The sequence below is a fragment of the Parasteatoda tepidariorum genome, chromosome 12 (assembly GCF_982258835.1).
Source record: "Parasteatoda tepidariorum strain Cologne lab strain chromosome 12, Ptep-v5.0, whole genome shotgun sequence".
In the NCBI taxonomy this organism is placed as follows: domain Eukaryota; kingdom Metazoa; phylum Arthropoda; class Arachnida; order Araneae; family Theridiidae; genus Parasteatoda; species Parasteatoda tepidariorum.
In genome coordinates, this window is record NC_141766.1 from 66,308,456 (window position 1) to 66,443,593 (window position 135,138).

The 135,138-nt window shown below is 29.1% G+C and overlaps 3 protein-coding genes across 4 annotated transcripts; all 3 read left to right on the forward strand.

The window, feature by feature from the left end:
* Positions 1-25,881: 25,881 nt before the first annotated feature.
* On the forward strand, positions 25,882-71,648 carry LOC107455531 (aspartate aminotransferase, cytoplasmic). Its single transcript, XM_021145482.4, has 9 exons — positions 25,882-26,410; positions 44,925-45,106; positions 46,598-46,706; positions 49,286-49,398; positions 50,787-50,891; positions 59,732-59,882; positions 61,816-61,981; positions 64,324-64,466; positions 71,141-71,648. Exons 1-9 carry the CDS (start codon positions 26,236-26,238, stop codon positions 71,323-71,325), a joined length of 1,329 nt encoding a protein of 442 aa, XP_021001141.1. The 5' UTR covers positions 25,882-26,235; the 3' UTR covers positions 71,326-71,648.
* Positions 71,649-81,536: 9,888 nt separating this feature from the next.
* LOC107440749 (uncharacterized) lies at positions 81,537-95,270 on the forward strand. Its single transcript, XM_016053766.4, has 4 exons — positions 81,537-81,799; positions 84,452-84,572; positions 88,753-88,981; positions 92,341-95,270. The coding sequence occupies exons 3-4, from the start codon at positions 88,759-88,761 to the stop codon at positions 92,802-92,804; spliced, it is 687 nt and encodes a 228-aa protein (XP_015909252.1). The 5' UTR covers positions 81,537-81,799; positions 84,452-84,572; positions 88,753-88,758; the 3' UTR covers positions 92,805-95,270.
* Positions 95,271-105,542: 10,272 nt separating this feature from the next.
* LOC107440731 (uncharacterized) lies at positions 105,543-118,828 on the forward strand. 2 transcript variants are annotated; one of them, XM_043045268.3, is made up of 4 exons: positions 105,543-106,961; positions 112,368-112,436; positions 114,601-114,690; positions 118,709-118,828. In XM_043045268.3, the coding sequence occupies exons 1-4, from the start codon at positions 105,975-105,977 to the stop codon at positions 118,775-118,777; spliced, it is 1,215 nt and encodes a 404-aa protein (XP_042901202.1). In that variant the 5' UTR covers positions 105,543-105,974; the 3' UTR covers positions 118,778-118,828. The 2 variants fall into 2 exon arrangements, with proteins under 2 accessions (XP_042901202.1, XP_071044337.1); XM_071188236.2 differs by having other exon boundaries at positions 105,543-106,236.
* The last annotated feature ends 16,310 nt before the right edge of the window (positions 118,829-135,138 follow it).

A 135,138-nucleotide genomic window follows, 5' to 3' on the forward strand; every position in this document is an offset into this window, starting at 1 on the left:
GCAACAAATAGAATATTACTATGAAGGTAATTTAAAAAATTTTGATTTAGACTGTCAAATGCAAATTTTATTCTATAAAAAGTGATAACAGTAACGTTTGCCAAAATAAAAGCTGTATAACTAAATATGCATACATACATTAAAGAATTAAGTTTCTAAATTAAAAAATTTCTTAAAAATTTGAATTATATTTATTTGAAATGCATGCGAAATTAATATTATTAAATAAGTAAAATTTAAACACCTATGTGAATACATAGATTAATAAATATGAATGTTAAATAAAAGTTCATGTATGGGATAAGTATGTTTTAAAGAATTCTAAAAAAATTCATGTTGCACTTTCTTATCGAATAAAATAGGAATCTGAGATTTTAAGATAAATTCATATATAACACCTAAAAAAAAATTTTCCTCTCACATTTTAAAATGAAAATTAGAAATTTAAAATTCTAAAATAATTTAGCTATTCTATATATTAAAATTCTGGAAACTATACATAGTATTGACCCTTTTAACATAACACTACACTTTAACATAGCACTACACTAGTTACGTTAAGAAATAATCTAATATTAATTATTTAATAATAAGGTATCTTAATTTTTTCAAAAAATTAATGCATAAAACTACTGTTAAAAACTGATAAATACAAGCAAGAAAAAATCTCAAGTCAAAATAAATCTGAGTTTAAACTAAAACTCTGTGCAGATTTAACTATATGTATACATATTAAATAAGTTAGTTACATAATTTATTCCTATTTAATAGTTAAAAACTAAAGCTTATGAGAATTAGCAGCAATAATCAGAAAATCTTAAGCAAACGAAGTTTACAATAACTACAAATTTAATCATCAGGTATAATTTAATAAACAGACATTAGTATTGATAAATACAATCTAATTATAGATTAAAAATTCATTTCTGATCGTTTTTAAACAATGCATGCCTTTCCATAACTAAAGAAAAAAATTAGATGTAGGTTAAGAATATGTAACAAATTCTAAATAAAATAAGGTATTATTATAAACATGAAACAAGAGTTAAAAATAGTACTGACGCGTAAATTTTTATACATCAAAATTAAAGATAACCATTTTGAAACTTTTTTTATAGCATTTAATGCACTTAACTCGTAAAATCTACTGAATACCCCGTATAATGAAAATTACATAGATTAGGAATATGTCCCTTAGAAGCGCTATATAAATTTATTTATTTCAATAATTAACGAAAAATCTTGCCGTCTTAAATTCACATAGGAAATGCCATTGAAATGGTTCGTTCGAAAAAATGTTTGGAACGCGTTTGGAAGGAGGCGGGGTGAAATACGTCATCACTGTCCCTGTCTATTTCATTTGCCCGAGATAACTCGTAATAGTAATCTGATTTTAAATTAAATGTTTCTTACACACAAAAAAAATTCAATTTTCAACTTAAAACTTGTATATTATGTTTTGTTTTAGAAAATATGTTGAATTTTTGCTTTTTTTTCTCAAAAAAATTGGTAAGGGAGGTGGTTAAACTATTATCTAAGGAGAAACATGTGTCCCCCTACAAAAAAAAAATTTAAAAAAATTATTCTACGCATATGATAATAGTAGAATACCGACGATCCGAAATTCATAGAACAAATAATTCCCTTTCCCATGACTTACCGGCTACTGTTGTTCCAAAAAGACCACTAAAGTTTTGGCTTGAATTTGGCGAGGAAGAATGTTTCGTTTGTGAAAACAAGCCTATTAATCACACAAATCTTCATAATAAACAGAACGTCAGAGTAGACAGTAACAACCATAAAGAAATAATTATAACCATCTAGTATTTAAAAGTTAGATGAACTACTTTTCTCTGAAAATAGTATACATATATTATACTTAGTTTACATTATTTCGAAGCACATTTACCCCGAAACTTTTTCTTTAGAACTCTTTTGAGATGAACAATTTCCCCTTCAACACTTCATGTATTAATATTCATTCTTAGAAAAGCTTGTTAAAAGAACAGTCAATCACTCAATAATTTTTACTGCAATCAAGTGTTCAAAAGAACCGCTCTTTACAAAAAATACCTATCATTAAAAGTGCTCCGAAAAAGCATTAAGCTGTTAAAAGAATATAGAATACATTAAATTCACAAGTTAAAAGAACATTTAATTCCAAGAACTTTCCTGAAAAAAACTTATAAATTTTAAAAACTTATAAACTTTTCAGAATAACTTATAAAAACTTGAAAAAACGAAACAATTTCTATCGAAACATTTGTTAGAAATACTTCTACTTTTTCCCCAAAGCGTAACGAAAACAACAAGTTAAAGCACTAATTTTATAAAGCAACGAAGTACAAGTAAAAATACGTACTTTTTACTTTTACTTTCGTTACAAGTAACGAATTTAAAATTACGTATAAGACTACACATTACCAAGACAAACTTTCATCTTCCTTTTTTAAGCACTTTTTGTTTAATTTTTAAATTTTTCCCTCTTCAAAAAAATTAATATGATTTTTTTATACCATCGTGTTAAGATTAATAAATATAAACAGTACGTTTTGTTCCAGTGTAAAAGCTTTATTGATTTCAAGCTCGTAAACTTTCTCGACATTGAGTTTTGAAAATAATGATCTGATAAACTTAGTTTTTCTACAATTCTCACGTTTGGGATCCAAATATTCTGTAAAAAAGGAATTTACAGGCTTATATGAAATATTAGCTACACTGTTAGAACTATCTTTAAAAAAAATGGTTAAATATCAATTTATTAAAGTGTTATTTTACAATATTCAATCAAAGCAATCAAATAATCATAAATTAGATGATATTCAAACTGTTACCTGTGAGAAAAATCCTTTATTAACTGCTTTAAACTAATACGGTTAATCAACCAGAATTTTGTCGCACCAACTAAGCCCACCTAATGAAGCCACTTAGTTCCTTGCTGCTGGGTACTTATTGTAGCCGAGAGGGCTAATCTCTCAATCTCATGACCAGCAGAACGTGGTTCAAGTCCCAGCGTGGACCCTCACAATATTTCCTCCCTTCCCTTCACCTGAAGAGTTTCCAATGTCCTGCACTCCCCAATTTAAGACCCTGCACTATTAGAAAATAATACACTCATCCACGCATAGACAGCAGCAACCATAAGGCCGCTTAGCATAAAAAAATCTTGTATTACCCGTCTCTAGTATTCTGAAACCAGGCTAGTTGTAAATGGTTAAAAACCGTATAGTTTTGTATTTATGATTTTTAACCATATTAGCTGCAAACGGTTTCAAAACTGTGAAAGTAAAAAATGCTCTTCACCGTAAGCTTTACCGTTTATTGGATAGATGCTGGTTATTTTACCATAATTTTAGAATGAAAATTCCAACAGTTTAATATTGTAGGAAAATTACCTCATCGTGAAATTAAAAATCAAGGCATGGAAAACAAAGAGAAATAAGTTTATTAGTCTATATTGGTACCGTATTGTCGTTAATTTCGTCATCTAACCCTAAGAAATCGTATTTCGTTTTACATTTCTTCCGTTAATGTCATATTTATAATTATATTCATAATATTTAAAAGGATATCCTTTTCATTTAACCCTTTGACGCAGATGGGACACCAGTGTTCTTATATATATATATATATATATATATATATATATATATATATATATATATATACAATTTTTTTAATTAAATATATGACTGTTTCATATAGTTAAAAAATGCAAAAATATATTTTTGCATTTTTTAACTATATGAAACAGTCATATATTTAATTAAAAAATTTGTTAGATTATCTTAATTATATTGTACTAAAATATAAAATCCAAAAAAAGTAGTTTGAATTTTTTTCATTCATATTCAAAAATTTATCAATAACTGATATTGCAAATGAAACAGATTTCAATTATGAATAACTGTTTTTTTCTTCTTTTTTTTCATCTAACCAACTGCAAATAAGTGCAAATTTGAAAAAAAATTATTATTTCAAAGTGAGCCGTCATTGGAAGATTTAACCTTTTGCGCAGAAAGTGACATCGGTGTTTCATGCTGTATTTCATAACCATCAATTATTTAAACGTCAAATGCAATATTTCTCAGTTACTTTGATCTAAATTAATACAAAATAATTAAAAAAAAAGTATGAAAAATATGTTCAATAAAAATTTTGTGGGATCCTAAAAAATATTTCACTTCGGTTTTGACACCTTAATCCCAATGACTTTTGACTCTGCAGTTATTTGTGAAGAAACAAAGTTCGTTCCACTTGAATTGTGATTAACTTATTGAAAATAATATTCTCCTATAAACTATTACATCCGCCAATAGAGCGTTACATAAAAAGCCGTAAATTACATAATGACATTCTCCCTGAATACTTGAAACTGTCTATAGTTTCAAGATATATTATTCAAGGTAGTATAGAATAAAACTATTACTATGGATTCTAAAAAAAAATAATAAATAAATAAATAAAAGGCAAATTTTGAAAGGATCAATTTAAAGTGTTTTATACTTTTTTTCTGCTTTTTTCTGATTAAAATTGTCTATTTGTTATCAGGGCCGTTGCTTAAAGGTTTAGAAGTCTTGGGCGAATTGCAACACTTTCAAATTTCCAGCAGCGAAACATGTTGAAATTTTAATAGAGAAAGTGATAGAAATTGTCATTAAAAAGTTTAAATAATTGCAAACATATAAAAATTTAACATTTGGAAAACATTATTTAATTAATAAACTATATTGTAATAACCATATACTTGTGGATTCAATCAATTTAATGTGCTTTATACCTTTATTTCATTTTATTTTTATTTTATTTTTTTGCTTTTTTTCTTATTAAAATTTTTTATTTGTAATCAGGGTTAAATAAATGTTACAAATAAATAATTAAAATATTACAAGCATATAAATATCTTACGTTAAAACAATTTCATTTTAACTATAATGTAATAACTTTAAAATTTAAAAATTAATTAAAATAAAACTATTACTGCGGATTCTAAAAATAATAATGCACAACTTGACAGGAACAATTTAATGCGTTGACTTTTTTCTAATTAAAATTGTCTATTTATAATTAGGGCCATGCTTACAGCTTTAGAGGTTTTGGGCGAAGTGCAACTCTTTCATATATCTAGTTGCGAAACATGCTGAAATTTTGATAGAAAAAGTGATAGAAATTATCATTAAAAATAATAAATTTTGCAAGCATATAAATATCTAAGATTGGAAAATATAATTCCATTTATAAAACTATACCGTACCTTACCATAAAATTAAAATTAAATATTATAAAATGTCCTAATTTTGAAGTTTAATCAATGATGAATTAATTAGAATGTTCCCTAATCACCGCTTTTTTAATACATATTTTTAAAAGACTTGTTTTTTTTCTTTTTTTAAATGACTTGATTGCTGATATGAAAGCCTCAATTTTTATAATTTTCATGTTTCTTTACTAACAAGATTTTAAAAATATATATTAATGGCGGTGATTACGTGTCATCGTGAATGTAAAAAATTATATGTGTCCAATAGATGGAGCCGCTTGTCATACAGGTAGCTGAGAAGAGGTTTAATCAAGGAATATACATACCATCTCTATTCTTTAATAAGGCCATGTGTGATTTTTGATTTAGAAACTTAATTCAATGGATTAGTTTGAATAATTTTTTTGCAAGTACTTGTTCTTTATTCTTTTCGATAATTTATTCACCTCTGAGTCTGTTATTAAGCAAGCATTTTAAAATGATTGCTTGTTTTCTATAGGGAAGGAAATATTATTATTTAAATGTTGTAAACGTGATAAACCAAAAATATACACTATATTACACTCATGTTCGGGGAAATTGCAGCGTCATGAAGGAATTATGCAAATTAACCAAACTTACATGAAACGTAAAGTGAGATAAGACATGCATATCGTTAGAATTACAAAACATGCTCATGTACCACTATTGCGCATGCTTATTTGTACAACTATCAATAATATGCATTATTAATTTCATAAACTTCTGACAATTCCTTCATAATGTAAGTATTAGCGAATTATTATTTCATTATTTGAAATATTTATTTTTATCACTTCTGAGTCCCCTCACTTCCTCGGGCACAAGCTACAGCATTTCAAAATCTAATAACTGTAAATTTTTAAAAATATTGATTGTAATTTAATCACATTCGTAATTTAAAAATATTGAGATATGTTAAACATATATATCATGTTAATGAAGAATTTTTATTTAAATTATACATTTTAATCACTTCTGTACCCATCATTTCTTGTATCACACATCTTTAGTAAATTAAAAATATGGAGATATGTGAAACATAAATCATATGAATGAAGATACCTTTAGAAAATAAAGAATTATTATTCAAAATATATATTTTAACACTTTTGGTCCCATCATTTCTTTAGACACAAATCTCACATCTTTTTAAATTAAGAATATTGAGATGATCTGGGAGACAGATTAGATATCAATGAAGACATCATTAGACAATGAAGAATTATTATTCAAGTATACATTTCTAACACTTCTGTGCCCATTATTTCAATGGATATAAACCTTACATCTTAGTTTGATAAAGTTGTTGTTTGATTAATGTTGCATTTGCGTTACTATTACTACTAGCTCTGTTAGGTTTTCGCTTTTTTATAAATTTTTACTTAGTTGATTTCTATTAAGATTTTTGTTAGTTAGTTACGTTTTATTAAATCTCAGGTTTGATATTCAGTTTTTGTTGAATTTATTGTTTCATATTGTTTAAGATTTTCCTCAATTTTTTTTTGTTGTTGTTAAACATGAGTGTCATATGTTTTGAATTAATTTTGAAGTTCATAATTTATGAAGGACGTTAGTGCAGAAATATTGATAATGAGATTTATGTTTGTAGCTAACAGTTGTACCCCCCCTTCCCCTATAAAATGTTATAATAAGCGAAAAGAAATAAATGTACCAAAACTTTTACAACTACATTCATCTATACATGTGGTTCCCAATTTTTTCCGCCTTTGGAACCCTAAATGATCAACCTTATATCCGCTCTTTTAACTCATTATTATTAAAGTGTGAGCGCATAAATCAATAAAAGTCTATTTTGTTTTGTAAATATTGAATAAGAGGAATGATAATTTTACAATAGTAATCTTAAATTAGGTTTTACATCTGACTGTTGAATTCGCATTTCTGGAGCTATATCCAGTTTAGTTGCGAATTGTTTTTGGTGTATATTCATAAGCTGAAAGCAAAACAAACAAGCAGAATTATAATTTGCGTTGGAAATGTTCACTAGAGTAACAGAGTTCAGTAAAAGGAATTACGTTATTTTACTTTAATTCAAAAAAACCCTATGAATACTAAAGCAATTTTCCATAAACGTCTGTCCTTTTTATAATTTATTCAAGACATTGTTATTCGAAATTTTTTTACTTATTTTTAAAATAAAGTGCTTTTTTTTTCTCTTATTAATATTTCCATTTTTTTATTGGTATTTTACTTTAAATAATATCACAAAGATAACCAAAATATTAAATAAATAATAGAGTTAGATCTGAATATTAATGCAGGTTTCAAAAATCATTACTTGGTAAGCAAAAATTCCTAACTAATTTTGCCGGAACCCTAGGGTTCCGCGGAATGCCATTTAAGAGCCGCTGATTTTTACTATTCTTAATTTCAATTCTATCAAAAGCATCGTTTCCTGATTTTATATTTATTTTCATTTCTAACACTGTTTCAGGGTTATTATAGTCAAACCAGTCTATTTCAAAAATATATTCACTGTTAAAATTTACATTCTAAAATTATGGTAAAATAACTGGCAGCTGTCTGTCCATCCGATTAACCGTAAAGTCTACGGTAAAGAACATTTATAACCTTTATGGTTTTGAAACCATTTACAAAAAGTATGGTTATAAAACCATGAATACAAAACAATACGGTTTTTTAAAAATGTACAACTTGCATTTTTCAAAAACGCAATTTTTTTTTTCTTTAACTAGACATAGGAGCTCAGCTTTTCGTAAGGTAATAGGCATTGGAGAGTGCCGGACCTTGGAAATTCTTCATGTGTTGAAGGGAAGGGAGGAAATATTGTTTTGTCAACACTAGGATTCGAATTCCAGTTCCTTCGGTCATAAGATTGAGAGATGAGCCTGTTCGGCTATGATATGTGCGCATTTGAAAAGATTCATTAGGTTGTTCTAGTTGGTGCGATAAAATTCAGGTTGTTTAACCGTATTAGGTAAAAGCAGTTAATAAACAGTTTTTCTCAAACTTAAAAGTTCGATTACCATTTTATTTATGGTTATTTGACTGTTTTGATTAAATATGGTAAAATAACCATTCAATAAATTGATATTTCACCATTTTTTCCGACAAATTTCTAACAGTGTAGCTTAGTCATTCATTCTATTCCATAATAATTACTATTAGTTAAAATAAAAGTAGAATATCTAAAACAATGATCTAGCATAAAATTAAGGCTTGAACTATTTTTTAAAAGAAATATTGCATTAAAAATAATATTTATTACAATTTCTTCTTCAAATTTGTGCTATAATAATTCATCTGTAATAATTCATCTCTAATATTTTCATAATCTTCTAACATAATGATTCAATCTTCGAATTATTTTATAATCATATAGATTAATTTTAGACCATCAGATTTATTTTTTTCATATACATATTAAATTCAGATATTGTTATATTTCTCCTCGCCAGAATAATTTTATTATGATCCAAATGCTAATATTTACTCAACAATATCAGAGTTTATCAAAAATAATATTGTTTTCGTTCTATTAGGTTGAGATCAACCTTTTTCAGTTACTTGCAAAAATTACGAAGAAATAAAAATAAAACATGCATGTGACAAAAGTTTTTTATACTTAAAATTAAGGGATGTTAGTGTCAAGCTTAGAAAAAAAAATTACATTACAAAAAATTACACTTTCAGATAAAGAGATAAAACTATTCAAATAATAAAAATTCATTTCTGTATTTTATAGATATGCTTAAAAATTATTTCGCAAAATAAAACCATTTCATTACATTAATACAAAATATGAAGTACAGGAAGGTTGAATAATCTATTAAAAATTTCGAATCTTTATTGTAAATTGCAAAATGGAAAAAAAAATATTTATCTGCATTATAATTTTTATGAATTAATCTAAAATAAAATTTTATTCATTAATTGATTAAAAAAACATTGAAGAAATAACATTAAATAGTGATTCCCAATGTTTGGAGAGCGCATTTTTTGCATCCTTGCAATTCAAAACATTGCTTTAAAGTTTTATCAATTAGCAGCGCCATCTTTTAACAAGCTTCCGAAATAATTTGGAATTTCCGTGACAATAAATATTACATTTCCTAAGCAGATCTTCTACTTCTTAAGCAATTACTACCTATCAGTGATTCAGATTGTTATGTTTGTCTTCAAAATAAAAGAATCATCAAAATTAATTAAGTTTGTTAGTAAATAAATTATTCATATATCAAACAAAATAATTTTTTCCTTCTCCTGATAGAAAACGCAAGTTCATTTAAAGAGACATAAATCTTCTTGCACTAAGTAAGTGTAAAACGCATTGTACACGATTAAATAAGATTAAATTACATCCTTTCTCATGTTAGTTCATGCGTGATGTATAAATAATGTAGTTACGTCTGAAAAAGAGTTTCCTGTGGTTTGTTTAGTAGTGGGAAACAAGTACAAACAAAATGTCAACTTTAAAATCAGTGTTTCACAGGACTGCGACATACATGATTTTGTGAAATTTCTAATTGCTACATGAAATAAAATATATTATTTCTTAAATTATGTATTTAACAACATATTATTATATGCTTTATTAGATGCAAACAATAAGTAGGCAATTCCAACTTTAATAGTATAAACCCTTTTCTGATATTTTGTTGTCCTTTACAAATAAATATTATTGACCTTCAATAAACTATTAGTTTCATTCTCTTTCTTCAAGTTGCAAACAATACAAAAAAATTGCTTTTAATTTGTTTTGCAAATTTCTTAACCCAACATTTTAAACGTACTTTTTTAGAATCATTTGCTTTCACGCATGTTGTAAGTTCAGACGATTTATCAAAAAAAAGAAGAAAAAAAAAAAAACGACGAAATGTGACGAACTATAATTTTTTCTGGTATACCGTTTTATTGAACTAATGAAACTGAATGGTAGTCTTTTTATTTTTCATTATCAAAAACTATTTAAAAAATAGTGTAAATGATTTTTTTTTTTTTTTTGGTAGAGAAAAATAGCCACACATCAAATGTGAACTTTAAAATGAGTGTTTCTCAAAACAGTGACGTGTAAGTGTGAAATTTCAAAATGCACAATGAATTAAAATAATTTATTTTGTATGTTATGAATTTAGCAACAAAATATTATCTGCTTAATTAGATGCAACCATTAAGTAGGCAATCTTAACTTTAATAATGTAACCACTATTTTGATTTTTACCTAATTTAAACGCCTTATTTAAATAATGAGCCAGCTTTAGTTAGTTTTAAAATAAAACGTTACCTTAAAGTTTGAAGAATGTATTGCTATTCTTGTTTCGTCTGAGTTTTTGGAGATCTGGCAGCAAAAATAAAATCGAATGTAATTGTTGTCAAAAAGAGAACGTCGAAAATCAGCTGGAGTTGCAATACTTTTAAAATAAGAAAGGGATAACTTATTCGAACAAAAAAGTGAAAAGTTAACCCAATTTTTGATTAAATGGATTTAGATCACTATTAGAATAAGGTCCTCATTAAATTCCTTGCTTTTAAAATAGTAATCAATATGAAATGGAAGAAAACCCACTAAAATATGCTTTTTATTTTCCTTTAATTTACTTATACAATATTTTTCTCAAAAAACAAATTTTAATGTACATTTTAGAGTTCTTGTTATGTTTTGTTTCATTTGGTTATAGATGACTTGTGATTTTGCAACTGATACTAAACTTTACCAGTTTTTGATTATTTATTATCACTTTTTTGCGGGGTTAACACCAATTAAATACTACTTCAGTTAACCGGTGAAACTATAGGAAAGTTTCTATTAAATGGAATACCCCTTACCTTTTTTTACCTTACCTATATCTTTTTTTTAAAGAGAGAGAGAAAATTACATATGCTCATGCCAATAAGTTCTAAAATTATATAATGGATCATTCTGAAATATTAATAAAATAAAATCCGACACTATTTGGGCATAAAAATAAATTTAAAGCAAAAGTTTATAAATTGAAACACGAGGATTTCATAAAATTTGCAATTTTAACCCATTTTTTTTAGAGGTCGAGCTATGGTAGCATTATAAGAAAATTTAAGAAAATAAAAAATATTTAAAAAAAAAAGCATTGAGACTTAAATGAATAATTCAAGAAATATAAAATTCATCAAGATAGCCAGTAAAAACAAAGGCAAAAAATCATCCAGTTATATAAGAGACCAACTCTACATAAAAGAAACATTTTCAAGGTCAAAAAAAGAAAAGAAAAAATGCCTATTAAGAAAATATTCTTTCTCGTGACTAATGCCCCACCTTTTATCGTTAAAATCAATTATTTTGTGTTCTTAGTATTCAAAGTGAGTTAGGAGTGCTTTAGATAATATAAAACCTCTCTCTCTCTCTCTCTCTCTCTTTTTTTTTTTGACAACACAAAAATATCAAAAGGAAATTTCCGTTATGTGAAAACTCATTGATTTATATTAATGAATAAATCAGTTAAACAATCTTACTTTTTGAAAATAAAACGGGGATTTAAAACTTTTAAAGGCAACCAAATAGTGTCGAACCCAAATAGTGTTCAGCTTGGTCTTGTTACATTTAAATTATAAAAATTAAAGAAGATTAAAAAAAATATATTTGTTTTAATCTTTAGAAGGATTCGTTTCTTGATCGCCATCGCTCCGAAACTGCTCAGTTTTTTTTCTTTCTAGATCACTCCTGGATCTTTTTGCCTTAGTTATACAGCTTAGTTGTTAACCACTTCCCTTACTAATTTTTTTGAAAAAAAAAAAAGCAAAAATTCAAATTTTTTTTTTTATTTCATTAATAAATACAAGCAACTAAAGCAAAACATAATACACAAGTTCTAAGTTGAAATTTTAATTTCTTTATGTGCAAACATTTTTTAATTTACCATCAGTTTACTATCCCAAATTATGTCGGGCAAATAAAAAAAGTTAAATATTAGTCTTTGTATATATTCACATCTTCATAATCTGAAAAATCATCTGCATTACTTTCACTTTCGCTCGCGAACGCCATTTTTTTACTCATTTTTTTCTGTGTCAATTCATCAACCATCGTCTATACCAGTGGTGCGCAAACTAGGGGTCGCGACCCCAAATTTTTATGAAATGCATTCCTGCATGCTGCATACCATACAGTGTACATATAAAGAGTGAAGCGCCGTCACTCACTGCTTAATTGCAATTGGATTTCCGAAATGTCACGAAATATCGAGTCAGAAGTCATAAAACGCATACAAAATTCATCTGTATTTGCTTTACAACTGGACGAGACTACCGATATTACTAAAATGTCACAACTAATTATTTACGTTAGGTTTATTTTTAATGAAGATATAACAGAAACGTTTTTATGTTGCAAAAGTTTGGAAGGAAAAACAACTGGAGAAAAAATATTCGAAGTAATAAATGAATATTTTGAAACAAAAACCCTTACCTGGACAAACTGTGTTGCGGTCTGTACTGATGGTGCTGCAGCATTAACAGGTTCGAATAAAGGGCTCAGAGGCTTAATTCAGAAGGTGGCGCCTCATATGGTATTTAATCACTGTGTGATTCATCGGCAAGCTCTTGTTGCAAAAGATATGGATGAAGAGTTGCACAACGTATTACAAGACGCTGTTAGTTCAATTAACTACATTAAATGCAACAGCCACAACAGTCGTCTCTTTTCAATACTTTGCAATGAGATGGGCTCAACGCATGAGAAATTACTGTTACACACTGAAGTCAGATGGCTTTCACGTGGAAAAATACTACGACGGATATTTGATTTGAGAAATGAAGTGTACATGTTCTAAATCGAAAAGAAACATAGATTGGCAAGTTATTATATCAATGAAGTTTGGTTAGGGAAGCTGAGCTATTTAGTTGATATTTTCGAAAAACTTAACGACTTAAATTTGAGCTTGCAGTGTGAGAACTATCATAACTACAGCCAGTAAAATTCAAGCTTTTAAGAATAAGTTTAGTCTCTGGCAAACTGAACTGAATAAAAACAGCACCGACATGTTCCCTTGCTTTAACGATTTTATCAAGGAAAATAATATAGATATATTTACATTTAAAAACATCATTTCCAATCACATTGAAAAGTTAAAGAAAATTTTTTCGAGAAGATTCGAGGATTTTCCTGAAAACGATCTTGGTTGGATTCGTGATCCATTTTCCTTTGACATATGCAGTTCAACGCTTCAAATTAGTGAGAAAGAGCAATTGATAGATCTAATTAGTGATTATACTCTTCGAAATCAATTTAAGACTCAGCCTTGCCAAAAATTTTGGCTATCCGTGGAAAAACAATATCCCGTTTTATGCAAGAATGCCATCAGAGTGTTAATACAATTTGCAACAACGTACTTATGTGAAACTGGACTTAACAAACTAGTTTCAATAAAAACTAAATACCGCTCGCGTTTAAACCCTGAAGATGATATGCGAATTGCAATTACCAACATACATCCAAACATCGATGAGATAATTAGAAACTTGCACCCACATACATCTCATTAAAGGGCAATTTACTGATTTTTGTGTTATACAAAAAGTATTTTCTTAAAATTATAAATAAAATTAATATGAGTCAAATACGATGATGTTTTTATTCGATGAAACGAAAAAAATGCGCGAAATATACATCGTATTTGTGAACATTTATCTCTAGGGGTCGCCAAAACTTTTCTCTCTTCAAAAGGGTAGAAAAAAGTTTGCGCACCACTGGTCTATACAATTGTACAAAACGCATCTGCAGTCCCACAAATAGCAAAACTCCCAAACAAATAATGGCAGTAAATTATTATTATTGCTTCCGGTCAAATTAAAACGTGATAAAACAAAAGGTATGCACTCGGGATTATAAATATTTGCAATATATGAGTTAAGTTGGGATAATCGGTTCTTTTATATGTTTAATTTAACCCCTAGCAAAATGAGCTCTTCCCCAGACCAGCATACTCCGAAAGTATACGCACTAAAGAGTACAAATACGTTATAATACGAGATGTAATGTGGGAGTGCTGTATTAAGATCACGTCCGTGTGATCTTGGGTTATTAGAGAGATTCGTTTTATAAGTGATACCGTGAAAGGAGAATCGCGTGATCACGGGTTAAATGTACCAGGAACAGCCCACTGCTCCCCCCTCTCCAGATCAACTCAATTATTTTCAGGTGAGCCGTGATGGCATAGATAATAGGGCGTTCGCCTTCCGATGAGGTGAAGCGGGTTCGAATCCCAGCAATGGCTGGTCTATACGAATTCCGCATCCGGCTGGCACTGACCACAGTGCTGATTTAAAATATCCAGAGTGGTAGACGGATCATGGGTTAGAGTCCCCTTGTCGTCAGGCTAACCGTGGGAGGTTTTATGATTTTCCTCTCCATGTAACGCAAATGCGAGTGAGGCTCATTAATTGTGTATGAAGATTTCAGCTTTGGTGGTAAAATTAACTCCCCCTAGGCTGTATGCTGAAGGCTGCCGATAATCAAAAAAAATTCTAGAAATATATTTATTGCCAATTGCATAGAGGATTTGGTAGACCAAGTCAGATTTTCCAGCTAGACAGTGTCTCCATTTCGGCCGTAGTTGTTCAGGGGATAGAAGGCTCGCCTCCTGATGAAGTTACCCGAGTTCGAATCCCACCCACAGCTGGTCGATTAAAATTCCGCACTTGGCTCGCACCGACCACAGGGCTGACGTAAAATATCCCTTGTGGTAGACGGATCGTGGGTTAGAGTTCCCTTGCCGTCAGGCTAACCATGGGGTGTTTCAGTAGCTTTCTTCATCCTGTAACACAAATGCGGGTTAGTTCCATCAAAAAGTCCTCCAGGAAGGCAAATTTCTCCCACTACTTTATCCAGGAGTTCCCTTGTCTTCTGGATTGGGTTCAAAATTGCAAGACTACGGCGTTGAACATTAGTAATCATAAACCCAAAAATCAGGTCTGCTGTTCAACGACGTTTATAATATAAAATTAAATAAATTATTTTCAGATTTCTTTGTTTGCTAATTTAGTTGTTTAATCTCATGTTGCTAGCTTTTAAGCTTTACAGTTTGTTTATACTTTATTCAAATTATATTAGATGCTACGTTCCCGTGTAACGCAATTCTTCCACAGTTTTTTTCAGATCACTTCGTGACAAGGATTAATTACAAATAAAATTTGTAAGCAGATTTGGCAACAGATTTTATTGGCCTTCAAAGCCAGACAAGCAGGAGTTGTCTAGAAAGTAAGTTTTGTGTAGATTCGTTGCACCACCATGTTCAAACTTAGCCAGACATTTCAAAATGGATAATTTTGAAACAATTTATCTCACTTGTGCAATTGTTTTGCAAAAATAAGTAGCTCAAATACGTCATTAATAGCATATTATAAAAATAACTATCGTGAAATAGAAAATTGAGCTGTTTAATTGCTGTCTGAGTTAGCTTTTACTCAAGATGGAATCATTCATAAAAGAGTTATAAAAAAAGCAAATAGTTTTTCTGGTGATGAAATTCATCGTGAGAGTTAGAAAAAACTAAAATTTTTGTGCTAAGAAGTTCTGCGGTGCTACCATCGATGAGAGTTTCGTATTCCAATCATCCAGGATCAATAATCGGGGAACTCTTCATTAGTTGAAAAAATGGGAGATACAGTGTGCGCTGAGATTCCTGTTTTTAAGACTGACAGGTTTGCACTCTGGGCTATAGTATTACATGCCCCTGCAAAGAAATTATTGGCTGTAATAGATGGGTTTAGTCAACTCGGATAAAATTCTGGTTGCTTATTCATATTAGGTGACAATAGTCAATAAACGATTTTTCTCATAGTTCAAATACCATCTTTTTTTAAAGTTTTTTTCTATTTAGGTTGAATTTAGTAAAATAATAATATAATAAGCTGTTATTTTTTTCGGAGAAATTTCGAAAAGTGTACTCAAATGATCTTTTTCTGTAACTTTTAATTTGTGAGTTGTAATGCAGTATAAATTTCTTGCCAGAATTTTTTCTTCGTAAAAAATATTATAACTATAAAAATTTGGTTGCATCATCCAGAAAATCCATTTTACCGTCAAATATTATACCGTAATTTTTACAGTAATGTTTATTTAATAAGAGTGATTCAGTGATTTTACAGTAATAATTCATTATGTATACTATATACGTAACACGATAAAGAGACAAAAAAGAATAAAAGAAAAGAGAGATTAAGGAAGGAAATTAAGTAAAAATATTAATAAGTTTTATTTACTGCATGTACTTAGAAACCATAAAATAAGTTATAATACGAAGAAAACTAGAAAAAAAAATATAATTTCAAAAAGAAAAGTTTTTAATAAATAAAATGTTCTTTGAAATATTTAATAAAAAATTTTAAAACATTTTTTGAAGAAAGTTAAAAAGCTGAAAAACAAAATAAGGAAAAGATATAATTTCATCGTCAGCTCACACTATTATATCCGTAAAAAAGAGTGATTTTTAATATTGTTTTAATATATCCAAGGCAAAATATATCGAGACAATAGTGTGAGCTGACGACAAGATTATATCTTTTCCTTATATTTTGTTTTTCGGCTTTTTGAATTTTTTAAAACTTCGTAAACATTTTTAAAAAAATTTCATTTATCGATAATTTTTTCTTCTTCATCTCCCCTTTAAAATATATATATATATATATATATATTCTGTTGATATATATGAACCCCTTAACTGTTGATCTAATGATCAGATTTTCTCGTATTAAGACTCATTCTTAATGGTTCTTCGACAATTTTATGAAATAAGGGGTGAGGATTTAATCGAGGACAAATTAATTGGTGTAAACTATATTTTAAGTTAAATCATGCACAAAAGCATACTTATCGAAAAGCTAACTCACAAACGAGCACATCAAGAAAATAAATTCATCCATAGTTTGCAAGCAATTGAAGAAAAGAAAAAAACATTCTCGAATAACAAATCTCATTTTTTGCCCTTCTAAGTACGACAGATTATCCTCTTTCTTTTTCTCAAGTTATTCCGAAACAATATTTTTCAAATATTCAAGACTCTTATTATACATATGTGAATTTTTTTTTGTGTGTCTAGATTAAAGAATGATGGATTGCTAAGACCTTCAAAATGTATATAAATTCAAGGACGCATAAGAAATATTTTTTCACTGGACGTTTATATAACGCGTTAAGCGAATACTAATTTAAGAGATACATTTAATAAAAAATAGCAAATTAACACTGTTATCTTAACCGACGCGGAATAATACAAGTTATGAAATTATAGTTCGAGAGAGAATTGAGGGTATATTACAAAAATAAAAACGCTCATCTAGTCTAAGAATTTGAATCATTATAAATGTGACTCTTCATACGATATGAGAATCACAATTCCATGTTGTATCTAACCTTATGCCTGCAATCAAGGTGTGCTTATATAAGCATACGACAAAAGGAATTTAAAATTGTTTTTGTCTACCTTAAACGTGACTTGAAATATAAGGGAAGAAAGAAAGAATAAGTAAAATTCAACCATTTTGTAAAAATACCACATGTTTGATTGTGATTTAAACAAAATTTTAGTAAAAATGAATAACCTGATTAACCTGATATTTAACCTGAGGTTTATGATGTCTAGTATTAATTCGTAACGGAAATTAATTAGTACTTTATCTATTTAAAATAAAAGGCGATTTTAAATCTTTTTTACTTTATTGAATTTGTAATAATTTGTAACGCTTTGTTTGGTTTATTTTTATTTTAAATAAATTAAATCGAAAGTTTCAGAAAGTTATTTAGTCAAAAATATTTAACCTGATAAACTGTTAAAAGTTTATGAGGTCAAATATCAAATCGTAAGAGAAAGAAATAGTTCTTATATAAGCAAACGGCCGAAGGAATTTAAAATAGTTTTTGTCTACAATGCTCGGTACTTGAAAAACAATAAAATGTTTTAAAAAACAGGGAAATAAAACAAGTTAGGATTTTCTTAAAAAGAAGCGGTTATAATCTAAATGAAATTTTAGTCAAAATATATTATCAGAAAGAAGTTTATGAGGTCACCTATCACATTGTAACAAACGCTAATTAGTAATTTAACATTTTACATAAAAGACAAATAACTTTTGTTTAAATTACAGAGGTTGAGAAATGTTGTTTTAAAAATTTATGTGCCAAACTTAATTATTTTCTTGCTTAAGTAGTTTAAAATACTTAATTTGGCTATTTTAAAAAGCATAATTCAATATTGTCTAATCAAATTTTTCTAACTATTATAGATTTAAAATTTATTAACCTGATATTCCATAAGAAATTAATGAGGTCAAATATCAAATCACGAATAAGTTAATGATTTATAGATTTACCATTGAAGGCATATAACTTATGTTAAATTTACAAATATTGTACAGTTGTTAAAAATATGTACTAAACACTTTATGACTTTCTTATTTCAGTAAAGTAAAGTACTTTATTTTGTGTTAATTATTATTTTTAACTAAAATTAAGCTTCAACTAAAATATTTTAAGTCATATATATAGTATTAAAATTAATTTATTTATAGTAAAATTAATTTTCATTTTAAAAAAAGTTTGATAGAATTTCTTTTTTATATCAAACCCAACTATTACCTAATTACTTATTTCTGAAGTGCATATTCTTATAACTTCAATCTAAGCTTATGCTTATAGTAGCCAGCTTATTAATAGAATCAAATACATTTTTAGAAGACAATACTTTATTCATGAGTATAAATACATTTCGCTTTAAATTAATATTTCACATGTCCTTTTTTCGATTTCCAAATCATTCGTTTTGTCATATGTTTTTTCTCATCTCTTACAATTTTCCATAATTTCTTCTTTCCTGTACGCTATTGAATCAATGAACAATTGAGTCTCTTTTTTCGATCCGCAATCCATTTTTGCAGATCTTTGCTTGCCATACATTTTCCCTTTTGAAAAAATAAGTTGAGTTTAATTATTTTGTAAAATATCCGCATGTTTGATTATGATCAGAACAAAATTTTAATAAAAATATTCAACTTTATTAACCATTAATGGTTTACGAGGTCAAATATCAATTTGTAACAGAAATTAATTAATATTCGATTTGCAATGAGAGGCTTATAAATTACGTTGAAAAGATTAAAAACTTACGTTTTTAATAATTTATGTGAGAGTAATTATACATATACATATGGTGAGTATTCATAATTTTTTTTCTTAATTGATATTTAATATACACCTTTTCGAATTTCAAATCACTTACACTAATTTTGTCACATCTTTTACTCATCTTTTTCAGTTTTCGACAATTTCTTCACCCTTTTACGTACTTCAATCAAAATACAATTGAGGTTCTTTTTCGATCTACAATCCATTTTTGCCGATCTTTGCTTACAGATACCCATAGATTCTTTGTGTGATTAAGATCAAGAGAATCGAGAATACTAAAACAGCATCTATGCTCTTTAAAAAAAATTCTTTCGTCTTATTGGAATTGTGACGAAAAATCAAACATTATTGAAAAATTCCATCTTTGGATTTTAATATCTCGTTTATAATTTCGGCCTTTCTTGCCATTGTTTTCGTTCATGAGTCGCATTCATAATTCCTTCAAATGAATTGATCCATCTTAATGTTTTGAGTCTTAATACACTCAAAACATTTTCTTTTCCTAATATAGGAAAATCTAAAAATTGTCCCTTAATTTAATAAATACGATCACTACGGTTCTGCGCACGAAGTAAAAAAGAAATAACTTTTGATCTGGTATTCAAATTTTATCGTATTAAAATGAGATATTATTGGTTCGTGGACGTAATCTGAAATATACTAATTAAGAAGTGCAGATGATATTTTAAGCTGCGAAATCAGGTACTAACAGCATATTATCTCTGAATAAACCTCTTTTTCAATGGATTTGAATAGTTGGCCCTTAAAATAAGAGGGATTACGCAATCTGGGAAAATATCCTTTAGTCGAGAAAGTGGTCGATAGTTTGAAATAATATTAATTTCAAGTTTTACTTATTTTGCCATCTCAACACTGAAAAAAAAGTGTCGTTTAAACTACCAGAATATGGTAAGAGTTCCGAGCTCTATAGGAACACCAAAAAACTCGGTAATTTTTACCGAAGCTCTGCGGTAATGATTTTGGCTAAACTAATAATGTAATATGGGATAAAATTTGATAAATGTGGTAAAGATTGATCATTTTATCATGATATTTTAAAGTATGGCCCTAAAATCATTTATGCGATTAAAGTAACTTGACAGTTTTTTAATTTTCTGTGAAATGTGTGGTAATAAGAACTATAACTTTGAAAATCAGAATTTCTGGTAAACCGTTAGCATATGAGCCGAAAAGTTACCAAATGAATGGCTAAAATTCCGTATTATTACCAGAAGCTAAGATGTTTGTTTTTTACCAGGAATGTTAATACCATACCGGACGGTAATTTTACAAGAATTTTTTTCGCCGTGTAGATACGCCCAATTAACCTCTAGGAGTCAAGAACAATAGTAATGCGAAATTGAGTTTGAATACATTGAAATGATAAATGAACTTCTAAATGGTCTAAGTTTAAAGCCGTTGCTAAATAATGAAAAAAAAAACTTTATCAAATAGATAATTTACGATTATTGACCATTCTCAATTATATGAGAGGTTATAACGTGGAAACCTACGAATCATCTAAGATACATATGTTTTTCGATGGGGCTTTGAAATACAATTGTTTATCTCCTTCAAATTTGTACAGATTCCATGATTCCGAAGGGTTCTACTGATATTTCCTTTTTAACGTCTTTTTGTTCCATATATATCTTTTTAATTTTGCATCAAACAAAAATCTTAATACCGATTAAAGTACATAGTTTGCATAGGTTTTATATTGAGTTTACGCAGCACAGCCGCACTTGGCTTTGCACGGTGCATTACAATTTTCATTCAATCTTCACACGAAACGTAGCAAAATGATAGTGTGAAGAGTTAAGCAAGATGGTAAAGTGAGAGTCTTAACCGTATGCAATAAGAGGAGTTCAATAAGATGATAATATAAGGGGATTGGTAAGATTATGAGGGTCAGCAAGAGGGTAATATGAATGGCTCAGCAAGATGATAATATTAGGCGCTCAACAAGATGATAGTATGAGGAGATCAGTAAGATAACTGTATGAGGGTCAGCAAGAGGGTAATATGAAGGACTCAGCAAAGATGATAATATGAGGGGTTCAACAAGATGGGTTTAACAAGGTGATAATATGAGGGGATCAGTAGGATAACTATATGAGGGTCAGTAAGAGGGTAATATGAAAGGCTCAACAAAGATGATAATATGAGGCGTTCAACAAGATGGGTTTAACAAGATGATAATGTGAGGGGATCAGTAGGATAACTATATGAGGGTCAGCAAGAGGGTAATATGAAAGACTCAGCAAAGATGATAATACGAGGGGTTCAACGAGATACTAGCATGAGGGGTTCAACACGATGATAATGTAAGGAGTTGACCAAATAAATTTATTTCTATTATAAAAAACGCAAATTATTTTTTACAATCGAAATAGATAAACACAACATTTAGCCGTAGCTAACTTTAAAACTTCTTTTCGTTTAACACTTCGAAAAATTTGTATAATTTTTAGATGAGGAGAGTTAACACAGAGAGAACAAAGTTTTCTGAGTGGAAAAACAACCAGTTCCTGCCCCGAACTGAATTCAGGGTCAAAAGTAGTTTGTTTTCTACAAAAATCATTGTGGGTAATTAAAATTTCACTTTCATTGGTAGAAATATAATTACTATTAAAACTCCTTAAGCCAATAGATTAGAAAAAGTGTGTGCACACTCCACATAAACTATCCCTTTTTAAGGCTGTTTTCTCTCAATGTCATTTTTAAGTACACTTATCATTACATAACGAGAAGTCTTTCTACCTTAAATAACATAAATAGAACTCAGTTTTATGTGTGGGAAAAACAAAGTATTATTTCGAACTGAATTCTGGATCAAAATTTCAAAAATCAAAATTTGTTTTCTACATAGCTCATTATGGGTAGTTATATCTTTACTTCATTGGTTCATGAAACATAATTGCTATTAAATCTCCTTTAAAAAAAATTTTGTACATTTCACGAGGACTATCACTTTTCAAGTTTCTTAACCGCTTCCTTTACTAATTTTTTGGGAAAATTTTCTTCTTGCCAGCTGATTCCAAAGAAAGTATACTTGTTAGCACTATACAAAATATCAATGAAAATTCATGACTGTAGTATTAATAGGTTAATAAAAAAGAGATTTTCGTAATCATTTTCTAATTATTGTTACAAAACATTATCGAAAAGATGCGACTCGAGCACTCAGGCATTAATGGGTTAATAATCATTTTATAATTACTATTCTATTCTATTGAGCTATTGCATTTATTTTAATCTATAACATTTTCAATTGCAAAATATTACTGAAAAATTGTGACTTGGGCATTAATGAGTTAATAAATAACACATTTTCATAATCATTTTCCAATTATTACTTAAATTATCAACGAAAAGTTGCTACTTGGCATTAATGGCATGTAAATAAATGACGGATTTTCATGATCATTTTCTAATTACTACTAGAAAGTATTCTTTGAAAGTTGCAACTTAAGTATTAATGAGTTAATTAATGACAGTATTTTATAATAGTTTTATAATTACTCTAACAAAACATTAATGAAAAGTAGGACCTTAAGCAGTAATAGGTTAATAAACAGCAGATTTTCTTAAAAATTCTCTAATTTTTAAATTTAAACTTTTGTCTTACAGATAAAAATGTTGAGACATTTTATGAGTATCAAATTATTCTACAGAGTTTGACTGTCAGTTGTTTAAAATTCAAGAAACAATTTTAATATATTTTTTACCAAAAAGAAAATAAAAAAAATGAGTGAGTTTTTTTTCCTATACTTTGACATTGGGAAATGAGACAGTTTAAAGTAAGGTGATCAGATTTTTTAACCACGATTTGAGGACAAATCAACGGAGCATCCTTGAAAAAATTTTAAGATTCGAGGACATCCAGTTATTTATGGAAAATATTTATTTCTGTATGCAACTAAGTGTTTCTCTTTTTAAAAAAAATATTAAAAATTTAATAAAAAATGGAAACCTTTTACATCTAACGTGATTTCATCCCTAAGGAAATCTAATATTCAAATGATATTCTGCAATTGTTTAACTCTTGCAAAATGAAGAAGTACATGATTATTTGTTTACTTTTCGCTGAAATTATTTTCAGTTCAGTTGAAATTATTTTTAGGAGTTTTCATAAGTTAGTTTTACTAAGATATTTTTTAGCTTGTACTCTTCGTAAGGCAAAACAATCTCGTTCGTTCTCGTTCCAGCTCATTTCGTTTTTTTTTTTTTTTTTTTTTAATTTTTTTTTTTTATTTAAAGTTCTTGAACAAATTCAGCAACATTTGAGGACGTATGTTAAGATTTGAGCCCATTTTCCATACTCAAAGAATTTTTTACTCAAGAAGTTTTTGAGGACAACTATTGAAATCCGAGGACTGTCCTCAAGATTTGAGACTATCTGTTCACCTTGATGTAAAGGGTTCTTTCTCGTATTGGCAAAGCAGGAAGCGTAACAAATAGTAGTTATTTTAGGACTACAGGATACTTAAAAAATAGAGATACAGGATACAGGATACAGTGATTCAAATATAAATGGATGGTATATAAATGAATTATTATATAAATGAATTATTATATAAATGAATAGTTAGGTTTCACATTTTTGCAAAAATATTTAATTCTATTTTTAAAACAATCATATTTAATTCTGATATCAAAATAGATAATTTTTTAAATATTTTGCTAAATATTCAAGGTGCGCAAGATTATGTGAAAATTTTTAATAATAGCATTAAAATTAAAATTTAAACTAAAATAAAAATATCTGTTGTAAAACTATTTTAATACTATTTACAATATTATGTGTACATTTTAAATAAGTATTGTGAATTTTTTTAAGAAGCTTACAAGTTTCAAAATTTTTGTAATCTTTAATATTTAATCTCTATTTTAAAATTTGTTTTTAATTCCTAGAATCTGTATTTTTATATGATTTAAACTTTAATTTCGATTCTAATGGCGAAATGTGTTTACATAATATTATGATCAAATTTTATAAAAGCTTTAAATAATAGTCTATTTTACCATAAAATAAATTTTTTTTAAAAAATAAAATAGAATTTTTTTATAAGAATAATCCTAACTATCACTTTATGCACTCTAAACTGCGTTACTGTCTCATTTTACAAAATGTGTACTGCATTAAAAATTCTATAAATACCATGTGTACATTTCTGTACACTCTACGCTTTCCGCTTCGCCGATATTGATTAAAACTTTTAAGGAAACTTGAAGGAAACATGGTTTTAACTTTTAAGGAAACATGGCTGTAAGTCCCTCGAAGAGTAAGGAATCTGTTTTTTGCAAACAATTTCAAATCGGCAATACTAATTTCAAATTACAATTACAATTTCAAATCAGCAATATTTAAGTAAGTAGTTTCGATTAGTGTACTACTTACTTCTTTTAGTTAAAAGCAGTGCTAAAAATTTTTATTTGAGTAGATAGTTTTGATTAATACAACACATTATTTAACAATCAGTAATATTTAAAATGGATATTTGAGTAAATAGTTTTGATAAGTGCAATACATTATTTAACAATAGTAATATTTGTTGTTGAAGTATGCCTGTTACGGCAGAGGGGTGCGATAGTTCTTGTTTTCCAGTGGCGCCATCTATGGCCAAGAATTTGACTTTTGTCACCCCCATACGTCATGCCCGTTTAAAGGGCGGATCCATTGATTCATCCATTTATTCATATTAGTAATATTTGAAATGTGTATTTGAATAAATAGTTTTGATTCGCTTAATATTTTTTTAACTAAAAGAATACTAAAACCATATATTTCAGTAAATAGTTTTGATTAGTGCAATACCTGTTTTACTCAATATCAATACTAAAACTATGTTTTTGAGTAAATAAATTTTATTGGTGAAATATATTATTTAACAACCAATTATAATTAAAATGTGGATTTGAGTAAATTGTTTTGATTCGTTTAATGCTTTTTTAATTAACAGCAATGCTAAAAAAGTGCAATCGCGTAAATAATTTTAATTTATGCAAAGCATTATTTAACAATCAGGAATATTAAAAATGCGAATTTGAATAAATACTTATAATTATTACAGTAGTATAGTAGATTTTACATGCAATAGTACCGATATTGTTAAAAAAAAAATTTAAAAATTGTGACAACTTGTCCTGGTGAGCCCTACTTAAAAAAAAATATTTTCTTTTTTTAACTTTAATAACCTCTTTAACACAAACCTTTCCAATTTCAAGCGAATTATAATAAAAATGAAACAAATAAATAAATAGTTTATGAAATAGATGATCTGGGAATCTAGACGATTGTGACATATTTAATGTGTCACAATAAAAATGGATACATCTATGTATCCATTTTTATGGATCTATGTCACAATTATGTTTATAGATGTTCATTTCAGACAGATATTCCTATAGATTAATTCCTATACATGTTTCTTCAGATATTCTTCGTAGATTCGGTATAAGCATTGCTTATAATTTATTACAACAAATCCCGGTCTACCTTATTGGGGAAAAAAAAAATTTTCTTAACCTTTATATCCACTTCAATACGATATTTTCGAATTTTAATACAATTTAATAACCTCATAAAAGTGAACAAAAAAGTGATCAAAACAGAAAGTTTATGAAACAGAAGGTCGAGAAATCTTAACCAATCGGAGAAATTTCATTGCCTGACGTCATATAACTCGTAAGCGAACAGAAAGGGAGAGTAAGTCAAGCGCGCCAGCATAAATTGAGATTTCAGAAATACTATCGCTTTATCGTTTCTGAAAAGCGGACTTAATAAAGTTTCATATCTTCCGTTTCAAAATAAAATATGGATGCCTCATCGCAGATGATATATCCATATGAAAATGGACATCCTGATGTACGAACTGGTGATGATTCATTATTTTCAACGGTAGAACCAGCACCTCCAGTTGAGATTTTTGCACTTCATAAAGCTTTTCATGAAGATAATTTTACCGTGAAAGTGGACTTAACAATTGGAGGTAAGACATATGATTATTAAAAAAATGCATATTATAAGTTTTCACATAATTTTTACAGGCAAAATTTCCTTAATAACATCGTCTGCTAAGGAAAAATTTAATGGAATTGTCATCTAATATTTAAGCATTATCCTGAAATTTTCTCCCTTTATAAAGCTTTTTATAAAAATAATTTTACCTCAGAAGTGGGTTGAAAAATTGTTGATTAAATTTGCAAATAATAAAACTTGAATAAGTATAAGCATTCAAGCTATTTTATATTGCAAATTTTTTTTAAATGCATCCCATCTTTATAATATAATAATAATGGTGATGATGTTGTCGAATATTTAAGCATAGCATTATCACGGGTTTTTTGAACTTCATAAAGCTTTCTATGAAGATAATTTTGCAATGCAGGTGGGCTTAACAATTAGAGGAAAGACTAACGATTATTAAAAAAAAATCACATAGTTTTGACAGGCAAAATTTATTTAATGGCATCGTCTATTCGAAAAATGTAAATGATATTGTCATCAAGTGTTTAAGCATTATCCTGAAATTTTCGCACCTTAATAAAGCTCTGCATAAAAATAATTTTTCCACAAAAGTGGTCTGAAAAATTGTAGATTAGATTTGCAATTATTAAAATTGAATATTCACGCTATTTTTTTGAGGCAAAATGTTTTTAAACACATCCTATCTCATCAAAAATAATTATAATAATGTTGATGATCAGAACGTTGTCTAGTGTTCAAAAATAGAATCATTATGAAAGTTTTGGATAAAGCTAATTTTATCCCAACAAAAGGACTTAATGATTGAAGATAAGATTTGCAATTATTAAAATTGAATATCTTAAATATTCACGCTATTTTTTTGAGGCAAAATGTTTTTAAACTCACCCTATCTCATCAAAAATAATTATAATAATGTTGATGATCAGAATGTTGTCTAGTGTTTAAGAATAGAATCATTATGAAAGTTTTGGATAAAGTTAATTTTATCCCAACAAAAGGACTTGAAGATAAGATTTACAATTATTAAAATTTTAATATTTTTAATCGTCTCACTATTTTTTGAAGGTAAAATGTTTATAAACGCAAGCTGAATTTAAAAACGATAGTGATAATAATGTCTAATGGTGCTAAAAATCTAAGTATAGAATTCTTCAGAAATTTTTGCTTTTCTTAAAGCTTTTCATGAAAATACTTTTTTCCCGAAAAAAGGACTTAAAGATTGGAAGTAACACTTGAAACTATTAGAAATTTACTATATTAAATCCTCCCAATATTTTTTAAGACAATTTTTTTTAAACGCACCTTATATTAAAAATAATAATGACGATAATGTAAAATTATGCTAAGTATCAAGTATAAAATTATTCTTAAATTTTTGCTTTTTAAGAAGATAGTTTCATCCCGAAAAAAGGACTTAACGATAGGAGGTAAGAAATACAACTCTAAAAATTTAATATCCTGCTATTTTTTTAAAGCAAACTGTTCTTAAATGCATCTTATATTAAAGAACAATAATGATGATGATGCAAATATTTAAATATATCGAATTATTCTTCAAATTTTTCTTTTCGCAAAGATTTTCATGAAGATACTTTTATCTAATCTGGGAACTTCACTATTATATTCTGAAGCGATTAATAATAAAAAATACTTCTCTAACAATTTTTAAGTTTGATTTTGAAACCAGATCAATACATTTGTTTTTCAAACGATTGTTAAATATTTGTTTAGTTTTGTAAGCTCTTTTAAATTCCTTAATATAGTTAATAACATATTATTGGAAATTAAAAGACTGTGATGCTTTTTAGAACAAAATATAAATTTGAAATTAATCTTGAGATAATTTAAACAATTTGAGGACGTTTATAATAAACATAAATTTATAAGCTTATCCAATAATAACTGTATCATAAAATGAGTTAAAGGCATACTTCGAGCTGACAAAGCAGAAAAAACAACTTAATTTAAGCACAAATAAGGGTAAAAAAATTGACATATTATAATTTTGGTTCTATGAATATATGTTTAGACACTGAGAATACATGTTTATAGAACAACAATTATAGTACATTCATTTTTGTACTTTTATTTGCCTTATTTACGATGTTTGTGCTTCAAGATTGCGTTACGTTTCTTTGTTTAAGAGTGTTTTGTTTTCAAAATCAGCTCAACTCATTTTTATAAATATTATCAGAGAGACAAAAAGCATTTTTCTTCAAGCTAAATAAATTTGTATTAATGTGTTGAGTTTTTTTTTCTTCTAGCAAAAAAAAAAACATGATTTTTTTAAAAAAAAAAATTTAATATTTTTATAAATTCAATTTAAAAAACTCAGTGTTGTGAATTGAACTTGTTATGACAGAATGATACGATAAAAAATAATTTAAAAACTATTGTATATAATATTTTTATACAACGGGCTTTGAGCAACAGATTCAATTTTGAGTTTACAGCTATCAATGTTCTACTCCGCAACCTTGTAATTTTGAATCCAACCCAAAAGGAGCACCTGTTTCAAGCATTGGGAGAATCTAGCCTTCTTAGGGGATTTATTGGTAGGACTAAACTGCACTTGCGTTACATGGAGTGGGAAATCACGAAAACCTCTCACGTTAACCCAGCACCAAGGTGACTCTAAGCTATGATCCGTCTTCTACTGGTGATATTTGAAATCAGCACAGTGGTCGGTGTGAGTTAAATGCTGATATTCATATCGACAAATCATTGCTGGGATTCGGACCTGGTTCAACTCATTGGGAGGCAAGAGCTCTATCTGCAGAGAATAAACAGGATTTTTTTTTAAATGTTTTAATATTTATGTAAATTTAATTTCTTTTAAAAAATAAACAGTATTGTGAGTTGATTTGGTTTTGATAATTCTCGTTTCAAACCACTTTTTTTAATTTTATTAAAGAGATAAAATACAATTTTCATCAAGCATTTAGATTTTTTTTAGAGTAAATAAATTTTTAAATAATTTTAGTCATATAAAGAGATTCAATTTAGCGGAATTGTAATTTATAAATACCCTATGATTTTGGCTTATATAACACTTTTTTCTCTAGCATGTGTCCGAAATTATTTTTTTTAATGTTGATTAAAAGTTATATTTTTATATTTATTATTGTATTAAAACCACTCCTACTTAAATTCATTAGAATTAGCTTAAAAATTCTTTATTTTTTCTTAAATTTTAAATATTTATCATCACTCAGTGTCAATAAGAGGATCTGAACATTGTTACTTCTTCGATATAATTTTAATTTTTTAATTTTTATTTTTATTTATTTATTTTTGCATTTAAAAGAGCTGAGTTGCGATGACAGTTTGAAAAAAAAACTGAAAATATTCTAAACTCATAAGAAAATGTTTCTTTCCTCAGTTTAATTTAAATTCGGTGTGACGAACGCAGAAAGTGAATTTTGTATTATCAAGATGTTTAGACGATATTATTTAACTAACATTTGTTCTTAAACTAAAATAAGAAATTTTTAAAATATAATTTCTATCTAACTAATAAATGTGATATTTTTTTCTGAGGGAAAATATTTCATTCGGAGTGAGTAACTAAAGCACAAAATATTACAACGAAATTATTTAATGTCATCGTTTTATAATTATTATTAACAGTCCAAAATATCATACTATTAATATTATTTTAATCAAAATTGGGTAACTGAATCACGTGTAAAAACAAACTTAACATAATTATTGTTGTTTGAAATATTAAGTTTATAATTATATTTCAAACAGACCGAAGTATTAAAATATTTATGTTATTATATTTTTTCGATGTTGCGTAAGTAAGGCACAAGTTGTTAGAAGCAATTTATTTAATGCAGTTATTATGTTACTATTATACTATTACATATCATTATACTATTACAAACCAAAATATCACAATATTTATGTTTTCTAAATCACCTATTTAATTCGAAAATATTTCCGGTTGATTCTCTCTAGCTGTCATTTAACAAAAATATAATATTTTTACTCGTGTTATTTCCGCATTTAACATTAATTAACACGAATGTTCTGCTGTGATAAATAAGAGCAAATTTTTCCGAAAATCATTTATCCTATCATAAGTTATATAAATGTGAAATAATTTATTTCATTCGTAGATTTGTTTTATTTCCCAAGTGTTAATGACATGTTTTTCTTCTAACAAAACTCATAATTTTGTTTACTCTTAGATAAAGTCAATCAAAGCCACCTACTCATTAAATTAAATGAGAAGTAATTTAAAAGGTTTTTTCGATAATTTTTATAATCATTTTTGCAAACCATTTTTTGAAATGAGGTTTGGCTGAAATTTTTTCAAGAAAATTGAACGAAATTCTTGAAAAATCTGCAATGCGATAAGAACGAAAATTATTTAACATGAGATGCTTATCCATTTTTGAATGGATCATATCTACTTACACCAATGATATGAACAGAACATAATCCAAGACATTGCCCTCGCCGTGACCTAGACATTCGTGTCACTGCCCGGCATACACTTGCTAGTTTTACCTACACAAATGTTTTCCCTAATCTAACCTAATTGGATTTTAAAATATAGAATAAATATTAAAATAGCAATGAACTAATTATTATCAAATCAGACATTCATCTATGTAACTTGTACTTAGCGTTTCATGCATTTAATCAATCATTAACAAGAATTAAATGGCAATAGAGAATCCATATATAAATATATATATATACTTGTAACATATAGGGGGGCTATATATATATATATATATATATATATATATATATATATATATATATATATATATATATATATACATATATATATACTTGTAACATATAGGGGGTCTCTTCAAAATGTAGAGGAAACATGGGAAAAATTACAGAATAATAAAAAAAGGGGAAAAAAGAATAATAATAATAATAAAAATAACAAGAAACCGGGAAGAAAATTCCGAAAAAAATTTTAAAAATCCGGAAAATAAAAGATATAATCTTTTCATCAACTCACACAATTATATCCACAAAAAAGAGTGGTTTCTAATATTGCATTAATATAGTTAACGTGAAATATATCAATGCAATAGTGTAAGGAACACTCAAAAAATTTACAAAAAAATTACAACAGATAAAATAGAACACAATAAGTAAAAATATGACGTAAAAACAGAATATAAAATATAAAGAAGAAACAGAATAAAACGTGAAATGAAATCTATAAATACTTGCAGCTTATGAGCAATAAGTAAAACTTATTGATTTTCTTAATTTTCTTCGTGCTTTTTTGTATTATATATATATATATATATATATATATATATATATATATATATATATATATATATATATATATATATATATATATATATACCTGGTGTTTCGACCTGGTGTTCCTCTGCCCTAATAACTGGTATTCTTCTACCCTAACTTTTTTAAGGATTAAAAAATTTTGCCTGACATTTCCTACACTCATGTGTAGGAAACACTCATGCCGCCCGGCATTTCCTACACTCATGCTGCCCGGCATTCCCAACAGTAATATTTTTCTAAAAAGTAAGTATCATTGTGCAGTATACACTTGACTCGTTTTTCTTGCATTAATGTTTTTCCTATTCTAACCTAATCGGATTTTGAAATATCGAATAAATATTAAAATATCAATGAATTAATTCATATTAAATTGGACCTTCACCAAAGCAATGCAATTGTTGACATTCACTGGTGAAAATCGGCATTCTCCAGATTTCGGTCTTTTACGGTATGTAGTTCATTATGAAAAATTCAGTCTTATAATTATTATATATTCAGTCTTATAACTATTATAGTCTTATAATTACTATATTATTTAACAACATGATTGCTGATTGATTAAATAATATTTTTGATTAAGAATTTCCCTGTGACAAAACAAAAAATTTCTAATATTCTATAAAGCAACATAAAGAGCAAAATAAACCCTCATCACTAATTGACATTTTCGATACACTGTTGGAAATTTCTCTGAAAAAATTGGTTAAAAACTATTTATTTAATTGTTATTTTACCATATTCAAACAAAACAGTCAAGTAACCGTAAATAAGATGGTATTCAAACTGTTAATTGTGAGAAAAATCATTTATTAATTGCTTTCATTTAATACGGTTAAACAACTAGAACTTTATCGCACCAACTAGACCCACATAATGAAGCTAAAATCCTGGCAGCTGAATGCGTATTATAGCCGCGTGGGTCAATTTACCTATCTCATAGCAGACAGAATGCGGGTTCGAATCCTAGCGTTGACACCACAATGTTTCATGCAGTCCCTTTAACACATGAAGAGTTTCCATAACCCTGCACTCCTTAATTTGTGACCCTGGACTATTAGAGTACGACATTCTCATTCACGTATAGATGATAGCACCATAAAGCTGCTTAACGCCATTTGATTTTTACAGTTTTGAAGCCATGCTATTTGTAAAAAGCGTGTATTTAAGTTTTTTTAACGCTACTAATTGTAAATGGTTATAAAATCGTGCGAAACTTTCTTGACTTTACGGTTAATAGGATGGAGAGACTGCTGCCGGTTATTATACCGTAAATTTAGAATGGAAATTCTGATAGTGTAGTACTTGTTTATAGTTCTTAAATGGTTCTCTGCCTTTTAAAATTTTTAATATTGTAGCATTTTTATTAACCTCATAATATTCAAAACCTTCCTTTCTTTTCTGAAAATAAAATTACTTACTATTGGAAATATACCTTAGTTAGGAAAATGCATCATTATATAATTATATTTAATTTCATACGAAAAAATGAATTTGAATGATGAATTTAATCATTTATTTATTTATTATCATAACCATTGACACTTTGTTCCACCATATTTTATCTTTTAAGCTTATCTTTAATAAAATCTTAGACTAGACTCGATTCAGTTCTTTTCCGTTTCGTAGAATTCAATTTAAATTTTATTTTCCTTTTTTCGAATAAAGAAACTATTTTTAGTAATATTATACAAATTTCATAATTTTTAAAGTTATATTGCAAAGAAATACTATAAATGTAATGCAATGTTGCAAGGAGAAAAACAAATAGTTTATCATTGTTTTGAACAAAGGTGATTAAATGATGTGTTTTAAGCTATTATAATTATTAAAAAGAAGTGTTTTAATAATATTTAAAAAGTAAATAGTTAAGTTTATAATTTCATAAATGTAACAAAAATTTTGGTTGTACATTTTGATATTGTCTCTCTTTTCATTTTTTTTTCTTTTTTTTTTTTTACATTTTTAAAAAGTAACTATTTTAGATTTTTATAAAACTCATCCCATTAAATTTTAATTTCAATCTATAAAAAATGCTTATTTTTAAAAAAATAATATGAAGCGTATGTAAAATGTACTTTTATATCGACCCATAGTGCAAATTTCATAAAAGAATTCACAGTCAATATTCTATACGTTTTTGTATTTGTCTTTTTCCTTTTCTTTTTTTTTTTTGAAATGTGCATAAAAATGTCCTTTTAATAATATTAAAAAAACTACTTAAATTTCATGCATCGTTTTACTTAATTATATACTTCTCATTCTTACTAGTTATATTTATTAATTAAAATTTAAACGGCTTGGTCAAGTTAGCGATTAACAGCACTTTTTCTAAATGTGACTTTTATTCAGCAAACTGTTACTTAGTGATATTTCCTGATAGATACTTAAGTTTCCGCGATTTTGATTGTATAATGTCTATCCGTGATGGCTCAGAAAATACAGTGTTTGCCTTCCATTGAGGGGAACCGAGTTCGAATTCCAGCGATAGCTGGTCAATTCGAATTCCACATCCGGCTAGCACCGACCACAATGCTGACATAAATATCCTCAGTGTTAGACAGATCATGGATTAGAGTCCCCTTGCCATCAGGCTAATCGTGGGATGTTTTCGTGGTTTTCCTCTTCATGTTACGCTGGATTGGGTTCAAAATTACAAGGCTACGGAGTTTAACATAAGTAGTCGTAAACCAAAAATGGGGTCGGCTGTTTAACGACGTTTATAAATAACAGCACAATGAACATGAACGTCCGATTGCCATCATAGAAATCGCTGCGCATTATTTCTTAACGAATATACTCTTAAGCACGCTCTCTTAAACTATTTGCATAATATCACTTACATGGCTCCAAACCCGTCAATTTTATTTATTTAATTATTTTGTGTGTCTTTTTCTTAAAAGACTTTACATTGTGCAGGCTTTTTTTTTCAAATTTCTAAAATGTTAAGAAAATCTGAAAAAGTTTAAAGTTTGAAGGAATTTTAGAAAAGTAAGCAAATATTAGACTTTTAATATAAACGTGGTTCGGATCAAATCTAGACAAAACAATTTCGGGTCACGTGCATTATTTGTTTACATAATTGGGTCTCCATATTTTGTAAACGACAATTACACAGTTTTATATTCACGTTTTAGTCATCAAAAGGAAGGGGAAAAAAGTAAATATTTAGTCATGCTTGAAACAAAAATTTGAAAGAATAAAAATAGGTTGATTTATTTTTATAAAAAAATATGCCCAGAAAAACATTATGATCTTAACGGGGAATAGCCCAAAACATTACAGATGTATTGTAACATAACAAAAAATATTTGGATTCAAATTTGCTGACCCTTTCATTTCCTTGTTTACTTTCACAGAAACAAATGAGTGAAGCGAAAATCTAAAAGCGAAATAAACAAGCTAGAAAAGAAAAGTTTAACCCGATCTGTCCCGGTCACTTTAAAAACGTGACTTCTTAACCTAACAGATTTTGGATCATTTAGTGCAAGGGCTTTAACATATAAAATACTTTTTTTGAGTTTTGATAAACTTGAGCATTGATTATGTAAGTGTTTTGGCACCAAAAACGAATAACCTACACTTTAAATCAGCTATTTGTTGTCAGAAGAAGAAAAGTTCCGGTGAAAGGTCAATCAGTTTATGTTTACTATGCGCTACGCGTAAGAAAAATATGTGGAATGAATTAATAACCTTACGTGATGTAGTTCGAAAATCATTGATAAGATTTTTTTTAGAGATCGCTTGCTTCGAAATTTAGGGTTTTTGGTTCTACATTTGAATTTAGTTTACTCATTGTTTTTTGTTCTCATTTGATTATACAAAAAAAAAAAAAAAAAAAAGAAATGTTTTAGGATGTTTTGGGGAAAAAAAATCAATGTCGGAATATAAAAAATATTGTTTTTAAAAAAATTAGTTTTTTTTCTTCCTTTTTTAAATATATCTATGATTTAAATGTTTTGAAAATTTGAATTTCCGAGGTTTTATATTTTTAATTACAGGTAAGATTTTCTTAGAAGATTTCTATCCTAGCAATTTTGGGTTTTATGTTCTATATTTGAATATAGTTTACTCGTTTAAAAAATTACCAAATTTAAATTAAAAATTATAAATATAAAATTAACAAATTTTAAAAAAAAATATTTTAATACCATATTTTATTATTAACTACCAAAATAATTACCAAAGCGCCTCAGTAAAAATTACCTATCTTTTTGGTGTTCCCTTAGAGCAGGGATGGGCAAACTACGGCCCGCGGGCCAACAGTGGCCCGCCGGCGGGTTTTATACGGCCCGCGGATACAATTTTAACTTGCTGATCCGTGGCGAAAATAAACAATATACATCCATTTTCTTGTCTACTTTGTTCAAAGTTATTTTTCATCTTTCTTTTTTAACAAACTACTGATGACCTTTTAACTTTCTCTAATTTTTGTTCTACAAAACAAAAATTGATGGAAATAGCTAGTAGCACAGACAGCTTCAATTGGTAAAATGTTGAAAGCTCTTCATAGAATAGCCGTAGATTGGTGCCATCTGAAGCAGTTGCTTTTAAATATGCCAAAAATTGAGTTTTAAAAATCATTACCAAAAGCTGGTTTCCCTAATTTAATATTTCATGCCCAGAAAATCCGTACTATGTTTGCTTCATTTTACTTAAGCGAACAAGTGTTTTCATCTTATGAACCTTAGAAAAAATCATTTCAGAAGTAGGCTAACCGACAAACATTTACCCACGTTCCTTAAAATAAGTACATCTCACTTAGAACCTCAATATAAGGAACTTTTATTAAATGAAATCACAATTTCATTCATCTAATTAAATATTTATATAAAAAATTGTATAGCGTTTTTTTTTTTTTTTTTTTTTTTTTTTTTTTTTTTTTTTAAGAAATTTTTACAGAGCCAACCAAACTTTTCCAATTTTTGGCCCTCGACCAGAAAAATTTGCCCATCCCAGCCTTAGAGCCAGGAACACTTTAGATTTTAGCATATTCTGGTAGATATAACTATACTTTTTTCCTAGGTGTATGATTTAAATATTTTGAAAGCATAAATTGATAAAGTTCTAAATTTTTAATTTAATTTTTAAAAATTCAAAAGCTTAGTAATATTTTCACGATTAAATTTAATTTAAATAATACAGTACACATGAACCCAAATACTGATTATACAGGCAATACTTCATTCAAAAAAGGATTGTTTTAAAGACATTATTTCATTAGTTTGGAAGAAATGGTACAGATGACAACCTATAGCATCTAATGCTTTTTTTACTCGAAATTTAAAACAATAAAATTATGAATTTAATACTTATTTTAAAACTAAACGTTTTGCGTGTAAATTTTTTTTGTTACTTTATTTGTTTAAACAAACGAAAACTCTCTTCATCTCTTAATTCTCCGTTTTTGTTTAGCATAAACTAAGTTATAAAATAATTTATCGGCCTCTCGTGTCGATTTTTTTGGTTTACTATTTTATACTTTTTTGGTTTACTTATTAATATTTTTTTGAAAATTATTTTAGTTATATCTTTTAAAATTATTTTGCATTGCAAAATAAAAACTAAAATTATAAAAACAAATGAAAACGAATATCCTATTCTAATATCGTACACTCGTTATTCGAGTTAGATTTGATTTGCTCTCCGATTCGCAAGAAAAATCTAAAAATTACAATTTTCAAAACATATCAAATAATGTTCAAAACAACAAAAAATCTCTAATAAATATACTTACTCTCAAAAATTAGAAGAATTTATTTCTCATAATACTTATATAATAAGAGAATTTTTAATTCATGGACAGTAGGTTTCAGATAATGCTAACCTTCCTTCCATTTTTTTGAATTTTTTTGAATCCATTTGAATTTCCTTCCATTTTTTTTGTTGTTGTTGAAGTTTCAGTCTTATAATTTTTTATTAAATGTTATAGTCCTTTGCAAAAATATTAGACACAAAAGTATTACACCCGACTAAACAAAAAAAACAAACTAAGCACTAAACATAAAACGAAAGGTAAGTTTTCGGCACATTTTTCTATAGTAAAAAAAATCTTTCCGTGCACAAAATAAAAATTTTTTTTTGAAAAAGAACGTCTTTTGATAAGCATGTTCACGATCTTTCAGTTGATAGAATAAGCATTATGTGTTAAAGCAATAATCATTAATGAAAAAGTTCTTTTAGTGAACTGAAAAAAAAGAACGTCTTTTAAAAAACACGAGATTTCACTTGGTTGTAAAAACATATCATTTAGCATTTAAATCCTTAAGCTAGTTTCAAGTTTTATTTCTTTACTTAACACTTTCAGTTGATGAGATAAAAATTACAAATTAATGATGCTAAAGGAATTTTTTTAACAGCTTCCAAAAACGAACTATTAAGGGAACCGGAAAGTAATGTCGTTTCGGTGCATTTGATATTTGTTATGAATATTTTATTTTTCATCAATCATGTATTCATCCTCGTTCGCAACAACCTTTCAATGCCGAATTGAAGACTAACGAATATTTAATGCGCCGAAACGGCATTACTCTTCAGTCCCCCTAATATTTTATAAATGAAGTATAACTTTAAGCAATATTTTAATGAACAAGGAATTCTGCTGTAATTTTTCAGAAGAATTAGTAAATAAACAAAAAAAAAATAATTAATTTACTAACTTTTTTTCAGCCAAGTATCAATTGCTGAAAATTAATAAGTTGATTATTAAATATAATTATTAATTGGTTAATTAATTGATTCATTGATTGTTAATCGGTTATTTAATTAATTTATTAAAAACTGTTCATTAACCAAATTAAGTAACTTAATCAATCAATCAAAATGGTCATTTTTCTTTTTTCTCAACTAATTACTTATAACTGGAGACTTATGTGCATTACAAATATTTAATATATATCAGATATAACGGGCTTGTACAATATAATAATAAGCAACATTTTCACACTATTCAGGAAGGTGTTTCTATGAAAAAGACCGCGGTTTTTATGCAGGCAATAAAATTTTCACGTAGCGTATGCTTAATGCGTATTGTTCTGTTATCTGGTAGAATTTCAGATAGCTTGTAGAGTACTCATTTGGAAACAATACTAGAAAACAGTTGGTATAAAAATTCCTCCCTCGATTATCTCTTAATATTCTTAACATTTATCAACGAAAATGGATACGTAAATCAAATACTACAAGCATACAAACACGAATTGTATCAAAACATTTAGTTGTTTCTTTTCTATTGCGTTTTGGGATATTTATTCAAATCAAGTTCTTGGAAATTCATCGTATTCAATACAGTAGTATTTATAAATCAAGCATTATTGTATTCATTTATTGAATTGAAATAAATCACTAACTCATATATTCCTTACGGAATTCAACTTATCTCGAATCCTTTCATTCTAAGGAATGACGTAAGAGAAGAAAAAAAAACTCATTCAAATATTCCCGAAATAGTTGATGCTTAAAAATAATATTCATATTAACTAGCTTCGTTTCATATTAACTAGCTAAAAAAGTAGTAAAATCGGCATTTTATTGCTAAATACGGGTTAATATTTAGAGAGGAAATAGTTAAAAGCGAAGGAATATCTGTTTTCATGCCTTTGAATTCGTTAGAATAAATGTTTTTGTGTGTTATATACGCTTTTTCGGTTGATTGAGTTACGATAATATCTTTTAAATAGCAACATGATGTTGAATAAAACTACTCTTCCTGTCCAATATATTAGACGCACTCTAAGATTCTATGTAAAATCATAATTATCAGGTGATACTATACAGCTTTATTGCTCTTATGTGTCTGAAACCGGTTTGAACTTGTTTACGTTCCTTTATCAATTGGTTAACACTGTAATGCAATGCGCTAAAAATAAATACAAATAGAAAGTATATAAAAAATCTCCCGCATAAAAACCCATTCAAGTATAAAAGTATTGCATATAAACTCGTAAAAAACATGTCATTATTAAAAAAGTACAGTGCGTTGAATAATTTGGTCTAATTATTTTAATATGCTAATAAAATACCTGATATTACAAATATTCCATATTTATATAATATAGCGTCGAATTTATCCTATCGTCGAATTTATATTATATATCGCCTAATTTTACCAATTGATACACTAACGTAGACAAGTGCCAACCGGTTTCAGTCACGTAGAAACAATGAAGCTGTATAGTTTTATCTGATAATTAAAATTTTACATAGAATCTTATAGTGCGTCTAATAATTTGGACAGGGGTTGTACACAACATTTTGCCAGGTGTAAAGTTTCAACTTATTTAGATCAGTGGTTCCCAATTTTTTTTTCCGTAACAGAGCCCTAAATGATTAACCTTCAAAAAATGATTAACCCCAAGAACTCAAGGAAAGAATTTCATTAGCAATTGTGAATATATAAATCAACGACAAGCTATTAATCATTTTAAAAACATTTAATAAATGAATATTTTTTTTTTTTTTTTTTTTTTTTTTTTTTTTTTTTTTAAATAACGGCAGGCACTTGAACTCTCGTTCTTCGCCTCGGAAGATGCCGGAAGTGTTGCTCATTTATCGCTACCCAGTGGGCACCTGTGAACCTAAGTCACGGAGGCGAGCAACATTACCCACGCCACACTGCCACAAACCCGTTCATAGGGTGGGCCACATTCACACATCACACACAACAGAGGACAGCACAGAGAGAAACATCCATGCCCAGAGCGGGATTCGAACCCGCAGCCATTGGCTCCGCAGTCAGGCACGCTAACCGCTCGCCACCTGGCCGGCATAAATGAATAAATAAAATATATCGTTTTACCCATAGTCTTAAAATTGGATTTGATGTCAGAATTCACAGATTTGGGGCACTATCTTGTTTGATTTTCTTATCTAGTTCTTAATTCATTGAAAACTGAAAATGAATGATCTGAAATATGGCTTCCGCTGAAATAAAAACGAAAAAGTACTGTAGTAAACTTTGGGAATGGTTACCAGAAAATACTGGAAGTTGTTTATTTTCATTCGATACCAATACTTGCGCAATTATTCATAAATATATATCGTTTTCATTTTTCTTCAATATTTGTTGTTCGAAAAAATATTGTTTCTAATTCGGCTTTTCTATCTTTGCAAGCATTTCAGCCTTAAAGTAACTGAAATATTCAATAAATAATAGATAATTAATTGGATTATAATTCAGTTACAGTTTCGGAAATCATAATTGGTAAAAAAAAGTCCTAACTTTCGGAACCCCTGTGACACTAACTGGTTCCGCGTAACACCAATAGGGGAACTGCTGGTCTAAATGTGCGATATCATGGAGAAATGTTCTATGTACAAGTTTTTCTGACTTTCTATAATTTATCTAAAATTAAAGCTTTCTATAATTTAAGGACTTTTTACACGAGTTTAAGATAATTGGGGAAATTATTGAAATGCAAACACTTAAGCTTAAATTTGAAGCAAGAGCTTAAATTTGAAGGCGAATGACGTCTTACGCGCGCGATATAAGCCATAAAAATCATGTAAAGTCTTCAAAAATCTTCGACAAGGCAGACAAATATGCTCTTTTTCTTCGCATATTAGCTCAAAAAATTTGAAAAATTTAATTGCAATTTTATGTAATAATTTTACATTTTCTGGAATTTTGTCAGAAGTTCTTTCATTGAGACACAATTATTTTATTCTCGTCATTTTAAATTCAGAGCCGTTAATCGAATATCTCAAAATATATACAAAGCATGGCTTTTGAATTAAATGGCATAATATATACACTATTTTTTTATATGCTTCTCATATCTGCACTGTCAGGACTGGTAGGAGAAAGGCGCTCTTTTCCTGCACCTAGAGTATACGTACTAAATAATACGCATACATATTAATACGAGAAGTAATACGTGCACGAAGTAATACGAATCCCACGTCCGTGTGATATTGGGTCGCTAGAGACAAAAAAGCTTGTTTTATATTTGTTAACGCGAGTCGTGAAAGGAAAGTCACGCGATCACGTATATGTGATCACGATCTTGAAGGAGTTAAACTCAAGAGATAGTCTTAAAAAATTCACCATAAAACGTTTTTAAATTTACCAAAACGTGCTGTTTTGTTAAAAATACACACTTTATCAGATTAGAAAGTCGAACAAAAATCAAAACATTTTTCAATTTCTGGAATAAATTGAAATAATAAAAAATAATAATAATAATTAATAATGATTTACGTTCACAAATTGTGTTGTGTGAAATAAAATATCTATTCAGTATACTAGAGAAGTGGCTTTCAGGTATAGATTCAGTTATTTATTTCATAAAGTTTAAAGTGACTTTTAACTGAAATAAGAGCAAAACCTCTATCGCATTACTGAGGATAATATCAAACAAATAAAATAAACTTTTGCAATGTTGATATTATATCATTAAAACATTCCTCAGATTTATTTAGAAAAATTAAATATAACCTTCTTTTTGAAAAACATGAGTAAAGAAACCTATGCCTTTTTTTTCTTCCAAAGATAGAGGCCAAACTTACCAATTTTTATTCAAAATGTAGTAGAATTAAAGTATCCACAGTAGTAGAATTAAACAAAGCCTCGATTTTGAGCAAATACTATTGAGTTAAAGAGAAAAACAACTCATTTACTTTGAATCCCCTTGAAAGAAACGCATCAATGATCACATACACTCTATCGATTACGTTAATCAATTCTTAAAAAGGATCTTTTACACATTTTTATAGATTTTGTGAATAACACCCAATCACAGAATTATTTTTTTCTCGAGTGAAAATATGAAAATGGCTAAATTAATTCTATATACATATTATCGTCAGCAATGTAATGATAAGATATATTTTTGAAATAATTCAGAAAAGTTTTTAGAAAAATGTTCTTTGCGAAAAATACCATGATTTTTTACGTAAGCAAGAAGACGTTTCTTTTGTGATTTATTTTTATATTTTAACCGTTGTTGAACAGCCAACCCAATTTTTAGGTATACGACTTCTAATGTTCAACTCCGTGGCCTTGTAATTTTAAACCCAATCCGGAAAGCAAGGAAACTCCTGTATCAAGTATTGGGAAAAATTTGCCTTCGTGGACGACTTTTTTTTATGGAACTAACCAGCATTTGCGTTACATGGAGAGGAAGACCACGAGAACCTCCCACGGTTAGCCAGACGGAATGGGGACTGTGCTGTGGTCGGTGCAAGCCGGTGCACGTCAGCGCTGTGGTCGGTGCAAGCCGGAAGCGGAATTCGTATCGACCAGCCATCGCTGGGATTCGAACCCGGGTTACCTGATTAGAAGGCGAACGCTCTATCCTCTGAGCCATCGCGACTCCTTTTGCGATTCGGTAGAAATTGCATAACGTAGTTCTTTAACATTCCAAAAGTATTGCATAACACTTAAATGTGAACATTGTCACTAATAAAACAGTGGCTTATCATTAAATTTCTCCAAGTTCATCAATTCTTTATGTCGTAAGACCAGTGCTATGTCTAAATTCCAATCCGGTGCTTGCGTTACATAAAGAGGAAAACCATGGATACCTTCCACAGTTAGCCTCACGGCAAGAGGACTGTAACCCATAATCCACCAACCACTGAAGACACTCTCATTGGGAGGACAATTTAATTATTATAAAATAATATTTAAACATCAATATTATATGAAAGTTAATTTAAATACGGCAAATTTTGAGAAATATAATTGTTAAAATAAATAGAAATGTAAAAAAAAATGTATCTAAGCAATTTCCAAAAATCATAGAAGCTACTAAATTTTTATTTCAAATTCTATTCCCAATTTTATATTTTTAAACGTTGTTCATTCATTATTTGGATCACTTATTGTTTAAAATAAAATCATAGATGGCAGCATTAAAACCTAAAAAATTTCATCTATCACTCAAAAATTTATTTCTTAAGCTTATTGGTTATTTTCTAATTACAAATTAATACTCTGACGAATTCCATATCTAATTTCAAAATATAATTCTGCAAATTTCAAATACATATATTTTTTTGCATGAATAAAAGAAAAGGACTGAATTATATCTGCGATTGAGTGCTTGTAAAATGCTTGTTAGAATGTTGAATCACTTGTAATGTACAAAGTTAGCAATTTTAAAACTAGTGGTAAACTGCGTCATTATTTTAATTGGATGTCATTATTTTTTTTATTTTATAGAGGACAAACAATCTATAATTAAGTGTAATGAGTTGAGTTTCTTTTACAGATACTCTTGCATTACTTTAAACTTATCTCAAAAGATGGCGACACCATAGTAATATTTACTTAAAACTTGAATCTACAAGATATTTCAAAGAATTCATAACTGTAGACAATTTTCCATGCAATCAACCAGCTAATAATAAAACAGACAAATAAATGCCCCCTTTAATGATTATTTAAAATTCTTAATTAACCTTATCTTTCATTTATAAGAAGTTTATTAAGATTTCAAGCCACCAGCACTTCGATTAAATCAGAAGATGTATAAATTGGGCCGTTATAAATAACTTGCACAAAATTTGAGGTTTATTTTTTCATGTAACAAAAAATTATGGTTCCTAACTGTTACTCATTAAATACGAATTTTTTCCAAATTTTTATAAATTTTTTTTAGGACATGGGAAGTATACTACCCACCGAACTCATTAATCTTTTTATCTCGAGGGATCGCGATTTTCATATCTATGATTTGCGGGACCATTTACTGATAATCTAGGAAAATAATGCCAGTGAAGGAATTTGTTTACATAAATGTATGTATCAAGTAAAGGTTAGCTTGTAGTCAAGAAGTAAAGCAAACTTTGCGGAGTTATTTTCTCTTAAGCGTTCGTTTATTTGATTATTTCTAATTAAAAGTAGTTATAAACACGGGATTTTTTTTAATTTATTTATTAGCACACAAATTCAAATTTATGGCCAATTCAGATAAAATTTTTAATATCCAACCACCTTCCATCATAAAAAAAATTCTAAAAATTAAATTAATTTTAGGTAATAAGCTAAATTAACTTCCTTTTAAAAATCAATTTTGATTCGAAAACTTTTTTAACGTAACATTAGTACCTTTTCAGGGTAGGGTACCTTTTCACAGATGAAGGTTGACATGGAATCGATAGGTTGATATTTGACATCGATATGACTCTCTCCATAGGTTGAGGAAACTAAAACTCGTTAAAATAAAACTGTAAAAACGAAAAAAAAATTTATTAATACTCGATTATTAAATTGCTTATTTTTACAGCTTACAGAGATGAAGAAGGAAGACCTTGGGTTTTGCCAGTTGTAAGAAAAATTGAGGAAGAAATAACTTCTGGAAATAATATCAGCCATGAATATTTGGGCCAATTAGGGTTAGAAGAACTCAGTCATGCTGCTACAAAATTGTTACTTGGAAATGATAACATAGCTCTTAAACAAGGCAGGGTAAGTAAAGTTCAATTGAAAAGAACTACCAAAAAGAGATTAATAAAAGAAGAACATGTTTGCAACACTCAGATAGTCAGACGTACACAACCGTAATTAAACCATAATGCGGTGCAAATTTTCAGCTACCTAAAAAAGGTGTAAAATTGAAATATTTTAGAAAACATTAAAATTGAAGTTTTTCTGATCATGTTCAAGATAATATGGTTCAACTTATAAGACAGTATGGTTAAGATAATATGGTTATGATATTAAGATAATATGGTTATGATATTTAGATAATATGGTTAAGATAATATGGTTATGATATTAAGATAATATGGTTAAGCATAATCTTAAGGTAGTAGCAAATGTAAACGGTATTATGGGTCAACACGCTTTAAAATTTCTTAATATGTGATTGCAATCTTAAGAGAAATCGGTTTTATGTTGAACCTTAATATCGGTACATTAAACCATAATATGGCGCAAATTTACAGCAACCTAAATAAGGTGTTAAATGGGAACATATTTCTGTTCATGGTTTACCATAGTATTGTATAATCATCTATAAGATGTGCGATAATATGGTTAAACTTAACACGATATTAAGGCTGTGGCAAATTTAAACGGTATTATGGGTCAACATGCTCCAAATAAAAATTCTAATTGCGTGGTGATAATTTTTGGAGAAATCGGTTTTATGTTGAAGCTTAATACCTTGAACCATAATACGAGGCAAATTTTCAGAAACTTAAATCAGGTATTAAATTGAATCACACTTCCATTTAAGTTGAGCTATAGTCTCGTAAAATCATATTTTGAACGATAATATGGTTCAACTTAGCGTCATAATAAGATTCAGGCAAATTCATACGATATTATGGTTTAAAACGCTCATAACAAGAGTTATAATGATCCATGATTTTAAACCTGATGTTAAAAAATATGATTGTATTATACAGATGTATTTTTTAAATAACTGTCTGTTGTATTCAGAATTTAAAACTAATTTTCACAAACTCACAAAATTGTTGAAAAACATGTTTTTTTTCTCTATTAAACTCACAAATTGAAAACGTTTTTTTAAATCTCAATTAAATATTAAGACAAAAAAAAAAGTCTATTTGAGAAATCTTTGTGGATTAACGGTAAGTAATTTTTCGTCTAATTGCAGAAAGAGAACCTCAAAATCAGGTAAGAAATTATTTTGGAAGCAAAAAATGTATTGCTTTTGATCAACCTCAGTCTTTGTTAATCCTGCTCTCGCAATAAGAGTATACTAAGTATTCTAACAGCAATAATAATAAAAGTTTACTTTCAAATAATAAGATTGATCATTCCTGTGTGCGTTGAAGTTTATATTGGAAATTTTGGTATTAACTATAATTTGTTTTAGTTCCTTTTGTATAGTATGGAATATAAATTTAACATAATAACAATTTCTCTAAAAAAACATTTAATTATAGTAATAATATGTGTTAGTGCTAAATGGCATCCATTTTAATATAGGCTTTTGGAGTACAAACCGTAGGTGGGACTGGTGCTTTAAGAGTAGGTGCTGACTTCTTAGTGAAGTGTGCAAAATTAAAGATTTTCTACATGGCAGATCCATGCTGGCGTAAGTGAAATTTTGTTATGATTAATATTTCGTTAATTGATTAAATTAGACGATATATAACATAAATTTGACGATAGGATAAATTAGACGATATATTATACAAATATAGAATATTTATTAAATCGAGCATTATGTTAGTTTAATATAATAAATTGATCAAATTATTAGACGCACTGTAGATTTTTAATAATGACGTACGAGTTTATACGCGATACTTTTATATTTAAACATACACGTAATGAGTTTTTTATTCAGATTTTTTATATACTTATGCACTTCCCATTTGTATTAATTTTTAACGTATTACGTTACAATGTTAACCAACTGATACAAGAGAGTAAACAAATGCAAACCGGTTTCCTCCTAGTAAAAACAATACAGTTTTCATTTTGGCATATTTATAGGTACTATAAATTACTTTTACGCTGATTTCTATTGAACTACAAATAACGATAAATTATTTCCCAAGCAAGGTTTTCTTAATTTGGAATGTTTAAATACATTATAAATTATTCTTATACTGTTACTGAATTATGAATAACTATAAATTACTTTTCAAAATCTTTTCAATTCAGAATATTTACATGAGTTCTTATCTCTTAAAAATGATAAAAATTTTTGACTATAAATGATAAATGTTTGCATTTTAAGAACTTATTTCCAGGCTTCTGTTTAACGTTATTATATTTTACTTTATCATAAGCTTTCATAGCTTATCAATACCTGATTCACGTTCATATCAAAATTCATTGCCGTAGCCTTATAATTTTAAACCCAACCTTGAAGACGAAGGATCAAGCCTTTGGTCTTACTCATTCGGACATACTATTAGACCAACTCGTGATCTGTTTACCACTTCCACTGAGATACTGTGGACACTGCCGTCGATGCGAGCAGCAATTTAAGAATTGATCAGACTTTGCCAGGGTTCGAACCTGGGTGTATGAATTCGAATAGTTAAATGCTAAATATTTCAAACAGATCCGAGGCATGATACCTAAGGAGCCAGTTGACCGATTTACATTAAATGTCATTGAATTGTCTTAAACATGCCAATTTCGTGAGAACTACGCTGAAGGCAACTGTTACTTTTATGTAACCTATTACATATTAAAAAGAATTTGAAATCGAAATTCATGCAATTATTTGAAAATAAAAGAAGTTGATTAGAACAAAGGAAGAAACAAACGATGCTACATCAGTATTTAAAAACAGTAAATTCGATTTTTTTTTTTTCAATGGAAATCTATTATATCAATAATAAAATAAATAGACTAAAGGAACTAATCAATCAATATGTTAGCGTAGAACAATCAGCAGAATAATTTTTATTGGAAATCTATAGTAGCAATAAAAATTCGCAGCTATTACTTTTCGTCACAATAAATTTCCCATTTTTTCACAACAGTACTTATTTATTGAGCAGAAATGAAACGAGAAGCCTTAATTATATCATAATTAATATTTTGGTCAAAATAAATTGTAATGCTTACAAAAAAATAGTACTTTTAAGTTACTTAACACTAAACATATCAACACTTAATATATACTTATTTCTACCATAGCCGGTCAAATACCCAGACTTTATGTTTCTTGATTGAATGTATGAAATATGAATGTTAGGAAGGAAATAAACTAAAAAAACTTAATTATAATTAAACAAATTGTATATTGCTAATATATAATATTGATTATAATTGTATATTGCCAGTATATTGTATTACAAACACAAATTTCAACGCATTTTTTACACATACAGGGTGTTTCCATTGTGCATTTTTCGCAAACATATTTCTTTTAATTATTATTATTTCTATAATTCTTATAATTATAAGAATATATAATTCTTATAATTATGAGAGTATATAAGAATTATAATTATAATTATTCTTATAATTAATATTATTTCCTCCAAGAACTTGCGCTATCTTGATTGTTTCGACATTTTTCCGGGTAAAAACTAACAGTTAGTTAGAAATGAAGTAAAGCTATCAAAATAAAATAAAGCTACTTACTAAAACATTTAGTTTTTGTCACTTTTTCTTACACAAAAGTGCCAATCTGAAATTTTAGGTACTTTCTTGAAATTTGAATTCACAGTTATTCTGATTGAACTAACTATGCAACAGTCTTTGCAGAAATGTGCAACCAATCGAATGCAATACGTTGCACACTTCGTAATTTCTGATCCGATAACCTTATAAAGCAATAAATTGTTCTCCTGGTCAAATGACCGGTTATGGTAGAAATAGGTATACAACAAGTATTATTTCGAAACAAACAAAATACAAAAAAAAATAATAATAATAGATCATTAACTGTATATAATTGTTAGAAAAAAGTCATGAAGTCAAATGTGCAAAAACGATAAGATGATAAGCGCATTTTCGATGCAAAAGTTCCTAAATGGTCATTTGACCGGTTATGGTATATTTAGTGTTAAATTCACATAGATTTAACGCACGCAACTCATGTAATTATTATTATATAATGTTTGGAATAAGTTGGGACATTTTCATAATTTTTATAACAAACACTTGATTTTTTTTTTTTTTTTTTTTTTTTTTTTTTTTTTGCAGCAAGTCATCATCTAGTGTTTCCATACGCTGGCTTTGCAATTTGCCGTATTTACAGATATTGGCATTCCATGAAAAAATGTTTAGACATTGAAGGACTTTTAGAAGATCTTAGAGTAATGTTTCTTTTTACCTACTTTTTCTTTATAAATTTATTAATTATTCTCTTCTTGCTTGTTTGCACGCGTTAATTTTATTTTCACAATGCGGAAAAAAAGAGAACAGCCTAATAACTCTTGGTTTAATTATCGGATTTTCACATACTCAATTTCAATGATTCGAGAGCTTAACCTTAAATGTACTAATCAATTCCTGCAAACGATTTTTTTTAAGTTGCAAAATCAGACGCAAAATCTTACTTTCTCTGAATAAACATGCATTTTCCGAAAAAAACATTCATAACACTTATTAACTCCTTTAAACTTCTAGACAAAAACATAAAATTTTAAAATAAAATATGAAAAAGAATAGATATAACAATTTAATGAATAATTATCGAAAGTTTAAGGTATATCTTGAATCTAAAATTAGAAGGAAAAAATTATGAACTGATAGTTGTTAAAATAAATAAGCTGTAATAAAAATAGGCTGAAATAAGTTAATATAGAAAATAAGTTGAAATCAAACTCTACTTTTTTTTAAGCTCCACGCGTATTTTTAATAAAATCCCCGTCAGGCCACGGGAGCTGCTAAGAAGCGCACGTATTGCCGTATAGCAATGCTACTAACGGATTGAAATAAATAAAAATTTGATTAGTAATGAATGAAAACTAAGTGAATTTTAAGTAAATTTTCACTTTTAGAAATTTCTCGGAAAAAATGGTTGAATAACAATTTATTGAATGGTTAGTTTGCAAAAAACTGTTTATTAACTACTGTCTCCTTACACGGTTAAACAAGCAGAATTTTATCGCACCCACTAGAACCACCTAATGAAGCTACTTAGTTCTTTGCAACTGCGTACATATCAAAGTCGAGCCGGTTAATCTCATGACCGGCAGAACTAGAGTTCCGAGTCCTAGTGGTGACACCACAATATTTCCTCTATTCTCTTCAACACGTGAAGAAATTCCATTGTCCGGCACTCTCCGATTCCCATTATCTTACGAAAAGCCGAGTCTAGTTAAATAATAATTTTTTCTTCTTATTTTTTTTAACGTTTCTTAAAAACGCCAGTTGTAAATGCTTAAGAAAACGTATAGCTTTGTAGTCATGGTTTTATAACCATACATTTTGTAAATGGTTTCAAAACCATAAAGGTAAAAAATGTTCCTTACCGTAAACCTTACAGTTAATCGGATGGACAGACAGCTGTCAGTTATTTTACCATAATTTTAGAATGAAAATTTTAACAATGCAGTAATTACATAAAACGATATAAAGTTTTTAGTTTTATATCGAATTTTTACTACCCATGATTGGCATTGATCGAGTTAAAGATGACTCTAAATAGAAGAAAAAAATAATGTGAATATAAATTTAATTAATCGGATTTATTTAACAGGCTGCTCCTCAAGGTTCTGTGGTGATATTACATGTCTGTGCTCATAATCCCACTGGGATCGATCCATCAAAAGATCAATGGATTAGAATTGCTGACGTCATGGAGGTAACATATTTTTAATTGAGTTTTCAGTTTTATCTTAACCTGTCATAAGGGGTATGGGGTAAAATTAACGGTCGACAACAGGGCGACTAAATATAACAAATGGTGATTAAAAAATGGTCTGCCAATCGCCACCCGATCACCACTTTTCCTCCGAAGAAAATAATAATAAATATGGAATCAAAATGAATATTTCATAATTTCCTCAAAATTACTTTATTTTACGCTTGTTTCTTAGAACTTTTCTTCGATTTAGAAGTGAACTTTACCATATTACCATGTGTTGCCATATTTTGTTAAATGCTTTCCAAAAAATTCCTTATACAATTAATACTAACAGTTTTTCTAATCGATTAAAATTTCCAATGTTTTAAAAAAGCAGAGGGAGGAGGCAAGCTGAGCTCAGAGTCCCGTTTTTCGAAAACTCTAGGAGGACTTGAGCCAGTGATATTATATTATACATATATATACAGTCAAACCCCGCTATAGTGAACATGTTTATAGTGAACTCCCGGTCCAAATGTTCGGTCCCTTGCCTTGCTATACACGTATAATGTCATTTTTTGTGGATATAGTGAACCAAAAAAGTGAGGAAGTTGGATATAATGAACTTTTATATCTTCGACTGATTTTTTTCTTCATTTTTTTGATATTTTCAGGGAGTATAAACTATCCTAATCTGAAGTTTGTAACATATGGAAAAATAGGCAATTAATAATTTCTGCTCATGAAAAAAATTTAGATGGCAGAATAAGTTGAGAAAAGCAGATCACAAGGATGATGAAGAAGCATTACTGAAGTGATTCACCATTCGAAGAAGCCGCAATTTTCCTGTATCTGGACAAATGTGGATGAATTTGCTAAATGTTTTTATGAGACTACTTTCATTTGCTCGAATGGCTGGTTAGACAGGTTTAAAAAACGGAATAACAGAAATTCAGGAAAAATTATCTGAGAGTCGGGAAATGTTTCCATAACTGATGTTGAGGATTGCTCATCAGCTAAAGATTACTAATTTTTTTTGTACGCAAGACGAAGAGTTATGAAAAATAACACATTTTTTGCTACTACATAATATTTTTCAATAATTTATTTGAGTAATGTGCAATAAAAGGGAGGAGTTTGGGAACCATTAGGTAAATTATCTGCGTAACGGATATAGTGAACACCCGGTTATAGTGAACCGAAATTTCGGTCCCTTGAAGGTTCACTATAGCGGGGTTTGACTGTATATATATATATATATATATATATATATATATATATATATATATATATATATATATATATATATATATATATATATATATATATATATATATATATATAGAAGTATAAGTAAGTAGAAGTCTTCGCATTTTTAGAGTCTACTCACAAACACTTCAGATGAATAAAAGTTATGGAATTAAAAGATCTTTAAACATATTCATTTCACTATTTAAGCGAAGACTTTAAAAGCAAAAACTCTTCGGGCGATTCTTTCGTTACGTGTGTTACTTTTACACGACATATTTCAACTTTAACACTTATTATAATAAACTTGTTAGATATTTTTTATGTTTTTCTTAATTTGTTGTTAAATCTATATGTGTTGTAAGTTTTCAAAACGAAGATTGAAGGCGCAAATTAATTTGATGTTGAAAAAAAAAAATTCTGAAATTTTGTTACGTGTGTTACCCTTTATAATGCTAGATATTTGAAACTCTGAATATATTCATTTAATTCTGTGAAGTATAAAGGCAAAAAATTAAGATATTTTCTTTTATAGAGAGATACAATATCGAAGCTGTGTTTAGTGATTTTTAAAAATTTCTTGCAACAGTAAAAACTTCTTTATTTTGGTGAAATTGGTGCGTTACGTGTGTTAACAGAACGTTACGTGTGTTACCCTCTGTGAATATTTCAACTGAGAAGTCATAAATGTTGCACTAAAACATTTATTTATTTAATTTAGCAGAAGAAAAACAATTTATTTTAGCAAATAAAATAGTTAATGGTCTGGAAAGATGGTTGTAGCCCTTCTTTATACTGGTTTAGAGAGTAAAACATAACAAATCTTAGGCACATCTATTCCTTCAAAATCATTTATGTTTGGAAAAAAAAATATGCATATTTTCCAATTATTTTATGCAAATATTGCATTTTAAGTTTACAAGCATGTGCATTTGCGTCAATAATGTTCCCGAGATAGAGCATATGTCGTTGTAATTTCAGTTATAGGCGCACTTTTGATCAGGAGGGCACAGAAATTGACTTACTGACTATTTGTGTGCCACAATGTGCATCTATGCATCTTATTCAAGTATCTAACGATACTTATGCATAGATTTTATGCTTTGTCATGTTGCCATGTATTGATCTTTTCAATTAATATCTTTATTTCCTTTTGGCTAATATATAATACTGTTGTATTAGGCATGAGTTGATTGGTTAGCTTTGCAAACAACACTGGATAGCAAATAAATTTTTTTGTATAACAACACAATGATATAAATAACTTTGCTTTTTGCTTCGCTTTCAAGATTTTATACAACACACCTATCCCATAGAAGGAACTTCTGCATGTGATATCGTAAAATATTTCCAAATTAATTTCTTTTTTTATATTTTGATTGACAAAATATGAAATAATTCAACCATATATTTATTTTTAAATTCTTAACTTGACTTATTAGAATAGAAGTTTCTGTTAGCTCATCTTCTGAAGTAGAATCGTTTTTAAACAGTCTTAAAATAAAAGTGTAGACATTGTTTCACCTTTGTCTTTGCCTTAGGAAAATATTGTAAAGGACTCTATTTTAAACTCTTTAGGAGAGTATCGTCTAAGACAACAGCTGCTGTGAATAACGGAACTGTGGCTGGATAGCATAATGCTGATTGAAATTCGTTTTGATATTCAAAAGAATATGCCATTGCAAAGTCAACTTGAATTTCCCTGGTTTTAATGCTAGATATGTTTGTTTGGAAAGTATCACCTCGGATTCTTTTAACTCTTACGTATTATTGAAAGTTAGTCCAATTTTCAAGAGTTATTTCAAAACATTCTTCTTGCACATTTGCCATTATATATTTTTTTTGTGAGCTATTATCATCTTTTTCTCATCGTTACCAAACTACAATAAATGATGGTTAGAAACCTATAACAAGCAATGAGAAATTTTTGTAAGTATCAGAAGCACCCTTCCAACAATTAGATCCAAAATTTCTTTTACTTTATATACATAAATACTTCTGCCATCACCATGTATTGTCATAAACTTAATTTTAGCCTTCCAGTTAAAGAATAAAAATTTCATGATATTTGTTTCGATTCTAAGTTTTACAGTAGCAATAAATTTTTTAGTCATAAAGCACTAAATATGGAAAATTAAACAATGTTTAGGATGCAACTGACAAAAATCAGTATAAGCCTCTCTTAGAAACATTGTTAGATAGTTCTTTCGTTTTATTGCCCGTTTTTCCCCGTAATAATCCAGAGAACCAGCTCTTGTTTCAATACAAGCATAGTATAAACAATTTAACTTTTGAAGAAAATCCATTTATTAATAATTAAGTTCATCTGAAATACTTAGTGGTGATTTTTTTACATCATTATCAATCTGTTTTGAAAGTTCAAGTCTAACTTTCATTATTTTCTTATTTTCTTTCCTTTGAAGTGCAGAATCTTATGCTCTTTTCTTTTTTTCTTCATCTTCGTATTCTTTTAAATCCAGATAAGGACACTATTTTAAGCTTATCCATTTTATAATAATCTAGCAAATGCAGTCGAAACATTCTACTTAAACATAAACGAATAACAAATAGAAGTTTGGGAAAACAATTTCCAAAAGTTTCAAAATTATCGTCTTATTATGCTGTTTTTTTATTAATGCTTATACCGACCAGATTTTACAAAAAACCACAATCTTACAATTCCGTATTTGTGGCATTAAAGTTGCGCGGCGGTTATAAAAAATGTCCGAACATGATTTAAATATTTTATTGAAAATAAATAAATAATTAAAGTGTATAAGTACCTCTAACACACATAACAGTAACGCGCGTAACTTTTCGTTACGTGTGGTACCTTGAATAAAATTAATTATAAAATTTTAACTATTGGCAGTTTTAATTCGAGAATTTTTTCCGTTGCATATCTTGCCTTCTTAATTTATAAAACAAAAAATTTTTAAATTTTCTTTTTTACTAAAGTTTTTACAGAAAAAAATGCAAAATTATGTTACGTGTGTTACTGGGAAATTAGACTATCTTGATCAATCGACTTTCAAACAAGCAAAAAAATTTAGGCCAAATTAAAAAAATACATTAAACAATGATAAAAGAGTAAAATAGCTATACTTATTACTAAAAACTATTTTATTGCTCTTTAATATTTTAAGAACTCCATTGGAATATAACATAACAAAGAAGAGAACTCCTGTTAAAATTCACAGTGTTCCACCTTTTGTTAGAATTCACATAAATATTTTTTGTAATTCAAAAAACTATCATAACTATTAAAAAATGTACATCTTCTAGATTCCAAAATTGTGTCATTTTTGATTTTACGATAATTTTGAAAATTTAGTCACTCAGGACCACTTTTCGTGGAATCGCCCACTCACTATGGGAAACTAATGTTGTTTCCATAAGATATAAAAATGAAACGATAAAATAAAATTTGAAGGAGGGGAGGATATGTAGTTGTTTCGCTTTTGAGAATGAAATTCAAGAAAGAAAAAAATACTTTTACCCAGGTTTATTTGGACGCCATCACACTTTTCAACTGTGTTCAAGCGTAATAATAAACAGTGCGCATGCGTCGTCATTGCATACGTTACGTTGCAATGGCAACCGCTGCTATTTGAAAAATTTTTTAGAATTTTTCGTTTCACTTTTAATTTTGTTACTCATTATGTTGGTGAGTTTAGTTTTAGGCGTATGGAACCCATAAATACTTCTTTAGTTATGAATAAAAGAGAAGTTTATCATTTGAACGATATTTTTGTTTTATTGTTTTAATTAAGAATCAGAAATTCTAACCTACAGTTCAAACTGTAGGTTAGAATATGAGAGTATTTGTTTTCTTAGTATAGACATAAATCTGGGGTCATAAGTGATTCATTTTACTAGGGACACCTAAAAAAGGGAATAATGAACGGGCATTTCAAAATGTTTTGCCCAGGGCAGCTCTTCTTCACAAAAATAAATCGTATTGTTAAAATTACACATGAGCAATTTTTTTCCACTGTACCATTATTTATACAAAAGTCGTTAAGGATTAAATGTGTCAATAGTTAAATTCTTAAATTTAACATCTTATTATATGACATTAGCTAAATATTGCAGTAGCTAAATGAATAGCTGATGAAATGAATAATTGTAGAAACAATCACCCGCAAGCCGCTAATGAACCTTTATTAATAAACATATAGATCGCCAAGAAATTAACTTATTATTAGTAGAGTTGCTAAATTTAACATCTTATTATTTGGCATTAGCTAAATATTGTAGTAGCTAAAAAATTACCCTAAGAGCAGATTGCTTGCAAATTGCTGTGTCTTCACTTATACATATATAGATCCTCATGGATTGAATTTTTAGTTAATAATGTAGCTAAATTTAACATCTTATAATTTGACAATAGTTGAATACCCAAATGAATAGCTGATGAAATGAATAATTCTTGAAAAAATTACCCACTAGCCACTAGTGTACCTTTATTTATACATATATAAATCGTCAAGAATTAAACTTGTTACTAGTAGTGTTGCTAAATTTAGCATCTTATTATTTGACATTATCTAAATATTGCAGTAGCTAAATGAATAATTATTTTTTGTTGAAGAACTTACCCTACAAGCAGATTGCTTGCCCACTGTGTTTTTATTTATGCGTAAATAGATCGCAAGGATTAAATATATTGTTAGTGCAGTGTTGCTAAATTTAACATCTTATTATTTGACATAAGCTGAATATTATAATAAATAACTGAATAGCAATTTTTTCTTGGAAAATTAGACATCTCAAAATTAATGAATAAATCAATATTAGTTACATTTTCTAATCATTTTGCACTATAAAATCGATTTATTTTTTATTTCCTGCTTTTTCACTTTTTATAAATTGTGAAAATTATGCAAGCTGACTTCCTTGTTAAAGAATTTATCGTCTAAAACAATAAATGTGATTTAAGTACTACTAAATGATTATCTTCTTGAATCTTATCTAATATTGAGACATCTTATCACTGAAAGATATAATATCGCTTGTTTTGCACACTAAGTTTCATCTCTTAGCTGATTAAAACATCATAAACTTTTGTTGCTCCATCAAGTAGCCATCATGATAAATATTTGCTTTTGTAGAAAAATACTTTTTTTATTATTATTTTCAACTTTCATTTCAGTTTAAAGCGTGGAAAGTTTCTACAGCTGATGCTTTTCTATTTCAGAGCCCTTGACAACAACTCTTTTCTTTTCAGTTTATTGCGCTGATAATTCTAGATTTGTTTTTAAAAAACAAACACTAATAACCTTGCTTAGTAACCATTACGTCTCAAGCTGTGTTTAGGAATCCTTTCTTGTCCGTTGATGTTCCGTGCAAATTTTAATGGAACGTATGAATAAATATTATACTAAAACTTTTTTTTTACTCTTAAACATAAATACAAATGATGATATAATATTAAAACTAAACGTTGGTAAAACATACATAAAAATACAGGTGAAAAATATTTTTAAAAATTATTCTTATTATTTTTTTCCAATGTCCGCCTGGGGAATGACCTACGTCATACTGGCATCTGAAGGGCAGATTTGTTGGCTATTTTTCATATTAGGAGGGCTAACGTTGCTCCCACAGTAAGGACAGATAGTACAGAGAATGAAAGAACATCCGTGCCTTGTCCGGGATTTGAACCTAGAACATTTCTGGTGCAAGGCTAGTTCCCTGACACAGGCTTTTTTAAAAATTATGAGATTGCAAAACTAATGTAACACTTTTCTTAAATAATAATTACATTAATAAAAAAACTCTGGAGTATCTCAGGGCTTTCACATACCAATGAGGTCAACCGGGTTCGAATCCCAAAGACGGCTGATCGATACAAATTGCCATCGACCACAGTGCTGACGTAAAATATCCTCAGTGGTAGACGGTTCCTTGCCATCAGGTTGAACATCCTGTCCATGTAACATTTGTTCCATCGATAATTCCAACAAGAAAGACTTGATCTTCAAGATTGGATTCAATCCCTTGTCTTCCGGTTTAAAATTACAAGGCTACGGAGTTGTACATCGGATCGGATGTTCAATGGAGGTTATAAAATAAAATAAGTGGAAGGTTTAGTTAAACACCGCTTAGTCCGGGGGTTCTAATCATATATATCAAGGGTGGTATTAAAGAACACCCAGTGTAAGACTGTATTTCCTTATACTAATTTCGGTTATCTCGGTGTATAGTTATCCTACAAAATTGCCTAAAATTCATTGACATAAGATTAACCTCCATAGGTGTAAGTTTTCGTCTTCCGAGACTTGCCCGAGAATTCAATTTTCCGTGCTAAAGATTTCATTTTATTTTAGAACCATCGTTGAACAGTTTACCCAAATTTTGGGTTTTCGACTGCAAATGTTCAGCAACGTGATTTTGAACCCAATCCAGAAGACAAGGGAACTCCTGAATCAAGTATCGGGAGAATTTTGCTTTCGTGAGGGACTTTTTCGACGGAATTAATCCGCATTCGCGTTACATGGTGAGGAAAATCACGAAAACCTCTCACGGTTAGCCTGTTGGCAAGGGGACCCTAGCCCACGATTCGTCTACCACTCAGTTATTTTACGTCAGCACTGCGGTCGGTTTGAGCCGGGCGTGGAATTCGAATTCCAGCCATTACCGGGATCGAATCCGGGTCACCTCGTTGGGAGGCGAACGCTCTATCCCCAATAAACCAGATACACGGACAAACCAGAAGATAAACTAGCATGAAAAATAGCAAAAAAAAACTTTTGTAGTGGTATTTTCTCCCTCTATTATTCTTTTATGTTTCATTTTTAATGAGCATAATATTTATTCAAAATTTAACTGAATATACATTCTGCTTTTATCGCAAAAAAAATTTAAAAAAAGAAAAAAACGAATGGAAAATAAATACAAAAAACTTTGAAATACGTCAAAAAAATTATATTTCTATTTTTTTCTCTACTGCCTTTTTTCTTATCATTTTTAATAAACATACTGTCTTTTCAAAATGTAACAAAATATTCATTCAGTTTTTATCGAGAAAAAAACGAATGGGATAAATCAGCAGAAGATCCAAAACTAACAACATGAAATACGTGAAATAAAATATTTCCTTGTGTGTTCGGTTTCGTCCTTGCCAGTTCAAGGAATTCGCTCCAATACACACTTAATGTTGCATTGAAATTGTCAAACATGAAACATTCTCTATTTCGATAATGTAATCGATGTCAAATCACTCTCTAAAGAATATCTAAAAGCATTTAACTACGATTTATGCTAGTAAAACAACAGTTTAACTATTCCTTCATATTAAAGGACTTCGGTAAACTTAAGCGAATAAAAGTCGTCTTTTTATATGATATATTAAATGTCACTGTCATAGTTGTTATTAAATGTCATTGTCAAGGATAAATAATTAGATATCAGATAAACCATTAATGATATATATGTGTATATAATGAAGCAAAACTGAATTTCTTGTTGCCTTCGTATTTCAGGTAATTGAATGTTAGAGCAAAACAACAAAACCAACAGTCACTATCGATTTTGATGTTTCTATTATTATTCTGATATAGTATATATATTTCTCTTCAACCTGTACATGAAATTTTATTTTGCAGGAAAGACACTTATTTCCATTCTTCGATTGTGCTTATCAAGGTATTGCTTCAGGTGATTTGGAAAAAGATGCCTGGCCTGTCAGATACTTTGCCTCTCGAGGATTTGAACTTCTCTGTGCTCAATCCTTTTCAAAGAATATGGGACTGTACAGTAAGTATAAGTCATTAATACCTCAATTTCAGTCATCTAACTAATAGTTTATAGTCACAACTTCAAACTTTTGCGCTTTTTGGGGAAATGTCTTTTATTTTATTTTTTTTAAATGTCAACAAAATTCTTTCCATTACCACCCCGCATGTATAATTCAAATATAAAGAAGACCTATTAATTATCCAATAATGATCCTGAAATTCAAAAAAAATTTGCTCGTTTAGATCAATTTAAGTAATATTTCACTTTGACTAAGGGAAAAGCAAAAAGTGTAAAACTATGCTTATAGCTTATAACATGATGAACTGCGTCGAGATTTAAGTGCTTATTATTCGCATTAAATATCTAGCTGTTTAAATAATCCAGTTACAAATAATTAATCTTAACACAAACAATTTCTACTAAAATAATAATAAAGTTATCAGAGCCGTGGTGGCTCTCCTAATGAGGTGACCCTGGTTCGATCCCAGAGATAGCTGGTTGATTCGCTCTTACTAACCTCAGTGCTGACAAGCCTCAGCGATAGACGGATCATTAGTTAGAGTCCGTCAAACTGACCGTTGAAGGTTCTAGTGGTCTTCTTCTCCATACAACGCAAATGCGGATTAGTTCCATCAAAAAGTCCTCCACGAAGACAGATTTCTCCCAATTCTTGATCCAGGAGTTCCCTTGTCTCCCGGATTGGGTTCAAAATTACAAGGCTATGGAGTTGAACTTTAGTAGTCATAAGCCCAAAAAATTGGGTCGGCTGTTCAACGACGGTTATAAAATATATAATAAAATAAAATTATCAAAGATCATTAAAATAGCTTTATTAAATCCCTACTCACTAAAGGTGCTTCGATATCAATTTATAATTAGAATATTTCATGAAATTTTCTTTTTCTTCTATGAGCACTACAGTCGATTGCCAACTATGACAGACTACTTTGCTATGAAATTGCTTTTATAAGCTTAAAAAAAAACATGTTTATTAGCTGAAATTAATTATTTTTAAATCTATATAAAGCGCAAAAAAAAAACTGAGCACCTGAATTACTTTTGATCTATAGATCGGATTCTAACAACTGAATCTTAATGATTCGATGATGTAACCTTAAATATGCTAATTAACTAATGCAGACGATGTTTAATGTTATGAAATCGGACAGAAAAACATACCTGCTCTGAATAGATAGACTTTTTTTTACAATGGAGGGGAGTTCGAAAGGGATAGCCTAGTTGGTGGAGCGTTAGACTCGTGTTCGTGAGAATGGAAGTTTGAATCCAGTTGGCCGAAGAATCCCCATGTATGAAATGGTGATGGGTGCACGTTAAATCTGTCGGGGTCACAAAGTAGTCCAAGTTCCCCGAAAAATCAATACCCCAATGGATGGAGGTATCCCCAATCTGGAAAATATGGTTCAAATAATTTTGACAGAAGAACAGTCGGTTGTTTGGACCCCCTTATTGTTACTTTAGCTCCTTGCGTATTTCCCCATCTCAAAAAAGTGTTCTTTTTAAATTCTTATTCCTCCACTACTAATCGAATGATATTCCCTTTAAATTTTGGATATTTTTTCATTTAAAGCTATATGGATTAAAAAAATGTGTACTCTATAGTTAATATAGCTTAAAATCCATTTTCTTTAGCTCTTAATTAAAATAAACGAGAGATTGCGGCTAACTCTTTATTTTCAAGGTCGAAAGAAAGTTACGCTTATTCCGTGAAAATACGTTTTTGTATCTGATTTCATTACTTAAAATGAAGCCTATACAAATTAATTTACATATTTAGCGTATTTAATTTTAGGTCTGATCTATGAAGATTGAGTCCTACTACGTGAAAATATGACGATTAGATCAAGAGTTATTTAAGATGTTCGCTTTTATTTTCATGTACTGTATACAGTTATTTACTTTTTATTTACATATATTTGTATTGATATTCCAGGCGAAAGAGTGGGAAATCTGACATTGGTATTTAAGGATCCAAAAGTGATACCAAATGTTCGTTCACACATAACAATGATGATTCGAGGGAATTATTGCAACCCTCCAAGACACGGAGCTGGAATTGCAACCAGAATACTTAATGATCCCAAACTCATTGACGACTGGTAAGAAAATTACACTCTACAGCAAGAAAAATGATTATAGATGAAATAATGCGTTACTTGTTTATTTTCAGCTTAAAATAACGAATGTGTTATTATTTTTTGTATACCACGCACCATAACTCAAAAAGTACGACAGTGCGTATTTTAAAAGCGCACAACAACTTATAGACAAGAAAAAATGGCGCTCTCAATGAACTTGGTGCCCATTTTCACAATCTTGGCGACTCTAGAGAAAAAATTTTAGCGACAAACACATTTTTTACCTTCCCGAAATTTCGAGACAAGATGCGCTAGAACGGAGAATTCACTAGAACCTAGCAACTTCTGTCCGACAAAATGGTATTGTTTGTTTACGGTAAGAACTCCCTCCACCACAAAGTGTGAGGCAGTCTGCTGCTATGGAAACAGGAATTTCAGGGAGGGTAGCTTCTCTTCACTCTAGGGCTAACACGATAGACCAGAAAAAAAAGATTCCATTTCTCTCGCCGAGCCAAATCCTGTCCTAAACAATGACCCCACACCACTACTTGAAATAGTTATACCTCGATTGCCAGGGGGAGTTCTTACTTTAGACAAACTCTACGTGATGTACCATTTTGTTTTGGATCTATAAAACAAGTACCCTTTGTTTATACAGGATCATATAGTTTTATATGAAGGACACGAACGCTCAAATTTGTTTTACAATGAATTAAGATAGTTCAAACTAAAATTAAAAAAAATGATATGTATTATAAAAGAAATATCTATCAAAAATTGTATTAGCAAAGAATTTATAAATTTCTTGGAAGTTGATGTTAATGGATATTTTAATATATTTGAAAAGAATGTTGAATGCGTAGAAATATTCGTTATTTGTTTCCAAAATATTTTTCTCGGTGAAATCTAAATTACTTAAAAGACTCGGCAGAGTAAATTAATATTTCATATTTTTGAAATTTACCCCAAATATTTTTAAACCCAGAAATTTGAATTTCTTTTAAAACTCCACTTAGCATTTCATAATACAGAAGTTTAGGATAATTACATAATAATTTGATTAAGCCTAAAAGATTGGATTTCATTTTATCAAATGCTATAGATTTTTCTTGCTTTACTTTTGACTCGCTTTATTTAAGGACTTTGCGAAATGAATTAATGTTTTTAAGCCAGATATTTGAACATTTCTTTCAAAATATCCCTCAACATTTCGTATCACTATGTACTTCAAATATGTTATAACTTGATTCTTCTAAACGATTTTATCAGATATTACCTTATTTCTCTCTTAGCTAGAATTTCTGAATCTAAACTAAACCTATTTGATAGATAACTTCAAAAACGTATAGATTTGGGTTATGAATGAATTTATAGCGATACCAGTTATCACACTTGGTCAAAAAACAAGCCACGTTTAGCTACTTTTTTTAACAACTAATTAAGGCATACTTATGTTGCATAAATAATTGATTAGGTTTTAAAAAACAAAGTTATAACTTTAATTTTAGTCCGTTAGCAAAATTTTCTACTAGAAATGACTTCTGAGCAAGGAATATTTTGTCATAAATTTAGCATATGGTAACATTAATGACTTGATTAAAAGTACATCTATCACAGTTTTTAAAAGCTAAATTATGATTATTTATTTCGATAGCGTATAATAGATTCTTTGGAAAGTCAAGATTAGTTTTAAAAGCAAGAAAAAGGAATACAACTTTGTCATTCTTCGATTCGTCTAATCAACGGGACAAAAATTTTGTTCTGTTTCTTTTCGGGAAATTATAACTTTTAATCACTCATTACTCGAATGTCGTAACTCTCTAAACTTCGTTTAGATATAGGAACTCTATCTTTATTTATTGACGAGTAGTACGCATAAAACAATATACCAATTTTTTCCACAGCTTGACATTCCTGAACTAAGTATATAATTTTATTGAATGCTTCATTTGCAGGAGAAATGAAATTAAAACCATTGCCACTTGAATTCAGAAAATGAGATGGGAAACCCGTAGGCCGTAACATTTTAAACTTTATTTAGATAAAGGAACTCTATCTTTAATTATGGACGCATAGTTCAGTTAAAGCAATGATCTAACTTCATTACGCTTGACATTCCTGAACTAAATATGTAATTTTATTGAATGCTTCATTTGCAGGAAAAATTAAATTAAAACCATTGCCACTTGAATTCAAAAAATAAGATGGGAAACCCGTAGGCCGTAACATTCTAAACTTTATTTAGATAAAGGAACTCTATCGTAATTATGGACGCATTTTTTCAGTTAAAGCAATGATCCAATTTTATTCTGCTTGACATTCATGAACTAAATATGTAATTTTATTGAATGCTTCATTTACAGGAAAAATCAAATTAAAACCATTGCCATCCGAATCAAGCGAATGAGATGGGCTTTAAGAACAAAACTTCAAGAGTTGGGAACTCCTGGTAATTGGGATCATATCACTCGCCAAATTGGAATGTTCTGTTACTCTGGACTTACAGGCATGAGAAAATATTTTTTTATTTGCTTTCTTCTTTTTTTCTCCTTTTTTTCTTCTTTTTGTTTTGCTTTTAAAAAAGCGATTATATAAACCACTCATTGATGACATCCATTTCTAAAAATAGTCTAATGTTTTAAGTATTTTTTTATAAATCAAATTTAAACGAATTTTTACAATCAAAAATAAATGAATAAACAGAATCTACACAGTAAAAATTCCTAGATCTTAACACTAAAAATGGAGTAATTACTTTGCACCAAAGTGGTGTAATGCAACACTAGAGATAACTCTTTGTTTTTAATGTTTTGCAACACTAAGAATTAAAGATAAAACCAAGGAAGCTCTAGGAATGCTCTTTTAACACTACTTAACATAAAGTATTCAGTAAATCTAAGATTTACTATTACATTTATATATAATACAAACAATATAATATATAATACAAATTAATATATAATGCAAATTAATATGCAATACAAATTAGTATATAATACAAACAAAAGTTAGTAAAGTTATTGTTACTATAAAATATATAGTAAGAATAATTTGGAATGCATATGTACACTGATTCTTAAAATAACATTAGTTCGTTACTCAAACATACACACATTAAGGAAAGAATATTACAATGAATTCGAACTATGCTTATGAAAACAAAGGCGGATAGAAAATCGATATTATAAAAATATTCAATATAATTGACAAATATTTAAAAATTTATGTATAATTATCCTGATTGCACGACTAAAAACATGCGTACGTTTTGAAACCGCGAACGTTTTCTTCTGTAGATGCATAGTGCCAAAGAAGACGAGAACAAAACCACGCCATCTCATCTTGTAATCGTCCTAAGTATGCGAAATTGGAGTTTTCGAAAGTGGTAATAATTCACAAATAGTATGAATGCCCAGAACCGTGATTTACGATTTCTTCATTATCGGTATTTACACAATGACTACTCCACATTTGACTTGAATAAAGTGTAATTGAACGTTTCATTTGTGGTGTTAACTTAAAATAAAGTGTTCCTTAACACACATTTTTAGATTGTTTAATTCCGAATTCGAAGAAATATTACACCACAGTTTTCACGCAAAGTATAAAATAAGTTTATAAGTATATAATCGTCAGTTACATAAACAAACTACATACTGTAAAGCCGAAATGGTTTTGTTTTGTTCCGAAGGTCAAGCAAAAAATGCCATTGCTCAATCGGATGTTGATTTTACCAGCAAACGGTTTTTTTGTCATCGACATTTTACAAACGTATATTTATTAAATGTGCGTATATTTATTAAGACTAATATTTATCAAATGTTTCAACGTATTAAATTATAAAATTATATTTATTAAGTGTTAAATATGTGCTTTCAAAAATTTGTGGTCACACTGCGAGAAAACCACTGGACTAATTACAACTGAATGCAGTAATTATAATTTTGATTATTAAAAAAAAATTTAAAAATTATCGCATGAAAATTTTTCTTATTTCGTTATAAATAGAAATTAACTATAAATTATTTTAAATACAGCACCTGGCCAAATTATTAGACTCACTATAAGGCTCTAAGTAAAAGCATAATTATGAGGTGATGTTATTCAGCTTTATTGTTTTTACGCCGATCTAACCCGTTTGCACTTGTTTACGTTCGTATATCAATTGGTTAACACTTTACTACAATACGCTAAAAATAAATGTAAATAAGAAGTATATAAAAAAATCTCCCGAATAAAAATCCATTATATGTATTTTTAAATACAAAAGTATTGCCTATAAACGCGTGGCAAACGTGCAATTATTAAAGCACTACAGTGCGCCTAATAATTTGGTCTATTTATTATAATATACTAATATAATACCAGATATAACAAATATTCTATATTTATATAATGTATCCAGTCGTCGAATTTATATTATAAATCGTCTAATTTAACCAATGGATACACGAACGTAAACAAGTGCAGACGGGTCGCGTAAAAACATTAAAACAGTTTAGTAGTATCACCTGGTGATTAATATTTTACATAGAATCTCATAGCGGGTCTAATAATTTGGTCTATTTATGATAATATACTAATGTAATACCAGATATAACAAATATTCTATATTTATATAATGTATCCAGTCGTCGAATTTATATTATAAATCGTCTAATTTAACCAATGGATACACGAACGTAAACAAGTGCAGACGGGTCGCGTAAAAACATTAAAACAGTTTAGTAGTATCACCTGGTGATTAATATTTTACATAGAATCTCATAGCGGGTCTAATAATTTGGTCTATTTATGATAATATACTAATATAATACCAGATATAACAAATATTCTATATTTATATAATGTATCCAGTCGTCGAATTTATATTATAAATCGTCTAATTTAACCAATGGATACACGAACGTAAACAAGTGCAGACGGGTCGCGTAAAAACATTAAAACAGTTTAGTATCACCTGGTGATTAATATTTTACGTAGAATCTCATAGCGGGTCTAATAATTTGGTCTATTTATGATAATATACTAATGTAATACCAGATATAACAAATATTCTATATTTATATAATGTATCCAGTCGTCGAATTTATATTATAAATCGTCTAATTTAACCAATGGATACACGAACGTAAACAAATGCAGACGGGTCGCGTAAAAACAATAAAACTGTTTAGTATCACCTGGTAATTAATATTTTACATAGAATCTCATAGCGGGTCTAATAATTTGGTCTATTTATGATAATATACTAATGTAATACCAGATATAACAAATATTCTATATTTATATAATGTATCCAGTCGTCGAATTTATATTATAAATCGTCTAATTTAACCAATGGATACACGAACGTAAACAAATGCAGACGGGTCGCGTAAAAACAATAAAACTGTTTAGTATCACCTGGTAATTAATATTTTACATAGAATCTCATAGCGGGTCTAATAATTTGGTCTATTTATGATAATATACTAATGTAATACCAGATATAACAAATATTCTATATTTATATAATGTATCCAGTCGTCGAATTTATATTATAAATCGTCTAATTTAACCAATGGATACACGAACGTAAACAAATGCAGACGGGTCGCGTAAAAACAATAAAACTGTTTAGTATCACCTGGTAATTAATATTTTACATAGAATCTCATAGCGGGTCTAATAATTTGGTCTATTTATGATAATATACTAATGTAATACCAGATATAACAAATATTCTATATTTATATAATGTATCCAGTCGTCGAATTTATATTATAAATCGTCTAATTTAACCAATGGATACACGAACGTAAACAAATGCAGACGGGTCGCGTAAAAACAATAAAACTGTTTAGTATCACCTGGTAATTAATATTTTACATAGAATCTCATAGCGGGTCTAATAATTTGGTCTATTTATGATAATATACTAATGTAATACCAGATATAACAAATATTCTATATTTATATAATGTATCCAGTCGTCGAATTTATATTATAAATCGTCTAATTTAACCAATGGATACACGAACGTAAACAAATGCAGACGGGTCGCGTAAAAACAATAAAACTGTTTAGTATCACCTGGTAATTAATATTTTACATAGAATCTCATAGCGGGTCTAATAATTTGGTCTATTTATGATAATATACTAATGTAATACCAGATATAACAAATATTCTATATTTATATAATGTATCCAGTCGTCGAATTTATATTATAAATCGTCTAATTTAACCAATGGATACACGAACGTAAACAAATGCAGACGGGTCGCGTAAAAACAATAAAACTGTTTAGTATCACCTGGTAATTAATATTTTACATAGAATCTCATAGCGGGTCTAATAATTTGGTCTATTTATGATAATATACTAATGTAATACCAGATATAACAAATATTCTATATTTATATAATGTATCCAGTCGTCGAATTTATATTATAAATCGTCTAATTTAACCAATGGATACACGAACGTAAACAAATGCAGACGGGTCGCGTAAAAACAATAAAACTGTTTAGTATCACCTGGTAATTAATATTTTACATAGAATCTCATAGCGGGTCTAATAATTTGGTCTATTTATGATAATATACTAATGTAATACCAGATATAACAAATATTCTATATTTATATAATGTATCCAGTCGTCGAATTTATATTATAAATCGTCTAATTTAACCAATGGATACACGAACGTAAACAAATGCAGACGGGTCGCGTAAAAACAATAAAACTGTTTAGTATCACCTGGTAATTAATATTTTACATAGAATCTCATAGCGGGTCTAATAATTTGGTCTATTTATGATAATATACTAATGTAATACCAGATATAACAAATATTCTATATTTATATAATGTATCCAGTCGTCGAATTTATATTATAAATCGTCTAATTTAACCAATGGATACACGAACGTAAACAAATGCAGACGGGTCGCGTAAAAACAATAAAACTGTTTAGTATCACCTGGTAATTAATATTTTACATAGAATCTCATAGCGGGTCTAATAATTTGGTCTATTTATGATAATATACTAATGTAATACCAGATATAACAAATATTCTATATTTATATAATGTATCCAGTCGTCGAATTTATATTATAAATCGTCTAATTTAACCAATGGATACACGAACGTAAACAAATGCAGACGGGTCGCGTAAAAACAATAAAACTGTTTAGTATCACCTGGTAATTAATATTTTACATAGAATCTCATAGCGGGTCTAATAATTTGGTCTATTTATGATAATATACTAATGTAATACCAGATATAACAAATATTCTATATTTATATAATGTATCCAGTCGTCGAATTTATATTATAAATCGTCTAATTTAACCAATGGATACACGAACGTAAACAAATGCAGACGGGTCGCGTAAAAACAATAAAACTGTTTAGTATCACCTGGTAATTAATATTTTACATAGAATCTCATAGCGGGTCTAATAATTTGGTCTATTTATGATAATATACTAATGTAATACCAGATATAACAAATATTCTATATTTATATAATGTATCCAGTCGTCGAATTTATATTATAAATCGTCTAATTTAACCAATGGATACACGAACGTAAACAAATGCAGACGGGTCGCGTAAAAACAATAAAACTGTTTAGTATCACCTGGTGATTAATATTTTACATAGAATCTCATAGCGGGTCTAATAATTTGTCTATTTATTATAATATACTAATGTAATACCAGATATAACAAATATTCTATATTTATATAATGTATCCAGTCGTCGAATTTATATTATAAATCGTCTAATTTAACCAATGGATACACAAACGTAAACAAGTGCAGACGGGTCGCGTAAAAACAATAAAACTGTTTAGTATCACCTGGTGATCAATATTTTACATAGAATCTCATAGCGCGTCTAATAATTTGACCAGGAACTGTAAGTCAAATTAATTTTAGAAATAAAACTTTTTTTCCCCTAAAACTTGTTTTTCATATATAAAAAAAAAATTATAGAAACAAATTTTAAATTCATTTAACTGATGAAATTAGATTCATGTGAGCAAATAACGCAACAGCACCAGAAAGAAACAAAATAGACAAAAATTAGGATCTTTGAGGGGTAAATACCATAGTAAATACCACATGAATTTTCATTTCTTCTCGAATAGGAATTTATTTCTTCGACAATAAAATAATTTTAAAAAATAATACATATAAAAAACCAACTCATGTCAAATAGGAAAATAAGCGAAGAAACGTATGAAAAGACGTAAGAGTAGCGAAACAATACGGGAAAACTTGCATGCATTAACATGTTGCTGATTTTACATATAACATAAGATTACAGCATAACTTAGCTACCTTATTTCTTTTAGCTTTTATTGTTTATCACGTTGGTTACACTCTCAAAAAAATATATTTAACTTAATTTCATAACATAAAGTTAAATCGATATAATATTGGCATATAATATAACCACCACATAACCCTTTAGTATAATCATATTACATCATAATAAAACCTTGAACTATGGTGTCGTATTCTATGATAATATGGTTCTATGATAATTAGATTGATAATATTATATGATAATATGGTTCTATGATTATGGTTCTATGATAATAAGGTTCTGTGATAATATGGTTCAACTTTGCCCGTATTAATATCGTGGTAAATTTGAAAATTATTAGGGGTTAAATTGTTCATCCTAAATGTTTAAGAACTGGTCAAAGAAAGACCATAATTTGAATAATTAATGAAAGAAAAATGAAGGAAAACAAAAATATACTGTTAATTGCGTTCAGCGAAGGAAACCAGAAATTTATTCTCATAAATTACAAAATTAGTTGCAAATCTCATTAAAATTTATCATTTCAAAATTAGCGCTAATTGAAGCAACAGTTTGGTGCAATCTGACCACAAATTTAATAAACTCCAGTGAAAATACTTCAACTGAACTGAAAATACTAAACTAAAACTGAAAAGCTGGTATACAACAGAAAACATGGTTTTATAGTTATTTGGCAGTGGTGCTATCTGTTGAAGAATTTCGTAGCTATTTTGGATTCTAGTGGGATTTAATTATATAGTTTCCATAGCAGATTTCAGTAGACATTACATTTTTATCATCTTTCATTTTCTTTCTTTTTTTTAAACTAATAGAACTGATAATTAAATAATACAAATTTGGTTATTGCAGAAAAACAGGTAAAGTTCCTTATCCAGCAGTATCACATCTATTTGCCAACAGCTGGCCGAATCAACATTTGTGGTCTTAATGACAAAAATGTTGAATATGTTGCAAGAGCCATTAATGAAGCTGTCCTTACGTATCCTTCTGAAGAGAATGATAACCAGAACAGACGTCGTATTTTCAGCCCTTGAAGGATAAATTCTTCACTAAACTCGTGTTAGTGACTGAGAGCAGTGTAGACGAAGTTAGCTTCTTCGGAGTTGTTAATCTAGAAGTAGTTATTGTTGAGTTTGTTATTTTATTTTTTATGTTTTTATTGTTTATATTCTCGGAACTGTGATCCAGCAACGATGCTGTCTGTGTTGGCGAAATAAATCGACGTCAATTTCAGAAAATGTCAACCATGTATTTACCATATTTACGATCAATCAAAAATATCTCAGATTATGTAATCCATTTTTTTAGAATATTGTTTTAGTTTATTATTTTAATAAAATACTACTAAAATGTATTATTTCTGTTGTTATTGCATTAAATTCTCATATTTTTAATTGCACTTAATTGGATATTAACATGAAGTTGATTTTAGAAAAGAAATATTAATTCGTTTTACAGACACTGAAAAATAATTTTTGTAATTATGATTTTGCATACGATTTTGCTTTTAACTTAATTTATATATGATTTACTATCTGATTTGCTATCTGATATATGATTATCATCTTTTAGATAAAGCATACGAATTTGTTTTAGAGACACTGAAAAGATAATACAGTTATCAGCATAAAGAATAATTTCAACATAGATTTGCTTCTACAAAAACATATGAATTCATTTTGGAGACACTGAAATAATATTTTTTGAAATTTTGATTTTGGATATGATTTTGCTATTAAAGATCCCCTCGATGGATTTTAAAAAATCATAAAGCGTGTTTCATTCTTACATGTAAACCGCTTCTCGTACCAATTTTTTTGAAAAAATATGCATAAAATCAACATATTTTTTATATTTCATTAATAAATACAAGGTACTAAAACAAAACATAATACGCAAATTCTAAGTTGAAATTTTTATTTTTTTACGTGTAAAAAAATATTCAATTTACCATCAGTTTACTATCCCAAATTATCTCGGGCAAATGAAAAAAGTTTAATATTAGTCTTTGTATATGCTCACATCTTCATAATCTGAAAAACCATCTGCTATTTAATAATAGTCGAAAAAATTTAATTTTAACTTATTTAATAATAGTCGAAAAAATTTAATTTGCAAGGTATGCTAATTTTTCTCATTACTATTTTAAAGAACGTAATTTTATAAGTCGAAATACAAAATTTGAATGAAATTGGTCGAATAGTTCTTGCGAAATCGAATTTCAAATATATAATTTTCTTAAAATTTGATAATTGAGAAACTATCCCTCAATTAATACTTGTCTTTTCAATAACATATAGTGATTTGCATTCCTTAATTTATGGCGCGTTAAAAGGTAAAATAAATCAAAAATATGAAGAAAAGATTGTTTATTACAGATTAATACTTGTTTAAAGTGCATGTTTTCAGATCAATAGTGAACTCAGCCCCTAAAATCAATTGAATGAAATTTTTTTAAGACACTATGAATTTCAACTAACGTAAATTAACTAAATTGGTTGTCTTAAAACTGTTATCAATGGACTTAAACCACTTTACCTCTTCACTCAGAGTAACATCGTCACAAAAGCTTTTGTGAATAACGTTAATTCGAAAAGCTTTTGCCGGAAAATTAGAAACAAAATGACTTAATATTCACGTTATATTTTAACATACACACGCTTATGATACGAATTTATTTCAAATAAAAAAAATTGCGGGGAATACGATAATCGTCAAAATCTATAAATAATGTTATAAATACTTATTGCATATCTTATCCATTTGAAAAATCTGCAATAAAGATATGAATGATGTTAAAATAAAAAGAGCTATGGATGAAACAATAGTTAAAATTAAAAAATATGATATAAATACTTTTTGCATATCTTATCCAATCTTAACATTTAGCGCGTTTATTCACTAAAATGAGTTTAATCAGATTAAATTACTTTTATTTTTGAAGAACTTATTGATAAAATTATCAGAAAACTATTCATTGTTTTTTTAGAATGGAAAATGCTAAAATTTGTCAAATGCACTTAACCATTAAGTGCTATTGTGTTTCTAAAAAACGAGACCAATATCACAAAATTTCGAAATACACTTCATGTAGAAAAATACTTCACTATCTAAAACTTAACTTGTAGAAAAAATTAGCTAAGCGATTTATTTATTTTCATCATTAACGTATGCGTTAAAATTTCATCATAATTATAATTTTCCCGGTTGTTTTATGCTACTAGCTGATTTTAAATGAATAAAAATTTCTAGAAAATTTTTTGTTTCTTCCTTGCTTACATTTCTCAGCGTATATTGCCCAACATTTAGTACAATAATTTTATCACTTAACAAATTATATTTTAAGATAATTTTTCTGCTTGCCTCGCCTTCAGAAAACGATTGTCTATATAAAAATATAAGTGTATTTATGCTCGTTAGTCAAAGCTTTTAATTGCAATAAGAAATCATAAGAAATTCGATTCATTAAATCATAAGAAATTCAATTCAAGTAGCCTTTTAGAAAGTTTCATGGAACATAAATATCTTATTATTTGATTCTAGTGGATTTCGTTTAGTGACCAAAGAGTGAAAAAATACACGATTAGAATATTTTACAACTAAAAATTAAATTTTATCATATTTTTACGCAATATTTAAAAGTAACCAACAAAAGCTAATTAAGTTTATTTAAATGATTTGTCGTTTGTTAATGCTTTATTGTATTTGTGAGTTTACCTACTTCTGAGCTACTCATTTTTTAGTAAAAATTGCATTTTCTGTCATTATTTACATAGAAGGTTTATACTCAATTTACGATTATCACTGATTAGCCATTATCGTATGCCAACTTTCAAACAATTAATTGTGTTTAATGTAGGGAAAACAAAAAATAACATTAAGAAGCATTACCTACAATCAGTAGTAAGAAGTATTAATCTTAGAAAGGGGGGAAAATACTTGTACATTTAGTATTAAAATGTAAATGAAAGTAAAATACATCTGTCTTAAGGTCCATTTTTTTTCTCCGAATTCGTTCACGATGTAATTATGAATTATTAAGGTACACTGTTAAAAATTTCTGTGTAAAAATGGTTAAATGGAAATTTATTTAACTGTTATTTCACCATATTTAACCAAACTAGGTAAATAACCATTTAAAAAAAATGATATTCGAACTGTTAAATGCGAGAGAAAACGTTTGTTGATTTTTTTTAACCTGATACGGAACCAAAAAAAGAAAGAAAAAAAACAGAATAATAATAATAAACAGAATTCTGGAAAAATGGTTCTAAAAATGATGATTTTTCGGGAGTTTTTTCTCACGAAGTAAAATCAAATTTAAACAGCTTTGGAATAAATTTTACTCCAAAAGATTAAAAATATAGTAACAATCCTAAATAAATCCTGTAGAATAATTTCAATCTAAAAGGTGGTGTTTTGATATGCGTTATTTTAATTAAAAATATGGAGTTAATAAAAATATATCTGAAGAAAAAATTCTATAAAGGGTGGATTTTTAAAATTATTTTCTAATTTTTTATTTATTTCCTTTATTATTTTTTTTTTACTTTTGTGGCATAAAATAAGTCAAATTTAGACACTTTCAGATTAAAATATCATTTCAAAAGAATAGGTTGTTAATCTAGTAACAATCCTTAATATAACCTGCAGAATAACTTTGTTTTATAAAAATTTTTGGAAGGCGCTATTTTTGTCAAAAATAATACTTTAACGTTAAGAAAAAAAAATTTGAAAAAATGATTCTATAAAAGGAAACTTTTTTCCTAATTTTCAATTTTTTCCTACCTTTTTCGTCTTTTGTGGAATAAAATGAGTCAAATTAAGACATATTTAAATTTAAAAATAATTTCAGAAGAATAGGTTGTTAATAGAGTAGCAATACTAAATATAGCCTGCAGAATAACTTTGTTTTATAAAATTTTTTGGAAGGTGCTATTTTTGTCAAAAATAATGCTTTAACGTTAAGAAAAGAAAATTTGAAAAAATGATTCTGTAAAGGGAAACTTTTTTCCTAATTTTCAATTTTTTCTTACCTTTTTCGCCGAATAAAATTAGTTGAATTGAGACATATTTAAGTTTAAAAATAATTTCAGAAGAATAGGTTGTTAATAAGGTTACAATCCTAAATATATAAATACACCCTTATAGATTTACTGTATTGTAAAACTTGTTTTGGAATGCTTTATTTTAGTCAAAAAATAATGCTATAAAGTAGAGAAAAAGATTTTTTAGAAAACAATTCGATAAAAGACAACTTTTTGGAATCTCCTTTTTGGAATAAACTAAGCAAAATTAAATCAAGAAGCTTTTAAGGAAAAAAAAATTATTTGAGAAGAATAGGTTGTAAATATATTAATAATCTTAAATACATTCTGCAGAATAAGCGGCAATAAGCTAGGGAAAGATTTTTAGTAGACAATCTGATAGAATTTAAATTTCAAGAATTTTCAAAGCATTCCAACGATGCCTTAGGTTTCACTTTTAATGATTAAATTCTGATAGATATCAGAGTATTTGAAAGTGCTGCAATGTCGAAAAGAAATAGAAAGATAAAATGAGACTTAAAATTCTTTATCACTTCATAACCTGTATAAATTCAGCGAGACAACAAATCACGTGTTTTATGGGAAAGGGCATCACTGATTATTGAAAGTTTGCGAAACATCAATTTATATTATTTCTTATTACAAAAGAAAAACCTTCAATATTCTAAGACATGATATAAAAATAGAAGGATTTTAATTTTTAATGTATCATTTTATATTACTTAGAAGCATTTACTGGATCAGTTTTATTTAAATTTAACTTGCATCTATTTTCCTTAAACATAATATGCATTCAATTAATTTATATTTAATATTCATTATTTAATACGCATCTTAAATTCTTAAAAAATAATTGTTAAATTGTCGAAACGAAAAAAAAAAAAGGCCCCTATTTACTAAATGAAAGTGAACGCTTCTGCTCTGGTAAAAATGGTTAATTAAAAATCATCAAGGCCGAAATAATTATTAATTAGGTTGACTATTTGGCTTGAAAGTAAAAGCTAATTATGATTGACTGAAATGCTTTTTGTGTATTATTTAATTAAAATTCACTTATGAATCAAGATATGAAGCGTTTCATTCTGCTCCACTGCAATGCAATTAATTGCTTCAGCAAAATTTTAAAAAATACGTGTTGAGAATAATTTTTAGTGAGCACCCAGTATTTTGTAGATTTAATTCGATTTTTGAATATCAACTTAACTATCAAAACTTAATGGACATTCCATGATACAACTAATTCAATTTCATAATGAAAATTAACCAATTACTATAAGTTTATTTGTGCCAAAAAAATATTTTTAAAAAAAGGAGGAAATGAAAATTTTAAAATCTGTAAAAGTGTATATATATATATATATATATATATATATATATATATATATATATATATATATATATATATATAGAGAGAGAGAGAGAGAGAGAGAGAGAGAGAGAGAGAGAGAGAGAGAAAATATATATATATACACTTTCACCTTAGATAATAATTATAAAAAAAAATGCTCTGCCTGAGAAATATTATTTCGGATTTACCCTAGCGATTAATGGATTTTCGCGAAGAAAGAACTAAATAAATATTTAGATTACATTTGTAGAAATAATTCAATAAAAAAAAATAGCTTTTCTTGATAAATTTGGATAAAAACATTTATTGTTAACTGTTGCTAGTTGAAATACGGAAATTCGAAAAATGTTAGTTGACTGAACTTGATGTTCGAGAAAGATTGGAGTTGATAAATTTTGATTCTTATCTCATGATTAAGGTGTAAATCATTCAATTTAAATGCTTCTAATGTTTCTTGATACTTCGCTTGTTGTTCTAATCTTTCATGATCATTTCATAAGCAATAAATGATGCACTTGTTTCATTATACGTGTTTTCTGGAATTCCAGAATTGCTTTCGAGGATATCAGTTTAAAAGTTACTTAATCATTTTACTTTTCCTTTTTTTATTTTTTTTTATTTTTCCTATCTATCATTTGTTCCCTTTATTATAAATTTTTTTCAAAATAGTTAAAGATGAGAAAAACGTTACACTTAAAAAGTAATCACACTATATTTTTAACGACAGCCTAAAAATTTTGTAATAAATTTATAATATGTTATCAGCAGTTGTTTTATAATATTTTCCTGAAATATTCATAAAAATACAGGATAAGAAAAAATAAAATATTAAAACAGTAGAGGCTTCTGATGTGTTAAAAAATAAATAATTGACACTATGTTGTTTTTATTTAGTTGGAATGGAGGAATACTTAGCGATATTGGAGAATGCTGAACTATAAAATAGTAAAGCGACTGGTTTCAGAAAGCTTGCTATTATTTATTTTATTTTACAACCGGTGTTGAGTAGCTAATTCAATTCTGAGTTTACAACTATCGTTGTTCAACTCCGTAGCCTTGTCATTTTGAACCCAACCCAGAAGAAAAGGGAACTTCTGGATCACGAAAAACTAGCCTTCGTGGAAGAACTGACCAACACCTCCTAGAAGTAGGAAGGCCTTAACAAGAATCAATTCAGTAGTCGGATGTGACGAAGTTAACTGCGCAGTAGATGAAAAATAAGAAAGATGTCATTACGTTCGGGGTACTAAGCTGCGCAGTGGTTGAAAATATGAAATATGTCATTACGTTTGGACTACTAAAGGATATTTATGATAACCTGTGCTGAGGCCTGCTCTTTTCTAGGAGGTGTTGAACTGTCCCGCATTTGCGTGACATAAATGGGATAATCACGAAAACCTCCGACGATTTGCTTGATGGCAAGGGAATTTTACTCTAAGAACCGCCTAAAACAGAGGATATTTTAAGTCAGCACTGTGGTAGGTGACAGCCGGGAGCAGAATTCGTATCTACCGGTCACCACTAGAATTCGAACCTGGATCACTTCATTGGGAGGCGTAAGCTCTATCCCCTGAACCACCGTGGTTCCTTGCTATTGCTAACAATGTATTAACCATCCAATCGTAGACCAATAGTAGTTATTAATACTGTTTTATAGTCGGTGTCCAATCAATAAAAACAGGACCCACCAAATTCTCTAGACCCCTTGCCCCTTGCTATATATTTTAAAATTAACCTATTGGTGCTTTTTTTTTTCTTTTTTTTTTAATGAAGTTTTAGGGATAAAAATTATGTCTCTAAAAAAGCAGTGATAATTGTGATGGCTTTTCATTAATTTTTGAAAAAGAAATTATGGGCTCAAAACGCAAGCCTATTATTGCATATGCAATAATTAAGCTCGATCTATTGTAAATATTTGTTATTATGCAAAACGTTGTTGATTCTTGAATAAGATGATATTTGCTTTAATATTAGAACAATGCATAGTTCTCTGCAATAAAAAGGATAAATTAAAGTATTCATTAAAGAAAATTTTTATTTGGGAACGGATTACAAGAAAAATTATTCAAACTCTTAGACATGGCAACAGTGTAGCCACAATCTGAAAAAACTGAGAAGAATCGGAAAAATTTAAAAACTGGTACGAAATGATAGAAGAAACAAAAGGTTTTAACGAATTCGTACTAAAGAAACAAGCTTGTAAATTTTAGGAAACATATTTAGTTGTTAAAACAGACTAATTGCATTCTTAACATATAAATTGAAATTCAAACTATAAATTTTTTAACAGCCGCATGAAATATTTATCATCACTTTTTTAAGTTTTTCCACTCTATGATCACCCTGAGTAATCACCTTGAGTTCTACTACTGTAATTTGAAAGAAAAAAAAAGGCATCTTTATGAAAAGCTGTGACCCTCTTCAAGGATTAGAAGGATAAGATCGACTTAAATCAAAATGAATGTTACTTAAAATGAAATAAATTCTAAAAGACATTGCTATGAAAAGAAGATTTGCTGTGAAAAGAAAAATATACTTTCAAAATTTACATTTTAGCACTAAATATTTAATAAAAATGCTTATAATCGATAAAATTTTAAATTTTAAAATCGATAAATTTTATAATCGATATTTTTTAATTAATATATATATATATATATATATATACTTTTCTAGCAAACGATAAATGAAGCGTTCAGCTTCCAAAACCGCCAGAATCACTTTAATATATATATATATATATATATATATATATATATATATATATATATATATATATATATATATATATATATATATATATATATATATATACTAATAAGAAAACAGTTGCATTTTTAAATTCTACGCCATTCACAAAACTATACTATGATAGTTTTTGTTATACATGAAACCTTTGACGCAGATGGAATACCGGTTTTCGTTAATATATATATTTTTTTTGACACTCGAATTACAAGTAAAAATATATTTTGGTGTAATCAATTGTAAAAACAATCTAATAATTACTAAGAATATTTGTTAGAATATTGGTATAAAATTTGCGATAAAATATAAATCCAAAAAAAGTAGTTTGAAATTTTTTTTTTATAAATATTGAAAAGTTCATCAATAATTGATTTTGTAAATCGAAATTTCAATGATGAATAATTGTTTTTCTTAGGTCTAAATAACTGAAAATAAGGGTAAATTTTGAAAGTTATTGTTTGAAAGTGAGACATGTTTAGAAAATTTTACCTTTAACGCAGAAAAAGACATCAGTGTTTCATGCTAAATTTCAAAACTATAAATTATTAAAATACTAAATATAATATTTTTCGTTTATTTTACCTAAATTAATTCAAAATAATGAAAAAAATATGAAAAACATATTTAATAAAAAATTTGTGTCGAAGGGTTAATATGCGATCGATTTCTTAGAGCAAGTTTTAGATTTCTGCCACAATCTTTATTTTTCAAAACACCGTTTCAATAACTTATAAGTTAAAGTATTATCCTTTCTCCAATAACCCTTTCAGTAGATTTTAGCTGAAATTGTTGAGGGCTATTAATGTTTATTTGTTCTTTTAATTACCAATTCAATTATTTGACGTCCCACAGTGGACTGATTGTTAAGACACGGTTCCCAACAGATCACCGAAGTCAAGCATCACTGGCTACGGTCACGGTCAGTGTGCGCGTGGGTGACCACTTGGATCAGTCTGCGTAGGGACCGAGGGTGTGCGGTATAGGTCCTCGTTAAACTGTGCAACCGTAAAGTGCTCGACTTCGCGCGCAGGTCGTCGGGCTACCGAAGCGGGGGTGCCATCCCCTCCGCAGAGGATCAAAATTGTGATGGCATGACTTCGGATCATCCTGCGGGATGTTTCCCAGACCGTCGCCAATAGCCCATTGTGCAGCTCTAGTGCGACGTAAATTACCAACAACAAATTACCAACAATTATTTGATAACCCAATTAAATAACGCATCATACAACACAAAAGTGCACAGTGCGATGAAAAAAAAAAAAAGAAACGAAATACCATAAATAACTTTTGATCTAGCTATTGAATCTTCCCGCACTAGGACTCAAACCTATTAGATTAAAAGGGTGACCTCAAATATAATAATTAATTAATGCTGACGATACTTAAAAATACTACCATATTTTTATAGTTGAAAAAAAGGGTATGTTTTTTAAGAGAAAGTTTGTTTCTTGCATCTATTCCGGTAATTCAAAATATGTCTGCACTAATTAAGTAGCATAGCTGAATAGGAGAATCTCATTGATGAGTTTTTCATAAGAGAATATGTCCCTCAGTGGGCTGATCGTTAAGACACGGCTCCCAGCAGATCACCGAAGTCAAGCATCACTGGCTGCAGTCAGTGTGCGGGTGGGTGACCACTTGGATCAGTCTGCACAAGGACCGAGGATGTGCGGTATTGGTCCTCGTTAAACTGTTCTACCGTAAAGTGCTCGACTTCGCTTGCAGGTCGTCGGGCTACCGAAGCGGGGGTGCCACCCCCTCTGCAGAGGATCAAAATTGTGATGGCACGTCTTCGGGTCATCCTCAGGGATGTTTCCCAGACCGTCGCCAATAGCCCATTGTGCTGCTCTAGTGCGACGTAAATGAACTACAACAACAGCAATATCATAAGAGAATATATTTCACCAATCAGGTTGTCCCTTAAAGTGAGCTGAAATGAGTGAATTCATGCAGTGAGAATAAACTTTAAAAACCTTGGTTCAATTATTTTAGTTCACTGTTCTGCATTAGCTGTTTTAAGTTCATTGTCTTTTAATTTACTGAATGTTTGGTGCACAGTGCAAACTTGGCGAAAAAGCAAAACCGTACCTTATTTTTTACAGACACAATATGGCAACAATTAGGAATATGACGCAAACTTTAGCCTTGAAGCAGAAGAACCGTGTAGGGAAAAAACATGACGCAATACAACGTCAAAATGTTGTTTGATGTTTATATTGACATTACCCTTTAATTTTTTCGATAATTGAAAACATTCCGTCTTGTTGATCAGTTCTTCATTGTAAAACGTGTCGTTTCCTCGCTAATATAAGTGTTCATTCACACAAAATCTAGTCAATTAAATTGCTGGCTTCGTGTCCACTGGTAAGTACACATGCGTTTATTTTACATGCCAATATTAAAATATATTATTTTACATATTTGTTTCTCAAAATTTATATCATCGTTGTATAGTTATGTTAACCAATATTATTTTTTATCTTTAAAATATTTTTAGGAACAGTGTAACGTTATATACGAATCCTAAGTCACTTTCTTTTCATTTTCAATAACGTCCTATCAAAAAAATTGAAATTTTAATTTTTGACAATATAATATAATAATCTGTCCAATAGAGGTAACAGTCGCAATGCGTTATCAATATTATCTAATCGTGATACGTAATTAATTAAAATCCTACAATATTTATCACTCTTATTAATATATAATTTGTTATTTAGGATAATCGTTTTGTTTTCCATTCACAAAAAATAAATACTTTTTGCTATATTTCTCTAAGAGACCATAATGCTAAGTATTTTTTATTGCTAAAATTTTAAAATTAATTGTTTAATTAAATATGATTATTTAGTAAAATGAATAGTTAATTTAATAAATAGATTTGTTTCATTTAATTGTTTCAAAATTTGACCTCATTTTTAAAAAATAAATTCTTTGAGAAATACTTTAATGAATTTGGCTTGTAGGTGCCTTGGTTCTTCTGTGAATAGTGAGGGTAAAAAAATTGAAATTAAGTTAATGAAAAATATTGATATTAATTAGCAAATGCACAAGTAACTCTTTGCTTAACTAATAGGTCCAGATAGTGGCTACCCTCTACCACTATTTTTGAAGGTCACCAATCCAAATTGTAGACATTTGACCTTGAGAAAGGTTTTTAAAAAGCAACCTTAATTTGAAAATGGACTCGATTGAAAACAATTTTACTTTCTAAGTTGGTAATAAATTAAATTTTTGAGTTATTTAAAAGTAACTTAATTTGGTAAATACAAAATAATTCAAAAAAAAAATTATCTGGGGAAATACAGAAAATCCTATTAATCTACCACATGAAGGTTTCTAAAAGTATTAAAAAAAAACTGCAGTTTTGCATATTCTCTTGCCCTTTAATTTTATGGAGAATTTTCCGTGATCTGTGGCAGAATAACCGCCCAAATTTTGGCAATTTCCAGGCAGCGGCCCGTGAGAAACTAAAAGAAACATTGCAGAAAGGGACCAACTCATAAGGTATTACTTGTAGCCACCTCCAGGCAAACATCTTAATGTTTTTTGTTTTTTTAAAATTTACAAGTTTAAAATCTATTTGGCACCTTGGCGATTAAGTTTGGCATGACAGATCACAATACGAAAATGTCCTAAATTTTTTACTCTATATACAGGGTATCTGCGCTCCTGGAAAGTCATGAAATTTAGTATTGAACAAAATTTGTCATGATTTTAACTATTTTTGTTAAAAAAATTCATGGAAAGTCTTGGATTTAGGTGGCCGAGAAATCCAATTTTTAAAATGGAATCCTCCCTCCCCATTTTCATGATGTTCCAAATATCTGAATTTGTAACAAAATCCCCACTCCCAGTCATATTTGATTAAAATTTAAAATGTTTTTATCATATTCTTTAAAAGTTATGGTCTTCTTTCAAAAAATGAAAGAAAAAACATAATTTCTAGAGTGAATTATCTTTTAAACTTCTGTGATTACCGAATTTTTAATATTATTTATTTATTTTATTTTATCTATTTAAAATTCTAGTTGAAGCAAGTCTGTCATTAACGATTTTTTTTTATTCCAAAATGAGAAACGAAAAAAATTTCTTTCCTTTTCGATAAACAAGAAAAGTATGTTTAGAATATAATTCAGCTGAAAGAAAGGAAAAAAATTTTGCTTTTGTATTTTTTTTAGCTATTTTATTTCTTCAACTCTTTCCTTACTCAGTTTTTTAAATTTAAAATCTATAAATACAGAAATGATTGTGCTCCGGAATTTTATCCGGAAGTGTCCATAAATCCAAGGTCCAGAAGTTCAAGAAATCATCAATCACATTTATGTATAAAAATTCTTGTATATTACATTTAAAAATATTAGAACTAGAATTTATACTTGGCATCTCTTTCATTTGTAAATATTTTTTTTAGTAGAGTAATAAATGTGATTAGAGATAAAAGTAAACTTAAACATAATTATTAATTTAAATTATGCCACATATTTGCATATATGCCGCATCATTGATATTTTCATGTTTTGAAAATATCAATGATTTAAATTTGTAAAAACATTGCATTTTTGAAATGCGTCATTAATGATTTTACTAAAAAAAATTTCAGGATTTTTTAGTTGAGCTCACAATCACCCTTGTAAATATGAAGATACAGAGTATAACAGTTTTGGTTATACAATCATTTCAATTAATGTTATTATAATGCTTTTTTAAATTTATTGTTGTGTTTTTGTTGGAGAAAATAATAACTTTTTTTAAGTCATGAAAAATTCTTGGAATTAGTCATGAATTTGAAAATCTAAAATGTAGAAAATCTAAAATGTAAAGAAATAGATTTCGGTTTGAAAATTAAACTTTTTTAAAAAAAAAAACTCATAAAGTCAAAGTTATAAGTTTTATACCACCAAAATTTGTACTTCTTGTATTTGAAAATTTTAATTTCTAATTTTTAAAAATTAATGAATGAAAATGTAATTTTTTTATACAAGTTATGTATAATTTTTTCATACTACTTTTTAGCTAGAAAACTGAGCCATTAACCACTTGAAAGTTCCAGTTTTTGCATCCCTAAGTGGAATTTGATCAATTGTACAGTTTTTTGTTGCTGCAGCAGAAAATAAATTGATTTCACGTTTATAAGGTTTGTGAGTAATATATAAATTTAACTGAAATTTTTTAAAGCATTTAATATTCTTTTAAAAATGCATTGCTGTCAACTTGTATGGTTGTTGCAAATTATCTTACTAAGTTAAGAGTGCATGATAGTTCAGTAATTGAAACACTGAACTACCTTCATGAAGAACTGGGGTGCGATTCCCGTTTATGTCTTGAAACCCATCCGACTTCAAATCAATGGGTACCATTTGGGAAGTAAAGGCAGTTTCGTACACAATGCTGGCCAGGTTGTCATGGTCACGAAAAAGTGAAGCCTTAACATGGCACCCCTGGCCCACTATGGGCTGTTGCAGAAATGTTTTACTGTAAACTTCTTTGTCAACTGATAAACATAACTGATTGATTAATATATCTTATGTGTGAATTATTGACGTGATATAGTAGGTAAGACAATTTTAGATTTAATTTTTGAAATTAGGATTTGTATGTGAACATACAAATGTTGCTAACACTAAAACAATTTCTATTTAACATCTATACATATTTGCACCTATAAAAAGATCAATGTAGTTTTTGCATATAAAGTTGCTTAACTATTTCCCTTACCAATATTTTTGAAAAAAAAATGCAGGGAATCAGCATATTTTTTTATTTCATTAATAAATACAGTGCAGAACCCGTTATCTAGAAATCAGAAAACCAAAAATCCGGAGCGAAATTTAAATTCATTTTTTTAAAAAATATTTTTTTCCTCATAAGATTATAGGATTTTTCTTTCTTTTTTGAAAGATGTTTACCTTACCATCATTTTGGAAATAATCATTATATTACTTCATTGTTTTTTCTTCTTTTTAAGATTATTTCCAAATATTTTTTTTTAGTTGGGTTTAGCAAAAAAAACGGCTTTTTGTAGCTATTCATAAAACTGGAAAAATCAGTTATCCGGAATAGCGATGGTGCAGATCGTTCCGTATAATCGGTTCCCTACCGTACAATGAACTAAAACAAAACATAATACTAAGTTGAAATTTTAATTTTTTTACGTGTAAAAAATATTTAATTTACCATCATTTTTCGATCCCAAATTATCTCGACCAATGAAAAAAGTTAAATATTAGTCTTTGTATATGTTCAAATCTTCATAATCTGAAAAATCATCTGCATTACTTTCACTTTGGCTCGAGAACGCCATTTTTTTAAAAAAAAAACTTTTTTCTATATCAACCATCGTATATACAATTGTACAAATTACGTCTGCAGTCCCTCAAATATTGGCAAACTTCCAATCACTGCAGATTATTATTATTTTTTGTTGTGCTTCCGACCGAATTGAAATGTGATAAAACAAAATGTATCGACGAATTTTGCTATGTCCAAGTTTAATCAGGATAATAAATATTTGCAATATATAGGTACATACGCGAGTTAGCTCAGGATAATCAGGGAGGCTGTTTAAAAACAATCTGATTTCAATAGGATTAAATCAGTCTGAAGCAATCTCCAATGTTCCATGTTACAAGGAAAGGATCCTTGCTGCTCATTGAATTTCGACCTACTTGCAAGGCTGGATATTTATTTTATAGGCCCAAGAGAAAAACAATTGTGGGCCCCTTCCGCAAAACATAAAAAGTCTTATCGCGTTTTGTAAGATTTTTTAAAAGGTTATTTTCACAATTGTAATTTATACTTGATTCTACTCTCTATTTATAATTATCTATAATATCTATCTGCCCTGTGGCAGAATTTTTTCGGGCTTTCTATGACAAACTTCCTTATCACTAATATTTTGCTTTAAGATACCTTTAATTATAACAATTACTAATTTAAAATAACAAGCGTTGTGTTTACGGAAGAAAGTATAGAATAAAAATTTTAAATTGTAAAAGTAATATTTTTTTTTATTCTAATATTATATGCGATATTCTCGCATTTTGTAGGCGGAACAATGCAGTTTCAAATTTTATAAATCATTACACAAATTAAAATTCATAAATAAATTAAACTTTCATAAATTAAAAATCGTGAAATCCGTGCAGAACTCCCAAAATAAAGATCACGAATCACTAGAATAGGACTTTTTTACGAAAGTGATACTCAAATAAGTGTATGTAAAATATGTTCTTTAAAGAAAGAAAAAATGAAAGAAAGAAATCATTTCTAGACCAAACTTTGCGATTTCTGAATTTTTTTTAATTAATTTGAAATTCTAGCTGAAGTCAGTTATTACCTATTTTTTTAAAAAAAATCTGGAATGAGAATGGAAAAATCATGTTTATTTCTTTCCTCTCTGATGCACAAGAAAGATATCTTTGAAAAAAAATTCTGCAGGAAGAAAAAAATCTTTCATCAAAAACTCTAACATTCTGCAACAATATCGCCGTGTTGCAGCAATTCTGCAATGGAGTCTAACTTCGTAGATGTACTAAGATATTAACTTTGTAATGCCTCATGCTCACCGATGTAATACTTCATGTATCTCTCATACATATGACTGACTGCACAGGAGATAGTATGAAAACAAGAAACTTAACTTACAGATTCAAATTTTCACCTAGATAGTAGATAGACAATGAAATGGGCATCAATATTCACAAACAGACACTAATGTGCAATGGATATATCTCTTTGCATGATGTGGTATTTCCACACCTGCAGATTCATTGACTGTAATCGTCACTAAAAGTATATCAGACATCTTGGCATGATGCTAGTTAGAGCCGTCAGGTAACTGTTGAACAGTGCCACAGAATAACATCATCATGGATGCTAATAACCATGCAAGCAAGCGAAATATGTCGATGAAAAAGAAAATGCATGAGTTTCGGTCAACCATCCATGTTAATCCAGTGGTCTAATTTACATAACATAGATGCCAACTACTAAATGTTCAATATCAACTATTAAAATCACTAAGATAGGTAAATCTTTGCAAATTACCTATTCACGACTAATATTGCAGAAAGATATGGGTTAATTTCCTGCTAATAATGCACATTGCGACCGACCAGTCCCCGATGAGCCTTCACTGAATTGTGGAAGATATTTTTTTATTTGTCAAGGTATTCTAATATTTTAATAACTGATTCATTTCATAGAATCGTGCATTGTTTTATAATTGGTCTACTTATGTATTTTCTGGAAATTTTTTCCATAAATTAAATATGAACTCTGAAACAATTTTAAGATAGCAGTCTTACTCTAGTTTAATTAAGAGTATTAATTCCTAAACTATCATAATGCTGACCTTGTATTATGAGCAAACTAAATATCTAAAAATACTAAAGAAAACAAATTGTGATGGAGATTTAACATGTTAAAAAAAAAAATCTTAGAATAATATTGAAAATTATAAATAAATATAAATGTGATAGTATTCAAAATCAGATCTGTAGACCCTAATCTATGTGTAGATATTAATTACATTAAAAAAATTTCTTTAAAGAGAATTATATTGTAAATGAAAAACAGTGTGAATAAATATAATTTATCTAAATATAAGTGTACTGTGTACATACATTAGTAAGGAGAATAACACGAATCCCATTTTTAAAAAGTTAGCATGCTAAAGGTTTATAGACTTTAAAATTCTGTACAAGACTAAAATAAATAATTGAAAAATAGTTTTCTTTATTTATAAAAAAAAGTAAATGAGAATTTTTTTTTTTACTATGTTAAATTCTTGATATCCAGTGGCTGAGTGCTAGCGCTCTTGGGCCAGGCAAGGTTGACTCTGCCTTTCATCCTTTCTGTGGGTCAAAGAAATGAGTTCCTAACAGGCTTGGGAACTAAACACTGGAGATTTTGCATTAGACTGGCCACCCAACAGGAACATCTGCTCTTGCACCCCTGAGCCCAAGGTCGAGAAAACTGAGATGGGCAGAGTAGGCTTTGGCTCTCTATGGTCTGTCGTGCCACTGAGTTGATATTGAATTCTTAATTCCTATGATCATCTAAACATATTGGACACTTTTAGCTTCTTCTATTTGATGTTTTTTGTTTCCCCTCAACTCTAACCTGTGACTAATATTGTATTGAAAATAATGTGCTATCAAATATAGTTTATTTGTCACTAATTTCTTCTGTCTGTTGACTGTAAAAATTATGAATAATCTATTTTTATTCTTCTTGTAATATTTTATTTGATTGCAGTCTTTATTAACTTTCATTAAAAAAAAAAAATTTTCATATTGCAATTTTATTTTCAGTTTTTTATGGTCGCAATGGAGAGTAAATCAGAAGAGTCAACAGCTGAAATAGCTGTGCGACAGAGGAAGTTTGGTTTACCTGATTGGATGGTTAACAACATTGAAAGGTTAAACTTTGCAACAGATTTTGAGCAATATGCTTGTAGCCCTCCTGAGACAGAAGGTTTCCTTTCAGACCTCAAAGACAGTGTAGATTTACCAAATGTATCAGAGCCTTTTTCTCCTGCTGGTAAGTTTTTTTATTTTTTTTTACAAATTCTCTTAATTTTTTTCTAGCTTTTAGTTTCTTAAGTACTGTTATTGATTTCAATCATCTGTTCTGAAATAATTTTGAATATAAAAAATATATAACTTTTTACTATTTGTTTGTTTCCTTATTTTGATATTATACTCGTAGTCTAAATGGAAGCAGTCTCGTATCTTGAGAAATAGACATCAGCTCAAAAATTTCATAATGCATTTATGCAACATTTTCAAAACATGAATGCTATGATTACAAACCTCACCCTTTGGATGTGTAAAAGTTAACTTCAAAATCTTAAATAGGAACTCTTATTTTTTATTGCAGATTTTGAAAATTATTTAAAAGAAAAGAAAATCATGAGAGATACGCATTGGGTCAAAACTCTCAAAATACTTGTATGAAATGTTTTAAAAATATGTATTAGTGTGATAACAAACCTGACTCAACCATGTCATTCCTAGGGTTTTGTGGGGTTAGCTTCAGTAACTCCTATATTTGTAACTCCCTTTTTTCTTTTCTTTTTTTTTCTCTTTTTGCAGATTTGGAGTTTTAAGAAATTTACCCAGATTTGACTTGCAGATTCTTGCCTTTTGGTTCACAAGTAGTGCTGTAATTGCAAAATGAAGAGCTTGAAAATTGTTTAAAATAAATATATCTCTAGAAATAAATACTAGATCAAAAAATTAAATAGAATTATTTGATATTTAAAAAAATCTAACTAATGACACCAAACTTGACGTCCTTCTCTACCCTCCAAGATATAACTGTCGATGATGGGGTTATTTTGAAGTAGTAATTTTTTTTAAATGATTAAATATATGTTTAAATAAATACTCAGAAACATTTTAATTTTCAAACCTTACTTTTTGGGAGTTTCACTGCTAAAGATGCTCAAACTATCGTTCTTTTGAATGTTTTTTTTTTTTCTGTCCCAAATCAGAGGATTTGGAAGCTTGCCCTAAAGAAGTCCAAATATAATCATCCTTATTAAAATTTTATTTTCATTTCAAAGATTGTTCATTGTTAAACTTTAACAGTCAGGAAGTGTATCCAGTTTACTTCCTGCCAGGTATAATTATAATGTTTAATTATAACTATATAATTAGTCACAACTAAATTTATTACAAATATAATAACAATAGTGATAAAAATAATCAAATTATTTTTATGCGTAGTATGTGTCCCAATAAGTGAATGTGCTATGTTGCTTAAAGGGCAGCATTGGTTCATTAAGTGTTAATATTCCTAAGGGACATTTTTGTATGTAAAGGACATAAAGCATGTTCATTGATGCAAATTACTTTGTTATACAGTGATAAGATTCAACCAGTATGCACCAAAATTATCTTCTAAGATCTTTAGATCTTGGATATGTTTTTCTTTATCTTTAATAGTTTTTCTCTCTATTGCATGCCTCAAAATCTTTTTAAGCTTACTGATTCTTGAATAGTATAAATCCCTTCACTAGGCATATATCATGCAATAAACGGTTTTCTTTATCATTAATAGAAATTGTAGTGGTAAATTTAAGAAAACCAAAGTATATAAATTCTAAAAAATTGTCATGTAAAATTTGAAATTAATGATCAGAATATTAAAAAAAAAAAAGCTGGCCACTAATGGGTTTTGACCTCTCAACCGAAAGTAGTATGTGCTTTAACATTGAACCACTGTTCAGGATTGCTACAATCTTTTTCTTCTTGATAAACAGCATAAACGTTTTTTGAAAATTGTTTTCTAACCATTCAAGTGTTGGTAAAAAAGGAATAATAAAGTCAAGGAGTAAAATGTAAATGGTTGAGGTCTCTAATGGTATAGACATCCTTGTTTTTCTCTATATGGTTCTATATATTATATTTATTCTTTACTGTCCACTGTTCTTTTTCACTAAGTTTTCTATGCAGTACAGAACAACACCAGATATTTCAATTAATAAGAAACATTTTAAAAGAGTTACCTGTCTTTTCAAATGTATAAATTGTTGTATTATAACTTGTGGAACATTTAGCAATGTATGTTTCTTATATTGAATATAGGGATGTAACTAATATTCGGTATTTGGCCCTTTTGTCGAATATTCAGTATTCGGCCCTTTTGTCGAGTATTCGTCAAAGTGTTATTTAGAAAATTATTTTTGGACAAAGTTTTTTTTGGGGGAAAATTTTAATAGAATTAATAAAAAATTATCTAAAATCATATTTTTTGCTGTACGTTATTAGAAATAGATTTTACATATATATCTTAGGTTCTGAAACTTGTTAATTTATGTTCTGAAATAAACTTGGAAAAGTGAAATTTAAAGAATCAAAACTCTAGATTACTTTATACTGAATCATGAGTTTCGTAATGCTGATTTTCTTCTTTGTGTAATTATATTCAGGCAAGCCAATTCATCATTTTTTCATCACTTTATGTTTTAAAAACTGAAAACTTTTTTTGTTTAATTTTTGATTTTCTTTTTTCTTTTCGTTTTAACTTAAGCAACATTATAGCGGAGCATTTCTAACAGACTTTATTGTTTTATTGTCGCTTTTTTTTTACGAAGACAGATAACTAGTCACATTGAAAACTGTGATTCTCAACATTAAAGTTATATTTCAGAACTAAGATAGAACAATTTTTTTCTTTTATTTTTTTTTTTAACTTTTATTTTTTTCCCAGCATTTTTTAAAGAGCAATTCTAATTAGCGTTATTCTTTTCTGGTCACTTTTTTCTAAAAATACAGCAATTTGAAAAAGTTAAATTAACACTTAAAATGCTTAGCTTTAAAATTTTTTTCCAAAAATTAGGATAGATTTTTATTTTTTCTGTTTTGCTTTTGTATCTTTGTTTTTTATTTCTGGATGTTTCTCTGATAACACTGCAGTCTTAAAAGCTTTTCTGATAGACATATCTTTGAATGTCTTATAATATTTTCCGGAATTTTTTTTTATAAGTTTGCTTTAAGAATTAAGCGGATATTTTTTTCTCTATTTCTTTTTTTTTTTTTTTTTTTTTTTTTTTTTTTTTTTTTTTGCAACTTGAGTTTTTTTTTTAAAGCTGTTAGTTTTTTTTTATCCTAGATATTTATAATTATCTTAAACATTTCTAAAAGTTTTTTCCCTGTATGTCCTGCTGTTAGCTGTATTATTGTACACCAATAATACAGCTAAGTTTTGATTATTTTCAAAAATGATTAAACTTGATTTATGTAAAAAATTATAATTGTTAATGATTTTCTTTTTTTTAAAAATGTTGCTATTTAACTGCCGAGTATTTGGCCAAATCACTATTAGCTACATCCCTAATTAAATATGAAGTAATTTGCCATTTCAACATTAAGTTCTTTATTATTTTTTTTCAGTTGATGTAAAAGATTTGAGCAAGCTGAGTTCAATCCAAAGTGAACAGCCTGTTAGTCAACTTCAACCCCCCACTAAACTTATCATAAATCAGGCTGATCAATTGCCTATGCTGCATCAAGCATTGAGTAATTTAAAAATTGAAGAATTCTCTTCTCCTGATAGTACGCCTTGTGTGACTCCTGAGCCATCTCCTGTTGTTCGACGAAAAATGAGTAATCCAGGTGATACAGTTATAACAAATCCTGGTAGATGGTTTTATATGGGAAAAGTTAGTAAACCAAAGAAACTTACTAAAGAACAACTATTAGAATTAAAAAACAAAGAAAATAAAGCTTTGTGTGAAGAAAGGACCTCTGTAATCAATGCTGCTTCTAGAGAAGCAATTTTGAATGCTAAGCAACATGGCATTAAATTAATGATATCTAATTTTGATTTGAATGCTGTGAGTCCAACTTCTTGGTAGTGAACGTTCAACGCTGTGTTAATTGAATTGCATTTTTTCTTTATTTGTCATAAAGCATTGTATGTTATTCATTATCATGTTTATTGTTATGCTTTTATTTAAACGTATAGCATTTGCTATACTTGAAAGCCTACTAATATAATTTGAATGTATCAGCTTGATTAGGAAAGCAAAAAAAAAATATTTTTATTATGTCACCCTAATTCTAAATTCTTTTCAAAATAATCTGTTTTGCAATAAAGCAATTTTATTATTTTATAAAACTGTCTTGAAAAATCCTTGCACATGAATTATCCAACGTAGAACAATTCTCAGAATAGATTTCTAAAGCATTATTATTAAATGTTTAGAAATTTAGTTGTGTAAATTTTTAACTTTTTTGAAAATAGTTAAATATTAAGTTTAGCTTTCTTTACTCATTTTTATTATGCTGTTACTTAAGATAGTTATTTTATTACGATTGTTATTATAATAATATATAATGCTAAGAAATGAGGGGGGAATGTCCTCTACAGAAGGAAAAAATGCAAAATTCTTAGCATTTGTAGAATTTATATTCGTAATTCGCTAGTTTATGTATGAAATATATCTGTGTATGTGTTGTATAAAAGCATTCAGAAGTTAGATCATATTTTATCTGTATATATTATTTAGTTGTAAATATATATATTATGCTGCAAATTGTTTTATTTTTTGTTTCAAATTAAACTGGACTCAATCTCATTGTTTTATGAGTTAGAATATTTCATAGATTTTATCTTGATTCCTTTGGTTTTAAATAATTTTTTTTCATGGCACCTGGATATTTTTTCTGGTTTTACTAAAAATTCACCATTTGTAGTTATTTATTTTTTTTAAAAAGGAAGAAAATTAGCAATACAAAATCTGTAAAGCTTTAAAAAAAAATGAGCAATAATTCTGTAGCAGTAAAATGTCCATATTTGCTTTGATCAAGGTTTTATTAGAAAATGAGTATTTAGTTGTTAAAAAGTCACTTGCATGATATAAGAACTGCATAGCAGAATAACTTAGTTACATATTAGTTCACAATGCTACAAAATTGTCAGTTACTTGTAATGTGAGCCACATCATGGTAACTATTACTGAATTTCACTATTTCTTAAACCTATCAACTCCAGGATATACGTTGATATGAAATTTCAACTTGTTCAAATTATTTCTTTCCTCCAAAGTAATATTTGATTCTTAACATTTTATTTTATATCATAATTCAGTTCCATTTTTTTTACCCAAAAAGATATAACTTATATATTTTTCAACATCTAATTTAGTGTATAGTTTGGCATATAGGGAAATCTTTGTAATTTACTAAATTATTTGATGAAACGTTTTTAAGAATTTAACATATAATTGTAACAAAAGATACTTAAAATATAAAAAATTTGTTCTCATATATTTTTTACTTTAATTTAAAAATGTTATATGGATAAACTGTGTAGAACATTTCTCACTAAAGATGCCAACAGAGATGATTCCTTTATACTCTTTGAAAATCAAAAAATGTTTTAAACTCTTACTAAGCTATCATTTTACATTATTAAAAACATTTAATTCAGTAGCATGTCATATTGATTTCACTCAGTGACATTAATGAAGAGCAAAATTGCTGATTAAGTCTTATTTATTATTTACTCTAAAGAAAATTTTAAGTCACTTATCTTTACGGTTTGAATTAGTCTTGAAACTTTCCTTTCAATTTCTATATAATGAACTGTATTAAAACACAGTTTGTTTTTGTAAGCTGTGGGTAAACAATCTGTCTTTGGTCTTAGTTGGTATTAAAGCTTTCTTTACTATATTCAAGTAGATAACTTTCAATTATATCTAAAACTTATGTATTTTGTAAATTTAATTGTTTTTTAACAGTTCACATTTTAAATTTTGTCCTTGCAATGTTGCACTCTCTTTTTTCTCTTGTAATTTCTTAATGGTGTTGGTGTTTTAATCATTTCTTAGATATATATTTTTTAAAAATGTGTGATTTATTTGTTTATGTTATTTTGCTGTGCCTGAGACAGTACTTTAAATTCATTATACTTTCATTCATATATTTTTTCCTGTTATCTGTTGGCAGAAAAGTCTTGTTGTTTATGTCCTCTTTAAGTAGGTATAATAAAAGCAAACTGCTAATTTATTTCAGACTTATATTTCATTGTTACACTTTGTTAAACAAACTTACTGATATTGTTGAACTTTAGAGCTTTATTATAATTGTTTATGTTCATCTAAAATATTAGTGATATGTATATATTTTTAGATCATTTATTACATAGAATTTATCTTACACAGTTTGAATATTATAGTTCTATTCTAAAATAATTGAGCTTGTATCATTCTAATTTAGATGAATATTGTGATTTTGTGGGACTGATATTGTAAAAGGAATTGATTGCTTTTTAGATAGCTTTTCTGAAATGCAATAAATTTGTTATTGTTGGCTTTAAATATTTTATTCTTATCACTGATCAGCTACATGCACTTCAAAATGTACCAGCCACACTGTGATCTTATTATATTTTTTTTCTTTCCTCTATCGTTAATATATATTTCTCAAAATATAGACTATAATTAAATATTACACCTTTATATTATGGTTTTAGAATTTATTTTTTACATGAAAAAAAAAAACACTTTTTGTCCTAATGGAAAAATTAATTCATATATCTATTGAAAAGGTTTTTTTTATTTATTTATTTATTTTTTTAAGAAAATAAATTTTAGAATCATAAGTATTACTATTTCCATACAAACCTCAATAGGTTAATTACTTTTAAGAATAAGTCTCCTCCCAAACAGTTTTCAGCTAGAGAGAATATTTAGTTTATTTTTTACTCAGCTTGCATTATTAACTAGCTTTGGTGCATATCAATGTTATCATTCTATTTTTTTTCCCCATTTCCAAAAATTAATAGAAAATTCCAACCGATTTCTGACTAGCTAGAATTTCCTAATTTCAATTTGAGCTTAATTCTTGATTACAATCTAAGTAACTAGTGTTTCCTAAATGTTGATAGTCAATTAAAAATTTTCCTTTTCTCCAACATGAACAAAGTGGCAGGCAAAATTAAATAGAAGAAAATAATAAATTATTTACTTTGAAAGCTATGAATTGAAATAAAACTACTAAATAAGGAAATTCTGCAGATGTGCGTAGCCCCAAAGGCTCAATATGGTGCTAGTTGCTAAAATTTAAGAATTATTTTTGGAATGTAACAAAATAATTAGAAGTGCTTTATAAATTGCTAATGAAGCAATATTTTCGATATGTCCTGTTTTTATCTCATGAATTATTTTGTATTATTTTCTGAGTTGGTATTTAAATTAAAAAATCTTTAAATTGGTTAAGTTATTGATTATAGTAATCTTTTTTTTTTATTATTATCCTGACCCCTTTTTTTTTTTTTTTTTTTTTTACTTAAAAACCAAATTTCTTACTGAAAAATTGGGCAGCTATCTCTGTAATAGCCACATATTTTAATTGATAGTAATTTTGTTGAAAAACAAAATTTTAGTGCAAACAATGAGATGTTCATGTGTGTTTGTATTGTGCTGTTAGTCAATTTAACTTTTGTGGAGGCACTGGAACAATAGAAATTTATTAAAAAGAAGTTGGATAAATTTTTCTCAAAGGTTTAATTTTTTTTTTTTTTTTAAATATATATTTATACCATTCCTACAAAAGTTTTTGTTTTGGATTGCCGCTAAAAATGTCACTACTGTTTTAAAGTGTGTGTTTCGTTTTTTTTTTTTTAAATTTATTTTTATTTACAATTCTATCTAGTTTTTACTGAGTCTTTACATATGTGTTTATATATGTATTTCAACTATTTTTTTTTCAACCCTTTCGACTTATTTTAGTTTAATTAGCTTACATTATTTTATGATGTTAACAATTAAGAAGGACATTAAACTTTGCTTACATTTTGTGTGTGACAAATTTTAAATCCTTGTAATAATTGTAGACTAATAGAAGTAGAAATTATAAAAGAAGCAACTTACTGACCACAATAATCTTTAACATTTTTAATTTAATCTTTAACATTTTTAATTTCATGCAGGTTTTTTTAGTCATTTTAAAAACTCAGCAGTAAATGTATTTTGATTTTTAACGTAATTAAAATGAAAAACATAAAAAATTTTAATTGAGAAAATTCGGTGATGCGAAATATAAATTTTACAATTATCTTTTATGGAATTTTATTTTAAAAGAGAAATATTATTTTTAAATAAAAATGAAAAATATTTCTGTAAAAAACGCTTTATTGAAATTTCAAAATAAATGCATTATAGATTATTCATTTCGATTAATTACAAATGGATGGGCCCCCATTATCACCAGATCTCTTCCTACGACTTTCAAGTCAAATTTGATGAACAAGTTTTTAATTGATGAAGATTAAAGATCCCAAAATATATCTAAATTGTTATTAAAAAAAACAATAGATACGTCTGTCGTCTTTGTTTATACCCCCAGATCCCATTGGTTTAACCCATTTTAGTCCAAGAAAAGAAATTTCGTAAAGGTGGTATTATTTCGATTGAAATATGTTTAACTTACATTCCTAAGACAAAAAATAAGTTTCGTGCATGAAAAATAATATTTTATTTAAGAAATAAAATGGTGCTTATACGCACCATTGGTCAGATCAAAGAACAATTCGTTTAGTTCAACAGTTATATTTTTAATGGAAACATTTTGGATGCAAATGGACTTTGCATTTGATGCATAAATAAATCGTGTGGTTTTTGCACACTTTACATCGTCTGCTGGCTTTTTTGTTTTCATGTCCACTTATTGTATGTCCGACTCTATCAGTCCTAACTTTATTTGGTACAGCTGCGGATGATGGGCGACCTTTGTTAGGATGGGTAACCTGTAATGCATAATACTTTCACCAGATGGATTGTTTTTGGATTCCGGGTAATAGCTATATTTTTGAGTTAGTTAAAATTCTATGTAGTTTCCATGAATTTACCATAACGCTATCAATTTCTAACCTTGAAACTTGATGCGGTAATTAGCTATAGCATTGTCATGTAGGTCTACACCTCTCATATGCTTTTTGTAATCCGAAATAGTGATGGGTTGTGAAATCACAAGTTCTTTGCGACTGTATCATTCGGCATTTACAACAGGGGCAAAATGGTACCGTTATTAGTAACAATTATTGCCACACTATTGTCGTTTCACTTTGGCACATTTTTTTACATCTTTGTTGAATGCAAAATCGAAGGAAATACGATGTTTTTTTTTCCTTCATATTTTTGGAGTCATCCTATATACAACCAGCGATACTATTTTCGCGAGCTGTGCCAGATGCAAAGAAACCTTTTTCTTTCAAAATTTCGAATAAGCCATAGGAAAAGGAAAGTTATCAAAATTAATTTTGTGCATCTCAGATCTTGGAAACAACACTAAGTAACTTGAGAATAACGCTTCGCTTGTTCCTAATGGCATATTTTGTAAATCACTGTTAGTCTCAATACCTCTATAAGGAATGAATTCGAAAAGGTATCCGAGCACAAACTCAAAAGTTTAAATCCAACATTTAAACTTTAGACATTTATAAATAAACTATGAACATTTTTGATGCACAAAGTACAAACATTTTTGATGAATGCCTTCCGAAATAAGGCACTATCTCTTCGTCAACTGACAAATGTTGAGAAAATATTCCAAATTGTAGATACTTTTGATTTATTGCATAAAAAATGGGCGTAGCTTTGCAATTATGGCTGTTTTATCAAGATAAAAGTTATCCGACAAATGAATATTCTGCTTTAGGCTTTTAAATCTGTTTCGACTCATGCATTTCCGAATTATTCGCAGTACTTTATCCTCATCTAAAGACCAGTACTTATCTATTTGAGGAAGTGTATAGTATCCAGAAAGAATTAGTATACAGAATAAATATACCTCTGGATACTAGAAAGAATTAGTATACGGAATAAATATACCTCTGGATACCAGAAGGAATACGGTATCCAGAGAGTATTAGTATAGAAAGAATTAGTATTAGTAGTAATCTATTAAGTAAATTTCAAAGAAATCACTCTAAAATTCCAATAAAACTTTTTAACCTGGCATAAAAAGTGGGTTTTAAAATTCTGCTTATTTGTCATGCACGCCGTGCGTTAACGCACCATTAAATTTGAATTAAAATTTTTTATGATATTTGTTTGTTATTTTTTTAATTTTGTTTTCAGAACTTACAATTTTAACCCATTAATAAAAACGTATAATAAATCTCAAGTGGAATAGTTATACAGTTTCAAAAGGTAGACTTTTTCAATAACAGTTTGAAGTTAAAAAACTAGCGTGTTTTGAAAATTTCTCAACAGAAAGTATTTACTCCAATTGAATAACTAATATTTTATAGATGTCTTCAGAACTCTAAACAACCGAAAAATTAAATTATTGAGAAATATTAACCACAATGTTAATAGAAAAATTTTTATTAAAATGGTGCGTTTACGCACCTTTGGCCGAAAATGGGGTTAATGCTGATAAGCGCAAAAGGTATACGTGAACAATTTTGAGAAAAGAAAGAAAAAAAATAAGATAGCATAATAAATTAAATAGTAGGTGCTGCTCTCTAGAGTTGATTTAGTTAAACAAATTAAAATGTTTTTCTATAGTGAAAAAGGAATTAATTTCGATATGTATCACTTTAAAGTTGTAAATCTACATTTAAAAAAAAGCTACTTTTATATTTACTGATATAGCAAATAGTTTAAAACTAGCTTTCAATTGTTTTGCAATCTATAAAAGTAACTATACCTAACCAGTGGCGTAGTTTTGGTGACAAAACCCCTTCCGAAATTATACATTACTTGATATTGTTGTAATTTATATATATATATATAAACATACTTAATATTCAATGGAATTGGATTTTAGACTATCAAAATAGGTAACCACAATATGGCTAGCAACAAACAAGGGGTAAATTTGCTTTCATTATTCTCTGAAATTAGCGCGTTGCTTTGTTTCACCGTGACGCAAAACCTTGAAAACCTCCTATGGTTAGTCCGACGGTAAGAGAACTTTAACTAGACTTGTTGGAAACCGAATTTATTGAACTAATGAGTAAGAAACCCGCTTTCACATTGCAAAAATTTATTTCAAAGTTATCGATAGCCAATTTTATTCATACATTTTTCTTTTCAACATAAATCAACTGGTATTGAAGATGCAATAAAATGTTTCCAAACGAGTTTTTTTGTCGAGTTATGTAGAAATAAAAAGTATTTTTTATTTTTTTTTTTAAACTATTTTTAATAAACTTATTTATTTATTTTTTGTTAAAATAATTTGCTCGGTTTTAACAAGTGCTTTTATTTAGTACAGAAAATTAATCTTTAGTGATGTCTAAATTAGTAATAACATTAGAATAATGAATGTGTAATTTGTAAGAAGTTATTTGATTTATTTGCAACTGTTGCGTATTATACTTCTTTAAAATGCTGAGCCTAACTAAAACCAAATAATAAAAATATATTATTGCATTTACTCATTTGCTGAAAGCAAATTTAATATGAGAGTAATACACATAACAGTAGAATTGAAAAAACAACGTAAGTTATTGATAGATTTCAGAGAAAAGAGGCTTGACAATTTTCATTTTTTTTTTTTAATTGCTAATGCTTTGAACGCTAACTAAAATTTAGAACAAAATACATTTTTGAAAAATTATTTTTACGTTAAGTAGCTTAGCATACAAAAATGCTAAAAATATAAAAATCTCCATTTTGAATTTTTTGCCGCTTAATTTGATTTTTTTATTGCACGGCAGTACAGATATATAATTTTATTAACTTAAAAAAAATATCGATGCAATTCCCTATGTCAAATTTTGTGTTCATTTAACTACCATTTATATTAAATTAAAATAGTTATCAGCAATGGCATTCTGAATTTGCATATCCTTCTCCTCCTATCCTGTATAATTACCCGGATCCGGGTAATGAAATTTTGTCTTTGTAGACCGAGTACCGGGTAGTTAATTGCCAGGTACCCGGTACTGCATCGCTACTTGAGAGTCAAGAATCCAAATCCGTCAAAAAAGAAAGGTATGTTTATACGTATGTTTATGTTAAGGTACATTTTTGTGTCTGATTTGGTAACTTAAATTATTATTATTTTTTTTAATGGTGGGCATTTGGAACTATTGTCCATTGGCCACAGAAAGTGCCAGAACTGCTAACTCTCTTTTCGTTACCCAGTGGGCACCTGTGGCGAAGCCACGACGGTGGAGCAGCGTCACCCACGTCGCACTACCACAGCCCATTTATAGGGCGGGTCACATTCACACACAAAGGAGAAAGGACATAGAACACAGATAGAGAGAAAGAAACATCCAGGGATTCAAACCCAGAACCTTTCTGATGCAAGGACAGTTTCCCTGCCCCCTACACAGTCCGATCGGCTAACTTAAATTATAGTCTGCACCAATTAATTAATTATCATATTTAAGGTTAGATTCACTAACCACTAAAATTAAGTTAGTGTAAGTTAAAATTTGGTCATTGGCTAAAATCTTATTGAAGTGCTGACCATTTTTTAGCACTGTACTTCTTTTTAGCATTGTACTTTTGTTGTACACTGTACGTTGATGTATATATATATATTCGTTTTCTAATGTATCTGTTACAGTGAAACACCGAAATCTGGAGAATGTCGACATTCACCGGTGAATGTCAACATTCACGTAGTCGCTTGGTATATGTCCGAAATATTTGCTAAATACCCTTATTTCTGACTCTCACCGGTGAATGTCAACAATCACATAGTCGCTTTGGTGAATGTCCGAAACATTTGTTATATCCAATTTTATATTAATTTATTCTTTAATATTATTATATTTATTTAATATATTTATATTTATTCTATATTTTAATACTTACTGACGATAGATTAGAAGAAACATCAGTTTTTGGAGTATCGGGAAAATATATATCGAGCAATAGCACTTATTGACCTTAAAAAAACATCAGCGTATGGTATACCGGGTAAATGTATACCGGGCAGTGGCACTTAACCTTAAAAAAACATGAGTGTAGGGTATACCGGGCAAATGTATACTGGGCAGTGGCACTTAGCCTTAAAAAAACATCAGTGTAGGGTATACCGGGCAGTGGCACTTAACCTTAACAAACATCAGTGTAGGGTTAAAATATCGAATAAATGTAATTATATCCACGAATAAATTCAAATCAAATCGAATGTAATAAATATTTCGGACATTCACCAAAGCATATCTGTGATTGTCGAGATACACCGGTGAGGGTCCGAATGTTCAAGAATGTAAAGAAATATTCGATCTTTCACCGACGTATTTGGTGTTTGTCGACATTCACCGGTGAAAGTCAACAACCACCGATTTCGGTCTTTCACCATGACATATCTACCACTACAAATATGCAATTCCAATTCATTAGTATATAAGACATGTCAACTCGATTCTATGTTAGGGTACCTTTTCATAGATGAAGGTTGACATTGTCGAAAACAACCCGCCCCTCAATTTATTTCTCATTTTGAGATCTTTTCTTTTGATTTATTATGATTGAATATTCATGCAAGTAAATCTTAATTTTCATTCAATCTATAGCCAAAATAAATCAAGTTATAAACTATTTTAGTGGAATAGGATTATTTCGAAAAAATTTGGCTTCACTAAGAAAATTAAACTAAGAAAATTAAATCTTTTACATATTGTTTGTGTTATGGTGCTCAGGGAAATATATTTGTGTTAACTGTAACAAATAACTTAAACTGGAGAAAGGCACAATACAGAGTCTGGTCACAGGTACTATAAACGTACATTTTTTGATTTGGTTAGGCCTAACAAAGTGAAATATTATTTTTTTAAAAAAAGTATTTCATCTTTGATAGAATAACATTTTGGTATTTACCAACCTTATAACTGTTTTAAGAAGCGAGAACTGTTGAGTTTTATTTTCCAATCAAATTTGTTGAAAAAAATATACTTAGCAACAAAAAAAAATCAAAAAATGCTTTCCAGCATATGCCTGGAAAACATGAAATAATCAACTGCAACCAGTATTTGTTGTTATAGGTATCAACTATCTCTCTTGGGTGCCTCAAATAATGGGAAAATCGCAAAAACACCCTATAGATTTTAACGTCACGCAGGTAAACAACTACAAAAGATGTTACAAACTTGTGCTACATAATCCTTTTGTAATGACAAAAGGATTGATTTAATTAATTATTAAAAGAGTTGTTCAATGTGCACTCGCTTATTGCACAATCTACAACGACTTAAAAACGATTCCTAGACGTGCTCGAAGATATGACGAAGATGCCAGGTGCTATTTTGATGTCTACCCGAAGCGACAACAATCCACACTATGAAATCCACCGGTGTGTCCATAGGTGTCGCATAAATTAGTGATTTTTGGTAATCCCATAGGAGAAGTTGCAAGGATTGAGATCCGGGGAACGGGGAGGCCGTGTGAAGGATTTTATGCGCCCCGATTACGTTTTTCGTGATTCTCACCCTTACGATGTAGTTTGTGACCTAATGTTCCGAGGCAAGGTTTCCTCTTCTTAAGAAGACGCCGCAACTTCTTTTTCGTCGCAACTTCTCTTTTACCTCCATCATGACAAATTGAAAATTTAAAGTATAGAAAAAGTGAGTTCGGACAAACCTAGAGTTAGCCATGAAGTTTCAAATACGAAAAGAAATTTTTCAAATATCAAAATGAAAATAAATTGGGAGAAGATAACTTAGGATTACGCAATGAAAAAGTTCTCTTCCAATAATTTGTTAAAAAATGCTTTAAGGTGCTTATTTTTAGATTTACGTTTTTTAAAAGCCCTTAAAGGTGCTTTTTTTCATTCTGGGTTTGTAAAAAGTGCTTAATTTTCTATCTTTTAAAAAGAGATTTTTTCTTTGTCGCGTAAATTGTGGTTCTAAATTGCAAAAAATGCATGTTTTTTCACATTCTCTGCGATATTTATCAGTAGCTAGTTATTTTATCATGATTATGTAAAGTTTTTGAATTTTATTGATTTTATGTTTATAAATTGAGAACTTTAAGTGATAGGGAAAAAAAATTATTAATGCACATATCCTAATTATGATTTTTTTGAAAGTGATTAGAAATGTTTTTTTAGTGCTTAGAAAGAACTTAAAAGGTGCTTATTTTTTGTTGTTCAGCGATTGAAACTTCATGGTTTACTCTAGGTTTGCCTGAACTAATTTTTCTCTTTTAAATTTAGAATTAGTAATAGAGGTGGAAGAGAATTTACGAAGAAAAGTTTCTCTCATGGTATGGCGTGCTCTTAAGAGTTTCATCACCTCTCTGAATTTTGGAACATCCTTTCTAATAATGATAACCCCAATAACTTTATATGACGACGCCAATGTTTTCAGACAGCATATTTTATAACAAAATACTAAATAAATAAATAAAAATCAAAAAGACTAACATTTTACAATGCTTTTCCGACTCTATGATTCTAGAGATCAGTAAATATTAACACTGTTATGTTTTAATGTCTTTTCGTGGTTTATCAATATTTGTAAAGTTTCTAAATTTAATATCCCTAATACACGAGAGGTAAAAGTCATGCAAATATTTTGTGTATATTCAACGTTTTTAAGACAAAACGCAAAATGTTTTCATCATTAAATTGAAGTATTTTGTTATTTGAAATGAATGAGGTTTGTTTAAGTTTGTTTTGTAGAACATAGAAAATATAAAAAATTAACCGATGCTACGTTTCATGTAGCTGTCCTTAGTTCTAGCGTAACATGTTTGTTGTTCTACTTTCTGAAAAAGTTCTACTACTTTCTGTTAAGTACATGTTTGTTCATCTGCTGCTTTAGTAACGATTTTGAAATATTGATTTATTACAACTTTTACTCTCTGCAGAAGAGCTCTTTTTTTTCTACAAAAATCCAGTTTGTTGTTACACTATCATTTTTCTTGGAGCTTATCATTTTTCATAGAGCTTTATGTTAATATTAAGCTCATTGATCATTTACTGTTACATATATGGACAAATTTTATTGTATTTTGAATCATAACAACGCGTATAACTTTTACGAAATCCTTAAAAGCGTTTTAAAAATTATTTATTATGAAAATTTTCAGTTTGTCAAACAAAACAGCATTAGCGGGTATAGCATTTTTACTAAAAGTTAAATTTTTTTTAATGTATCAAGTTAGGAAACATAACTGTACCAACTGTGTAAATCTTTATCTGCGATCTGAAAGGGATTTAAAATAAATTAAATAGTTAAAAAGTTTTTTTTTTTTTGATAAAGTAATTATATCAGTTTGTATTTCCCCTTTTCATTTATTGCTGTTATGGGCATTTAAAAAGAATAGTCATTCAAAAATTGAAACTTCTTATCGCGCTTGTTTATAAATATTTTAAGATCTTGTATCTTTTTTCGAAGAGTAAAAAAAAGTATGAACTTTGTGTATCAAACATCGTACGCCCAAGTAACTCTACTTTATATGTTTTATGGAACAAAAATAATTTATTCTAAAGAAATTACATAAATTTGAGCTGCTTTTTAAAAAGCTACTGGTGTTTTTTAAAAACGGAAGTCAAAGCTAAGAATCAGTTTTGATGATAAGAAAACGTAATCGAAGCTCTTATTAATCTTATTATTAAGACATTTTAGTACAACAATTTTATTCATCCGACCTGCTTCTCTTTTTCACAGTTTTTTTTTTAGCTCTTTTTTTTTTAGTTGGAAAGCTGTACTTAAAAAAACCAATAATCCTCACAATTTTCTCCATAAAATCTACGTATGATAAAATAAGCTTAAAATTATGAGTAAACCAAGTTAAATTTACGAGCGACGCAATTTAAATCATTTTAGCTATAAAATTTTACTATATTTGATACAAAATCTTTGACATATAGTTCGCTTCTTTTCAAATGTTTTTTTTTTATTTTTTTATTACTATTATAAGAATATGCTGTTTACCTTTTTAAAGAAATCATTGATCTTCAAGATACCGCTATGTTGTTTGCATTTTTGAAGAAATCATTGAACTTGAAGATTCCACTATGTTGCTTACATTTTTGAAGAAATCATTCATCTTCAAAATTCTACTCCTACATTGCGTATTTGAAATAAAAGCGGATATTAAGAATCTATGAACCCATCTAGACAGATGAAAAAAAGACGCCAAGAAAATAATTTTGTTTTTTTACCATACATTTGCTATCTTATGCAACTTTCTGGTTATTTTCCGATTAAGTCGATTTCAACTAAGAAAGAAACTCTATCATCAAAAGCTCTACTATTTTACTCAAGCCTGCTTCTTCTTTTGGATACTTTTTTCTTTCTCGGAAGTACAGTTGATATTCTGAATGAAATTACGGACCCTCAAGACTCTGTTCATTTTACATATCAAGGTATTTATTTAATAACGTTATTCCAAGGCATCGCCAATCAGCTGTTATCGATTATTAATTGGAAAAGTCTCGCAAAGGTATTAAGAACATTTAATACTGTTTCAAGGAACTGTTATTCGGAACGCAATGATCAAAAATGTTTGTTGATAACGCTATTTTCAATTTCAACAATTTTTACGATTATGATGACCTATACAAATAATAGTGTTAACATTCATGGTAATTTTACTTCATTATCCATCGATTCCTTTATTCTGGAAAATGCATTGCTACCAGGATCATTATATGAGGATTCAGCAGCAGTTACATTGGTTTTTATATTACAAAGTATAGTTATATTTCACTGTTTCTCAATATCTTTAATAGCGAACAATTGGATAAGTATTGTTTCTAACACTCTATCCAAATCAATTAAGAATTCTAAAGCTGGACTTTTGAATATTGGCTGCTGCAAAAGTGATAGTAAGTATGAAAAACAATTTTGGGTATGGATCTCAAATTATAGTCAGCTTAACTTAATTTCGAGAAATATTATAAAGGAATTTTCATTACCATTGTGCATAATAACAATTTGCAATCCTCTGTTGTTTTGTCTAAACATGTACTGGTTCCTCCATGATTTTAAAAGCGGTGGTATCAAACTACTTTTCCCAGGATTTGTAACAATACTTCAACTTGCAAGACTTGCTTTTCTCTGCATTAAAGGAAGTGATTTCTTAAAAGAGGTATGGACCTTAAAACTGATATTTTGGGGTGGTATTTATATAAAACCGTTTATAGTTTTAGCTCACTTTTTTATAGCACGTATTTGTAATTTATTACGAAAATATTAAAAAGTACATTAAGGTAAAGAACTCAAATTATAAGCAACTTAATTTGATATCATCTTTTATTTCGCTTTGACATGCATTAAAAATAAAATTAATAAGATTCCAGATGGCTCAAATTAACAAGCAAATCTATTTAACTAATCATATTTATTTTTAACTTCAACGCAAGAAAAATTGTGCAAAAGTTTTAAGTAAATAATTTGCATTAAAAATAATTTCAAGGCAGTCATTACATATGTCCTTAAAATCAAATATAATCAGTTATAAATTTTTTCTCTTTAATTTTATAGGTGATATTATTTTTGTCTTATCTGTTACTTTCAATTTGATTTTGTAAGCATGACGAGTTTGTTTTGTAAAAATAGTGAAAATTAAAGTTTACTTTTACATTATTTTAGCGCCTTCTAAGAATAATAAAAGTATTAAAAATCTGCTCTTTTTAATACTATAAGATGTTAGCTTTTAAATTTTGCTCAACCAAAAATGTTTTAAAGTAGAATAATTCGAGATCCTAAACGTGTCTAATTTAACAAAAAAAAAAATAATAATAATAATAACTAAATAAATAAAATAAAAGGAAAGAAAGAAAAGAAAATGGAATAAATAAATAAATAAGAGTGGAAAATAATGTTTTTTTGGAAAATGCGTTATTATTGGGTACTGCGTAACAACCAACCTTAATATTCATTTCTAGAATCCTTGTCAGAAGTGATGTAAAAAAGCATACGCATTAGGGACATTAAGTACACACATTAAGTGTACACATATCGGATATATATCGGATTATATATTTAACCTTAAAAAAGAGGATATAGAAATATATCAAATCACTATTGAGGAAAGCAAGGTTGATAACATTAAAACTGTTTCAGTGCCGAAAGAAACGCAGATAAGTTACAATGCGATTATTAGAAACACCTCCAAGTTTTATCAGGCATTCAAATTTCTTTTGATGTTTCTCATAACCTTTTCTTCATTAGTGATTAGTCTCCCTCACCAGTATAACTGTACGACTTCTTATGTATTCACTTTTTTTACTTCATATTTTGAAAGTAATTCTAAAAATAAATTTCAAAAGCGGTCATTACAGAACACCCCGTATAAATAACGGCTTTTCGGAATCAGAAATTCAAAACCATTGACTAAAATTTGTTTACTCTAAGAAAGTTCTATTTTGTGTCTGATTCCGTAAAACTATTTTCAGCACTACTATTATTACTGTAAATACTTTCGGCACTGATTAATTAGTATACTATCTCAAACTATTAATATACTAGTATAGTATTTCAAACTATTAAACTTGCATCTTAGTACGTAAAAATCCAATCATGAGAATTAAAGTTATTTTGCGCATTGTGCCTTGGTGCGAAATAAAAAACGGAACTTTTAATCCTAATAATCAGATTCTTATCTATCAGTACTCAATCTAATTAATTATTGCAGTCGATATTTTAAGTTACGAAATCAGACACAAAAACGTATTTTCTCTGAATAAACAGGAGGAATTTTTGACCTTTAATAAATGGAGGGATGTATCCGCAATCGGAAAAATAGGGTCCCACAAAGTTTGGTCAGGGGAATGGTTGAAAGTTTGGACCCCTTAATGTTATTTTTACGTTTTGCGTATTTCGACTATCTCGAGAGCTTTTCAAGCGAATCGAAATTTTTTTGCTCTCAATTATAAAATTCGTTTATCCAAAGATAATTCTATGCAAAAATCTATTTATAATTACTCATTATTTTTTATTAATGTATTTATCAATAGTCGAAAGAAATTTGAACAGTATGGCATACAAATACTTCCATCATTTTAAAGTAGGTTATTTTGAATGACGACATCGATCGAATAGGTCTCGAGATAACTCCCAAATTATTGTCTGGATATGTAATTGTTAAAAAAAAAGTCTGTTTTTTAAATCTATTTTCCTACACACAACAGGCAAATATTTTAATTTTTGCTCTCACATTTTTCAATAACAATGTGCATTACTTCGTTTATATTTTAGACATAAAAAATCGTTACTTTTTCGCATTGTACTCGCTACTTTTTACTTGTTACTTTTTACTTGTTACTTTTTACTTGTTCCTTTTTACTCGTTAAATTTTAAAAGTAACGCGTGATTCTGTCATCCTCTAAGCTGTAATGTAAACCGAATATTACTTAAGAAAACACTTGAAGAATGATTTTCTCTTATCGTTGAAGGTCGTATTTATATATTTCAAGGTTTCACGTCACGAGCGCTAAGTTATGTCATTAATAAATTTCTTTTTTTTTTCTTCCACAACAATATCTATTTACTTTCTCTTTCGTTATAAAACCCAAGAAGGTTCTTTTTTTCTTAAGCATTCTCGGAATTTTTTTACCCTCACGAGTCTAGAAGGAAGTAATTATTCTGAACATTTCATATCGCTTTCACTTACTTAGTTAAGGAAACATACAAAACACAATTCTACAAATAAGTGTTGTTTTATTGTAACATGACATTAAATTGTGATAATGACATTAAATTAAAATTCTCTGATGTAGACCTGAAAATTTAAATTTTCAGTTAGTAGCCAATGGCCGGTGGACTCAAACCCTTTGACGCAAAAGCTTTATCAAACATATTTTTTCATTATTTTGTGCTAATTTAGAACAAGGTGAAGAATATTTTATTTATAATTTTTATAACTTATAATTATGAAATACAACATGAAACATCAGTGTATTTTCCTGCGTTAAAGGTAAAATCTTCCAAACATGGCTCACTTTCAAAGAATAATTTTTCCAAATTGCGCTTATTTGGAGTTATTTGGATCAAAGAAAAACAATTATTCACCCTTGAAATTTCATTAATTTTCGAAATCAATTATTGATACATTTTCGAATATGAATGGAGAAAAAAAATTCCAACTACTTTTCTTGGATTTTATATATTAGTACAAATATAATTCCGATAATCTAACAAGTTTTTCTTAGAAATGAGGCTATTTTTTTATAATTAAAAAATACCAAAATATATTTTTGCTTATAATAAGAGAGTCAGAAAAAAATATATAAAAGGGACACCGGTATCTTATATGCGTGAATATTGACTTCTAAGTTATTAGCCCTAGGACTAATAACTCAGTAGTCATTTTTTCATCGAAACTATTGAGTCGGTGACCGATATCGATAGGTCTTTTTCATTTAATAATCACTTTTTACAAACTTGGTTAGATTAAATTAGAAAAAAGAAACATATTCGATATAATCAACGACTACGTGACAAAATTTAGTTAAACGTACTGACTTTGAAGAACTATATTTAAAAGTACTTGGGGAGAAAAATATATTTAATGTATATGTTACGGTGAAAGTAATTAAATGGTGATTATATATAATAACCGGTAATTATGCATAATCACCACAAAATTTGGTAAATGGTTAAAGTTTCGAAAAGTTTCGAAAATTTATCAAATTAACCGGTTTGTTTGCATAATTCCTAATGATAAATGTGATAAATATCGTGACTGTTTGGGCCAGTAGAATAGAGTGCAGTCTTTTTTTAGTAGTTACTACTCAGAAAGATATTTTTTCGTTGAACACTATGGCGTAAGAAACCACGAATTACAATATTTTATATTTTACAATTAAAAAGTCAATAAATGGTTATTTTAAGTCACTTGAGAAAAATTTGAATAAGGGTCTGACAGGTGTTGTGAAACGAAAAAAAAATACATAATTTACATGAACTTGTACAAGAGAGAATTTTTTTTTTTTTTTTTAAATAGCGTTAAATGTTATTACTGCAAATTACTAAATATTTTAAGTTTACTTATTTAAGCATATTAGACTGTTATGATATTTAAAATTATAAAGTTTGCCAGATCTTTTACATTGTCCCTTACAAACACATCGCTAATATCCTAGATAATATTGCTAAATTGCATCGCTAAATAATATTGCTAGATCTGGAACACCGTCCAGCAAAAAAGAATTTTCTTCACAAATTGTGAATTGATTTCAAAGTATACAACTTCCTTGTTTCGTTCCTAACTGATAAAACTTTTCATTTTGAACTTCTAATATCACTGTGAATAAATTTCGGGGCCAAGCAGTTGCGCAAACTGAACGAATTTTGCGTAAAGTTAGGGACTTTTATCACATTTACCATTACGAGTAAGGAATTATACAAACAAACCGGCTAATTTGATAAATTTTCAAAACTTTATCATATTTATCAAATTTAGTGGTGATTATGCATTGTGTTCTGTATTCAACGCTCTAAATATACATTTTTAAAATCATTGTCAAAAATGAAGGAAATAAATAGGCCGAATCGCAAATTAATATTGAAGCAAGAATTAAAAACTGACGAGTTACTTTTGAAGGACGCTGGATTAGAAACATTATAACTCGTTTGATAACTCTGATTGAAAGGTGCTTCTAACAGCGACATTTTATCTCCATTTAGTTTTTACCGGCAATTGAACTCATCAATTAAACTGATTTTGATGTTTTTTCAACTCGTCTGCCTCGTTAATGTTTTTATAATGAAATTTGGGGAGGAGGGGTAAAAAACATCAAAGCTAATTTGATTACCGAATGAATCTTGAAGGGGCGTATTATAGTCATATTTCAACTCCTTGTCTTTTTTTAAGTAATTAACTGGTTTTGATGTTTTTCTACGTCTTTCTCGTTAATGTTTTCAATGAAATTTAGGATGGTGAGATTAAAAACATCAAAACATTTAAAGATGCTTTTAATAGTTGCATTTAATCTTTGTTAAGTTTCCACCGACAACTAAGCTGGTTTCGATGTTTTCAAATCATTTTTCTCATTATAATGTTTCATACTGAACTTGAGTGGGGCAGAATTAAAAGTATCATATTTGATTCGATTGCCGGGTGAAACTTAAAGGTTCTTTTAAGAGTCGCGTTTAATTTCTGTTCAGTTTCCACCCGCAATGATTTTATGTTTTTCAACTCACCTTCTACATTAATCTTTCATCAGATTTCGCAAATATTTTTGTTGGCCTAAATGTTAACTTATGACCCCCAATGTGTATAGTTTTTCATAAAGGTATGCTTAAAAAGCAATTGAGAAACACTTATTTAAATGTTCGAAAATAAATAATTTCGTACTAATTTTTTTAAACTTCCTATGAAGTTATTTTGGTAAGTTAAAAAATAATTATTATTTTTTCACAAAATTAACATTATTTCTTTTTGGAATACCAGTGAGAAAAAGCAATTTCCACTGACGATAACATAGAAGTTTTTTTTAAAAAAATAAATAGTTTTTATTTGAAATACTGTAGAATAATAATTTCTTTAAAGGTTAATAGTTTGATATTAGATGCTCAGAAGTTGGATGCCTCTGAATTGACACCCGTCATGAAATACCAGGTAAAAAAAACTTCTTTCTTACAACAATGCATTTAAAAAAAAATTCTTTCACATACTGCACTGCAACTGCTTCATATTTATAAATGAAAGTTCTTATCTATTCGAAGTTTAAGCGCAACGGTAAAATATAAAACAATATATATATAAAATATATAATTTAAATAATACATATATTCCTTGTAGAAAAAATATAATATTTCATATAACTTAGCTCTGATAATCGATTTTTGGTGCCAATCTTAATTATTCAAAGGGTTGAACTTATCAATTAATGAAATTAAAATACAGTGACGCAAGTTTTAAACAGCTCTCTTACCTAAACAAGATAGATCATAGATTGCGGCTTCCCGCTATATTTTGATGGTCAAAAAACTGCAGAAAAAAGAGTGCTTTATTAAGAGAAAGTGCGAAAGTTTTTAGTCTAATTAAAATATTTGCCTCTTTAATTAATTAGTATAATGGCGGTCACACCTTTGAACCCTTAAGATAAGCTTTTACATTTTTTTGTAATTTTATATCCGTCGTTGAACAGTAGACCCAGATTTTGGGCTTGCAACTACTAATGTTCAAAATCGTAGCCTTGTAATTTTGAACCAATCCAGAACACAAGGAAACTCTTGGATCAGTATCCCTAGAGGTATGGTTTGTTATGGGAACATGGATGACTCTACAGATTTAACGCGCATCAGTCACCATTTACTACACTGGGGAGTCTTCGCCCGGCGGGGATCGAACCCACGACCCGTTGGACATTGCTTTAAGTCAGATTTTGGCTACGTATAAAGCGTAATTCTGAGTAGTTCAATTTTGAGCGTAGTCTTTATTTCTTCCACTAATCACTTTGGCTACGCAACTTAATACACAGACAACAGTTAATGTTCAGTAATTGAATTTATTCTTATTATAGCTTTAAATTTTTAATCTTATTACTTATTTAAAATTTTCACATTATTCTATGTCTCAAAATTAAAAACTAATAACTTAAAACTACAGCAGTTTGTAGGTCCCATAAAATTTTCTTTAATATTATTATGTCTCCACATCAAAAAGTTTAAGAAATTCTATTCTAGATAATTAGTTTCGCGCATTACTTTCAGAAAACTTTTTTTTCCTCTTGATATAGGATAGTAAAAACTTCAATCAAGTAATCTTGAATAGCAAAAATTTTTAAAAATCCTATTTTTAATAACTACGAAATGAAACTATATCAGTGAAACATAAATTTAGGTAATTATTGATTTTATATTGAATTATTGATAATTATTAAATTTAGGTAAACATTGTATTATAATATGTGAATTGAACTGAAAAACGCAGAAAGAAGATAAATAATTCCACATAAACAGACATTCTATTGTTTCGGTTATTTAAAGAAAAACCTTCTTCTGTTACGAAAAACAAAATGAAAGTGACTCCCTCCTTTGCTTGTAGTTTTCTTCTACATTTCTGTGTTTCCTTCTTTTGCTCAGTGTTTCGACACTAAAGAAGATTCGAAATTATGGAAACGAAGTTATAGTATGCGAATAAAGTAGAAATTAAACTGTTGTTTCCTAATAATACTTGGACAAGACTAGCTCGCCAGCCACAAGCCTTTTGCGAATTAAGTCAAGAAAGTGCGGCTTTCGTTTGACAAGAGAGCACCTCATAGGTTAAAGTAACTCGTAGCTCAGAACACCACGAATAGATAGCAGCACCACTCATTCGTGAGACCACTTCCTCAATTTAGACATAAATCTGAAGGGGAAGTGAATTTTCTCCATATCCCTGTATACAATTGTACTGCTCAGCAAACTACCACAGGCCATTAGATTCCACACATTTCACGAGCACGTATATTGCATGTAGTCGGTGGATTTTTGCAGATCGAACCCCGGTCCCTCCGGACCGGATTCCGATTCTCTAGCCTCTGGTCTAAGACGGCCCTGAAAATGAAGTATATGAATTAAGCTAGAAAAGTATACCATAGTAAAGTATACTCTTCTAGTTTTATTCATATGAAACACTAATTTGTAAAATTCCAGAACAGTAATTTATTATTAAGTTATTATTGACGTAACGTTATTTAAAAATAAATTAGCCTAAAATTAGAAACTGTGATGATTTTTTTGAGCACACAAATATTATTTGAAGGTATAATTATTTAAAATATATTTTGGTTTTTCAGTTGAAGACAATTTTCATTCGTGAAGGAACAGATCCCGTTTATCTCACTGCAGGAAAGTTATTTCCCATCACAAAAAGTTTCTTTCTTAGTGTAAGTATAATCGTCAGTAATAAGCCAAAACCACGTATCGATAAATTGGACGATTTTTCACTTCAAAGCATGTTTGTTGCGTTTTAATTGCCTTTTAGAAGAGTTTCTAATAAGCGCATTTCTACTTCACTGGTTTTCCTCCGGCAATCAAACAGGTTTTAATGCTTTAAGTCCAGGCTCCCTCAATAGTGATTAATTAAATTTCAATATGAGCGACTAATTAATTTTGTAAGCTGACTGTTTAAAAAAATCGTAACGGAAAAACAGTTGCGGTTAAGGAAAAATCTTTACAGCAAATTCTTAGCACAGAGAAGTAATCTTAACTCTGAGTTCTTAGTTATAATTTAAAGATTTCGACATTTCAAATCCAGTTTATCGGGGATTTTTTTCTTTGCTTTTTAGTGTAAGCAAATTCAGTCCTCCAACTATATGGTAGACATTTCTAATATGCCGTAATGCGATTTTTCATTCATCGAAAAAGTTCTGAAATTTGTGATATGATTTTCAATTCATTTTCCTTAAATTACAGGTTTACTACATGCAGCACCATCTGTCGAAATTCTTTTAAACTGAATACAGAAACTCTGGGTGAAAATGTTTATAACCTTTCACATGACTCAGTTGGGCTTTCTGTTTGGGCATTGCTCATTAAGTATATTAAATAATATAAAAGGCTAAAAAGCAAGAAATATTTTTAGCTACATGCAGTAAAAAATTCTACGAGTGTTAAAAATTTTTTTCAGCACACTTTATCTAACACAATTTGAACTAGAATAATATCATGGCAATACTATTTCCCGCCAGAGGTCCTCCTAGTCATTAGCATTTGGTAATCAAAGCTAAAACGTTTTAAATTTCTATCTATTGGAAATCTTATGATAAATTTGACTAATTCAATAACTTGTACATGAGCAAAATAATAATTTTTTTCTTCTTCCAGAATTCCATCTATCACTATGAGTTCAGAATAAAAAAAAATCATGATTACATTAAAAATAGTTTAAGCATAGCTGTATGTGAAATATGCCTGTAAAAATATAAGATTCTACGTAAATAATATTTTGAATTGCGTAAACGTCAAAGTAAGCAAAAAATTGAAACTATTTTATTTAATGTATTCATGAAGTAGGACTTTCTGAATAATTGATTTCACTTTCAATTCTTATAATATGATTTTAACTTATCACATCGAAGTTATATGTGCCAATGAACTAAAACTAAGATCTGAATTTAATTAAAATAGATACATATCCTTATATCGTATAGCAACAAAATTCTATCAGGTAAATAGCCTTATTATCCGAACGTTGTTTAGTGAAGCGGCTATTAGATGTTGTTGTTGTATAGTTCATTTGGGCTATTGGTGACACAATGGGCTATTGGCGACTGTCTGGGAAAAACCCCTGATGATGATCCAAAGACATGTCATCACAATTTTAATCCTCTGCAGAGGGGATGGCACCCCCGCTTCGGTAGCCCGACGACCTGCACTTGAAATCGAGCACTTTGAGATAGAACAGTTTAACGAGGACCAATACCGCACACCCTCGGTCCCTACGCAGACTAATCCAAGTGGTCACCACCCGCACACTGACCGCAGCCAGTGATGCTTGACTTCGGCGATCGGCTGCGAACCGTGTCTTAACGATAAATCCAATGCGGGACGCAGCGACTATTAGAAACGTTGTGCTTATTATTCAAATTTCCCAAAAATGATTTGAAAAAATGATTTAAGAAAAATGAATAAGAAATATCGGTTTGCTATGGCAACTAGACGATTTACTCCCATCAATTTTCATAATTAGTTAAAAGATAGCACTGACAACTAAATAAATTGTAAAACAATATTTTTAAAATAACCAGTAATTGAGAACAGTGTAGAGTAGTTTGAATACAAAATTTACAGATGTTCGTTTAAATATTTCATTTTGAATGATTTGACTTAAAAAGAAAACATTGTTTTATAATTTATTTAGTTAGCAGCAGTATCTGTTGACGAACTTTCTATCTAAATTTCCCACTTGTTTGTAAGAATAAGAAACTTGATCAGAAATTGGTTCCTTAAGCAGAATGCAGTAAACCATACTAACATAAAAAAAAAAAAAAAAAAAAAAAAAAAAAAAAAAAAAAAAGAGGAAAAATAACACCAAGAACAACTTTTGCTCTCATGATTGTATTTTCACAAACTAAGTGCCAATTTTAATGTGTCAAAAATTTGATTTCAAATAGGCTAATTAATTAGGGGTTATTCAGTTACAGAACCAGACATAATGCATACTTAAAAAAAACACGTTTTTTCGTCGGATTAGCGGTTTTCACTGATAAAAAATGTGAGTTAGTTTTAAACTAAAAAATATGGCCGTAATAGTTAAGTCAAAAAAGCGAAGGAAAAGTTGGACCCTTTACTGTTAAAATTCATGTTTTACCTTTTTGGGCTTTTCTTAGACATGTTATATCAGATCGAAATTTTTTATCGCTCAATTCTTTAATGCTTTCACTGGAAAATGATTCCGTGTAAAAATATTTTTTTCATAATTAATTCTTTTTTTTCTTTTTTTTTCATTTTACTTTAATTGAAAAAGTTTTGAATTGTAAGGTATAGAAATCATTTTACAATATATAATTTAAATGACAAAATGCAAAGTTAAAAAGAAATCGGGAAAAAAGCATCTGGGTTATAAAAATTTTATAACCGTTCATATTTTGTAAGTTTTCTTTCTCAAGATTTGAGGGATTTCTTTCAAATTTTGTATATTGTCGCTTGAAATTAAATAGTTTAAAATGATGTAAAAATATTTCATTCTAGAGTTGTAGCTAAAGACGTAAAAAGTGAGATTGGCATTAAACTTTCTAAACGAAAGGGTCTAAGTTAAAAATATAACTAAAACGCAAAAACTAAACTATACTCAGTGGCGCGACAGCCCATAGAGGGCCAAGGCCTTCTGTACCCATCTCAGTTGTCTTGACCTTGGGCTGTGGGGTGCAGGAGCAGATGTTCCGGTCAGGTGGTCAGCCGAACGCGGAACCCCCAGTGTTTAGTTCTCAAGCATGCTTGGTACTCATTTATCGACCCACCGAAGGGATGAAAGGCTTGCCCGGTCCGAGAATCGAACCAGGTACCTGTGACACGACAGCGCGAAGCGCTACCGCTCAGCCACTGGGCGTCAAACGTGAAAACTAAAGGGTCTAAATTTTCATCCGCTCTCTTGTCTTTATTGGAAATATATTTCCCACATAGTGGCTAAACACCATATTTATCTAGAATTCAAATTCGTCGAATAAAAAAAGGTGTCTTTATACGTTTTTGTCTCAGATACAGTACCTAAATTTATAGTTAGCACTAATTATTAGCATTTTGACATCAACCTTTAACCTAGAAAATTGGCACTTAGTACCTAAACATTTGATCATTAGATACGTTTACGATCGATAGTAATTACACCGATCACGCTTTTGTGTCAGATATAATACCTAAATTTAAAGTTAGCACTAATTAATTAGCAAATTTGAGATCAGCCTTTAGGATCTCTAAAGTTGGCACTTAGCATCTAAACATTCGATACGTTTACGATCGATCGTAATTACGTCGATTACGTATACGTTTTTGTGTCTGATACCGTATCTAAATTTATAGTTAGCACTAATTAATTAGTATATTTGATGTCACTCCTTCGAACCTTTAAAATTGAGTCATAGAATGGGAGATCATTAGATTAAAATTTATTCAGGGTAGACTGTTTTTTATTTTGTACACAGTACATGTCAGCATTATTCTTTCTAAGATAACGATGTGGGTTAGTTATTATTCCAATGATATCAAAACATAGTGTTATGATGATTAAATTATTGTACTATGTTTTCATATCATTGGAATTATTTATTTAATTATTAATATATATTTGGTCAAATCAATCTCAATCTAGGAAGAATTTTTTTTTTTTTTCGATTGAAGATTTTTTTTATTTTATTGTTTAGTACATGTTTCATCTGTTACAGTTTTTTTCTGCTTTTCTTTCAGATAATGGGGACAGTGTTTACTGTTGTCGTAGTCTTCGTTCAAATAGCTCCGCAGAAACTTACATGCTAAATAATTTTATAAAAATCTTTTGATTATCAATAAAAACACACTTGCTTTTTTTGTAATGCTTCATTTGTCTGATTCTTAAAAATAACTAATTATCGTTAATTAATTTTAATTATTTAATTATAATTAAATATTTACATAAATTAAACTATTATTATTAAATAGAATAAGAATATATTTTTATCAGTGTGAACAAGAATGGTGAAATGATGAATCACACGGAAATCAACTAAATGAGACTCAAAATTTTCAGGAATGAAACTTTTATAACCGTCGTTAAACAGCCGACCCAATTTTATGGGTTTACGACTACTAATGTTCAACTCCGTAGCTTTCTAATTTTGAACGCAATCCAGAAGACAAGGGATCGAGTATTGGGAAAAATTTGTCTTCGTGGAGGACTTCTTGATGGAGCTAACCCGCATTTGCGCTACATGGAGAGGAAGACCAAGAGAACCTTCCACGGTTAACCTAACGGCAAGGGGACTCCAACCCACGATCCGTCTACCACTGAGGTTGTTTCACGTCAGCACTGTGGTCGGTGCAAGCCGGATGCGGAATTCGTATCGACTGGGATTCGAGCCCGATTCGCCTCATTGGAAGGCGAATGCTCTATCCCCTGAGCCATCGCGACTCTTTCAGGAATAAAACTGTAAAATCGACCAAAAAAATAAAAAAAAAATCAAGAAAAGGAGCTCCTGCTGTTAAAATAATACAAGCCTAGTCATTGCATCTCTAATTATGGAGAAAAAAATGCATGTCAAATTGCACAACACATTCTCTTTAATTGCAGAACCTGAATTAAATTTTTTTTATATGATAACATATTTTTGACACGATTCGTTACAAATATCGTGACACGTCTCCCTATGATTTGGCCCATGTTCGAATCCCAGCAGTGGCCGGTTGATAAGAATTCTATCTCGGTTTGCACCTACCACAATACTCACTTATAATATCCTCAGTGGTAGACGAATCATGGGCCACAATCCACTTGCCATCCGTGTCAGGGTTTTTCCCTCCGTGTAACGAAAATGCAGATTACTTCCATCAAAAAGTTCACCACGTTGTCCAGTTTGTTCCAATGTTTGATCCAGGAATTCCCTTGTCTTCTGGCTTCGGCTCAAATTTACAAAACAATGGAATTGAGCATTGACAATCGTAAACTCAAAATTGGGTGGGATGTTCTCAACGCCGGTTTAAAAGTAAAATAAGAGTATGCGCAATAAGAATATTTCTAACGAATCAATTTCTCCTACGCACACAATAAATTAATGCTGACCACTTATTATTACAAACAATAAAGTTATTTAACATAAATTTATAATTAACAAACAATAATTAACTATAAAATTATTTAACAACGCATAAATTTATAATGAATATTTAAGATTAATACATGATTTATTTCTGTCAATCTAAATACGAGGAAAAACAATTTGAAACAAATTCAATATTAGTTCACTGATAAAGGTAAGAGATTATGTTTTTAAACCGAACATGCATCGAACACTACGCTGAAGTACCAATAATATATATTAAAACACGTATCTAATCGCACTCATGGAGGAATCAATTATAACATGCTATATCGTCGCGCTAACCGTGAGTTGTTCTTGTCGCTGGTCTTCGCTTTTAACACAATCGAAAGTTCAACAAAACACCGCTCTATGTCAGGTTATAAATAACATGGAGAAGATACTATTTTCGTCCTGAACCTTGACGCAATTCCTTTGTCTTCTGAATTAATGTTAGAGGTTTCGAGTAATACATCTGTACATCAGCTATGTATGAAGCGAATGATCATCATTTAAAAGAAAAAAAATGCATTCATAATTTTTTAAATTCTTTAAATATTAATAAAATTGTAGTTTTGTAGCACAAAATTTTTCAAGGATTATCATTTAAAATAAGTTTTTATTTGAAGATGTTTTCCAAAATAAAAATACAGTCAAACCCGTTATAGTGAACATGCCTTATAGTGAACTCCCGGATATAGTGACCGCTTCCGTGCCTTTCTATACACTTATAATATTATTCTTTGTGGATATAGTGAACCAAAAGAAGAAAGGAAAATAGATATTATGAACTTTTTCTGTCTCCGACTGATTTTTTTCCGTCATTTTTTGGTAATTTTGAAATTTTTACATAAAATACGTATACCGATTTTTAAAACCATCTATTTAGATGAATGAAGCCATAAGCATTATTTTCTTGTTTGCTTCTTCTATCTCAGTTTCCAATTCCTAAATAAAAGCCATCCCTAAATTTTTGATACGCAAGACGAAGAACATATTTTTTTCCAACATATTGTTTTTTAATCGTTATTGTATTTCTTTTTATTGGTAATTTACTTAAATAATGTGTAATAAAAGGGAGCAGTTCGGAAAAATGAGTTAAAATTGTTTGCAGTACGGATATAGTGAACTCCCGGTTATAGTGAACAGAAATTTCGGTCCCTTGAATGTTCACTATAGCGGGGTTTGACTGTATAATCCTATTTTAGAATATTTTTAGAATCCTTGTCGAAAATATAGAAAAAAATAACTATATGCATGAGACATTGGTAATTAATGTTAGAGCTAGGAAGAAACAAAAACGCTTTTGAAATCGCTACTGAGGAAGCGGAACTAAAAATATCAGAATCTATTAAATTTTCGGAGATGAGAGAAAAAAGTTAATTGGCGATTTTTAGAAACGCGCCCGAGTTAGATCAGGCAATCAGACTGGTTTTGGTTTCCTCCCGCTCTTCTCGGTAGTGAATCGACAGGTTTCAAAGTCGTTTTTGGTGTTTCCTCGCTTAAATATCAGTTCACAATCCCCAATTTTTAAACTTTTTGACATTTTTACTAAACAGAAACTCAAAAAGTAAAAAATAAAATCATTGCGGAATACTAAACTCGCACATCATTGAAGCATACACCTTAAAATAAAAAATTTACATAAAATATATCTTTTTGAAGTAAATTTTAATACAACTCAAATTTTATTATAAGGGGTATTCCTAATAAATTATAATAAAAGATTAAATAGCATCCCAATGTGCGACCAGTATAAAGTTGATACATTCAAGAAAGATTCTTGATTTTACAAAATAATATAGTGAAAATAAATAGTATTAATATACACAATTAATTCTCAACTGGCATCCCGAAGTTTTATTACTTATAAATATAAATAATGATTTTAAAAATTTCTTAACGAAATATTAATAAATATTGAAAATAAGAGCCATAATTTTCAGACGATAATAAAAAATCATTTCTGGGAGATTAAAACTCACATTTATACACCTGACCTAGTTCTGGCAAACGATCTCGCTCTCGTCTGACCTAGTTTCAGAGACATTGATCTTGCCTCGGCAGTCCCTGGAACGATGAGAGGGGTGGAGGAAGGGGGAGCAGTGGTGGAAGAGACAGAAGGAATGCTTAAAATACTCTCTACTCAATGGAGAGAAAAAAGAAACAAAGCAAGTGCAAGGGTACGATGTTGCTGTAATCGCAAACGGGGGATGAACGCTGGCGTTGATATGAATGAGAGAGAAAGTTTCTGTTTTTTTCTCTTCGTTTTATCTTAGCTTCCGGGTTTCTAAATAATTTTATTTACCGCTATAGTTGCTGCTATGTTTACGGAAATATATTGAACGACGTAAATATTTTTTTAATTCTGAAAGTAAACAAGGACATTAATCCATTTGCTAATAATTATTTATTTATTGCTTTATGCTTTTCCAGCAAACGATTATGAACACAAAAACTGGTGCAGTAAGAACAATAGAAAATTACAGCAAACGATAAATAAAGCGTTCGGCTTCCAAAACCGCCAGAATCACTTTAATATATATATATTATATATATATATTGAGCTTTCCATGGAAGAGAGGTTAACTGGAAGCTGAGAGACGTAACATAAAGCCGCACCAGTACCGTGCTTGTAACTGTATTTTGTTTTGATGGCATGTGAAAATACAATTAAATAAACTTATTAAATCAAAAGATTCAAAAATCTAAACAATCAACGTCCCCTTCCTCCGCGGACGGCTGTAAAATTATCAAACGTTGACCGTTCCGTGGCAATGAAAAGGTTGAGCAGCACTTTGTGTTCAACTCTTAACTACGTAATTTTAAGCCCAACTCTCAAACAACAACCGATTAATTCGGAGATGGGCATTCATCGTCTCCCAATAAGGGGACACAGGTTCGAATCCCAGTTCGCACCGCTATTTATGAAGAAAAAATGCATGCTGAAATACACAATGCATTGTCTTTACTTTCGGCCTAAATTACATATTTTTTTAACATGATTTATTTCAACTATGCTCGCCATGCCTCTTAATGAGGTGACCCAGGTTCGAATCCCAGAGATGACTGGTTGATACGGATTCTGCTTCAGGTTCGCACCTACCACAAAGCTCGCTTAAAGTATCCTCTGTGGTAGACGAATCATGAGATAGAGTTCCCTTGCCGTCAGGCAAACCATAGGAAGTTTTTTCTTTTCTTTTCTTTCCACATAACACAGATAAGGAATGGTTGGTGGCTTGTAAAAAGTCCTCCACGAAGGCAAATTTGCACCAATGCTTGAAGTAAGAGTTTCCTTATCTTCTGGGTTGGGTTCCAAATTACAAATCTATGAAATCGATATGCCGTTAAACCGATCGGATTTTCAAAGCCGGTGGTATTAAAAAGAAGATAAACTCGACTTTATGTTATATTTTTAAGTGAAACTAACCCTCATTTCCGTTACACGGAGAAGAAAAACACGTAATTTGAAGACGGTTATCCCAATTAAACCCGTGATTTGTTTAACATTTGAATTATTTTACGTTTGATCTGGAGAGAATACGAATTAACCAGCTTATTATGGTTACTTGTTATTAATAAACCAAAGAAATGATTACTAACTACATCACGTAATGGAAAAGTGAACATTAAATTTAGATTAATGTTTTCGCTATGTAGATAAAAATCACCATACTTTTCAAAATTTTGAAGAAACAGTAGGAAAAAATACTACGTCACTTAACCGCTTCCTTCGTATATATTGCAAATATTTATTAACCCGAGAAAACTCGGGCACAGCAGACTTTGTCAGAACGTTTTGTTTATCACGTTTTTACTCGCCCTCCATTTTGCTGTTGGATTGTGGACTGCACTTCTGTTTTGTGCTGTATTGTGGGATTGCACTTCTGTTTTGTGCCATTGTATAACTGATGGTTGATGAATTTATATTTAAAAAAAAAGAATTTAAAAAATGGCGTATCACTTTAGTGGTGTTTGGAAAGTATCATTTTGTGTTGTCCCTTGTTTTAAAAACTATCATACAAAGACTAATATTTAACTTCTTTCATTTGCCCCAGATAACTCGGGATAATAAACTGATGGTAAATTAAATGCTTTTTTACACATAAAAAAATTTAAATTTGAACTTAAAACGTGTGTATTATGTTTTGTTTTAGTTCATTGTATTTATTAATAAAATTAAAAAAAATATGTTGATTTTTATCATTTTTTTCCACAAAAAAAATTGGTAAAGCGGTTAAACAAAGATTTATGTAAATCGTTTTGAAAATTTTCTGAGAAAAAAAAGAAAAAAACTGTCATTGTGATTTGACAACTGTTTTTTAAAAAAGGTATCAAGTATTTAATCATTTTTATTATCTTTATTTTACTATTTTTTACTATCATTTAATAAGGTGCTTACATACTTTAGTGACTTTTGGCTTAGGGGAAAAAATTATTACTTCAGCTTAACATTCAAGCCTTTTCTTTTTATTAATATTTTATTTGTTTACTTTAACCCGTAAATCATATTTTTGCGAAAGAAAAGAATACTGCACTAAGAGAAAAAGAATAGTGGAAAAAATTGTCCTTACTTACTTCAGCGAATTATATTACAGATTTCTTTTATTCTACGTAAAGATAAGAATCTTTATTCACTGCATCTCAAAATAACATAAATTTTATGTTGGGCCTTGGCATTTTTTAAACTTTTCTCTTTGCCTTATTACTGCATGGTAGGCATTTATTTCGATTAGAAAAAGGAAATAAATCGTCTCTTTCAAACGTTTGCAAAAGATCGATTTATTTACTAAGCTCGCGAAAATAAATGTTTGTTTTTGTCCAAATTTTTTTATTTTTTATTATTTTTATTTTTGTGAGTGTATATGTGAAAGAAAACAGGGGTGGTGCTGGAATTTCTATGACATGAGATCCGATCAGTGATCCGATAATCGGATTTTACTTACGCGAGGTATTCTTTAAGGACTGCGTTTAATATATATCTTAAAAATCCTTTTCAACAACCAATTTTTAAAAAATGTACACATTAGAAAAGCAAATTAGCTTTTAAGCGAGAGAAAAAGAGAAAATGCACTCAAAATTTAGCGAATCTGAACTGAAAATGCAGAGACCTGTTTGATTGCCGGATAACCCTTTGGTGCAGAATTTTTATTAAGCATATTTTTCGTACTTTTTTTTCTTATTTTGTATTAAGTCAAAATAAGTGAAAAATATTATATTTAGCATTTTGATAATTTATGGTAACGAAATACAGCATGAAACATATATTTCTGTGTTAATAAAGGTGAAATCTTTCAAACATGGCTCACTTTCTTCAAATTTGCACTTATTTGCATTTATATAGATCTAAGAAAAACAATGATTCAGCATTAAAATTTCTTTAATTTGCAAAATAAATTATTAATAAATTTTTGAATATGAATGAAAAAAAAATTTTTTTTTCAAACTGTTTTTTCGGGATTTCATATTTTAGTACAAATATCTTTCCAATGATTTTTTAGTATTTTTAGTGTGGGAAGAAAATCTCAACCTTCATCTAAATTAAGGTACCCCCATTATAGTATAGAGGTAACATGTCTTATATACTAGTGAATTGGAATTGTATTTTTGAAGTGGTAGACACACTACAGTACTCCCCCACCAGAATTATAGCTGAGATAGAATTCAACGAACGGATACTACTAGTTGATTCATTGCTGTTTTGTGAGAAGCCGAGAGAGCTGTATTAAAATCGCTGTACTTTTCAGTGCTGATCGTGAGAGCTGTATTAAGTTCACGGTCGTGGTCGCTCCAGTGTTGCCTTTAGCAGTCGAATGAATACGTTGTACGTTGAGTGCATTAGAGACTGCGTGGCAACAACGCGAGAAGGTGGATAATGTATCAGTCACATGTAGCAAGTTCAATGTGCACCATCCATCCCAGTAGGTTTGTTCAGATCAAAGTGGGCGTTATTGTCAAGATAGGCGTGTTAATATCGGAGTTTCTCTCTAGGCAAGCATATTCACATGACGTCCGGGTCACCAATGGGGGGGGGGGGAGTCACATCGACCATGTCAACCTTCATCTATGAAAAGGTACCCCAGCATAGAATCGAGTTAACATGTCTTATATATACTAGTGAATTGGAATTGGAATTTTAAAAATGTAGACCAACTACAATTAGACCTTTATAATTAAAAAAATACCGAAATTGCCTGTAATTAGAGAGTCAGGAAAAAAATATATAAAAGGCATACCGGTATCCCATCTGAGTCAAAGATTTAAAACAGGTAAGATTTGAAAGGTGATTATTATATAAGAAACACTCTCAATTTTTATCAGGCAATCAATCTGGTTTTGGTTTTATCACCCTGCCTTTAGAGATTTCACAGATATCATTTTTGTGTCTCCTTTGCTTAAGTAATTTGCAACCCCTAATCTGCATACTTTTTTGATTCTAAAAATATACATCAAGTGGTTATTACGGAACACTATTTAGAACATTTCGAATTTGCGCTCATTTTTTATTAGAACTGTTAATTACAATAGCTGTCGATCACATCAGAAGAGCATATTATTCTTTATTATAATATTGATAATAGTAAAATAATTTCGAGTAAATAAGATAAGGTTCAAAAAGTTAAAAAAAAAATTTTAACTTTAAATCAATATTTTGCGTAGGAAAGAATGTTGTACCTTGGGACGACAATTTCTAAGAGCATAATGGCAACATTAGCATTATTTTTATTTCTAACAATGACATTAACTCGCTGTTAAGGTCATCATCCGAATTAATGTTTTGCTGAACGAAAGAAAATTTCACCTCTTTTCATTCTATTTTCATTTTCTCAATCGGAATTTATAAATAGATTCAACTGAATTTTATTTGCTTTTAAAAGAGATTTTCAAATGCTTTAGTCATGAGAAAATAATAATAGTTTTTGCAGATTGTTCATTATTCTGATCTCATTTCGCTACTTAGAATTTTCTAATCTTACTAATACAGAATATGTTATATTTAATAAACAAATTATAATTTAATACGTTATATACGCACTATAATTATCAGGACGCAAATTATAATTATCAGGTGATACTATACCGCTGTATTGTTTTAATTTGAAGAAACCGGTTTGCATTTGTTTCCTCTATTGTATCAATTGGTTAACATTGTAACACAATACGTTAAAAATGAATGCAAATAGGTAGTATATAAGTATATAAAAAATCTCTCGAATAAAACCCCATTACATGTATGTTTAAATATAAAAGTATTGCCGATAAACTCGTGCAAATCATGTCATTTTTAAAAAACTACAGTGCGTCTAATAATTTGATCTAATTATTATAATACACTAATATTATGCTTGATATAATAAATATTCTATATTTATATAATATATCGTCTAATTTATCCTATCGTTAAATTTATATTATATATCGTCTCATTTAACTAATTGCAACACGAACGTAAACAAGTGCAAATCGGTTTCAGTCACGTAAAAACAATAAAGCTGTATAGTATCACCCGATAATTAAGATTTTACATAGAATCTTATAGGGCGTCTAATAATTTGGCCAGAGACTGCGACATATTTTTTAATTTACGTATCATCTACACTCTATAACAAAAAAAATCGACGCACCAAGAAGGAGTTGTCCGATTGAAACGAAAATTGGTGGATAGGAAGGCAATGAAAATGATTAAAATTTCAGAACAATTGAATAATTTATTGCAGAGTTACAGGAACAAGTTCAATAAGGTGTTGACCCGCCTCTAGCATGGATACAAGCTGCCACACGGCGTGGCATAGACCGATAAAGTTCCCGGATGGTCTCTTGCGGTATTTCCTGCCAAATTCGATCCAATTCTCGAACGAGGTCATCAACATTCCGTGCCAGATGCAATCGCCTTCCCATCATATCCCAGACATGCTCGATGGGAGAGAGATCTGGTGATCTGGCAGGCCAAGGAAGAGTTTGACAAGCTTGTAGACAGTTCATAGCAGCACGTGCCGTATGTGGTCTGGCATTGTCCTGCTGAAAATCCAGCCCAGGGCTCTGCAAAAGGAACGATAGCAAAACAGGTCTTAGGATGTCGTCGACGTACCGCAGTGCAGTAAGTGTACCTCTAATGACGACCAAAGGGGTCCGGCTGTCAAAGGAAATGGCACCCTAGACCATAATGCCTTGTTGAGGGCCGGTGCGGCGTGCAATAGTGAAGGCAGGATCCCTCCTTTGCCCTGTGCGTCTCCAAACACGTCTTCGATGATCGTCAGGACACAGTTGGAAGCGGGATTCGTCGCTAAAGACTATACGTCCCCAGTCGGCATCATTCCAGCCGGATCGAGTGTCGATTTTGAAGGTCTTAGTGCGTTCTTGGTGCGTCGATTTTTTTGTTATAGAGTGTATTTGGAAGAAGTGAATGCGTATAGCAGTGACACTTTGATGTGTGTTAAATCAGCAAATTTTTCTCAAAAACAGTTAGCTTCTTCGTACTAAAACCAAATAAAATTCTTTAATTAAAATAACTTATAATGAAGTTTCTAATTTGTTAAAAGTATTTCTAAAAAGTTTAAATTTTTGTTCTTCCTTTCCTTTCGTTTTTCTTAAAAATAACTGCATTATCAAATCAAAAACGTGACTTATCAAGAACTTGTTATTAATACTCACTATTTTTATTGCAATAAATGCTATAGGAAGTTGTATATCTAATGTTTGTTCTGTTCATTGCGAATTTATACATTGTTTAAATCTGTCAGGTTTAAATCTAAAATATTTTCTTCATTTTTAGTGATTGAAAACAATAAAATATTTACTTATTGACATAATATTGTTTAACATGAACCGGTTTCAACGTACAGTGCACAAAAAAAGTAGAACAACTTGAATAACTTTTGATAAAATGATCCGATTATAACGAAGATTATCTTAACTGTGCGAATATTCTTAATTGTTTGAGAGCTAAGCCTTAAATATGTTAATTAATTAGAGCAGACGATGTATAATATTAAATTACGGAATCAGACACAAAAACGCACTTTCTCTGAATATGCATACTACTTTGGATTTTTAACCCTCAAAATACGGGGGGGGGGGAGAGAGAGAGTTGCCGTAATATGGAAAATATCGTCTTATTAATTAAAGTAGAAGAAAATTCGAAAGTTTGGGACCCTTACTTTCTTACTTGTTAGTTTTACTTTCTTGCCTATTTTGCTTTATTTCGAAAAATATTTAAGAGAAGCTGAAAGTTTTTGCACACAAATATAAAATCCATTTATCCAAATATAATTTCATACAAAAAATAAATTTTAACAATTATTTATTATATTTTATTATTTTATTTAATAATAGTCGAAAAAAACTCGAATTATAAGGTATACAAATTTTCACATCATTTAAATAATGAAATTTAATATGACAAGATACAAAATTCAATGAAATCAGTTAGATAGTTTCTAAGATATTAAATTTTAAAAAAGTCATCCGTTTGCTAACTCAGAAACTATTTGACCGATTTCATTTAAATTTTGTATTCTACCATTGTTCCCTTCTTCGCGCACTGTACAACACGGTGTAATACCAAGAGATAGTTTACAATTTTTACTTTAATAAATTCATTTATTTTAATTTTTGTTCTGTAAGGAATATATATTACGGGGGAAAACTTATGCGTAATTAAAGATTGTCTTTAAACTGTAAGCCTGATTTTAATTTTAGATGATAAAAATTAAGATACGAAAAGTATCTCAAAGTACAACACTATCCCCCTCTACAGTACAGTCTATAAACATATCACGCTTGAAGGGGGGTTCATTATGTTGTGACATCATACAGTCTGGTTAAAATTAAAATAAAATCATCACATTAATTACTTCTTTATTATTTATTTTCATATTTTTTTTATTAAAAAGTACACACGTAATTATTATTATTATCAAAATCGACATTAAAATGCGTAGTTAAATTTTCAAAATAAAATATGAAGTATGATCCTTAACATATAGTCCCTACCCAAATTATTAGATGCTGTTGTTGTTGTTAATTTACGTCGGACTAGAGCTGCACAATGGGCTATTGGCGACGGTCTGGGATACCTCCCGGAGGATGATTCGAAGACATGCCATCACAATTTTGATCCTCTGCGGAGGGGATGGCACCCCCGCTTCGGTAGCCCGACGACCTGCGCGCGAAGTCGAGCACTTTACGGTAGCACAGTTTAGCGAGGACCCATACCGCACACCCTCGGTCCCTACGCAGACTGATCCAAATGGTCACCCACCCGCACACTGACCGCAGCCAGCGATGCTTGACTTCGGTGATCCGGTTTACAGTTGCTTATATTCGGGTATCAATTGGCTAGCATTGTAATGCAATACGTTAAAAATAAATACAAGTATAATACAAAAATAAATAAGTTCCGAATTAAGAAAACCTTGTTTGGGAAATAATTTAGAGTGATTTATAGTTCCATAGAAATCAGCGTTAAAGTAATTTGTATTTAATATAAATCAGCCTTTCATCCCTTCAGTGGGTCGATGAAATGAGTACCAAGCATGCTTGGGAACTAACACTGGGGGTTCCGAGTTCGGCTGACCACCTGACCGGAACATATGCTCCTGCACCCCAGAGCCCAAGGTCAAGAAAACTGAGATGGGCACAGTCGGCCTTGGCCCTCTTAATGGGCTGTCGCGCCACTGAGTTAGTTTTTAGTTATTTAATATAAATATGTCAAAATGAAAACTTCTTTTTTTGGGGGGAGGAGGGGGGAATTTGTACAGTCCCTGACCATATTATTCGACGCACTATAAGATTCTATGTAAAATTATAATTATCAGGTGATACTATACCGCTGTATTGTTTTTACTTTGAAGAAACCGGTTTGCATTTGTTTCCGTTATTATATCAATTGGTTAACATTGTAATGCAATACGTTAAAAATAAATACTAATAGGAAGAACATAAGTATGTAAAAAAATCCCCTGAATAAAAACGCATTGCGTGTATGTTTGAATATAAAAGTATTGCCTCGTGCAAAACATACAATTATTAAAACACTACAGTGCTTCTAATGATTTGGTTTAATTATTATAATATACAAATGTAATTACCTGATATAATCCATATTTATATAATATTTCGTCTAATTTATCAAACCGTCGAAATTAACCAATTGATACACGAACGTAAACAAGTGTAAGAAGCGTAAAAACAAAAAAGCTGTCTCCTGATAATAAGATTTTACATAGAATTTTGTGATGGTTCTAATAATTTGGCTGTAGTACTTTGTTTATGAGATGTAATATAGACTGACCCGTGAAAAGGGGGTACATAGAAGTGAGACACTTTAGTGAAAAAAATGTGACATCATACTCAGTAATAAACAAATAAAATATTAAATAACTTTAGTTCGGAGTGTCATTTACCAAATTGCAATCTTCATAGCTTGATGGACTCCCCTTAAGAGGACAGAGTGTTCAGTAATTACTACCCTTGATCTTTAAATCTAACTGCAAAAGTTGCCATTTATTTGTGAAAGGCTGTGAAAAAAGTTAAAATCACATTTTAATCCATATGTATGTGGTTAAAAACTAACATGGGAAGTTAACTCTTTCTTAAATTTCGGTGTAACTGGGATATAATAATTAAATAATAAATGAATTATAACATCTGACGCATCAGTTCCCAAAAGATGATCCGCGGAATACTAGGGTTCCAAGAAAGGATCACATTGAGAGGTTCCGAGAGTTGGGACTGTTTTAGTGAGTTATGATTCATAAATTCAGTAATTACATTCATATTCAAAGAATAATCCATTATTTTAGTATTTTGGTCATTTTTTGAAATTATTCAAATAAAATGTTGTTGTTGTAGTTCATTTACGTCGCACTAGAGCGTGCACAATGGGGGTATTTTGGCGACGATCTGGGAAATATCCCTGAGGATGATCCGAAGACATGCCATCAAAATTTCGATCCTCTTCAGAGGTAATGGCACCTCCGCTTCAGTAGCCCGACGACCTGCACGCGAAGTCGAGCACTTTACGGTAGAACAGTTTAACGAAGTCCAATACCGCACATCCTCGGCCTCTACGCAAACTGATCCAAGTGGTCACTCACTCGCACACTGACCGCAGCCAGTGATGCTTGACTTCGATGATCTGCTGGAAACCGTGTCTTAATGATCAATCCACTGCGAGTCCGGATTAATTACATAAAAGATATGAATTTATAAAGAATGTAATTTGTATTTCCCATCTAACTTTTCAATTCCAAATGAAAGAACTAAATTTATATAACCATTTTAGCCAGGGACTAATATAGGGGATCTTTATATCTATGATTTTAGTATTTATATGAGTCCTTTTTCCTTTTCCTCCCAACAAAAACAGTAATTCATCTTATTTTGTTCATTTTTAGCACATGCGTACTCCAATAACAAATTTTAAGACTGGACTAGATTCCGTTTTTTACTGTTTGACATTAACCTAATTTTAAGAACGTTATGGACAGAACGATGAAAAAAAAATTACCTTCTTCACAATAAATATTTTCAAAATAGTTAGTTGTTTTTCTTTAGTTACATAATTGTTGAGAAATTTTATATATAAAGTCGGGGTTCTGCCAAAACAAGTTCGATCATTTAGGAATCCATAACCGAAAAAGAATTGGAAACCGCTGATTTAACACAAAGTTGTGCATATTTAGAATGCACTTTGTGCCACGTAATCTTATTACGTTTTTGCCGTTTTTTGGTCAATCTTGCAAACTACAGATATTCTTAAATATTTATTTAAAGAAAAAGTCAGAAAGAACTCTTTATTGCCAATTATTTCCTGTTTAAGAACTATTTTCAAATCAAATAAATAAATAAATGAAATGTAAAAAAAAGAACATTAAGAACTAAGCATCACTGGTATTTTATTTATTATTTTTTTTTCTTCTTCTGATAATTATAAAATCCAGTTGAACCACTGATATTCATAGAATACAATGCATCAATTCGTATCATTTTTATCACCGCAAATTGGTAAATGCGAGAACTTATAAACTACCTTCATGCATTTGAGAATAACGAATTTTCCTAAAATGACTGAATTCTACATATTCATGTGATTTTGAAATATCTAACAATAAGAAAAGAAAAGAAAAAAATAACACATTTTAAAAGTGGCCCACTATACTTCTGAGATGACCATCTCCTACACAAGGTGTTCTATCATTATTTCCCTTAATATTAGTAATGAAAGTAACACAGATAATGATGGAAAAGTGAACAAAAGTAACTCAGATAATGATGGAAAAATGAATAAAAGTAACACGGTTCAGGCTTATCAGATAATTAAAAAAGCTTTGATGTTTTGAATTCCACCTACCTTTATAATAATTCGTCAGATTTCGATATTATTTTTTGAATGGTTTACTAAAAACTTGTTCTTGATTGAAATAACTTAGCTTTTTTTCTCCTATGTATTTAATCTTTGACATTTTAGGTGAATAATTTTTAGACTTCATTTTAGATAAAAATTCTCTTCTTTTTTACATATCGTTTGCTGTCTTTATTTGCATGATTTTGTCATTATTGATAATAAAATAAATTTGAAAAGATAATACAACTGATATTTAAATAATATTGATTATTAAAGGTACTACTATCAGTTTTTTAGTTAACAAAATAAATTATTCTAAATGAATCATATCGTCAGTTGTGTCGTCTTAAAACTTTTTTGTTTATTTACATTATTATCTTTTGTTCCCAGTAAATATAAAAATTATTTGAAAATCAAACTGGTGTGTTTACCAATAAAGCAGTCCCGCAGTGGACTGATCGTTAAGACACGGTTCTCAGCAGATCACCGAAGTCAAGCATCACTGGCTGCGGTCAGTGTGCGGGTGGGTGACCCACTTGGATCAGTCTGCGTAGGGACCGAGGGTGTGCGGTATTGGTCCTCGTTAAACTGTGCTACCGTGAAGTGCTCGACTTCGCGTGCAGGTCGTTGGGCTACCGAAGCGGGGGTGCCATCCCCTCCGCAGAGGATCAAAATTGTGATGGCATGTCTTCGGATCATCCTCAGGGATGTTTCCCAGACCGTCGCCAACAGCCCATTGTGCAGCTCTAGTGCGACGTAAATGAACTACTACAACTACTACAACAACCAATAAAGCATTCATTTAACTGTCATTGTTTTTAAAGTACATTTTCTTTTATAGTTTGAATGCTACAAAATTAACAAAACAAACATCGAAAGCCGATAACTAATAAGAAAAATAAAAGACCCAGAAATTGACAAACTTTCGTTTTATATCATGCTTATTAAACCAATATTTTAATTTCTAATGATTATAGGAAGAATAATACTAATTTAATTAAACTTAAAATGACAGTAATAATAATTTTAATAGAATTATGGTTAAAATAATATTTTCAATAGAATTTTGATTATAATAATTACATTATAATTACGACATTAATGATTCGAATAATTAATGTTGAGTTGGGCTTAATGTTTTACACTGATTTCCATATGTATGTAATGCTGTTTAAGTACAGTACAGCATTAAATTTTTTGCTCTCGGTTTTAAAACTCGTATTCAATTCAATCCGATCGAATTATTAGAGTTATTATTAAATAATATCAGTTCTTATAAAAGTGAATCATTAAAATAAAAGTAAAATCAATTTTCTAAATTTAATAAAATTAAATTCTATTAATTTTTTCGTTAAGCATTCATTAATTATAAGTTATAAAGCTTCTCTTTTTTTATATTCTAACGTGCATTATTTTTTTAATTTTTACTAAAAATGAAAATATTTTCCTTATAATTACTGCATCAGAAATTTCATTATAATTATGACACTTATAACAAAAAGAAAAGAAATTACTTTTTTAATATTTTATAAATTACAATGAATGGACTTAAATATTCGCATTCACAAAAAATTAATCATCTTTCGAGTTTGCAAACAAACGATCATAAACATATAAAATAATAAAGATTAATATTATTTATTTGTTTTTCTCGTTAAACAAATTGCGAAAGATATCTATTTCCTAAGCTTAAGCTATTCAATTTTTCAGTTTCGGAA

Bases quoted from the DNA above. Each gene is read 5' to 3' on its own strand.
- LOC107440731 (XM_043045268.3), top strand. From the start codon at position 105,975: ATGAACCCATCTAGACAGATGAAAAAAAGACGCCAAGAAAATAATTTT. The intron at 112,437-114,600 runs GTAAAAAAAACT...TTGGTTTTTCAG, and splicing joins CACCCGTCATGAAATACCAG to TTGAAGACAATTTTCATTCG. The intron at 114,691-118,708 runs GTAAGTATAATC...CTTTTCTTTCAG, and splicing joins CAAAAAGTTTCTTTCTTAGT to ATAATGGGGACAGTGTTTAC.
- LOC107440749 (XM_016053766.4), top strand. From the start codon at position 88,759: ATGGTCGCAATGGAGAGTAAATCAGAAGAGTCAACAGCTGAAATAGCT. The intron at 88,982-92,340 runs GTAAGTTTTTTT...ATTTTTTTTCAG, and splicing joins AGAGCCTTTTTCTCCTGCTG to TTGATGTAAAAGATTTGAGC.
- LOC107455531 (XM_021145482.4), top strand. From the start codon at position 26,236: ATGGATGCCTCATCGCAGATGATATATCCATATGAAAATGGACATCCT. The intron at 61,982-64,323 runs GTAAGAAAATTA...CTTCATTTACAG, and splicing joins CCCAAACTCATTGACGACTG to GAAAAATCAAATTAAAACCA. The intron at 64,467-71,140 runs GCATGAGAAAAT...TGGTTATTGCAG, and splicing joins CTGTTACTCTGGACTTACAG to AAAAACAGGTAAAGTTCCTT.